The following is a 124,563-nucleotide window of genomic DNA, read 5'->3' as shown; positions in this document are numbered from 1 at the left end:
TCAGTATAAGTGCTGGCATTGAAAGATGCAAACAGCTGTATGAGATTACAGGAGAGTGGGGTGCAGGGTATGTATGAGTGAAGTGTGCTGTGTACCCAAGAATCATGCTTGCTCACCCTCAAAAGAGTGTGTAGAGTGGGATGGTCATGATCCTAACTGCTTCTATGCCTTCAGCCCTTGCTTGGGAGGTGAGGGGTGGCAGAATTCTTGGCAGCTTTGTTAAAAATGCAAACCTTGTCACGATTAAACTAGAAAATGCTTTGTGCAATTAGATCATGTGCCTCCCTTCTCCCCACCCCCACTTTGAATCAACAGTGTGTCAGCTTTCATGTAACAATGAGGCAGATGGCCACCTTCTGCAGCAGCAGCTAGTCACTCTGGCCCAATCCTCAAAGGTATTTGGGCTCCAACTTTCATAGGAATCAATGGAAGTTAGGGGCCTCAGTACCTTGGAGAATCTGGGCCTCTGGCACTGGAAGAAAGTTGGCAGTTTTAGTATATGGTCTGGAAGTGTTTGGCCGTGTCTTCCTTTTTAAGCTGCTTTGAGGAATGTTCTCTCTATAACCCCTTCCCATAGTCCGGTGGCTTCATGCAAAGGTGGGGCTTTGCTATGGAAATATGCAAATACGGAATTTGTAGAGTGGTTTCCCCTTCGCTATTTGGCTGCTCTGTTTCTAGGTAGTGGGTGTAAAGTGCGTCAAAGCTGTCCTGCTTCCTGGTAACCATGTCTATACTGTGAAGGCTATCTATTCACCACAGACTATCTCGGCTTTGGTAAAAGGGTGGCAACTTCCTTTCCCTTTCAAATAAGGGCTTTCAGAGAGCAGAAAATGTGCCAGTAATCACACTCCATACTTTATTTTTCCCTCTCTGAAGCACTTAGTTAATAAAGGTTCATGTTCTAAACAAGAGTTTCCTCCAATTTTTGAACGAGGTCAGTGCCTTCATTTGTCCTGTCTGAGACTGATCTAGCAGTGCCTGGAACCACCTGAACTGCTCAGCTAAGAAGCCCTCCTTGCCCTGCTAGCTATTAAGTTATCACAGCACCAAGACACAGGAGTGTCCATCAAACCCAAGGCTGAAGACATGCAGCAGTAACATTATTTTTGTGGTACCTAGAGGCCTTATTGGGGTCCCTGTGATTCCATACAGACCTACCTAATGCACACTATAGAGGGGCTGATTGATATAGCATGGCTTCTTGTATATTTCACTTAAAAAGAAGCTTGGGCCTTGTTTATACAATATATCCTACTATGAAAAGTAGTTCCTGGTAACAAAATCAAATAGTAGGAACATGTTATGAATGCCTGCTCTATCATCTTGAACATCTCTCTCATCCCCCACTCCCAACCCTTTTTCTCTCTCTTTTTAATAAAGTTTCCCTGGACTATTTGAATCCCTTACTCCCCCACCAATGGTGGCGTTTGTGGCCCACCAGCCAATCTCGGCTCACTTTCTTTTCTTAGAAACTGTGGTTGAGATTTTCAACGCTGGCTCTGGGATTTGAACATCACAGTGGGGTGTCCAACCCCTCCCCCCCTTCAGGAAGCTTTGCAACTCAGTCAAAAACTAGACTATTGAATATAGTCACAGGATGCTAATAACAGAATTAAAAGTGCCTGCATTGTCCTCAAACTGCTGCTGCTGCAATGGCACCCTGCCACTTCGGGGATAGTTCAAAACTCACCTTCCAAACTTCCCCTTCCTACCCCAAATCCCTATGGGGTAACCATTATTTTCAGTCTGTACCCCATTGACATTTCTCTGCATTTAACACCCTTGGCAGAGGGATTTACTGTGCACCATGGGGAGTTGGTATGTGGCTGGAATACCAAAAAGGTCTGCCCGCAATGTGTCTTTGGACCTTTTAAAATCAAGTCATTCTTACCATCTTGCGTCCGCCACACACAGGCTGATGTCAGTTGTTGCTCAGACATAAATGCTTTATACCCTTTGAAGGGCAAGGAGGGAGGGGATTGCGTTGTACCTTTACAAAGAATTAGTTTCTGTCACAAATAGTTGTTAGGCCACTGGGCCCAGCCCTCAAAGGTATTCAGGCTCGGAAGTTAGGAGTCTGAATACCTTTTGAGGAGGTGGGCCTTGACTACAACTTTCAGGTCAGGATTGAAGGGGGGAAAGGAGCAAAATGGTAAGCAGAAGTGATGTTTAAAGTGATGTTCTTGCCACCTGCTATGGTGAGAAACATACTTTATGGTACTGCAAACATAGAAACCTCAGCACTAATGGAGGATTAATTTAGTGTTCTCATTGGGCCCTTGTCTAGCAGTACTTTTGTACTACTGGTTTGGGGCGAAACATTGCAAGTTCTCAAGCTAACACATGCACTTTTCAATCTCCCAATTATAATGCTTGGGGCATGATGTAATAGTTTCTATAGTGACAGACAGACGCCATAAACAGAGGACTGCAGTGGTCAACTGTCTTTGCCAGCTATTCACTGCTGCTCCCAACTAAAATCCCATAGATTGGCTCCATAGACCAAAGTTACACTGTACCAAAGTATAACACACTGAACACTCCGCAATGTGTTTTTCTGCATTCTTGCTAAAGAGCTTACTTCATCCTGTGGCATGAGGCTAGGCCCGTTTCCTTTAATGGATGCAAGCTGAAGAAGTTTTTCTCAAATACCGTGCAAAGAGCAATGTGCAAATCATGCCTGAAATTTTTTGGTGTTGCAGTGCAACCGTTGTGCAAATGTCTCTTGGCGTGCATGCTTCTGCAGGTAGCAGGATGGTGCTGTGACAAAAATAGACAGCCCAGGGCTTTCATAGACATTCGAGATGGAAACAACCTGTTATGTGATCTAATCCAGCAGTTTCCAGAACCCCACCAGCACCATTTCCCTGGTTTCTTTCCTAGAGTCTATTCAGTTTTAAATGCTCCAAACAAGAAGTCTCCCATTATTTCTCTTGGGAGGCTACTCCAAGTCCTTGTAGGTGGTTATATTCAACTTCCCATTAGGCTCAATTAAATAGCTCCCATCCATCACCATAGTATCTGAACGTCTCCTAACTCCCGATCAGGTATCGACGTATTATCCCCATTTTAGAGATAGGAGAAAGTGACATGATTGAGATCACAAACCATGGGTATGTCTACACAGCCGACGTTAGAGCGCTGCCGAACGTGAGTCGCGGCTCCAGCGCTGGGAGAGCAGTGCTGTAATAAAACCACCTCCGTGAGGGGAATAGCTCCCAGCGCGGGGAGTAGCCACTTTACAGTGCTGAAACTTGCATCACTCAGGGGGGGGTGTTTTTCGCACCCCTAAGCGAAGAAAGTTTCAGCACTGTAAGTGGTAGTGTAGACCAGGCCTGAGCCTGTAGAGAACCAGATCTCCTGAATCTCCATGCACGGCCTCAACTTCCTCTTCTAAAGTGTTCTGCTTTGAGCCTTTCCTTAGACGAACTCTCATCAGTTTTCTTCTCAGAAGTGGTCCTCAAAGGAAAGGTACTTTATCGAAGTGCTTGCTGTCCATCCTTCTACTGTGGATATTTTAGATACTTATCACATTACTGTAGTATCTGAACAATTAAAAATGTTCCAAGTATTTATTCTCACCCCTGTGCGGCAGGCCTGTGATCCCCATTTACAGATCTTTAGCACTAGCTGAGCAGATAAAGTCATGAGCCAACCCACCCCAACAGCTGGTTGTGCGCAATGTTCTCACTTCACATCTTGGGCCTGACTGTTGGATTGGCATCTGTTTTTCAAGTCCCTTTGCCTTTTGCCAGCCCGCCGGCTCCAGGCAGGACATTCTGTTCGCCTTTCAAAGCTCCATTTGTGAAGCGCGTTCTTAGAAAGTCCCTTTGCTCTGTTCTGTTGCCAGTGAGCACATGCCAGGGTCCCAGAGATCCCCGGCACGCTGGCCAGCAGCCTCCCTTTCTTGGAAGTCTCGGTAGAAAGAGGAAGGATTGAGGAAGCCATGAAAGCTGCCCCAGGACTAATGGGGTTCATGCAAAGCTTCTGTGATGGATGCGCTTCAGCGCTGCCAAAGGGCTTTACACCTAGTCCAGTGGACAAAGCTGACTTATATGGGATCGTTGCAAGGGAGCCTCTCTAAGTTACACCGCCTCTTTTAACTTTCCATCCTGGGAACAAACACTTGAATGCTGCCCATCTGTTAACACCATTGCTTTCCGATGAGATCATTGCCTTGGCTCGTACTGTAATAAGAGATCCCAGGACCTTGCAACAACAACAAAGGGAATCCTTCCAAGAAAAAGGAGAAATCATTGCTCGAGATGAGGGGGAGACTTTCTGTCCCCCAACAAGTTTGCACTGGTTCACGTTTGCATGACTCCTGGAGTTACATTGATGTAAAACTGGCGTGAGTTGCCCTGAGGATGTTTCATGCCACCTTGGCTGCATAAAGCTGCCTTGAAATGGGTGTAAATAGCCCCCTGGAGTCCACTCAGGGCAGGGGGCCTCCCTAGCTGATCTATCGCTGCACCAGCCCTGCTCCCAGTCCCTCAGCATAGGGCACCGGGCCAGAGCACGCTGCACTGTGGCTACTCTGTGCTTCTGGGTGGCCAATAGAATAGAGTAGAGGGTATGGCTACTTCCACACAGCTGCTGGGAGGTGTAATTCCTATCTCAGGTAGACATGCACGTGCTAGCTTGATCTGGTGGCTAAAAACAGCAGCGTGGCATGGGCCAGCCACCTGACTACTCCCCCGCCTGACCCCCGAAGCGTGTCCTGGGGTGGTTCGCCTCCTGCCGCAGCTACACCGCTTTTGCTAGATTGAGCACAGCTAGTGCAATCTCATCTCCCCGAGCTGGGCGTCACTCGTCACAGCGGCTGTGTGGACGTACCCTATGTACCCTGCATGGCTGCCTGATGCACAAAGTGCTGCCTTCTCTCTCCACCCCTATCCCTGCCCCAAGTGCAGAGTCTAAGGCCAAGAGTTCGGGCCAGAGTGTTCAAGGACGGACGTAGAAGCGAGCGTGGGAGGCATTCCATCAGGATGAATTCATGCCTGGGTCCCAGCCAGGGCTGGAATGTGGATGGCTCCCATTTTAATTCGTTTCTCGAGTGTAATTAGTGCACTGAACAGCCTGGGTTGCTTTTAAAGCAGGGTCATTTCCTACTTCCCCCAGGGAGCAGAGGTGACTTTGAGCATTTCAGGTTGAGTTCCTCCGGCTATCACATTTTGTTTGCCAAACACAGTATTTTACACAACGTATTCCCCTCGAAAATGCCCCAGGACAGCTCCCCCCAACTGACAGAGCTCCCTCAAAGTCAATGGAGCTGCGCCACTTACACCCACGGGGATTCCGGCCCCATTGACTCCCATGGAGCTACACCCATGTATGCCAGCTGGGGGCCTGCCCCCCTGATTCCACATTGCACGCCTGGCCCCCTTTTGCAAACGGGCGAGGGCTGGACACATCTGAGCTCCAAGACGAGAGGCTGGCCTGGCTGAGGGTGGCTATTTCGGTTGCCCTTCAAGGTGCAATAAAAGAAGTCCCCGTGTAGGAGCTGGATTTTATAATGTACTATGAGAATTAATGTATGATTTGATTTCATCCTGTCAGCCACCCTTTTTGAATAGCAGAAAGGAATGACAGACCAGAACAATCCTTATGAGTGATTGTGGTCACCCTTTTGTTTTAGGATAAGTTATAATGTCTACCATGGTTTCCTATATGTATTACAAAGTAGGCACTCTAGTTAAATATACATTTCTTTGTTTTAAGGTTTGAAAAGTAAGAGACAGGATTCTCTATTGTGTCTATGTTAAGTAGACTAGAGGAACATTGAAGACCTGGGTCTCAATGTAAATTGTCTTGGTTATTGATTGTAAAACTTAGCAAGGTTTAATTTGCAATGCCTTTTTGCTCGATATAAAATACTACTGTTTGTATTCTCAATCTGTTTGTGTGAATGAGGAATGCATGCATCAGGAAAAGATAAGGTGTGAAGGCCATTGTTATAGCCAGAGTCAAGGAAAAAGGAGTGAAGAGACTTAAAGGACATCAAAGAAGCATCAAGGTGCATCCATAATGAAGGGCAGATTGACGACCCTGAGGTAAAGGCTGGCACCCCTAAGGACAATTGATTAAATCGGAACAAAGGACAGGATGACCCTCTCGAAGGTGTATTGGAATGTTTACACCAATTAAGAAGTAACTGGTCACAAACTGACACAGCAAAATCCATAGGCTTCAACAGAGAAAAAACCCTATAAGAACAGGGTGCTTGGCCCAGAGTTCCAAGGAGGTCCCTGAAACTGGAAATGCTGCGCTAAGGCGGTAGCATGGAGAGTCACTGCAGGGCCAGGCGGGGTTCTTCCCTCGCTGTAGTTAACCCACCTCCCCGGAGGTCTGCCGTTGACCTGGCAGCATCTACACCTTAAGTGCATCGCATGAAATTTTTCACAGCCGTTGTAGTTAGATTGATCTCACTTCATGGTGTAGACCAGGCCTGAGTCAACAAACAAAAGCAAGCCCAAGGGCTTGGAGAAATCGGAGGCCAGAAAACACATTTGGGGCCCTGAGTCCGCTCCATGGACCATCCAGGGGATGTTCCACTGTATTGTCCTTGGCCTGACGCCGCACATATGTCTACTGCAGCAAATTCCCAGGCTTTAGCGCTGAATGGTCATCTCTCCTGCTCCAAACGCAGACCCCGTTTCTCGCCACATAGCCGGGAACTGGGCAGTGTACTCTAGGTCAGTGTCAGGGGAGCTTCACCGAGGGAACTGGGTTAGCTGCCGAGGAAGGACAAATGAGTTGGAATAGTTAATGCTAAAGTACGTTTTGGTAGAGATATTAAACCTCATGCTTCAGGGTCTAAACCCATCGAACTAAAGGGACCAGGAGGAAACCTAATCTGGGAGGCAGATTATTCCTCATCTGCCTGATGAGAAGTTTCTTGCACCTTCTTCTGCAACATCTGGTGCTACGCAGGGTCAGAGACAGGATACTGAGCTCGATGGACGATGGGGCTGAACCAGCAATTTCTATGGGCTTGTGGGTAAGGCACTGGGCTGGAACTCAGGAGATTTGTGTGCTAGTCCTGGCTCTGCCACTGTGGGTAAATCAGCTAATGTCTCTGGGCCTCAGTTCCCAGGTGCAAAATGGGGTAATGAGATTGTGAGCTCTTTGGGGCAGGGACTGGCCCTCACTGTGTGCCTCCAGGACCTAGTACAACGTGGCCACTTCTAGGGGAAGGTGCCGAGGTAGCTGATCATCCGCCTTGTGTCTACAGCTGAGTCAGGTTCACTTTAAGCATGCTCCGGGCCCGCCCAGCTGAACCTGCTTTCTCAGAATTCAGAAGCCTCTTGCTAAGAATAAAGTGAGACGTTTCGGTTTTACTAAGAAATCTGAAGGAAAGAGGGCACAGAGCTAACTGGGGCCCCGGGCAGAAGACGAGCATGCACAAGAGATCAGGGCCCGCTTCCTGGAACAGCAAAGGACCAGGAGAGATAAAACGCCAGCTGCCGCTTATCGCTTCCCCATGAGCAGAGCGGGGGTGGGCTAGAGACAGGACTGTGCGTCAGACGTGAGTGGCTGAGACTAGCTCACATTCAAAGGGGCTTGGCTCCCTGTGGCGCAGAACAAAGCCCAGCCAGTGCTGCAGCAAGGCTCCACTCTGCACTCAGGCCCCGATGATTTCCAATTGGACATTTGTCCCTCCCAAGGGCTGGCAGAACCTAGGTCTTTTCATCCATTGGTCTGAAAGTATTTCACGACGCAGGGGAAGTAGCACCAAGCCCTGTTTTACAGGTGGGGAAACTGAGGCACAGAGCACTAGAAATGACATGCCTTAGATCAGAGACAGAACCCAGGGATCTGGAGCCCAAAGCCCACATGGGGTAAGGCGGCCGTGGAAGCACATCCAGGAAGCCAGCTGAGCTGAATTTATCTCACTGGGCTTCCTTCCTGCTTTCTCGGGCTGGAATTCCCCTCCCTGGTGCGATTTCCGGTTCCAGCCCCTTTCTCCCCAGCCCAGCCCCATCACCTTTGAGAAGGTTCATCTGGTCCCCGCAAAGGGAAAGAAGGGGGTTGGCAAATGAACAGCCTGGGGGAGGAGATCAAAGGGGACAAGAAAGCAACTCGGGCCTGGGCCGGCAGGTAAACGTCAAACAGACCCGAGAACAATGCAGCGCTTGAGACCCAGCTGTGTCTGGGTGGCAGCTGGTGCTGCAGGCCTGGCCTGCCATCTGTTCCCAAACAGCAGCAACCCATCCTGGGAGGCGACAGCTGCCCCTTTTGTTTGCCCCTTTGCGACGGGCCGCCTGGCTCCCACTTCCCCGGCCAATGGACAGCAAGTGAATTAGCCCATCCCGCCTTATTCCTTCCAAGCTGCGGAACCCAGGGGCTCAAGGAAAATCTGCTTCGCCCTGGAAATCCTGAGCTGTCCGGCCGGCAAGTGGAGAGATCCCATCCCCCTCCCCACTGGCACAGGGTGAGGCTCAACCTGGGAGGCAGCTAATCCCCCTCACACACAGCCCGTGGGTGCCGCATATTCCCTCTGCATGTGAGCTCAGCATCATGGGATCTCCTGCTTTCCCCATCCCTGCGCCTCGTGCGCCTCCACTCAGCACTTTGCAGGGACAGGAGAGAGTCACATGTTCTCCGCTCATTGCACCTCCTGCCCCCCGCTGGGTGTGGGCAAAGGGGCCAGAGCCCAGCCAGCTGCAGGCCACCTGCAGCCTGGGGGGGGGGCAGTCCCCCCCTCCCGGGAGCCCATCTCTGGGGGATCCAGCCTGCACCATCTCAGCTGCACATGGACACAGAAGTCTGGCTCTCCCAGCTGGATACAGATTACACGCACTACGAGCAGGGCCCCGATGGGCTAGGCACTGCACACACACACACACACACACACACACAGAACACCCCCCTCCCTGAAAACACAATCACACACACACAACCCCCCGTCACACTGCTCCTTCCCCCACATACAACCCATGCAACCCCCTCTGTATACCACACAAACCCCTCCCGCACACAGAGCCTCTCTACAAACAGTCCCCATGCAGACCCAACCCCCGCTATATACCACACAACCCACTACACACACACACCCTGCATACAAAATCCACACAACCCCCTCTGTATACCACACAAACCCCTCCCGCACACAGAGCCTCTCTACAAACAGTCCCCATGCAGACCCAACCCCCGCTATATACCACACAACCCACTACACACACACACCCTGCATACAAAATCCACATAACCCCCTCTGTATACCACACAAACCCCTCCCGCACACAGAGCCTCTCTACAAACAGTCCCCATGCAGACCCAACCCCCGCTATATACCACACAACCCGCTACACATACACACCCTGCATACAAAATCCACACAACACCCTCTGTGTACCACACAAACCCCTCCCGCACACACAGCCTCCCTACACACAGCCCCCATGCGGACCCAACCCCCGCTATACACCACACAACCCGCTATACACACACACCCTGCATACAAAATCCACATAACCCCCTCTGTGTACCACACAGCCCACCCCCACACAACTCCCTACATACAACACTCTGCATACATAACCTCCTCTGTATACGACCCACAAGCCCCCTACACACAGCCCACACAACCTCCCTGTACACACATGCACACAACCCCCACCCCCACAACTTCCTGATACACACAGCACCTTCCCCCAAGCCTAACACACACCCCTCACATGCACACACAACCTCCTTCCAGCACAAACACACACACCCCTTGACAGGCACAGACCGGAACACACCGCACCCATTCATAGCAACACACCCTTATCCCAGCTCCACGGCTGAGTGATCTCTCTGTGATTCTCCCACTGGGACGCAGCCCCTGCTGCCAGTTATCACAGGGGTAATCCCAGCCCAAGGCCCTCAGCCGATGTGTCCTGGGGCTCCCCTGCCTTCTGACCCAGTTAAACGCACCCTGCGCCCTGCTATCAAAGCCGCATGGCGTACGGGGGGACCCTGGGTTGCTTAGAGCCAACATGCGCCGCCCCTTGTTCTGAGCTGCCTCTCCGAGTCCCTGTTGCAGCTGCTCTTGTATCGAGGAGCAGTTTCCATTAAGCACCCTGCAGCTGCCAGGGTGGCAGGGTTCGGGGAGAGGGGCAGGCTGGCAGCTGCAGACCCCCATGCGAGGCCTGGGCACCACCCAGAAACCCTGGGGTGCTTAACTGCCTTGAGCTGGGCTTCTGCCCAGGGCTGGGCCCTCCCACGCCTTCTGCAAACTGGCTGAGTCCCTGCGGAGGGCAAAGGGCGTTATTCCTGCCCAGGGAGGAGAAGTGTATGACAGCGGCTGGGTGAGGGGAGGGGCAGGAAATGGAAGCAGACCCCGGAGCGTGCCGGAAGGGGATGGGGTAGTCACTTAGGCCGCACGAGAGATGGATCCTTGAATCTAGCTAGCTTGGGTGCCGGACAGACTTGTCCAGCCCCTGGTGAGGTCTGAGCTACTGCAGGTGGGACCCGAGGTAGCTAGATGAACAGTAGCTTGGCTGCGTGTACACGAGCTGCGCTCACGTGCAGGGCAGACATACCCTAGGACAGGAGACAGGCAGCTGGGGAAGCACAAGGCGGCAACAAGACGCTACTGGTCAGCAGGATGGACAGTGGTCTCTTTAGTTACGGGTTTGACTCCAGGCCCTCCATGCATCTGCAGTAGACACGGTGAAATTTCCCGTGTGGTTTGCTCCCTTAGGGGGCGGGGGTCATGCAGTTTGAAGCATCAAGAACCCAGGTCTGAGCTCAGGGGCGGCTCTATGTTTTTTGCTGCCCCAAGCATGGCAGTCAGGCGGCCTTCGGTGGCATTTCTGCGGGTGGTCTGCCGGTCCCGCAGCCACTGCCAAAACCATGGGACCAGTGGACCTCCTGCAGGCATGCCACTGAAGGCCGCCTGACTGCTGGCCGCCTCCCGCAGCTTCCCGCCCCAGGCACGTGCTTGCTGCACTGGTGCCTGGAGCCACCACTGTCTGGGATCCACACATCCCAGGGCATTATCCATGGGAGCTGGGAGGATGTCCTCCTCCTGAGGTGGGTGTTTGGGGAAGAGGAAATCTGCTAGATCATCCCTTATGTGGCTTGTTTCAATAGGAGCCAAAAATTCCCCCGTCCCTGCCAGTCTCCCTGCTAGCCGCTCTCTTCTGCAGCATGGGGGGGCCTGGACATTACTGGTCCCCCATCCCAGTTTAATCTGGGGGGGGAGGGAAAGTGGTCTTCTGAATAAGGCTCACACCAAAAGGCCTGGATTCCCCGCCCTGTGTGAGCTCAGACACGTCAGCTCCCCTCTCTGCATCTCAGTTTCGCCCTCTGGAAAATGGGGGTCGTGATCCCGACCTGGCTTTGGGATCCTTGGATGGAAGCTGCCTGGTGCCGAATATAAAGGGCGGGGGAGGGTGGCAGTCTCAGCCCCAGCAAGGCCTCAGCAGAATCCATCTCACCATGGTTCAAGGGGAAACGGGTCAGTTTCCTGAACATTAACACAAGGTTGAGGGTGAACGCTGGGCTCAGATGGGGACTGGTGAGACTGGATGGTGGAGGTGGTGGAATCTTCTTCCTTCGAGGTTTTTAAGGCCGGGCTTGACAAAGCCCTGGCTGGGATGATTTAGTTGGGGATTGGTCCTGCTTTGAGCAGGGGGTTGGACTAGATGACCTCCTGAGATCCCTTCCAACCCTGATCTTCTATGATTCTATGATGGGCATCTGGGGGTTATTGCTGGGATCAGATGTGGGTCAGATGAGCGTCATGGGGGCAGAGTGAGTCTCTTGGAAGACCCAATGGAACTGGATGAATATCTTGGGGGGTATCATTGAGTCACCCTGTGATCCCACGGATATTTCCAGGGATCTCGGGGGTGCCCATGGAGTCAGATAAGCATCTTGGACGGATCAGCTGATTCTCACATGCCCAGCTTTGAATGCTTTTCTCACCAGCGACCTCCTGGGGGTTGGGCTTCACCCTTTTGAGGCATGACGCTGGGAACCTCTGGGGGGAGGACGCAGGTGGGCTCATCCCACGCACGATCAAGCCCCTGGCATTGCTGGGTGGCATCCGTAAGCTTCCAGGCCTCCTCGGGGTTACGCAGCCAAGGGGCCGATCAACGGGCTTGCCGAGCGTATGCCAGCCCTGTATTTTCCCCGCCGTCGCTAGGGAAGCAGCTTTGCTTTGCATCTGGTTCCCCCGTTAGTCATCCAGCCCCCTGACATGCAGATGGAACAGTGAACGCCAGCGGGTGTATTTCACCTCAGGGCGGCCGGGGGAGGCTGACCTTTTCATGAGGCTCATGACTAAGCCAAACTGGGTTAGAAACAAGAGTTTCCACAGAACACAAATATTTTGGTTGTTACCGGCAGTGGTGGCCAGGCAAAGAGTAGAGGAAACCATATGCTCAGAGGGGTTTTTAAGGACAGAATTGGGCACATTTTGCCCCATTATACACATGGCCCCAGCATACCAGGGAGGGAGAGGAGTTATTTAAGCTCAGTACCAATGCGGACACAAGAACAAATGGATATAAACTGGCCATCAGGAAGTTTAGACTTGAAATTAGATGAAGGTTTCTAACCATCAGAGGAGTGAAGTTCTGGAACAGCCTCCCAAGGGGAGCAGTGGGGGCAAAAGACATATCTGGCTTCAAGACCAAGCTTGATAAGTTTATGGAGGGGATGGTATGATGGGATAGCCGAATTTTGGCAATTAATTGATCTTTGACTATTAGCGGTAAATACGCCCAATGGCCTGTGATAGGACACTAGATAGGGTGGGATCTGAGTTACTACAGATTCTTTCCTGGGTGCTGGCTGGTGAGGCTTGCCCACATGCTCAGGGTTTAGCTGATCACCATATTTGGGGTCGGGAAGGAATTTTCCTCCAGGGCAGATTGGCAGAGGCACTGGGAGTTTTTTCACCTTCCTCTGCAGCATGGGGCACGGGTCACTTGCTGGAAGATTCTCTGCACCTTGAGGTCTTTAAACCACGATTTGAGGACTTCAATAGCTCAGACATAGGTTAGGGGTTTGATACAGGAGTGGGTGGGTGAGATTCTGTGGCCTGCGTTGTGCAGGAGGTCAGACTAGATGATCATAATGGTCCCTTCTGACCTTAAAGTCTATGATTCTATGTGTGCGTCCTCTGCTGATTCTCACGGACATGCTTAGAGGTTCCTTTGTGTTAGGCGTCACACAGCCGCGGAGTGCGAGACAGGTGGAGAAAGGGAAGGAGGAGAAACTGAGGCACAACAAAGGGAAATGACTTGCCCACGGTCACTGGCAGAGATGGGAATAGATCCCAGGTGTTTGAGTCCCCAGCGGTATTAGCCCATCTTTCTACATAGCCCTTCTATGGCACCTGAGGACCTTAAACCACTTTGTAGACAGGGGTTATTAGCGCCCTTGTGTCGATGGGGAAACTGAGGCACAGCAAGCAGGCCACTTGCCCAAAGCTGATGGCTAGCTAGCCTTTTGCTCTAACCACTAGACCCTACTTCCCCCTCAGCTCTGGAGAAATCACATAGAGGCTGTAAGACTCTCAATCACTCGCCAGGGGCCATTCAATTCTAGCATTAAGGGGTGTCCTCCACCATCCCTGCCCGAGCAGGGCACACAGCCACTCTCAAGACAGGTTACAGAGCCAGATGGGCCACGCTCTGATCCAGCCACCAGGGAAACCAAATCTCTGCCCCACTGCTAACCCCAAGAGCCGTCTGCTGCTCCTGAAGCCTGCGAGCCAGTTTAATCGAGCTGGAGAAACGTGCCCCTCTCTCTCTAGGGTTGCTTGTGCCCGGTGGAGCTGACCATGCCAGCTGCAGCGCCCATTCTGGACCTGTTCCCACGAGCTCCGTTAGGCCCTGGGCCCCCCAAACCACGCAGGCGGGAGCCCCATGCCGGGCGGGCTGCAGCCTGCGTTCTTTAGCGCTTGACTAAGCTTTTCCCCCTTGGCAGCTCAGCGTGTTTCCGTCTGCCTCGGTGACACCACAGCAGGGCCATGAATAAAACAACACTCTGCTCCGCTCCAGCCAGCAGAAAGGGTCTTAGAGCCCCGCTGGGCTCGGCAGTTCCTGGGCTGTTGACCCCGGAAGATGCGATTACAGAGCACGGCGCTACATGGCTCACACTATTATGGGCCGAGGTTAGGAGGGCCAGGCTGCAGTGTAACGCGCATTAAAGAAACTAGAGAGGAGCCCTTCACCGTGGAGGCCATGGCTTAGATGCAGACACTCCCTGGCTCTGTAGGCTCAAAGATCTACAGATCTTCCCAGGGCAATACACCATACAACAGTACCTAGCCCTAACATGGCACCTTTCATCAGTACATCCCTAAGGAGGTCAGTATCATTAGACCCATTTTAAAGATGGGAAAACGGAGGCACAAAGAGAGGACAGGCGCTCACCCAAGATTACCCAGCAGCATTTAACCCAGGGTCTCCTGCCCTATTCTCTAGACTAGACCGTACTGTCTTTGTGGGGACATGCTCTCTAGAGATGCCCTTTGGGAGAAATCTTAGCAGCTGCAGACCTGTCAGATTTAAATCAATATTAAAGTTCCCTGGTGCTTTCCATCTGTTGTTCATGATTTCTGCTCTCTTCCCGGCTGTGTGCTAGTTGGCTGCTCCCCTCCACCCCAGAAGTGGGTGCATTACCCTGGTGCTGTTTGAATACACAGCTTGAGAAGCCCTTTGGGGGGAGCCTTCAAAGTGCTATTGAAACGTGAGCTCAAGAACGTTGCTTTTTTAACACCGTCCGAGCTGAACCGCAGGCTAACGGTGCCTGCTTCCAGATGGTGCCTGAGATTTTTACTGGAGTTGTTCCAGGGGAGCTTGATGGAACTGGCCTCTGAATCCAAACTAATGGCTACCTTCTTTACAAGTCAGAGCAAACTTCCGGCCCTGGGCTGAATGCGCTGTGGGTTGTCAGCGTCCCCAGCCTGGCGCTAGAGTCTAGCTCCTGTGTTGAGTTTGCCGGGTCTCAGCTGAACGCACAGGGGGAGTTTATCGGCCTCACACACGCACCGCAATGTCCAATGGGATTGGAAGCCCCTTTCCCAGGGTCCCCTGAGGCGTAGGTACTGATTTTTGGTTTGCCCTGTGGGTGCTCCACCCCGACTCCGCCTTGAGGCCCCGCCCTCACGCTGCCCCTTCCCCCAAGGCCCTGCCCTCGCTCCGCCTCTTCTTACCTCTCCCCCAGCCCGCTTGCTGGCTCCTCTCCAGACCCCCCTCCCCTTCCGCTTCCCACCAGCTGCTGACCAGCTGATTGTCGGCCCACCCAACAGCTGTGACTGGTGCCTGCCGAGCACCTCTGGGGCTCGAGCACCCACAGAGTCCATGCCAGAGGCACCCAAGGGGTGCTGCAGACAGGCCCAGAGGTGCCATGGGAAAAATGCATGACAGGGCCCTGGGCTAACACCCAGCAGTCGGAGCTCAGTACAGGCCCTGGCAGTGCGGTAGCCGAGGACTGAGGAGCAGCGGAGGCTCTGGGCTGGAATCGCGGGGAAGGAGCGCTGGAAGCCTGGACCGAGATGCCCTGGCAGGGCTGAGGGAAGCCCAGGCCTGATGAAGCCGTGGGCAGAGATGTGAGTGGAGCGATCGGGACTGGATTCGCCAGGCGGGCCGGGGGTTGGACGTGAGGTGCATTAGCAGAGCAATCCCGGGCTACAGAACCGCAGGGGCAGCTGCAGTGCGGGGCTGACGTGCACTGAACAAGCTGGGAATAAAGGGGAATTTACACAGCTGCAGCCCCTGCTGTATCGCCCCCTCTTCAGCGCTGAGAAGTATCCCGTCGAGCGGTTTTCTGCTCCTTCCCTAGGATTCGGAGCTGGGCAGAGGCCCAGGGCCCCTCTCCCATCTGCACTCTTTAGATCCCAGCTCAGGGGAAGGGGGCTGGCGGGGAATCATTAGCGACCGAGCTTGGAAAACAGCTTGGGTTGGATTTGGGGCAGATCCGGTTTTACCAGAGCCGGTTCACACATACCCCACCGATCTGAAGCCCTCTGTGTACAAAACGCCCGAGGCTGAGCTGAGCCCCTCCACCCCCAATCCCCCCCCCCCACCAGATCCGAGGTGCCATCCCTGTGATGCAGGGAGATCACCCATCTGTTGTCTGCAGATATTGCCGGGGGGGCGGGGAGGGGGTCACTTCAATGAGCGCCGCCCCATTCATTCCTCCTCCTGGGGCAGCTGCAGGAAAAACCCGCTAGCTGAGTTTGTGCTGTGGGTGCACAGGGCAGGCTGGGCTCATTCAGAACCCAGGTTGCGTGGGACCGGTTCCGCTCACTGAGGGTTACACTCATCAGACGCTGGAGCCAGATCACGGCGCATTGGAAAGAAAAACGAGGGTGAGTAACCATTGGAACAAACTGCCAAGGGGTTTGCCATGTCTTGATGTCTTCAAATCCAGACTGGAGGCCTCTCTATTTCAGCCAAGCACAAAGTATTGGATTCAATTTCACCCGGGAGATGCTGGGCACAGTCTCTGGCCTGTTATACAGGAGGTCAGACTAGGTGCTTGAATGGTTCTTTCTGGCCTAAAAATCTGTAAAGCGATTTGTTTTTGTTCAAGCAGAGCTGGGAATAGAACCCAGGAATCCTGACAGCTACTTGTCCTCTAACCACTAGACAAAACTGCCTCTGAGAGACGCCCGCCTTTCGGCAGCCTCCTGGCCCCTGGTGTTTTTAGCTGCTGACCTTCGCCTTGGTTTAACTTCGGTTGTGTCTGTTACCAGTGTGAATTATTTAGTAAATTAGATGTTGGTCTGAGCAAAGACTGGCACCAATGCTGACAGAGATTTGAAGGCCTGGCAATCCTCATGCTTCAGGGCATAAGGTGACATCCAGCAGGGGGGTCAGGAAGGAATTCCTCCTAGTACCATTGTATTGCACAGTGCAGGCGTCAGTGGGTGGGTCGTGCATCCATCTCTGGCTGCCATTGGAGATGGGGTTTTGCCAGCTCATAGCTTCCAAAATGAGATCCCCCTCTAGTTCCCCCGTCCTGTCTTGCTGACCCTATTGCAGCTTTAAGCCGCACCAATGTTGCCATTTGAGAGCCCTCTGGGGCTGTGGCTTGTACCACTTTGGGCCTGTTTCCCCTTATGTCCTGCGGGTGCTAAGCCCAGACAGCTGAGGTCTTCCACCCGGGACAGTGGGAGAGGATCTTGCAGCTGTCTGTCCCCGTGGCAACAGCAGCCCATGGCTGGAAGGGCAGCTGCACGGGTGGTATCCGAAGCGCCAGGCGGTAGGACACGAAGGCAGCCTCTAGTGGTTCTGCAGCCCGGGACTCCTGCAGCTGTATTTCCCCCGGTACTTTTTGCTTCGCTGAGGTTTCTATACAGGGGACTGTCCCACCAGCCACAAGCAAAGTTAATTTTGAGCATCCGGTAAAGGCTTGATGTCGGGCTGGGCTTTGCAAGCGAGAACATCTCAGCATCATTAACTGTTGATTATTTCTTTTCACGAGGCAATGGCTGGGTGTCAGAACTGCTGGGTCTTTTCCTAGCTCTGCCACTGACTGGCTGTGCAACCCTGGGCAAGTCACCTCTACCCACTTTGTGCCTGTTTCCTCTGCAAAATGAGGGGCATGACCCTGACCCGCCTCTGCAAAGCACGTTGAGCCCGATGGATGACAAGCTCTGTAGAAGCGCTAAGGGTTATTTATTAGTAGCCAAACATGCTAAAGCCAAGTTGAGAAACATATTGTTGAAATGAAGCCACTCTCGGGGGGGAGCAGAGCAGCTGATACAGCGTGACACCACACAGCGCTCGCTCACCCAACGTGGAAATGCGGCCACCTCTGGGGCGGAATGCAGGCAGCTTTCTAACAATTCACAGCAACGCCCCACAAAAGGTTAGTGGAGGCAAAGACATGAACCTTAGCCAGTTGAAACCGCAGAGGGGAATTTAAGGAGGCTAAAGGGTAATCACCCAGATTGGAATTTACCCGGGCTGTGGAAGATACCATGGGATTTACGATGACTAGGTGGCCAACACCCTGACTTTATGCCTCATCTGAAAACCGGGGACATGCGTCTCCCTTACCCAACTTCTTGTGCCGTCATTTGCATGAGTGTGAAATGGGCTGGAAAGCACTGGCAGCGAGAATGCTGCGGCTAGCGCTTGCGAGTCGTGTGTAGCTGGGGAAGAAGGAAGTGACCACAGGCAAGAGCCGATTCCGAGTTCTCTGAAACCCTAGGGGGGCCATTTCTTAGAAACTCATCACGCAATGTCATCTCTCGCGTGGCCCTGCTGCAACTTGCCATCATAAAGCATGTTGGGAGCCCCCTTTCCCTGCCCGTTGCAGGATACTGGATGCAATACAGCGGTAAATGGGTGAAATTCTCTGGGCCGGGAGCTCAGACTTGAGGATCTAATGGTCCCTCCTGGCCTTGATGAAGCCTTGATTACAAGCAACATATAGGAGTCACTTCACCTGTCACTGAAATGCAACCCCCTCTGGGATGGAGCAGAGCAGCTGATACATTGCACCATGACACTGCACGAGGATCGCTCATCCAGCGTTGAAATGCAGCCACCTCTGGGGTGGAGCAGAACAGCTGATACATTGCACCATGACACTGCACGGGGATCGCCCATCCAGCGTTGAAATGCAGCCACCTCAGGGGCGGAGGAGAGCAGCTGATACATTGCACCATGAACTGGACAGGGATTGTTCATCCAGCGTTGAAATGCAACCACCTCTGGGGTGGAGCAGAACAGCTGATACATTGCACCATGACACTGCACAGGGATTGTTCATCCAGCCTTGAAATGCAGCCACCTCTGGGGTGGAGCAGAACAGCTGATACAGTGCACCATTCCACTGCACAGGGATGGCTCACCCAACTGCTTATAGAAGCTCCTTCAGCGATCACACACCCGAGATAGGTGAAAATGCCTGAAAGGGCTCGTCCCCCTCCGTGAGGGCATCGAATGATAATGAAATGCAACACGGCACGCTCAGCTATTAATATATTACCCCGGGATCGTGGGATATGGCACTGAGAACCTCCCTCCCAGCTATATTTAGAAAGGTTATTTACAGCAGCAATTCCATCAGTCCCTGCGGTATCTAGCACCTTTCCCACGGCGACTCGGGACTTTTCTGCAGGAATCAGCAGCATATCTTCCCAAGGGGGTACTTGATGTACAGTTTTCCACACACGCGTGCGTGCACACACACACACACACAGTTGTGAAGATGCACTCCCAAATGCTCTCAGATGAGACTTACATCCTCACATGTCATTTCAGGCATGCATCGCCCACACCCTCACACATACACGCACGCACGCACGCACACGCCTACTAGGCAGTTTGCTCAGCCCAGCAACACGCTCCCCGACACGCCCACCCTGTTCCCGCTCACTTGTGCGCCCAGACACTTGCACTCACAATCCCGGTGCACTCCTACGGACCCACGTGGCCATGGGCACTAAGAGGCACACATCCCTGTGCACTCTCCTTCGCCCCCTACACACGCTCTGACACTAGCGGACTTGTGTGCTCCCGGGCATCTGAGCCCAAAGCGCAGCTCATCTGGGCCACACGACACTCCCCCGGTCATGCCTTGGCACCGGCGTTTGGCTCTCCCCGAGGGCTCGTCCTGGTGAACGGTCCATTGGGAGGTTCATCCCGCATGAGGGCCAGCTAGGATCACGTTGTGTATTGAATCAATTCAAGTGTTGCCCCAGAGGCTGTCTTTAGCTGCAATCCCCATCAGGGACCATCGCATCAGATTAACCAGGTGTCCAATGTGCTTTTTCCAGGGAGAAAACCGAAGCTGGGGAGAGGACCCAGGAGTCCTGACTCCCAGTTTCCCCTGAGATAACCTGCTAGACCCCCCTCCTCTAGGGTGACCAGATTTTATAGGGACAGTACCGATATTTGGGGCTTTTTCTTATATAGGCTCCTATTAGCCCCCCACCCCCTGTCCCGATTTTTTCACATTTGCGGTCTGGTCACCCTACCCCCCTCTCTCAGATCTCGGAACAGAACCCAGGAGTCCTGATTTCCAGCCTCCCCTGCGCTAACCACTAGATATCACTGCCCTCCCAGAGCTAGAGACAGAACCCAGGAGTCCTGACCTCCAGCCCCCCCCCCGTCCTGCTCTAACCACTAGCCCCCACTCCCCTCTCAGTCCCAGTGCAAAGGGAAGATCCCCCCCACAGGCACAGGGTGTTGCTCTGCGGCGACCGGGGAGCGGCCGGACCTGCTTCCGCTCTGATTGGCCCATTTCAAACATACACAGACACGCTTGTGCACACACACACACACGCACACACACGCCTACTAGGCAGTTTGCTCTGCCCAGCAACAGCGCTGGTAATAGCATCAGGGGGGGAAATCACATGAGCTGGCTTCCAGGAAGCCAGTTCCTGCATCACATGGGGGGAGGGGAGCTGTTCTGTGTCCTGCTAGGCAGAGAGATTCCCCTGGGCTTGACTCTCCCCGCAGCCTGGTGTAAACCAGGAGTAAATCCCCCGGAGGCTGGCACCGGGGATCAGCCGCCATTTGACCACCTGTGGCTGTTTCTTGCCCGGCTGCCCTGTCTCTCCCGCTTTCCCCCGCGTGGCTCCCACACTCCGTCCAGCCTCTCGCACTGTCCGGCAGCAGTCGCGCCAGCCCCCCCACTCACGCCGACATTGCGACGGCAGATCAGGCTTAAAAATCACAAGCGCCGTAAAAAGTCATGACCTTGGGGAACTCTGTGTATCGAGCTGCTGTCAGGGGTCAATATTTTGCAGCAGTTTCAGCTGCATTGATTATTACGGTCGCGCCGAGAGGCCCAGCTGAGATCAGGCCCCCAGCTGCTGTGCGGGCACAGAGAAACCGGCCCTGCACTAAGCAACCTAAACCGGGAAGGGAAACTGAGGCACGGAGGGGGGAAAGTCCTTGTCCAAGGTGAGCGACAGAGCTGGGAATAGCAACCACAGTCCGATGCTCAAGCCACTAGGTCATGCTGGGACCCGCTTACAAAGCCACTCTGGCTCCTCCGGTAAACAGGACTCTGTATCCCCCAGAGAGTGCTACAGCCTGTCGGCTGGGGATCTCAAAGTGCCCCACGCCACTCGCTGTGGTGTACTTATCTCTAGTCTGCAGCTGGGGAAACCGAGGCACCGAGCGAGGCGGGAGGCTCAGTCATACCATGAGTCAGTGGCAAAGCTACAAATAGAACCCAGGAGTCCTGAGTCCTTATCCCCTGCTCTAGCCACCAGACCATGCTCCTTCCCAAAGCTGGGAACTAAGGGAATCCAGGAGTCCTGGCTCCCTGTCCCCTGCTCTAACCACTAGCCAGACCATGTTGCCACTTGTTCAGCCGTGCCTTTCTATCCTGCTAACCTCAGTTCCCCTAGCAGGCGTTAAATACAGGAGCGGCCCTTGGAAACATTGGCGTGGGACGCCGTGGCTGCAGGGCGCAGCTCCGTGCCAGGACACAGAAGTTCTGCCCCGGCTGAAATTAACAGTGGAAACTGAAACAAGGGAGGCCTGTATGGCGGGGGAGGAGGCCGGACAAAAGGCCTTTTGTAGCTCCTGTTTATATGTAACCAGATGCACCAGAACCGGGCCCGGCACGGAATTAAAATGCTCCCGCTGCTGGTGGTGTCAGCGGGAAATAGGCGGAGGGCCAAATGGATCCCTGGTGTAGCGAACGCCTTTGCAGCCAGCAGGGTCCCCCATGGAAGGGATCAGGCCCCTGAACTCTGAGTCCCCCCAGGGGCAGGGGCTTGGGGGCAGGCTGGGTGAGCTCAATGGGGGCACAGACAAGGATTTGTGATTCGCTGGTGGCCCTCATGGCAGGCTCTAGGTCCAATGAGAGCAGAGAATGCCTCAGCCTGTCTAATTCCACTGGCCTCCACCCCTGCAGGCCTGTCACCCCATGGCTTACGTCACACGTGACACGAGTTTTGGTCGTTCTCAGTCCGGCTCCTGTTAGACGCTGGCCCAGAGACAGTTCCCCAGCTGTGCTCAGACAAGGGTCAGGCCTGAACAGCAGGGCCAGGGGCAGGGGCTTGGAGGGCAGCAGACGAGCTGTATGTGGGGAGCCCAGGGCTGAAATAGCAGGGGGGGGTTGAACCGGAGGAGCAAGGAGCAGCGTGGGGGAGGAGGACTGGAGGGCTGCGTGCATGGAGCTCCAGGCTGGAATAGCCATGGGGGATGAGTGACAGTCAGCACCGAGGGGTGTTGGCTGCGTGGTGTGGGACCCCAGGTCTGGAAGAGCAGTGGGAGCTGCAGAATGCAGTGCAGGGCTGCAGGACTGCGGGAAGATGGTGTGTGTGTGTGTGTGTGTGGCGGGGAGCATGCACGGTGCACGTTACCCCCGCTTGCCGCCGTGTGCTTGGGACCCCTCGTGGCCCTGACGGGTTTGGTGCATTGAAGGAGTGTGTGAAACCTCACGTACACCCAGCTGGGGGGTGGGGGTGGGGAAGGGGGACATTGGTCAATGAGCACTTGCTCATGCACGTCAATCGCACACGTGGCAGAGAGCTGACCCCTGAGCCTGGCCTGGGGCGAGGTCAGGGAGCTACACCCAACAGCCAGGAAGGCAGCCACAATCCCCGCCCCTCTCTGACTCCAGCCGGAAGGGTGGGGAAGGAGCCCTCATGAGCCTGGCTGCAGGACAGCTGGGGCCCGGGCAGTGGAGGGCTCTGAGCCAGTCACTGCCCTTCCCCATCCTCCCCCGTCTCTAGTCAACATCCTTGCAGCCGCCTGGCGCTGCCTGCAACACATGCGAATAATGCAACCAATTGGCTACAGTGTGTGTGTGTGTGTACATGCACATGCGTGCACACACATACACACTCACAGCACTGCCTTCTATTGGATGCAATGAGACCTTCTCAACTGTGTACCGTAGGCTCTATACTGCTGACAGCACCTGGGGATTCTCCTTTAGGTGCTGGGAATGTAGGGGCGTTTGGGAACCAGAGGACCCCTGTTGTTGCCATAATCTTCCAAGTGACCCCAGTTGTGTTACAATGCACACGGCTTCCCGCTGAACCAGTTGGCAGATGGTTTGCTAATTAACCCTCGCACTCCAGTGTGATTGTCCCTCTTGTGTAGTGGAGATGCAGAGGCATGGACAGCCAGGCAGTTGCCGCCTGCCGGCCTGCACTTAAATGCGGCTGGTGCTGGGGCAAAACACCACCCCTTTCTTCAGCCCTCTGACCCGCAGGGTTTTCAATGTCTACTCTCAACTACCCCTGTGCAGCCCCGGCATGGGGGTGGAGCTGGTTCTTAGGCCCAAATCCTCAAAGGTATTTAGGCACCAAACCTCCAATGGGAGTTAGATGCCTAAACTGCGGTTTGAAGATCTAGGCCTTAGTCACCGATGCTGTGGACCACTCACGAGCCAGACTAGATCCGGTTCCCCTCCCAGAGCTGGGCTAGCCCTGCACGGCTGCGGAGAGGGGAAGCGTAGGGCAGAGCAGTTCTGTCTCCAGGGTCCCTTTTAACCCCGCCTCGCCTAGAAGCCCAGTTGCATTTTACCAAGTTCAGGGGGCTTTTAGTCTCACATGGCTGCAAATGCTTTGGAAGGCTGCAACACCCATCCCGGTAAATACCGAGGGAGTGGGAGAGCTCTGTCATAAAGCACTAGGCGGGGGATGTTTGCAAAGCCAGAAAGCAAAGCGACTCCCAGCTCAAGTTGCAAACAGTCCAGAGGAAATTCTGAGCTCTCTGTACCCGGGACATTAGTCCATCCTGGGGCATTGGAGTTACTAACCCGGGTCCAATGTCTCCTCTCAGTCACACCAACGCAAACTCATTGCACGGCTACGAACAGACGCGACACCAGTGCAAGTGCACCAGCAAAGTGCCGTTGCACTTGTGTTAGCGAGAGTCAGGGCTGATCCGTTGTGAAAAGAAATGACACCGGTAATTCTGCCGCCTCGGCGTAGGTGCGAGGCGAATTCCCCCTCTTGCAGGGAGCTGCGAAACGTGTCCCAGCTGCTAAGCTCAGGTCGCCATCCCGCTGCGAAATTCCCCAGTGTTTGGGGGCGGGGGCGCGGGCGCCGGGATCCCAATCTTCCGTCCAGGCCTACGCGGTCGAACACTAAGGGAGCAAGAGCTGAGAATCTCCCCAAAGTGCTGTTGGGTGCTGCTAGGAGCCCTGTGGCACTGAACCTGGGCAGATGCTGGCCAAGGCGATGCAGGACCTGGCCGTGCCACAGGGGTAGTCCCGGGCGGGGGTGACTGAGAGGACGGCGGGGCAGGGGCTGCAAGGATTGGAAGGAGAAGAGGTGGAGAGAGAGAGGTGAAGGGGGTTGGGGTTAGGAGGGGGTGGGACTGAAGATGAGGCGACTGGGAGAGAGAGGGGAGGCGAGGGAAGGAGATTGGGTGGGGGCGCTGGGGGAGGTGAGGGGAGGACGCCAGGGGGACAGGCTGGGGGGGACCCCCGGTGTAGCGCAAGACAGCCGAGGCTGGGGCATCCATCTCAGCTCATGGAGTGTGCCGGGCGCTGGGGCGGGGTGGGGGAGCCCCGCACGGCCTGACGTCACGCAGCCACACGGCCGGCGTGTCTCCCAGCCACGGAGCCGGACACAGGCCAGTGCGCAGGCAGGAAGGGCTGTCATGGCCCAGCGGGTTCTCTTGGGGCTATTTTTAGTAGCCTCGGCACGCGTCATGTCACACGGGCATCGCTAGCTTGTGTCAGCCCCTGGGTGGGGACGTGGGCCCGAGGGGCTCACTCGGCTCTGCTGACACGAAGGGATTAAGCCTCACAAGCCGTCCCGGGGGCCGGCCCCAGGATCAGTCGCCCCATGGAGAGCCTGAGGCACACAGACGGCTGGATTTGCCCAAGGTCACGCAGCCAATTGGTATCAGAAGGGGAACCCAGGAGTCCCAAACTGCCAGTCTCCTAGTGTAACCACAGACACCCTCCCTCCCGCCCCTGAGCTGGCAAAAGAACCCAGGAGTCCTGACTCCCAGTCCCACTCCCCCCACCCCCCGTTCTAATCGCTAGACCTCGCTGCGTTTGAAGGTCGCCGTACTTTGCCACTCGCGAGCTGAGCTGGTGCATTTCACATGGGCGGGGGGGTGGGGGGAGGCGGGTGAGCAGAGCTGGCAGCGAGCTCTCGTCTGCCTGCACACTTCCGGTCCTGGCCCGCACCCAGCTCGCTGGGGGGCCCGCAGCCCGCGGCAGCCATTGTTGCCAGCGGCAGGTACGGGCTCGCTCTGGAATGCCCGGGAGCCGCAGGGGGTCCCCGGGCTGCAAAGGTGTGTAGCCCCCCCCCTTTCCCTTTCCACTCCCCACCCCCATAAATACCAGAGCACTGAGTCAGCCCCTCCAGGAAGCTTCTGGGCCGCGATAACCACACTGCAATGCAAGAGGCAGGGCAGCTCTCTGGGTTGTCCCAGAAACTTCCTGCCCAGAAGGTGCAGATCTGGTCACTATCAGCGCAGGACTCCTGGGTCCCAACCCCAGCTCTGCCGCTGCCTTCCGGGCTGATTTCCGTCTTACGGTTTGTATCAGCACCGGGGCTGGGAGCCTGAGTCACGGACCCTGCGCCAGGTGCTGTACAAACCCAGAGCAAAGAGCCAGCCCCCTGGCCCAAAGAGCTTCCGGTCTCAGGACAAGACAAGAGGCACCAGCTGGATATAGGCGGCCAGAGGTGGCTTTTAGCCCAGCCAGAGGCAGGGTGGGGAGGGGGTGCAGCATACAAGCAGAGCGAACACTACCTAGCTAGCAGTCAACAGCATGTCAGCCCCACGGGGTTTTTTGGTTTCGCTTTAAACTTTTTTTTTTTGGAGCTTTAGCTTCTGCTCTCAGTTTCCTCTTCTATCAGGCGGCGATCATGCTGGAGGGGGTGGGGTGGCCGGGTGTAATTCATTGGGAGAAGCTCTGGTGTTACAGAGACCGGCAGGGAGCCGTTATCTCAATCATTCGGTCCCCCAGTCCTCCTCTGGCATGTGGCTTGGGCCTGGCTCTGCTCTCACCTACCCCAGGAATATATGAGCCCCTCATAATTCCCTTGTGCTGTGGGGCAGGATCATTAGCCCCATTTTAGAGAGGGGGAAACTGAGGCACAGGAAGGTGACAATTGCTCGAGGTCATGCAACCAGCCACGGTAAGAGATGAAAGCACAATCCAGGAGTCCTGACTCCTCGTCCCAGCTCAGAAATGGGAATGGGACCCAGGCGTCCTGACACCCAGCCCCACCTTTGCCAATCACTAGAAACCAGTCCCCTCCGCGAGCCAGACGAGAACCCAGGATTCCTGATTCCCAGCCCCCTGCTCTAACCACTAGACCCCACTCCATCCAGCATACTCCACCTATGCCCCAGGGACTTGAGGTACATTCCAAGCATTGCTCAGTCCCCAGCCTGGCTTCACTGGCTACACCCACGAAACCCCTGGCAGGGGAGGAGGAGCCCGCCCCAGATTCCTGGCCTAGCCAGTAACAAACAGCAGGAGATGAATCACTCCTGCTGGCTGCAGAAATATGCGTGAAGCTTCCAGCCTGCTAGACGAGCTCTGCTCTCCAGCGGGGCCATGCCTGGCGCTGAGAATCCCTGACTTTCATGGGCCATGGCTTGTCAAGTCCTTGACGCTGGTGGCCAAGCCGCCTGGGAACAAGCCCCTTGCTTCCTTGAGCTCAGAACAAGCCCCTGCCGAGGGACCCAAATGAAGCGTCCCGCTGTTCCAAAGCGTTAGAAAGAAATCTGCCCCGTAGCGACCGGTGAAATGCAGCCACCTCTGGGGCGTGACGTGGCAGCCGTTTCGCAGCTGTGCGGCACCACAGTATGGGACAGGACGTGAGGGAGAACCTGAGCTCAGGGCCCCGCTGGGCCAGGTGCTGCACAGACACAAAGGGAAAGACAGGCCATGCTCAAGGAGCTTCCAAGCTAAATAGCTAATGGGTAGGAGGGGAAACTGAGGCACAGAGCGGGGCCCTGATGTGCTGAAGGTCAGTAGCTGAGCTAGGCCGACCCTAGCTGTCCTGGCTGCTAGGCCACGGCTGTGCCTACTAGACCACGCTGCCTGCCAGAGCATTTGCTGCCTTTACACAGTTGCAAGCTCCAGATGTGGAAGCTGGCCTCAGAGGCTGGCCGGCGATTTCCTGCCCCAAACCTTGGTCCAGCCTGTCAGCAGCCGCAGATTCTGCTTTCGCTGCCGGGTTCCGCTGAGCGGTGCAGCGTGGCCTTGCAGAACTGCCTGGCTCAGCGAGCCCAGCGCCCTCCAGCCCCCACATGCTCACTGCCGGGGGAGGGCTGTTCTCCCACTGAGTGCCACGCAGCCAGCCGGCCCAGGACTCACCATGCCCCCCTCCGCCTTCAATAGCCACTCTGTGGCGCTCTACCCTGGCTCTATGCCACCTGAGGTGCCTCCCAACCTCTGCAGAGGAGATTCTTGGGGGGGGGGGGGCCTGTGGCTAGGGCCAATGCCCCAAGGCTGTGTCCAGTCCCGTGGTGGGTTAAGATTTTCTAAAGCTTCATAAACATTTATGTCCTGCTTTTCAGCCTGAAACCTCTGAAGCGGGATCACGTCCCCCCACGCTGGAATGCAGCCACTTCTGGGCTAGGGTGCAGCCGCGCTGTCCCAGGCAAACAGCAGGTTAGGAGAGGAAGTGAGGAAGACGCCTCTTTCCTGCTGAAGCTGAAGAAGGGGGAGGGGGAAGGAATTAGACCAGGCCGTCGGGGTTCGGGGTTCAAGGGATTTTTATTGGCCGGTAACCTCTTGGCTTTTACATCTCAGCGTCTTTAGGGGCATCACAGCCCCGGCTAGCGCTGCTCTGGGGTGAGCGTCTGCCCCAATCAGTTGCTCCCGCATCCACGCCTGGCTCCGCCAGCCCCTGCTCGGAGCAGGATCGTAACCCAAGGTGGTACGAATTGCAGGGGGTAAACCTGGGACCCCCTCATGCAGTGATTGGGATGCCACACTTAGATCCAGCAGAATCCACCCCAGGACCGGCCACCAGGCTGAGCGTCCCACCGGCCCCTCCTTGCGGCGACGGAAGGGGAGTGCTAAGGCGGGTGCCTGGCTGCATCCCACTCCTCTAGCTCCAGGGCTGGGTGGGGCTGAGACCCCAGACCCACGCCGAAGTCCTGTTCCACAGCAGAGTCCAGAGATCCCTGACTCCCCCAGCAGGGGGCAGCAGGGTCCCCCCTCCACCCCATTACAGGAGCTGGTCCATAGGGTCGGGGCAGCAGGACGCTCCCCCCACGCCCGACACTGCCCCCTGCCCCTTCTCCGGGTGGCTTGAATGGGGTGTCATGGTGACTCTGCTCTGTCAAGCACCCCATTTTGTCTCTCCCCCCCCAGCCCTGAGCAGCAGCCGGGGAACCGGCCATCTCTGCCTCTGGCTCCCGTGCACAGAACCCAGCAGACACAAGCAAGACATGCCTGGCATGGGGGGGGGGAGGGGCTAGTCGGGTATTTGGTGCAACCTCGTTTACTTCCAGGGAACGGACCAAGGCCTGTGGCTCTGACGCGGCCGGGCTCAAGGAGCAGCAAACAGCTGCCTTTGTTCCCTGCGCCAGGGACCCTCTTCCAGCCCACACACCCCCCAATCCCAGGCCTGGCTTCCTCCGGGGCTGGGCATCGGGCTTTGCGGCTGCTCCTTCAGGTTGGGTCTGCGTTCTGCCTTCCCTCTCCCACCCCCACCCAAACCAGCCGACAGCAAAGCTCCCGCCCCCCGAGGTCACGCGCCTTCTGGTCTGGCCTTCGCCGGGTGCGTCCACACCTGCCAATCGCGAGCAGGTTTGAACTCACCCCGGAACGAGGTTACACCCAGCTCCTAACACTCCAGATTGGTCGGCCTGGCTCGGCCCTGGTCTGGGGAGCAGGGAGAGGACAGGGCCGCTGCTGGGGGCAGGGGGTCTCCTCTCCACCTGGTTCAGGAGAGCTGCCTGGCGGGTAGGGGGGTGATATGAATTCCAGCAAATTCCGCCCCGCCCCCTCGCTCCACTTCCCGGCCTCAGCTGCAAGGCAAAGGGAAAACGAAAGCGCCAGGATGTGGTGGGCTGAGTGGGGTGAAAAGCCCCAGGCTGTGGTGGAGATAGAGGGGAAGCTAGAACGCAGCCGAGCGCGCAGTCCCCAGCCCACGGCCAGGAACAGAAACGAGTCCCACGCACAGCTCCTGTGACAACTCACTGCTCCTGCTACCCCTGGCCAGGCCCGGGACATCCCCCTCCCCCCCCACCAGCTCTGCTGGTGCCTCTCACGCCCGACCCGCAGCCCCCGGCTATCCCAGCCTTCCCCCTCCCTCAGCTAATCCGGTGCCCCTCACTCCAGACCCGCAGCCCCCGGCTAGCCCCGCCCTGGGGCCCCCTCCCCCAGCTCTGCTGGTGCCCCTCACTCCCGACCCGCAGCCCCCGGCTAGCCCCGCCCTGGGGCCCCCTCCACCAACTCAACCGGTGCCCCTCACTCCCGACCCGCAGTGCCCGGCTAGCCCAGCTCTCGGCCCCCCCCTGCATTTCATTTGATGCACTTCAAACACCCAGTGCGTGGGATTGGCAGCCCCAGGGACTCAGGTCCCCACCACGGAGTGACCCCCTCCAGGGGGCGTTCAGGCTCCGGGGCCGGGTCCAGCTGAGACCTGCCGAACTCATCTCACGTGGGCACCTCGCAAGCAGCCATCGGGGCTTCATTGAGCCGGGGCCGAGAGCCGCCCCCCACCCACCACTCCCGGCCCCACTGGCTCTCCGGTGACGGGGAGCGCGGCAGCTCCCAGCAGCGAGCTCGGCCCACGCAGCGCTTGCGGGGGGGTGGTTTCCACACCGTGTCTGGGGAAAGTTCCCCTTTCGGCCTGTCTGTGACGCGGCACCTGGGCAGCAACCGCAGCCAGAGATGCCCCCGAGGGCAGGGCCCCGGCAGCACCAGCGCAGGACAGGCCGAGTGCAGAGCTCTCGGGGGGCAGCGCCGGTCACCAGCCCCCCCTCCCTAGTGCAGCTGTGCCCCCACCCCCCCGCACCCTCCCTAGTGCAGCAATGGCCCCCCCAGCTCTGCCATTGCCCCCCCCCACATCCCACACAGCCCCCTCCCTGGGGCAGCTGTGCCCCTGCCCCCCCCCAGTGCAGCAATGGCCCCCCCAGCTCTGCCACTGCCCCCTCGCCCCACACACAGCCCCGCCCTAGTGCAGCAATGGCCCCCCCAGCTCTGCCACTGCCCCCTCACACCCCACACAGCCCCCTCCCTAGTGCAGCTGTGCCCCCGCCCCCCAGCTGTGCCCCCGCCCCCCCTCCCTAGTGCAGCTGTGCCCCCGCCCCCCCTCCCCCTCCCTAGTGCAGCAATGGCCCCCCCAGCTCTGCCACCCCCCCCACATCCCACACAGCCCTGCCCAGTGCAGCAATGGCCCCCACCTCCCAGCTCTGCCACCGCCCCCCCACACCCTCCACAGCCCCTTCCCTAGTGCAGCAATGGGCCCCGCCCCCCCCAGCTCTGCCATGACCCCCCATGCCTGACACACAGGCCCCCAGGGTCCCTCAGCTCTGCCGCTGTCCCTCAACCTTGACCCTCAGCACCCCCAACTTCCAGCCCCGGGCTCCTCTCCCCCAGCTCTGCTGCTGCTCCTCAATCCTGGCCTGCAGGCCCCCACCCCCGCTATTCCAGCCCTGGGATCCCCTCCCCCAGGTCTGCCATCGCTTCCACGCCCAACGCACAGCCCCCTCCCCCCCCCAGGCACCTGCACACACAGCTCTGCCGCTGCCCCTCACCCCGCCCTGCGCCCCCCACTATTTAAATGGTCAGGCCTAACCCTGGCTAAAAAATCACCTCACACACACCCCGACCCCTGTGCATGGGGGAGGCGCCCCGGGGCCACCTCCCTCTCACTGTGCATTGGCTGCAATGGGAGCACCCCCCAAGCCCACCCCCCGGCCAGCGCCACGGCCTCGGAAAACACCCTGCCAAGGGAGCCTGGCTGGAGCCTGTTGGCAGCAGCCTTGCCCAGCCGTGCCCCGGGCCAGCGCCGGGCACCTTTGGAACCAGCCAGCGCCCTTGGCAGGAAGCACCCAGATACTGGCGCAGGGGTGTGGCTGGGCGGCCCTGAACTGAGCAAACAAAAGCCTCTCGCTTACACCCAGGGGGCCTGTCGGGGCAGTGCCCCCCCACCCCGAACCCCGGGGCTGGGCATGGCACAGATGGGGGGGGGGGGTGGCTGGGGAAGGCGGACTGAGAGGCCTCCCAACTGCTAGAATGGTCCCTGGGGAGAGGGAGAGAAGGGGGGTGAATTAGCTCCGCCTCAAGGCTGCTGTACCTTGTGGTGGACCAGGCCCCCAGGATCAGGAACCCTAAAAAGCCACTGTCGGTCCCCTCCTGCTGGGCTGGTGCTGAACCTGGACCTAGGCGTCGGTCCAGCGCGTATGTGTGAGCACGTGTGCCTGTGTGTGTGTGTGTGCGTGTGTGCCTATGTGGGTGTGCGTGTGCAAGACACCAGCCCCTGGGTTGGCTGCATGCAGCTCTGCCAGGAGGTGCCCCTGGCAGAGGCCGGCGGCTGTGCCGAGCCGGGGTGGGCAGGTGGCCCTGGCAGAGGCCGGCGGCTGTGCCGAGCCGGGGTGGACAGGTGGCCCTGGCAGAGGCCGGCGGCTGTGCCGAGCCGGGGTGGGCAGGTGGCCCTGGCAGAGGCCGGCGGCTGTGCCGAGCCGGGGTGGGCAGGTGGCCCCGGCAGAGGCTGGAGGCTGTGCGGAGGTGGAATGAGGACGTGCCCCCCGGCAGAGACCAGCGGCTGTGCGGAGCCAGGCTGGGGAGGTGCCCCCTGGCAGAGACCAGCGGCTGTGCGGAGCCGGGCTGGGGAGGTGCCCCCGGCAGAGGCCGGCAGCTGTGCGGAGCCGGGCTGGGGAGGTGCCCCCGGCAGAGGCCGGCAGCTGTGCTGAGCTGGGCTGGGGAGGTGCCCCCCGGCAGAGGCCGGCAGCTGTGCGGAGCCGGGCTGGGGAGGTGCCCCCGGGAGAGGCCGGCGGCTGTGCCGAGCCGGGGTGGGCAGGTGGCCCCGGCAGAGACCGGCGGCTGTGCCGAGCCGGGGTGGGCAGGTGGCCCCGGCAGAGACCGGCGGCTGTGTGGAGCCAGGCTGGGGAGATGCCCCCGGCAGAGGCCAGCGGCTGTGCGGAGCCAGGCTGGGGAGGTACCCCCGGCAGAGGCCGGCAGCTATGCGGAGCCGGGCTGGGGAGGTGCCCCCCAGCAGAGGCCGGCGGCTGTGCCGAGCCGGGCTGGGGAGGTGCCTCTGGCAGAGGATGGCAGCTGTGCGGAGCTGGGGTGGGCAGGTGTCCCCGGCAGAGACCGGCGGCTGTGCGGAGCCAGGCTGGGGAGATGCCCCCGGCAGAGGCCAGCGGCTGTGCCGAGCTGGGCTGGGAAGGTGCCCCCGGCAGAGGCCGGCGGCTGTGCCGAGCTGGGCTGCCAGAGGCTCCTGCCATCCCCTCGTTCATCTGTTTCAACAGCCAGGGATTTCCTGGGAAAAACACAAACTCCAGCCGCCAGGCCAGCGATTGGTGCCCGCCGGAGCAGGTCCCCGCCTGTGTGTTGCCGGCTGATGCGCCAGCAGGAATCCGGATGCGCTCGGGTTATCTCCCGTGACCCTGGGGAGCCTGGGGGGCCCTGGCCGGCGGCTGAGTCACTGCTCAGGAATGCTGGTTGACCGCACACAGCCTGCAGCCGGCATGAGCCGCCGAGTTCCCAGCAGCTCCCCAGCTCGCCAATCCCCCTTCGGCTGCTTCTCACACCCTCCGCCCCTGAGCTTGGGGTGGGGGGTTCAGGCAGCGCTAAGCCCCCTTCAGGGGTTGAGCCCCGGGGCTCCGCTACTGCAGCCTCAGGGCTGCTCTACCATCTGCTACAGCCCCTGGGGAGCAGAGACTTGCCACAGCGCAGGGTGTCCCGGCAGGGCATCAAGGAGCAGGCTGGGGCTGGTGATGTTGCTCCTGAGGCTCTAAAGTCCAGGACAGGGACTTGGGGCTGCGAATGCGAAGGCCGCACCTCCCTGCTGCTCTGCCGGGAAAGCAGAGGGCTCTCTAGGAATGCCCGTCCCTGTGCCCATCACATGCCCAGCCCGGCTTCTCCTTTGGACGGGACCTGCCCTGGTCCTGAAGGGTCTCAGGGCCTGATCCAGCCCAAATAAAATACCTGTCTCCATATACACCCCCCATCCATCCACAGAAACCCTGTCTACCCATCCAGCCTTCCTCATGAACCCCCTCTATCCATCCATCCACCCCTCCCTCCTTCCCTCCCTCCCTCCTTCCATCCATCCAGCCACCCACAGAACCCGTCTGGCCATCCAGCCTTCCTCATGTACCCCCTCTATCCACCCATCCACCCCTCCCTCCTTCCATCCTTCCATCCATCCAGCCACCCACAGAACCCCTGTCTACCCATCCAGCCTTACTCATGTACCCCCTCTATCCACCCATCCACCCCTCCCTCCTTCCATCCAGCCACCCACAGAACCCGTCTGGCCATCCAGCCTTCCTCATGTACCCCCTCTATCCATCCATCCATCCATCCATCCATCCACAGAACCCCATCTACCCATCCAGCCTTCCTCATGTACCCACTCTATCCATCCATCCATCCCTCCCTCCCTCCCTCCCTCCTTCCATCCATCCAGCCACCCACAGAACCCATCTGGCCATCCAGCCTTCCTCATATACCCCCTCCATCCATCCCTCCCTCCCTCCCTCCATCCATCCATCCACAGAACCCATCTACCCATCCAGCCTTCCTCATATACCCCCTCCATCCATCCCTCCCTCCCTTCCTCCCTCCCTCCATCCAGCCACCCACAGAACCCGTCTGGCCATCCAGCCTTCCTCATGTACCCCCCTCTATCCATCCATCCATCCATCCCTCCATCCACAGAACCCCATCTACCCATCTAGCCTTCCTCATATACCCCCTCCATCCATCCCTCCCTCCCTCCATCCAGCCACCCACAGAACCCGTCTGGCCATCCAGCCTTCCTCATGTACCCCCTCTATCCATCCATCCAGCCATCCATCCCTCCATCCACAGAACCCCATCTACCCATCCAGCCTTCCTCATGTACCCCCTCTATCCATCCATCCAGCCTTCCTCATGTACCCCCTCTATCCATCCAGCCATCCATCCCTCCATCCACAGAACCCCATCTACCCATCCAGCCTTCCTCATGTACCCCCTCTATCCATCCAGCCAGCCACCCACAGAACCCGTCTACCCATCCAGCCTTCCTCATATACCCCCTCCCTCCCTCCATCCATCCACAGAACCCCATCTACCCATCCAGCCTTCCTCATGTACCCCTTCTATCCATCCATCCACCCACAGAACACATCAGGCCATCCAGCCTTCCTCATATACCCCCTCCCTCCATCCCTCCCTCCCTCCCTCCATCCAGCCACCCACAGAACCCGTCTGGCCATCCAGGCTTCCTCATGTACCCCCTCTATCCATCCATCCAGCCACCCACATCCCTCCCTCCATCCATCCAGCCACCCACAGAACCCGTCTGGCCATCCAGCCTTCCTCATGTACCCCCTCCATCCATCCATCCATCCATCCATCCACAGAACCCCATCTACCCATCCAGCTTTCCTCATGTACCTCCTCTATCCATCCATCCATCCATCCATCCAGTGTTCCCTCTAATTTTTCACGACGTGTGCAGAACGAATTTTGTTATCTGCACCAATATGGAGGTGATGTATGGTGGGAATGGGGATGAGGGGTTTGGGGTGCAGGAGGGGGCTCAGGGTTGGGGCAGAGGGTTGGGGTGTGGGAGGACGAAGGCTCTGGCTGGCGGTGTGGACTCTGGGATGGGGCCAGGGATGAGGGGTTTGGGGTGTGTGTGGGAGGGGGCTCAGGGCTGGGGCAGAGGGTTGGGGTGCGGGCTCTGGAGTGGAGCTGAGCATGAGGGGTTTGGGGTGCGGGAGGGGGCTCAGGGCTGGGGCAGAGGGTTGGGGTGCGGGCTCTGGAGTGGAGCTGAGCATGAGGGGTTTGGGGTGTGGGAGGGGGCTCAGGGCTGGGGCAGAGGGTTGGGATGCGGGCTCCAGGGTGGGGCTGGGGATGAGGGGTTTGGGGTGCGGGAGGGGGCTCAGGGCTGGGGCAGAAGGTTGGGGTTGTGGGAGGGTGAAGGCACTGGCTGGCGGTGCAGGCTCTGGGGCGGGGCCGGGGATGAGGGGTTTGGGGTGTGGGAGGGGGCTCAGGGCTGGGGCAGAGGCTTGGGGTGTGGGAGGGTGAAGGCGCTGGCTGGCGGTGCGGGCTCTGGGGTGGGGCCGGGGATGAGGGGTTTGGGGTGCAGGCTGCCCCAGGGCTGCGGCGGGGAGAGAGGACTTCCCCCCCAGCCCTCTCTCACCGCAGCAGCTCGGGCCGGGTGAGAGGCGGCCACACAGCTTAGCCATCCACCCACCCACCCATCCATCCCCAGAAAACCTCTCTCTAGATAGTTAGCCCCATATTCACCCCTCACCTCTCTGTTCTTTTCATGCTCCCCACGGCTGCAGTATCAGAGCCCCCTCCCATGCAGGCCCCAGAGCCCGGGCTGCAGCCCGAGGCGGGATGTCTACACTGGTATTTTTAGCACCGCAGCGGGAGCCTGAGCCAGTTGATCTGGGCTCTGAGACTCGTTGCCATGGGGTTTTTTGCAGGGTGGCCATCCCCTGGGTGGCGCCCAGGCAGCTGGCTGGGCCCTGGGAGGAACTGCAGGGTCTGCCCATGTCCAGAAGCCTCCGTACATTGATCCCAGCTGAGCTCTCCCTCACCACGGGGGCAGAGCACATCGGTGGTCAGTCACCGGCCGGCCGGCTCCCAGCGCCTGCCGGGCCGCGCTGCAGGAACTGGTGCCTGGTCAGTAACCGGGCCGTTCCCACAGCAGGGCGTGGGCGGGTGTTTAGGGTTTTATAGCCGGGAGATTGCCCTTGAATGGCTTCATAACAGGATAGTGGAGATAGGGCTGGGCACGTGGACACGACAGTGCAGCTAGAAAGCAAGCCCTGTGCATCCCAGCTTCAGCACTGCCATGCGGCCCTCAACTCTGCTTCCCCGAGCTCAGGACAGAACCCAGGAGTCCTGGCTCCCAGTGCCCTGCTCTAACCACTAGCCACCACTCCCCTCCTATTGCTGGGACTAGACCCCAAGAGCCCTGGCTCCCAGCCCTCCCTGCTCCACTAGTCGCCACCCCCCTTCTTTCCCAGATACCCCACCCCATGTCGTCCCAAGAGTCAAAACTTGCTCACACACTACGGACGTGGAAGGTTTTGTGTAACAGTGCCACGTGCCTGCTAGGCACGAAGCAGTTCATTACAGCCCCGGTTTTCAAACGCTCCTAAGGGAGTTAGGTGCTCAAATCCTATGGGAGTGGGGTTCACAATTCATTTAGGCTCCTTTTGGACTCGGATGCAGGAGACCTCGGTTCTCTTCTATGCCTCGCTCCACCTGCTGGCTGACCATGGGCAAGGCCCTTCCCCTGCCAGGCCTCAGTTTCCCGAGCTGTAAAATGGGGATAATTGTGACGGAGGGCAATTGCCTGCGCTATCCTGGGTACCCGTCGCTGAATGACATTTACTACTTTTGAGATCCATTGCATTAAAAACAATGCAGTTGTGGCCATGTTACTGTCGGGGTGTGTGTAACCTTTCTAGGAGCCGTGACTAATGTAAACCTCGCGGGGACTGGCAGGACCGGCAAAGGACTGTTTGGGCCGGGTGACATGGGTTTCCTAGGAGTGTCTTGGCTGCATCAGAGCCCTGCGGCCAGTGGGGATGGGGGTTTAAGTGTTCAACTTGCTGCTCACCCCCAGGCTGCTGTGGCGTGACCATCGGTCAGACGCCCCGCCCCATGCTCTGGTACAATCACAGCACGTGGATTGAGTCCTCAGCTGGAGGGGCCTGCACCCTGGCTGGAGTGTCTGCACTGCACACTAGATTCCACCGCCGCCCTGGAGCGTCCACACTGCACGCTCAACCGGGGCTTACCATGGCTGGAGCTGGGTCTCCCAGCTGTGCTAGCGCGCCCGTACCGCCCTTCCGAATTGGGGCTGTGGCGTGAGCTTGGACCCGCGTCACAGGGGGACTGGGGCTCTGCCCTGCCCCTGTAGGGCCCAAGTGCTTGCTGACCTAAGTCAGGCTGAGCTGTGTGGACGGAAGTTGGGGGGAGGCAGAGTCCAGGTTTAGGGCACCATGTAGACAGACCGCGCAGCCCTGGGCGAGGTGTTCTGCTGATGTTGATCTCTGGTGACCCCTGGTGGCTGAAATAAGTAACACACCAGCTGTTGGGGCTCTTTTCCTCACCAGATGTTCACAAGGGCGCTGCATGGTGGGTGCTAAAAATCAGCCCCACGGGACCTGCTGGGTGCCGAGCGCTTTGCAGACTTGGGCGCTTGTTTTGGTGCCTAGACGGGAGCCGAGCCCTGGAATATCCCGCTGCTGCTGCCCCCTTGGGAATGCGAATTCCCTTGGTTTTGGTTTTGGTTTCTCTCCATCTCACCGAGCCTGCGGGGGTTGGGCTGGGTTTCACAATGACCTGGCCTCTCGCTGCGTGACAGAAGTCAGTTTCAGGGCAGTTTCCTGGCTGCAGTTTTCCTTTCCTGGTCCCAGCTGTGGGCGGTATTTTGGGGTGACGGGGCACGCTGGCATGCCCGCATTCTTCCCCACACTCCCCAGGGTGTGAGCTCAGTGACCTTTTCCTTCATTTCCCCGCACCCACATCGCCACAGTCCCTGGGCAACTGTCATACAATAGCTACCGTGCGTGTGGCCCTCTCCTCAGGGCTCGGGGGGGCTGCTGTGTGACTGGACCCAGCTAGCTCTGGTCCTGTCCCTTGCTCCCCTCCCCAGCACATCCGTCCAATCCTGTCCCTCTTTATCAGACTAAAACAATGAGGAGTCCGGTGGCACCTTAAAGACTAACAGATTGATTTGGGCATAAGCTTTCGTGGGTAAAAAACCCACTTCTTCAGATGCATGCACTTCTTTATCAGACCTGTGCTGATGGGCTGCTTGAATCTTTATCCCACCCAGCCCCCGATCAGATAATTACCCCCTCTGCGTCCTCTGGGGACTAATTAGCAGTTGAGCACTCAGCACCCCGGCTCCTGGTCACCCCCTGCACGCTGGCCCGGGGAGTTTTCACAAAGCCCCATTTTGGCCTCGTATCAGGGTGGTTCCTGAGCAAGGCCTTAGGAGCCGTTGGCCTGCCCTGCCGATCTTTACACCAGGGCAAGGGCACGTATAACCCACTGGCTTGTGCCGGGGGGCAGGAAACACGGGGGCTGGGGGGGACGGCTTCTCACCTCTGTTTTGCACTGGTGTCGCCCGGTTGGGCTCACTCTCCGTTTAGGCCTGTGCCTCACAGCGCCCGTGTGCCTATAAACTGACTGCGCTGGGAACCAGCAACGAGGCAGCGCAGAATTCCGGCTTGAAGGCGGAGGTGAATTCCCCGGGCTGGGAAGGGCTACTCCCCTCGCTGGCAGTGTGCTGAGGGCATGTGCCTGGCTGGGTTCTGTGCTGTATCTCCCGTGGGTGCTGGCCTTGCAAGCCAGGGAAGAACTTGCTCGATGCCGCTACCTTGGCCCGCTGCCGTCTGGGCAGCGTAGGACTCCCCCCAGCTCACTGCTGCCCCCTGCCAGCTTTTAGTGCAGTGGCATGTCACCTCAGAGCATCCCGCTGCCTTAGGGCTGCGTCACGTACCAGGGCACCACTCCTGGCAGGGGGGTGTCTCTAGGGCTTGCATGCCGCTCAGTAGCTGGGACCCCTGCCCTGTACCGACCGGAGGCCCAGCAGTGCTGCAGCTGGGTGGATCAGCCAGAGTGAGGAGCGTGCTCTGTCCAGCGAAAGCAGCCAGTTTCTCAGACTTACGCTGCATAAAACATGCGGCGGGGGAGCGGGGACGGACAGATTGCTGATGCTGGTTGTTTCAGAGCCGCTTCAGGTGACCCTACAGCCGAGCTGCTGCCACTAGCTAGAGCCCAGCCGCTAGCAGGGGCTGTGTTTGGTTCTGCTAAACTCAGGCAGTAACCGTGGCAAGAAGACCCAGTCTGTAGCCCAGCCCGCACCAGCAGAAGAGCGTCTCACGGAGCTCAGCTCCGACGCCGCAAGCCGGGCTGGACAGCTGGCCTTGCCCGTTGTCAATAACACACCAGACCAAAGCAAACAGGCTCCTTAGAGCTCCCGTGTGTCCGGCGGCAGGCCCTGCCGCGCAAGGCAAACCGCCAGGCACCCGTCAGGCTACAACGATGGTTCCTCCGTCACCTCCTCGCCCCGGATCGCAAAGCACCTTGCCCTGAAGGCTCCCAATCCGCCCCGCGCTGCCGCTGGAGATGTTGAGCGCACAGCAGGGATGGGACTCTCTGAAAATGGCAGGCCAGGAATAGAAACAGAACCATCCTGGCTCCCAGTCACCTGCTCTTACCACTGCCTCAGGTATCTTGATGCCCCGCTCTCTGCTAGCCCATGCTCCACTGCCCCTTACCCCCACACACAAGGGTTCCCTCCGGCCTCTGCCCTCTGGAAGACCCATCCCTCTTCGTAGCAGAGTAGCGGATCTCTCTGAGTCCCGATTGCCAGAGTCGGAGACTAGCTGGACGGGTGATGGGTGTGTCTGGGAGAAGACATATCGAGCCTGTGGGCGGCCAGACAGCTAGAGACAGTGACTTGTTTACAATGTAACCAGCTACAATGCACTGTTTGCACGGTCATGGGAGACCACATGAGTGTGAGGTCAGGACTAGCATGTGGCTGCATCCAGATGCAGATTATGCACTGTCCGGCCTCTGCCTCCCTTAAGTTTGCAGGCAACTGGGGGAGAGCCATTGATTCAGCTCTCACTTACTCCGGTGTGACGCCCTTGCAGGCCCTGCAGTCACACCGAGATGGGACACAGGAGCAGAGTGGCTTGTCCTCCCCCATGCAGCCTGGCTCGACGCACGCAGAGGAAATGCAGAGGCAGTTAGTTACACGGGTGAAAATGATGAGAAAGATGGTAGCGAGACCAGGTGAGGGAGGGAATATATTTTATTGGTCCAGCTTCTATTGGTGAGAGGGAAGCTTTCGAGCTTCTTCTTCAGGGCTGGGAAAGGTGCTCCGCACCTCACAGCTAAACAGAGCGTGGAACAGATTGTTTAGCATAAGGCGCTAACGTTGGCAGAGACCATTCAAAGAGACGCGTCCCATTAACACCCCAGCAGTCATAGGACCAAAAGTGGGGCAAGTGGGTGACCCAGTGTTGAAATAAGCCATAAATCCTTTGTCTTTATTAAGATGATGATTTTTAGCATCTAGCAAAGGTATGAATTTAAGTTCCCAGACTCGTCTTTTGAAGGTGTCGTGCAGGTTTTCCTTCAAGGCTGAGGACTGAGAGGTCAGCTTGTGACACATGTCTGCCCACAGGTGATCTGGGGTTTGCGTCTTTTAGCGTTTTCCTGTGTGGATTCATCGGCGAGTGTAGTGATTGTCTGGTTTCACCCACATTGTTGGGACCGGGGCATTTAGTGCCCTGGATGAGGTACGCCACATGTTGTGATAGACATGTGTAGGCCCCACGGATTCTGAAAGGTGTGTTGTGGGAGGTGTTGGTCATTGTAACAGTGGAGACGGGTCGGCAGGTTTTGCATCTGTTATTCTGGCAGCGTCTGGTGCCACTTTGAATGGGTTTGTGGGGCGCTTGCTTCTGCTGACGAGCTTGGCAAGGTTGCGGGGTTGTTTGAAGGCCAGAAGAGTGGGTTCGGGAAAGCTTCCTTTCAGAATACCCCATCAAGTATCAGTTGTAACTGTTTAATGCTACCGCATATGAGATCCACTGTGAGGTGGTAGGTGACAATTAGGGATGTGTGGTTGGAGGTGAGGCCCATATTGAAACAGATTCTCTCAGGGTATTTGGGTGGCCTATTCTATGATGCAATCTACTTCTCTGCCACGAAACAGCTATTTCACGGCGGCAAGCGCTGGGAGGGAGGGGGAAGGGGGGAGGAAGGGGAACGTGGTGCGCTCGGGGAAGAGATGGGGCTGGGGTGGGGATTTGGGGAAGGGGTCCAATAGGGGCAGGGAGGGGGCAGAGATGGGGCGGGGACTTTGGGGAAGGAGCTGGAATTGGAGCGGGGTAGGGGTGGAGTTGGGGCGGGAGGGGGGTCAAGCAGTTGGCGCCTATGTTTGGGGGAAGATAGGTGTGGTGATCCCTGGGTTTCTTGTGTATGGTTTTCTGTAGGGTTCCAGTGATGAAGCTGATTGTGGTGTCCAGGAAGTGGATGGTACTGTGCGAGTGCTCCAGGGAGAGTTTAATGGACAGGTGGTGGTTGCTGGAGTTGTGGTGGAAATCTATGAGGGAGTTTAAGCCGTCTGACCGGAGGATGAAAATATCATTGATCCATCTTAGGTATATCATTGGTTTTGTGGTGCATCTGTCCAGAAATTCTTCTTCAGGATGGCCCATGAAGAAACTGGAATAGTGAGAAGCCATCCTAGTACCCATGGCTGTTCCCATGGTTTGGCCAAAGCATTTGTTGTTGAATGTAAAATTGTTATGGATGAGGATGAAATGGATGAGTTTGGCAATGTGGATATCCGAGGGTCGTCCATTGTCTTGTGGATATTTGAGGCAGGCAGCTCTGCCTTCATTGTGAGGGACGTTGGAGTATAGGGAAGTAATCTCCATAGTGGCAAGGATGGTGTTCTGAGGGAGGTTGTTAATGTTGCAGAGTTTGTGGAGGAAGTCAGTTGTGTCCTGGAGGAAGCTGGTCCTTTGTGTGGTGAATGGTTTGAGGATGATTTCTATGGGTCTCGAGATTCCTTCAGTCGGAGCACAATGGCCAGATATGATGGGTCTGCCTGGGGTCCCTTGTGCATCTTGGGAAGCAGGCAGAAGGTAGAATTGTAGGAGGACAAGGTTGTAGAGTTGTTTGGGGAAGGATTTGATGGTATCGTTAAGTTCCTGGGTGAATTGTAGTGGGGGTCTTCTCTGATCTCTTCCTAGTAGGCGGTGTCGGAGGGTGGTCGGTTAATGTAGTCATCACGGTTGAGTACTACAATGGTGCCCCCTTTGTCTGCTGGTTTGATACCTATCTGGTGGTTAGCTTTCAGGGACTGTGTAGCTGTTCTCTGGGTGGAAGAGAGATTGGGGTGGATGTGATGTTTTACTAAGGATTTCAATTTTTTTCCTGATGCAATCAGTATAATGATCATGGTGTGATTTCGGCTATTGTGGGGTCATATGATTCTCCCTTATGTCTCTCCGTGGGGACGTGATAGTTGTGGGTGGTGTTGCTATTGTTGTGAAATTCTTTGAAGTGAAGTCAGTGAAATAATTCTTCTAGTTCTCCACGTTAGTACAATACCAGATTTTTGTGGTGGGGCAAAGTTCAGTCCCTTGTAGAGACAATTCAGCTCTGGATACGGGTGGTCTTCATAGATGGATGATGTTGGGGTGTCATGTAGTGTCCATGCGGGTCCTGGTGCCCTGGTTTCTCTCGGAGGCGGTGTTCTGAGGGTTGTGGAGTTCTTGTAGTTGGTTCCACCTTTTCGTTTTGTGTTGGATGGCTGGCATTAGAGGGAGTTGATAGTTGTTTTGGGTTTCTCGCATGGTCTCCAGGTAGGATTCCTGATTTTTTCCTTCCCATGTGTGGGACCATATGCTGATTTCTTGTTTTGGGGTGGGTGCTCCCTTCTGGAGTATGTGAGCTCCAGGTGAAGGTGAGGTGAAGGTTCCTCACCTTCCTCAATTTTTCGGAAGGTTCCTCAATTTTTCGGAAGTCTTTTTGCACAGCTGGTCAGTGTATTTGGGGATGTATGTCAGGGTTAGAGGGTTGTGGAGAGTGAGTCATCTGAGGATGTTATGTTTTCTCCATTGCTCAGGAAGTCGCCGTCGCTGTTAAGTTTTGCTTCCTTTTTCTTCGTGTTGGAGAGTTGCCATTTCAGACGCAAAATTCAGTTGTGTCTCAATCATTGTTGGCTGCAATGATGTTGTAGCCAGGTTGGACAGAGATTCACCAGGCTCATCTCACCGTCCCAGCCAAGCAAAGCGCAGAGAAGGCCCCAATTCCGCAACACACACGAATACGCCCTTAAATTCTAGCATGTGAGTAAGAGCTGTGCTGAATCAAGGCTTTAGATGGTAACTGTTTAGGGGCCTGTCTCTCACTCAGCCTATGCAATGCCTGGCACAACAGGGCCCCAAACTCAGTTGAGGACTCTAGATCCTATTGTAATGCAATAATAAAACATTATTATTCTTTACACAGTCTTTCCCAGCCCCAATCCCGCCCCCCAAGATTTCTCTGCACCAACCAACCCTCAACCAGGTAACTAATACTGAATACTTTTTTTTAATGGTCTTCAAATTGGCAAAAGTAACATATTTCTTAAAAGGGGGGGGGGAAATATAAGCCCACAGGGAAACATCAGCTCATCTTTAATAAAAAATAAATTAGATTTGCACAAAAAAACCCAGATACAATCTTTATAATATATAGTTATATATTTATATAATCTGGACACTCTGAATGGCTTTGCAGTAAAAATTTTCTATAAAATGTCTTTAATATAATGCCTTTATTTGTCAGGGGTTTGCTACCCAGCCTCATCAAATGTGGCCCTCAACGCTTTAGCATGGTGTGTCCATGTTGTTGGCTGGTGGCTGGTCCACAAGAGGTTAAAGGTCTACTACAGACAGTACCTAAAAGAGGTGATGCTTTAGCTTAACTGGTAGTGGCATGTGTGTTTTTTTCCTTTTTTCTCTCCTGAAGATCACAGGTTCAAATCCTGTGCATAGCTCGAGGTGGGGATTACGTGTGGACATTAAAAGTGATGGGAAATCTAGGGGCTGATCTATAGCCCATGAAGTTAACAGCAAGAATCTTGTTGGTCTCAAGAGAAGCAGAAAGACATGACGGAGAGATGCTATCCCCAAAACAGCCAGCCAGCCCATGCAGACATCCCTGTGGCCTGGGGGGCGTGTGCTCTACAGAGGAGGAGGTTTGCCTTGTATGTTCCCCAGACAAAGCAGGGACAGGGAAGGAAGTTGATGGGGAAACAACTGGAGGGGACTCACGCAAGCTTGACCCGCATTCGGGGGTCACGTCAGCACCGGTAGAAGTTGCTGGGCTGGGTGTGCAGGGCAAGCTCCCCAATGCAGGGGCGCCCCCTAGGGGTCAGAGGGGAGTTCAGGTTCCTGCTGCCCGTTCGGTCCTTGGCCACGTGGTAATCCGGGCGGTGACTTTTGTCTGCCAGGAGTTGGGCTGAAAGCCACCCCCAAACTCCGAGTTGTGTCACTTCTATGCCCAAAGAAGGGGCTCGGAGGCTCAGACGTGAGGCCCAGGCCAGGCTCTGGGATGGGACACGGAGCACATGGGTCTCTTCGCACCATTACGAGGAGGCCTGCCGGCGCTGGGCTTCGCAGCTCCGTGGGACACAGGTCGTGCGAGGGTCAGGCTCCGCGGAAGCGACGGGATCGTGTTTCCCAGCGGGAAGCACCAATTCCTTCCGGTAGCTGGGGGGGCCGGGAGGGTGGTAGGCTTTCCGGGCTCAGCTGTGGGGCCATGTGTTGACGGGGCAGCCGGGCCGGGGGCGGGGTCATAAGCATCACGGTCCCAGGGAGCAGTCAGCATCGCCCCTTCCCGTCATCACTGGGCCCATACGCAGAATTGGTCAGTAACACACAAGGGCCCTGATCCTGGGCAGGACTGCCCCTGCTGGAGTGAGCGGGGACAAGCTCCTGGCACTCAGCCCCACCCAGGATCAGGCCCTAGATCAGCAAGAGGAACTGGCCTCTCCAGTGACAGGCCCTGGGACGAGCCACGCATGCGGCCTGGCCGTGATCCTCGTTCAAAGCCGTCCTGGCCGCTCATTCCTCGTCCCTGCGGGCAGAGTCTGGTTGTCCCCTCCCCACATGCTGCTGGGTCACCTCGGGGGGACGAGTAGCTGGATCCCAGGAGCGTCCGGGGGGGCTGGGCATTGGTTTCACAGCCAAGGTCCGTCCGAGTCCTCCCCACAATGAGCGGGCGAGAGCCCAGCCCCCGTCTCTGGCCAGCCGGCGCCGCTACCGGCTCTGCATGTCCTTGCTCCGCTCCACGGCCCGTGTGCAGGAGGCGCAGCACACCAGCTTGTAGTACGAATAGACGCAGAGCCGGGCCTGCACCACCACGGGGCAGTTTTGGTACTTGTCCCTGCAGTTCTCGTCTGGAAAGAGGAGGGGAGCGGTGAGGAGCCGGGGGTGCGGATAACACTGCAGGGAAGGCCCGTTTGGTCCCACAACCCCGGCAGGCTTCCAATCCACCATCACTGCCCGGAGCAGCCGTCGCTCTCAAAGGGGTTTTACCAAGATGGGGGGCGGGGCAGGAAGTATAGAAGGGGAAACTGAGGCACAGAGAGGCAAAGTGACGGAGCTGAGAATAGAACCCATGAGTCCTGGCTCTCATCACTAGTCTGCTGCACACCTTCCCTGCGCTGAGAATAGAACCCAGGAGTCCTAGTTGCCAGTCCTGTGCTCATACCCCCTGGCATGAAGCCTAGGAGGGGCACCCCTCGCTCAGGGAGTCCATCCCCTCCATATCAGTCTGCATCACTTCCCATCGAGCACCAGGTCTTGGTCCCTGGGTCTGCACCGCCTCCCCTATTAGCCTCTCCCCCCTGCCCTGGGCTCCCTTTGACTGCTGTCTGCTTGGTAAAGTGGGGAGGAAAAGGGGGTGGCTGAGCAGGCCACGGGGCAGTTGGCATCGCTTACCGAGATCGGGGGTGCAGGGCTGGGTATTGCAGGAGCGTTTCTTGATGGGCCTGAGGTCCGACGGGCAAAGATTGCTGAAGGTTTTGTTCTGGGTCAGGCACTGCACCTCCCGCACCTGGACTCCCCCCACACACGACTTGGAACACTGTGGGGGGCAGAGAGGGGGTTAGGAGAGTAACCAACATCCCCTCAGAACCCTAAGGATCCCTGCGGTGCTCTGCAGATTTTGTGTAGGGGAATCGGCCTCCCCACCCAGCACAGAGATGCAGCCACCTCTGGCGCAGAGCATGTCAGCTGGCAACAGTCACTCAGCAACACTGCACAGGGGTCACTCAGTGCTGAAATGGTTAGGGTGCAGCAGTTTAAGACAGAAAGTGAAGCTGGGTCCTGTTGGGGTGGGTGGGTGGGAGGAACAACCCGACTTGGCCAGGGCACTAGGTTTTATGCTGGGATATTTTATGCCATGCTGTGTTTATCTTCCTGAGGCTGGGGGCAGCCTAGAGCTCACGCAGCCTAGAGCCCCCGCTTTTCCCCAACTGCCCTGCAGGAGATGCTGCCTCAAGTATTTGGCAAATGAATAGCCACTCATTATACCAAGCCAAACCCCCAGGGCCTGGAAAAATGGGCAATCAGATTGGCATGGCCACACGGCGCGTACTGCACTGTCCTCTAGTGGATGGGATCGGAATGGTTCGGCTGCATGTCATAGCCCCTATACAGCTCCCATCTGAAGGGGAGTCTCCCTAGGCTCAGCTGGCAGGGGCCTGGGTTGGGGGGTGGGAGGATCTGAGTTCACTTCCGTGGGAACCCAGGAGCTCAGGTCTGCGCGGGGAGGGGCCTGGCCAGTCTGGGGGGCACGCAGGTTCTCACCGCGCTCCAGGAGGTGGAGAACCAGCGAGCGTCACAGGCACTGCCGGTGCAGGGCTGCAGGGAGGGCGGCTTCTCCAGGGGGGCACACTCCGATGCCTCCGTCACATTGAACTCCGAGCCAAACTTGCTGACACAGATCACGTCCCGCCGCTGGGTGCCGGTGCCACAGTCCGCCGAGCACTAGGGGGGCAGGGAAGGGAAGGGGGCTCAGAGCAGGGCTCCTGCATGTCACCCACCCAGCACTGAGGGAAAACCCACACGCTACCCACCCAGCACCCACGTCCCACCCTCGTCATTAGGGCATGTCCTAGCAGGACCAGGCTGGCTGGTCGTGGGAGAGGCTGTTCTCTCTGTTTCTGGTCACTGGCAAAGCGGCTTCTGCTCCCTGTGCTTCCCGGAACTGCGGTGTGTCCCTGTGAGGACTGCGAGAGACCTCGGCCTCCAGGAGGGCAGAACTGGGGTTGGCGAGTGCAAACACAGACCAGGGTAGCTAAAAATCCTTGACAGAATGTCCCCGTGACCACACCCTGCACGCTACTGTAACAATCTGGGTACCGAGTTATGCCTTGGGAGGTATCATCGGAAAAGTCATCGTCTGCTGATCAATACTGCCCTGATAAAATATGGGTGGCCACATTGTGAAGCGATAAGATTCCAGCTGCATGGGGATCTTAACATATGGTCCAAAGGGAGCACAGCAAAGAGGCCTGTCTCAAACAAAGGAAAGTGGGCTCTGCTTAATTGGCATTTAAGCAGCAAACAGAGTCATCAAGTAGGACGGGTAGACACAGAAACCCCAAACAGGTGAGGAAAAGCAGCAGGGAGCATCCTTCCACACAGACTTTCTGTCGCCAGAATCTCAGCTGGAAATGGTTTCCAAGAGGAGGGGAGATGCTGTAAAAAGGGGGATAGACACCCCAAGGCTCTCCTCCTCTCTCTCTGCCCATTGATTCTCTGCACCAGAGGGACAAAGGAAGCAGCCACCGAACTGGGGAAGGGGTCCTGGTCTAAGAAGCTTGTTCAGTAAGACGGCAGAGAGCACATGGTGAGTAAACCTTGCCTCGAATTGAACAGAGGTTGTTAAGTTAGGCACCTGCAGCGTTTTCTCTTTACTTGTCTTGTAGCCATTTCTGACTGTTATGTCTCATGACTTGTACTCACTTAAAATCTCTCTCCTGGCACTTAATAAACTTGTTTTATTGGTTTATCTAATCCAGCGTGTCAGAATTGCAGTGTCTGGGAAACTCCATTTGGGGGAACGAGATGTGTGCATGTCACTTCATTAATAAACGGAGGGACTTTTTATTCGCTTGTATTGTTCAGCAGAGGGCCGGGCAGGACAGGATGTACATTTCCGGGGGGGAAATCTAGGATGAGGGGAGTGTTGGGGTCACCCTGCAGTATAACCCAGGCTGCTGAGGGCCAAGGTGTGTGCTGGCTGCAGCCGTCGCTGGGAGTGACTTGCATGTTGGAGGCTGTTTGGGAGCAGTCCAGATTGGAGGCTATAGACGCCAAACAGTAAAGGGCACCCAAGTTAGAGGGCAGGGGTGACACACTTACTCGCTAGGCTGGACTGTACGCTGGGTATGTGTCACACACATACCACTGATGGTTACGCATGGGCACACACACACATCAACACCTATGCACACCCTTGCACACACAGAGCACTGATTGTTATGTATGGGCCCGTGTGTGCGCACCCACAGAGCACTGATTGCTCTACCTGGCACACGCGTGTGCAGCACACATACCCTGTGCTGTGCAAACCATCCCAGGAGGCTGCAGAGAAAGCATCCCCAGGCCTGGCCCCGAGAGCAGGGTGCTTTCCCACCCAGCCCGGCCCAGCGCCCGCACCCCTCCTCACCTGGCTCCAGGGTCCCGTGTACCACTTCACGGTGCGGTGGCAGGGCCCGCTGTTGCAGGCCCGCATGTCGGCAGGCTTGGTGCCCGCACAGGTCTCCTCCACCTGCCCGTTGGCGTAGCTGGACAGACAGACCACCGAGCGGCGCTGGATCCCCGTCCCGCATTCCACTGAGCACTGGGGCCGACGGGAGAGAGAGAGACGCCATCAGGGAACCTGGCCAGGGGCTGAGAGACGGGCACCTCCCCGCTCAGGACTCCTGGGGCCTGGGGCTATCTAGCCTGGCTCAGACCCTCGCACCCTGGCTCATTACACAGGGATCCACCCCGCACTGGCCCCATGGCTCCCTGGGACCTGCAGGGGCGGCGGGGTGTGTGTGTGTGTTTCTCATCCATCCTTCTGCAGAGCCTCCCAGCTGTGCTCCCTCCTTGGGAGGGTAGAGGGCAGCACTGCCCAGCATTGCAGGGAAGCCACAGCCAGGCTTCTCCAGGCAGGGAGCCACAATCCAGGGTCTGCACCTCGCCCCTCCTGGCTCCCGACCCCAGGGGTGCAGCAGCCCCAGCCCTGGGGCAGGGAGCTTTTCTCCTACCCCCTGAACTTATCCGGGCCGGGCTGGGGGGTGGGAGGAGGGTCACCATGGCACCAGCCTTGTTTCTGCAGAGACCTGGGTTCTAAGGGTCTCAGGCAGGAGCGCCACCAGCTTTTCTGCCACCCTAGGCGGCGGAAGGTCCCACCCCGAAATGCCGCCCCCCACAGAGGCGGCGGAAGGTCCCGCTGCCGAAATACCACCACAGTCGCCGCCCCCCAAATTGTAGCGCCCTAGGCGACCGCCTAGTTCACCTAATGGGTTGCGCCAGCCCTGGTCTCAGGTCACATGAGAAACGAGTTTGCTGGGCCTCGCCCTTGTTCCTAGTGGAAGGGCTTCAGCTTTGCAAGGTCACTGCAAAGTCTGGCATGATTGGGCTGTCCCTGCCCCAGGAGCCCAGGTCTGGGCTAGCAGGAGCTGTGGGTCAGGAGTGTGGGTCAGCGGCGGAGCTGGGGGGAGGGCTGGGCTAGCAGGGGCTGTGGGGCAGGAGTGTGGGTCTGCGGCGGAGCTGGGGGGCAGGGCTGGGATAGTAGGGGCTGCGGGTCGGGATTGAGGGGCACCGGTGGAGCCGGGCGTGGTTATCACCGACCGTGTTGCTCCAGTCGCTGTGGAACCAGCTGCGCACGCAGGGCCCCATGTCGCAGGCCTCGTTGGCCGGGGGCCGGTGGCTACCGTTGCACTCGCCGTCGCTCAGCAGGTCGCCATGGTTACTGATGCAGCGGATGTGGCGGGTCCGGTGGCCCAGGCCGCACAGAACCGAGCACTGGGGGGAGGGTGGAGCGGGAGATGGTGTCACCATGGAGACTGGTGTCACTACGACAACCTCTCCCTGTATGGGATGGGAGGGAACCCCCCCCCAGTCCTGCCCCCCAGGGGCTCTCCTCCTTCATGGCACCCCCGCCGCAGGCATCCCTCCCTTTACAGCACCGCCCCCCAGGAACCGCAGATCAGACACATGGGCCCATCTACCCCATGTGCCCCCTCCCACCCCAGATCAGACCCTTGGCCCCTCCAGCCCCCCACCCTTCGAGCCCCGCCCAGAGAGCAACCTCCCCCCCCATGCCCAGCTCCCAGCGCTAGCCCTGAGCCCCGGCCCGTCCTTACCGCGCTCCAGTTGGTGCGCACCTCCCAGTGGCTGCAGACGCGGAGCTGGCAGGGCTGCGTGGGGCTGGGCTTGTCCAGCTGGCCGCAGTGCTGCGGGTGCACCATGGTGCTGCGGTTGGCGTAGGTCTGACGGCACAGGACCTGGCGGTGCTGGGTGCCCGGCCCGCAGGACTTGCTACAGGCCGACCACTCGCCCACGTCCCAGCTGCGGCCAGGGAGAGTCAGGGTCAGCCCGGGCTGGGCACCGGGACCTGCCGGGCTCCAGGCCCTGCCCTGCAGCCGTGGGCACCCGCACCTGGGGGCGCCCGCATGAACCACAGTCCTGGGGCGGGGGACCCACACTCACTACAGCCTGGGGGAGGGGGAACGCGCACTCACTACAGCCTGGGGGGTCCCTCCCTCACTACAGCCCGGGGGGTGGGGAACCTGCACTCACTATAGAACCGGGGAGGGGACCCGCACTCACGACAGCCTGGGGGGGGGGGGAACTGGAGGGGAGGTCCCACTCTCACTACAGCCCTGGACCTGCCCTCCTCCCCAGGGCCCTGTGTCCTTGGCTCCCCGCGGAGGGCGCTGGCCAGGCCGGGGGCAGGGGGACGCAGACACTCACTAGGCCGGGCAGGGCTGGGTGTTGCAGGCTTCGTCCGGCGCGGGCGGTTTGGGGGCATCGGCGCATTGCTCCTCCCCAACCTCCTCCTGGGAGTGGCGGGCGGCACAGCGGAACACGGGCTGCCAGAGCCCTGCAGAGACATGGGGGGGGAGAGAGAAAGGGGGTCCCATATAACACAGGGGTCATAGACACGGCTGGGGGGACCCCAATAACCTGGGGGTTGTAGACACGGGGAAGGAGCATCAGGGAGGAATGGGGTTGGGGAGCAGGGGGACAAGGAGTAGGGGGAAGGGCAGTGGGGGGATAGGGATCGGGGAATGGGTTATGGGGGATGGGGCATGGGGGGATGGGGAGGAGGAGGGGACAGGTTGCGGGGGGACAGATAGTGGGAGGATGGGGGTAGGGGTGGGTCATGGGGGGATGGACGTAGGAGGGGACAGGAATCAGGAGGACGAGGCGAAGGAGGTGAAGGATGGGGATCGGGGGCTGGGTCACGGGGGGACAGGGCGGAGGAGGGGACAGGCTGCGGGGGTCGCTCACCTTTCCCGCAGGAGGCGGAGCAGTCGGTGCTCCCCACCCGTTTCCAATAGATGTCGTGCGGCTGGTGCCAGGGTGGGGGCGACAGTGGTGGGACGCGGACGTTGCGCTGCAGTGTCCCGGGGGTCCTGCCTGACTGGCTGGCTGGTGCTGGCGCCCGGTGCCGGGTCCCCATGGGGTGATTGTAAGAGGTGGGCGGCACCAGCTGGTCGCTTGGTGACAACATGGTCAGGGCACCTGGAGGAGAGAGCAGAAGGGCGCCTTCGATGGGTGATATGGGGGGAAGGGCCTCCGGGGGGAGGTGGGCCCCTCAGGGGGTGTTAGGGATGTGAAGGCCACCTGGGAGGTGATGGGGGGGAAGGGCCCCCAGGGGGTGATGGGGGGGAAGGGCCCCCAGGGTGGGAGTAATGGGCCCCCCTGTAGGGTAATGGGAGGTGAAGGGCCCCCAGGGAATGATGGGGGGGAAGGGCCCCCAGGATGGGAGTAATGGGCCCCCCTGTAGGGTAATGGGAGGTGAAGGGCCCCCAGGGAATGATGGGGGAAGGGCTCCCCGCAGGTGATGGGGGGGAAGGGCCCCCCGGAGGGTGATAGGAGGTTCCTTACTGACGTCCTGCCGGCGGCCGGGAGGGTCATGGGCGGGGCTGTCTGGTCTGGCCCCCGCCAGGAAGAAGCGGTAGGCGACGCCGGGGTTGTCCTGCTGGAAGATCATCTGGGGGAGACGACAGAGAGCGGCTCGAGCAGGGCGCCTGGAGGGGGTGGGGGGCGGGGGACACCCGCCATTCAACAGGCTACCCAGCTGGCCTCCAAGTCTCGTCTGCCACAGCCTGCCACGCATGGAGTCAACCGGCGGCTCCTCTGCCAGCCCCCTTCCCTGGGATCCCCCCCACCCAGGGCCTAGGAACCCCCCCGACCCTAGACTGCTCCCCACTGCCCTCAGGACCAGAATCCCTCCCTGCTCTCCCATTCTCCATCCCCCACGAGCCAGGCCCCCTCTGTACTCACATACACATCAATGGGTTCTGTGGTGGGCCCCTCGGCTGTCAGCGACTCTCCCCCCGCGCGGGGCTCCTCGTGGCCTGGCCGGGTATAGACGAAGACGGTGCCGCCTGCCTCGTAGCGCCCGGGGGGATCCACTGCCCAGTTCCCATTGATGATCGACTTCCCGGAGCGGCTCCTCAAGGCTGCAGCGCACAGAGGGGGGGCGGCGTGAGCGTCCTGAGCCTGTGGGGGGCTCCGGGACTTCCCCCGTGCTCACTCGGGACCCCGGCGTGCTCTGCATGGACTGCGGCCCTGGAGCCCATGTCCCGGGGCACAGGGAGAGCTGCCACCTTGGGGGGCTGTGGTCACAGCACAGCCTGGCAAGAACGGGGAGCCTGGGCGGCTTGCGTGGTATCAGGGCAGCTAGTGAAAGGTGCACTCGGAGTGTGTGTGTGCATGTGTGTCCATGTTGTGTCTATGTGTGCAAATGTCCGTGTAGATTTTGCATGCATGTCTCTGTGTCAGTGTACACGTGTGCCTGTATAGATCTGTGTGCATGTCTGTGTGTGTCAGTGTGCAGGGGTGTGTGTGTGTATGTGTGTCAGTGTATGTGTGTGGGTGTATCTGTGTGTGTCAGTGTACAGGGGGGTGTGTGTGTCAGTGTACAGGGGTGTGTGTGTGTGTGTGTGTGTGTGTGTGTGTGAGTGTACAGGTGTGTGTATACGTCTGTGTGTGTCAGTGTACAGGGGTGTGTGTCTGTGTGCATGTCTGTGTGTGTCAGTATACAGGGGAGTGTGTGCATGTCTGTGTGTGTCAGTGTACAGGGGTGTGTGTGTGTGTGGGTGTATCTGTGTGTGTCAGTGTACAGGTGTGTGTGTGTGTGTCAGTGTACAGGGGTGTGTGTGTGTGTGTGTGTGTGAGTGTACAGGTGTGTGTATACGTCTGTGTGTGTCAGTGTACAGGGGTGTGTGTCTGTGTGCATGTCTGTGTGTGTCAGTATACAGGGGAGTGTGTGTATACGTCTGTGTGTGTCAGTGTACAGGGGTGTGTGTGTATACGTCTGTGTGTGTGAGTGTACAGGGGTGTGTGTCTGTGTGCATGTCTGTGTGTGTCAGTGTACAGGGGTGTGTGTGTATACGTCTGTGTGTGTGAGTGTACAGGGGTGTGTGTCTGTGTGCATGTCTGTGTGTGTCAGTATACAGGGGAGTGTGTGTATGTCTGTGTGTGTCAGTGTACAGGTGTGTGTGTGTGTCAGTGTACAGGGGTGTGTGTCTGTGTGCATGTCTGTGTGTGTCAGTATACAGGGGAGTGTGTGTATACGTCTGTGTGTGTGAGTGTACAGGTGTGTGTGTGTGTGTCAGTGTACAGGGGTGTGTGTGTGTGTGTGTGAGTGTACAGGTGTGTGTATACGTCTGTGTGTGTGAGTGTACAGGGGTGTGTGTCTGTGTGCATGTCTGTGTGTGTCAGTGTACAGGGGTGTGTATATGTCTGTGTGTGTCAGTATACAGGGGAGTGTGTGCATGTCTGTGTGTGTCAGTATACAGGGGAGTGTGTGCATGTCTGTGTGTGTCAGTGTACAGGGGTGTGTGTGTGTGTGTGTGTGTGAGTGTACAGGTGTGTGTATACGTCTGTGTGTGTCAGTATACAGGGGAGTGTGTGCATGTCTGTGTGTGTCAGTGTACAGGGGAGTGTGTGCATGTCTGTGTGTGTCAGTGTACAGGGGTGTGTGTGTGTGTGGGTGTATCTGTGTGTGTCAGTGTACAGGTGTGTGTGTGTGTGTGTCAGTGTACAGGGGTGTGTGTGTGTGTGTGTGAGTGTACAGGTGTGTGTATACGTCTGTGTGTGTCAGTGTACAGGGGTGTGTGTTTGTGTGTATGTCTGTGTGTGTCAGTGTACAGGTGTGTGTGTGTGTCAGTGTACAGGGGAGTGTGTATACGTCTGTGTGTGTCAGTGTACAGGGGTGTGTGTTTGTGTGCATGTCTGTGTGTGTCAGTGTACAGGGGTGTGTGTTTGTGTGCATGTCTGTGTGTGTCAGTGTACAGGGGTGTGTGTTTGTGTGCATGTCTGTGTGTGTCAGTGTACAGGTGTGTGTGTGTGTCAGTGTACAGGGGAGTGTGTATACGTCTGTGTGTCAGTGTACAGGGGTGTGTGTGTGTGTGTGGGGGGGTGTATCTGTGTGTGTCAGTGTACAGGTGTGTGTGTGTGAGTGTACAGGGGTGTGTGTGTGTGTGTGTGAGTGTACAGGGGTGTGTGTTTGTGTGCATGTCTGTGTGTGTGAGTGTACAGGGGTGTGTGTTTGTGTGCATGTCTGTGTGTGTGAGTGTACAGGGGTGTGTGTCTGTGTGCATGTCTGTGTGTGTGAGTGTACAGGGGTGTGTATATGTCTGTGTGTGTCAGTATACACATGTGTATGTCTGTGTACACATCTCTGTGTGTCACTGTACAGGACACGTGTGTGGGTCTATGAATGTGTGTGTCTATGTGCCCACATGGAAGTGTCTGTGTCCGTGTGTGTTACAGGTTACCCGTGTGTCCGTGTGTGTGCGCGCATGGCCTGCACGTGGGTGTATCTATGAAAGCGTGCATATGTAGGTGCACATATGTGCACATATCTGTGTACCTGCGTATAAGTGTGCACATCTCTGTGCATAGAAGGGTAGGTGCATGACACTGGCTGTCCCAGATCCCATTAGAAAATGGCCTGAGCTGCAAAGTGCCAATCTGGACCCAAACTCCCCTGGGAGCGCTGGGCTATCCCATCACATCAGCTCCTTGCCTCGTGGATCATGCCCCTTGTCGGTGCCAACACCTGGTGCATCAGAGGATACACACCTGCCTAGAGCATATAGCTGCACGGGAGAGAATTTACCAAACACCTTCCTGACCATGCAGGCAATCAGCCGAGACCCTGGAGCAGGAGAGCTGCCTGCCCTTATCTCAGCTAGGTGTGCGTGCAAACTGAGTGTGAAGTGTCCGGGTGTGTGACGTCTATATGAGGTGTGCCTGCATGAAGATATAGCGTGTGTACACAAGGTTTGCATGTGCAGCACGTGCCCAAGGTGTGTGCAAAGTGCACAGGTGATGCAGGAGAGGTACATGCCAGGTATACGTGTATTAGGCACATGCGTGCAATGCATCTGTGCACAGTGTGCTTGTGCAAGGTGTGTGGGCAGCACATATGAGCTGGGCATGTGCAAGGAGCGAGCACGCAAAACGTGCGTGCCAGGTGTGCATCGATGAGACCCATGCGAGTGGGCAAGGTAGGCAAGCCAGGTGCAAGGCATGTGCTTGTGATGCCTGTGCGTGAAGTGTGCAGGCAATATGGAAGCCACATGCTTGTGCAAAACGTGTGAGCAACAGCTGTGCACACATATAAGGCACACACGTGTTTGTGTGTGTAGCGTGCAAGGTGTGGGTATGCAAGATGTGTGAGTCCGGTGTGTGTGTATAGCGCATGTGTGTGCATGTGAGCTTGCACAAGTCCCAGTGCAAGAGTCCCTTGGTGTGATGAGCCCCGTCCTCCCCATCCCATCCCACCCCGGCCTGCCCCAGCCCTTACCCAGGTAGTTGGGGCTCCGGGTCATCTCAGTCACGTTGATCCTGGTGGCGCCCTGGGGGATCTCGAGGATTTTGTGGTAGCCGATGGGCACGTTGGAGTCACTAAAGTTGCCCACCACCAGCTTGCAGGTGGAGTGGTCGCCCCCGCACACTCCGCAGCTGTCCAGTGTCCGGTTGGACCCCAGGACCCCGTCGCAGCCAGGGCTCTGCGGGGCGAAGGCCAGGGAGAAACAGGCATGTGGACTCGGATGGGATGGGGCCACAGCGAGGGCCCCCCCCGCCACCTAGATCCACCCCTGCCAGCCCCCCGGCTCCCCTGCCGTGCCCATAATCCCTGTGTAGAACGGGCACCCCACTGCCCTGGCCACGTTCTGACTAGCCTCCCCTCCCTGGCCGAAGCTTGGCCTGGCTGGAGGGCAGCCTGGAGAGGGGGCAGCAAACCCACATTGCACTAGGAGCTGGGCTGAGACCCGACACACTCACCGCCCAACCCCCTGGCCTGGGGGGACCCCTCCACCTCTCCGAATAAGCCCTGGAGCAGCCTGTTATGGGGGGAGGGGGTGACGGCGCAAAGGCGGGTTCCCAGGTGGGCCCCTGAGAAACTAACCAGGGCCTGCCTTAAATCAGGGGGCCGCCCCCACTCTCACCCAGGCCCCAGCCGGACTCCATAAGCCCAGAGATATGTGACCACATCAGCCCCATCCTTCACACACTGATGCCTCGGCTGGCCCCATGACCCTTCCCCAACACAGGCCCCTCTGCAGCACTCCCCCCGTTTCTGTCCTGTTCCCTAGAGGGACCCCAGAGCACGGGCGGCTCCCCGACTGCAGCCAGGGGAGCACCCCTGCTCTGCCAAGAGGTGCCGCTGCTCCTGGGGGCAGTTTTGGGGGGTATGGGAGTGTCCACCTGAGCCAGGCAGGGAGGGGGACCTGAGCTGGGCCAGATGTTAAACTTGGGGGTTAAACGCAGAGTATAAATTACCCCCCACACACACCCATGCCGTCAGTGCTCAAGGTCAGGGAGGAAGGGGTTAACGAGGGAGGAGTACATGGCGGAGAGGGGCTGGAGGGCTGGGAGAACGGACAGACCACCAGCAAGGGGCAGGGGGTGGGGGGAAGGGCAGATGGAGCTGAGCCGGTGGGTGAGGGCTGCTGGGTGGGGCCGGGCTCCGGGTTTCCCCCACTCCAGCGTCCTTCCCCTGGGGGCTGCCCCCGGCTCCCTCCTTTTGCACCAAGGGGGAAACTGAGGCACGGAGCACGGACACCACTCTCCTAACGTCACTGAGTCTGTCAGTGGCTGAGCCGGGAAGAGAACCCAGGGGTCTGGGGTCCCGGCCTTCTGCTCAAACCCAGAGACGTCCCCATGCCCCACTCCAGACCAGATCTGCCCTGTTCCCCTCTCCCTTGAACTCCAGCCACAGACACGGCCTAGAGCAGTGGGTCCTGGGGGGAGGGGGTCCCGGAGCACAGAGCTCCCCCCACAGCATGTACACGCCCCCACCCCCGCCTCACTTACCAAGCACTCTCCGGCCACGCAGATGTCAAGGGAGGCGGCCTCGCACGGCGTGCCGTCCTGCACCTTCTCCGTGTGCCGCACATAGAACCGGTACCCCACCGGGCGGCAGTTCAGCTCGCAGCGCTGGGAGCCCCGCACTGCAACCACACAGAGCCGGGGCTCAGGGCGGCCCTGCCAGGGAGAACCCCCGGGCGGGCAACGGCAGCACCTTGAGCCCCGACCAAGAGCAGGGGGCACCGTGCGCCGGGCAGCCCCAGCGGGAGCCCGGCGAGCTCCCAGACCGGATCATTGCCCCCTTTCCCTTCCATCGTCCCATGGAAACAGACCCCGGGCATCCTAGCACCAACCCAGCGCCTGCTCATCCCTAAAATGGGGCTTTCCCAGGGCACAGCTAAAGGGTGGGGTGGGGAGGCTGACAAGCATTAGGGGGGCTTATTATATCCTGGAGCGGGATTAGGGGAGCTTCTCAGGGGGGATGGGTCAGATCAGGGCATTGCCTGATCTGACTAGTAGTAGGGTTCAGACTAGTAGTGCCCCAGGTGGGTGGCCCACACACCCCCAACCCCAGCTCTGGGCATGGGCTATCTGCCCTTGTGAAAAGCAGCCGCTCAACTGGGCCTGACCCCAGGGAACGGACCAGGTAAGAGGCCAGAGAGACCCCAGGCTGGGGATCCGGGGGGGGGGGTCGCTCTGGGTATCCAGAGACCGCTCGGGGGCTCGCAGAGAAACGTTGTCGTTGGCAGCGTGCTCCGCCTGGATCTCGGAGGAGCCCAAGGAGGGCTGCGGGCGCGTCCCTGTGCCCGGCGGGCACAGACGTGGCAAACAGGGCACTTGCTCTTTGGGACGGGACAGGAAAGAAAATATCACGTCCGGGGGACTGCTGGTGAATTCGGGCGGCAGAAGGGAATTGGCCACAAGAGATTGCTGGGGGATCTTTAATGATGGAGCAGGGTTTGGGGCTTGTCTGCCCCCCCTTTCACTGACTCAGAGGGGAGAGCGCCCCCTACTGAGCCCCTCCCCCCGCCCCGCAGCACAGCGCCCCCTAGCAGGGCACTGACTCAGAGGGGAGAGCGCCCCCTACTGAGCCCCCCCGCCCCGCAGCACAGTGCCCCCTAGCAGGGCACTGACTCAGAGGGGAGAATGCCCACTATTGGGCTCCTGCCTACCCCCCCCACCCCCAGTTTGTTTCCAAGAACTCCCAGCCACCCGCTAGCCCAGCCCGGCTCTGAGTACTGGGGCGCGGGGGGCTGGGCCCGGGGTGTTTTGGCGTCGCTTGTGAATGTCCGAACCCTCCCAACCCCCTCCCTGGGCTCGATAATGAAACGGGGTTGTGGGGGGGCAATCGAATGCCCACCTTGTCTAGTCCGTCCCAAGCCCTTCTTGCCCCCCCAGGCTGCATGCAGCCCCGAGAAGGGTTAACCCCCCTCTGCCGGCCCCACCCTGCTCCAGACCGGGGTGAGGTGGGGGAGCAGCCAAGACGTTTTAACATTTTCCAGAGTTTATTTTACTAAGAGCTGCCGGCTCCGGGGGTGATTTATCACCAAAGCCCTCCCTCCCTCCCCCCATCCACATGGCTCCCTCCCTTGCCCCCCAGACGTGCAGCGATTGGCCTTTCGCTGCCCCATCTCGCCCGGCAGCCCTGGCTGGCAAAGTCTTGGGGCTGATAGCGGGGCAGGGAACAAAGGGCTTTTTGTGCGAGCCCCTCCCCTCGCGGCCCCACTCCCACCGCGTCTAGCAGAAATCCAAATATTAGCCGGGAGCAGAAATAATACAGAGGGGGAGGGGGAAGCTGCTTTCACTCCGTCGCCTCCTGCTTACTCCGGCTTTACCCCGGTGGCGCGCCCGTGCCTGCTCCTGATTTCCCCCCGAGCCTCAGGCCAATCACGCCCCTACGCTCCGCGGCTGGATTGAAATCCCCCTCCCTTGTGGCAGAAAAGCTGGCGAGGGAGCAGCTCGAGCAAGCCCCATCTGCCCGGCCCAGTGCAGGATTCATGGAAGGACCGTTGGATCTTCCAGGCCGCCCTCCTGTATAACCAGGCCAGAGAAAGCCCTTCCATGGGCCCCCCAAACTTGCATTCGGCTAAAGCCCGGAAGACGTCAAGAGCTGGAGAAGTCCCCGCTTCCCCGGGCAGTTCGTTCCAGTGTTAATCACCCTCGCTTGGGTGGGTCTGGCTTCAACGTCCAGCCTTCGGTTCTTGCCAAGCTTTCCCCTGCAGCATCGCCAGCCCGGTGGGATGACGCGCAGCCAGGATCGGAGGGCACTCCCCCAGAAACACGAGAACGTGGTGGCTGGGCTACTGGCTAAAAGCCGCACCGTGCATCTCCTGGATGTTGACAGCTCTGCCTGGGGGCCGGATGGCAGCCAGCGCCCAGCCTGGTTTTGTCACGGGGGCGTGGGGCGAGGAGGAAGGATGGCCCAGTGGTTAGTGCAGTAGCCTCAGACTTAGAAGAGCTGGGGTTGATTCCCTGCTCTTTTACCGATGTCCTGTATGGCATTGGGCATGTGATGTAGGCCCAGCTCCTCCAAGGTCATTGGCTGCCTCGCTCCCATTAATTAGCCTTTCCAGGCCTTAGTGGCCCATCTCTACAAGGGGGATAACAGCGTGGACCTGCCCCACAAGCCGGGAGGTGAGGATACAGACTGGGAGATGCTCCGGTACTACAGCGGTAGCAGCCAGACCAGGCTCTTAAGTAAATAGCGAGCCCAGCTCCTGGAAAGGAAAATCACCCGGCTCCAATCTCCTGGAGAGGTCTGGGGCTGCTTCTCTGCTGGCCAGACGCCTTGGGAAATCAGTTACACCAGGGCTAAGTGGGACGCAAACTGCTGCTTGCTCAGACGAGCCGCGTCTCGCCCTGACGTGGGCGGGCTGGCAAAGACCCGCGTCCTTTGAACACGTCCGCACCACAGTAGATAAGAGAAAGGGCAGAGGGGCCCTTTCGACTTTCCAAATGCTTTTGCTAAAGCCCTTCAAAGAAGGCTATGAAGGAAACGAAGGGCTTATCTAGGCAGAGTTTTTGTCCTCTGGTCTAGGCAGGTTCTTTGGACAGTCCAGTTCTGCATTAAGCCACGGGACTGACCCCTACCTACAGCCCTCTGAAACCAGCGGGGATAAAGCGGGGCAGGCCCTGCGTTGCGGCTGCAGTTACAGCTGTATAAAGGTGGGTTAGGCCCGTGAGATTCGTCCCGTCAATTTAAGCTGCACCAGTTAAATGGCTTTTCGTTAACACCGGCTCAGCTTTTGGGTGCGGACGCTCGTCTCTACGTCAAACTGTTTCTCCCGGTTTAACTTGCACCTGTACATTTCCCCAGCAGGAGCTGGGCCAGGTTTAAATCCATGTAAGAGCATCTGCACACCACAGGGCACTGGTTTCACGACGGCTATACTATTGCCTAGCTGCACCGTTAAAGCAATGCCCCACTCCCCGCTATGGTGGCGTTATACTGGTATAGAGATGCTTATACCAGTACTGCGTCTGTCCATAGGGGAAGTGGCTGGAAACTGGGAGTTTCTAGGTTCACCTGAATACCCCCACCACCACCACCACCCACACACCCCCCACTTGCCGGCCTCGGGGTCTGACCCCAGCAGCTGGTCTCCCCAGCATCTTCTGGGCCCATTCTGCAGGGAGTGGGGAAGGGGCCGATTCTGGGGCTCTCTGGGCATCTGAGAGGGAAAATGGGGGGGGGGACACTAGAGAGAGAGGGAGAAAACAGGGGTGAACAAAGCATGGGAAGAGAGAGTGAAAATGGAAGAGGGAGGGACGGGGAATGAATGCAGGAGAAGACTTCAGCCCAGCCTGGCTGACCGCCCCTCTTTTTCCACCACTATCATTCTTCGCAGGTCATTAATCACTTGGGATGACTTTCTGCTCTCCTGTTTCCAACGCAAATGTCCCATCCATCCGGGCAGTTTTCTTCCCCAGGCCTCTGAGTCTTGGCCGGATTCTCAGCCCCGCTGCTTCCCTCCCCACCCCGCTGCTTCCCTCCCCACCCCGCAGATCGCAGGGCAGAACGACTGGTGGTTTCTGGGTAACCGAGTTCACTGAGTCACCAACCCCCCCCCCCCCCATAATCAAAGCCCCGCCCTTCACATTGGGAGCCAAATGGGCGGTTTACCTGGCAGCGGCTGCACCTTTGCGGGGATGTTCATTTGCACGGAGGTGTCTGAAGCCAGAGCCCTCAGCCGCTGGCTTGCAGTGACACTTGGGGTACACCTCCCTGGCAGCTGGGGTGCCTGGCTGGAGCACGTGGCCCCGGGCCTCTCCTCAGTCACCCCCCAGCTGCAGTGTAACTAACTCCTTGCATCGTCTCCTCCCACTGCAGGAGCCAGGCTAATAAAGGCTTTTTAAAAAGCTGGCCCGACACGCCTGTCGCTTGGGAAAATGACCCTGTGGCTCTTCAATCACGTCGGCTCCTCTGAATTTCACCCCAGGCCTGAAGTGACCCCAAAAGCAGGCGCCAGGCTCCCCGCCCCCAATTCAGTCTCACGGCACAGCCCCCGCCATCCACTACGGCCCGTGATCTTCACAACCCTGGGCAAACAGGGCAGTCAAGAGACTTGGCCCTCGGCTCTTGAGATCAGTGGGTCTCAATCAGGGGCACGCGTATACGCAGAGGACTTCCAGGGGGTACATCAACTCATCAAGTTGGGAGGGATAGCTCAGTGGTTTGAGCATTGGCTTACTAAACCCAGGGTTGTGAGTTCAATCCTTAAGGGGGTCACTTAGGGATCTGGGGCAAAAAAAATTGGTACTTGGTCCTGCTAGTGAAGGCAGGGGGCTGGACTTAATGACCTTTTGGGGTTCCTTCCAGCTCTATGAGATGGGTATATCTCAATCAGTGTTACTCAACCTGGGGGCTCGCAAGTGCAGGGGTGGCAAGCCACAGGGGACCCCATAAAGTTGAGTCACATGCTTCAGCCCTGGGGCTCTGGCTTCAGACAAATCTCACAAGCGAAAGGCAGGCTCAAGACTCACACTGAAATGGAAGTACAGTATTTATATTCCAATTGATTTATTTTATAATTATATGGGGAACTGAGAAAGCAATTTGTCGGTAATCGTGTGGCTGTGACACTTTCATATTTTTCGGTCTGATTTTGTAAACAAGGAGTTTTTAAGTGAGGTGAAACCTGGGGTATGCAAGACAAATCAGACTCCTGAAAGCGGGACAGTCATCTGGAAAGGTTGAGAATCACTGAGTGTCACGTTCTCTGCCCCCCCAGGATCAGTATCGAGGCGGTTCCAAGTTGGGCACCTGGGCTCCCGCCCACAGCCCCGCTTGTTTCTTGCAGCCCCATCCCGGCCCCCAGCAAAGGTCATCAGCACCTGATCTCCCAGCCCCTGCCCCTCTGCGGGACATGGCTGGTTGTTACGCTAGGAAGTTCCTGGCAGAGCTCCCCAGCCTGACAGATCACCACATACTTCGAAGCAAACGTCTGCAGGGCCCCCTGAGATCCCCCACCCCCGGCCTCACTCCCGCCCCGCGCCAGCCTGGGTGATTGAATCCGGCTGTGGCGCCGCGAGGAGAGTCCAGGCCGCTCCAGTTGTAAATCAAGGGCGGGCACCGACAGGGGGGAGTGTGGGACAGCGCAGGTGTGAGATGGACACGTACGGATGGGGACAAACGACCGTGCAACGCGCCAAGAGCAAATGCTTGTTTCCAGTCAGGGTTTTGCATTAAGCTAGTGGGTCACAGCCTTTTCTGTAGCCAGCCTCCCCTCCAGCTGCAAAGTCCCGCCCCTGAAAGCCTTTCGTGGTGCAGAGGAATAGGATGGTATCCCCTTTAATTCTGGGCAGACCCTCTACTGGTGCTCATCGTGTTTCATTTTAGACACTGCCGGAGCCCAGCCGGAGCAGCAGGCGTGTGGCATCTTCTACAGTGCAGAGCACGGTGAGCACTGCTAGAGGGTTCACAAACTGTTTAAAGAGACGCATAGGGAGCTGAGGGGGATGGGGAGCCCTCACCAAGGATAACACCCTACTACTGCTGCTAACTGACCGTTATTCCTTTAGCTCAAGGTGCAGAGGTCCAGGGCTCAAACTGCGCTGGCAGGGGCAAAGGGTGGTTGCCGCCATGTTAAGGGAAGATTGATTCTTGAGGCTGGTCCAAGGGGGAGAGGGAGAGGGGCTGGGGTGGGAGGCAGCCTTCGGAGGGTCAGCAGGGGTCTAATGAGCAGGGGCAGCTCCAGGCACCAGCGCACCAAGCGCATGCCTGGAGCGGGAAGCCGCGGGGGGCTGCCGGTCGCCGTGAGGGCAGCAGTCAGGCTGCCTTTGGCAGCATACCTGCGGGAGGTCCGCCGGTCCTGCAGTTTCGGCGGCAATTCGGCTGCGGGTACGCCAAAGGCGCGGGACTGGCGGACCTCCCGCAGGCATGCCGCCGAAGGCTGCCTGACTGCCGTGCTTGGGGCGGCAAAAAACATAGAGCCGCCCCTACTAATGAGACAGCAGAAATGTCGCCAGGCGGGGGTGGAAACCTCATCAGGTGGGACATTTGGAACTAGATGGGATGAATTAAAATCACCGAGTTGTGACCCTGATCCAGATGGACCCGAACCCACCAAGTACTGACCCAGATGGACCTGAACCCACCGAGTTCTGACCCAGATGGACCCAAACCCACCAAGTACTGACCCAGATGGACCTGAACCCACCAAGTTCTGATGCCGAAGGACCGACTCCACCAAGTTCTGACCCTGATCCAGATGGACCTGAACCCACTGAGTTCTGACCTCCCCCAGAGTTAGAGAGAAGGGAGGGGTGCTGTGGAGGCGAGGTTGAGCCCAGATCTGTTCTGTCCCTGTCCCCATTGGGTGACCCTGCCTTGCCCTCCAGCCTGGCACCTCCCCTCTCCCTGGCGTGCTGTGGGCATCGGGGCCGGTTTAACGCTGGCCAGAGGCCAGAGCATGTGCCAGCAGCTGGAAACACGGCATCAACCTGAGACGCAGGTGGGAGGCCTCGATTCTGCCCCGGATCATGCCACACGACCTGGGCGCCACCCCTCCTCCGGCAGAGCGAGCAATCAGAGATGCTGGTGCCCTCTGGTGCCAGTTCGGGGGGGGGGAGGGGCACAGCCGGAGCAGGACCCTTTAATAATAATAACCCAGCCAGGATTTATTTTCCCAACGTGCTGTCTCAGCGGCTGGAGGCCACGGCTCTACCCCCGGCCAACTGGAAAGAACACAGTGTTTGAACAGAAACGTTATTCATTCCTCATGTCCTCGCCCCCCGGCGGGGCTCGGCCGCCGAGGGCTGGCTGGGCATGGACGGTAGAAAGGTAGATGCGTGGAGAGTGCATGTGCGGGGCATGCCCCTGCACATCTGGATGGAAAGGGGAAGGATCTCGCACATCTGGATGGGAAGGGGAAGGATCTCGCACATCTGGATGGGATGAGGGGAGGGTGTGTGGATCCTGCACATCGGGATGGGACAGGGGGCAGATCCTGCACATCGGGATGGGCTCTGGCTAGCTTTAGCTCCTGGAAGGAGCTGCGAGACAGAACAACTCCCCCAAATCAAAGTGCGGGCTCTGAACCTACAGGGCCAGCTTTACAATGCAAGATGGGGGGGGGCACATAAGGCAGAGCACAGGGGGTTGGAGCGGTTGGTCAACTGAGGGAGATCCGGTCCCCTGCCCCACTGGGCCACGCCAGGAGATCCGGGCCTCTGCCCCACTGGGCCACGCCGGGAGATCCGGGCCCTACCCCACTGGGACACGCCGAGAGATCCGGGCCCCTGGCCCCACTGGGACACGCTGGGAGATCCGGGCCCCTGGCCCCACTGGGAGATCCGGGCCCTACCCCACTGGGACATGCCGGGAGATCCGGGCCCCTACCCCACTGGGACACGCCGGGAGATCCGGGCCCCTGCCCCACTGGGAGAACAGGCCCCTGCCCCACTGGGACACCCTGTGAGATCCTGACCCCTGACACATGGGGATGCACCAGAAGATCTGGGCCCCTGACTCAGTGGGAGATCTGGGCCCCAACCCACAGGGATGAGCCTCTCGCCCACGGGCCCATCACCGGGAGTTGGGGCTACGGCAGCGCCAGATCCGAACTGTGGTGGCACCAGCAAATCCACTTTTGAAATTATCCCCCAGAGGCGCCGGGAGGGGGCGGCTGCCTTTGATCCTGCTGTGGAACCGGATTAGCAACGGCCCGTCCTCCGAACGGCCCCAGCTGCGCTGAGCTAATCACGGACTCCCGGCTGGTCCAGCCCTGGCCACGCAGAGCCGTTCATATGCCACGTCCTTGTATTAACTGGGTAAAGCTGCTTAGGTGGCCTGCGGCACCGAGCGCAGGGAAAGGGCCGGCGCCCGCTGATAACACTGTTTAATGAACGCTCAGGGCTTCGTTAGCTACCCTGCACTCCCCCACCCAGCTCAGCGGGAGGGGGCTCTGCTACACGGCTCCGGGGCGAGCTCAGAGATCCGTTTGCCCTGGAACTGGCTGGAGTGGCATGCCCCATGCCAGAGCCCTGGGGATACGGATGGGCAGGGCTGGGTGCCCGGACTCCTGGGTTCTATTTCTGGCTTTTTGGAGGGGAGTGTGGCCCCCGTGGTTAGAGCAGGGGACTGGGCACCAGGACTCCTGGGTTCCATGCCCATCTCTTTCACTGACCTGCTGTGTGATACTGGGCCAGTCGCATCCCGTGCTCTGGGCCTCAGTTTCCCTACCTGTAAAACGGTTGGTCCCTGCCTCCCAGTGAGTTCGATTCATTGTGTAAAGCGCTTTGAAATTCTTGGTGAGACGGGGCCAGAGAAGGACGAAGGGTTGTTAACAGAGACACTGCTACCACCTGCTCGGCTGGGTTTAGAAAGGAATCTGATGAACACCCTCTTGGCAGCAGCCTGATGGCTAAGGACCCCCACCCCAGTGCCAGACCCACAGTGGGCAAGGCCTGGGGAGGGGGGCAACCCCCCTGCTGCGGGGTGGAGACGTGAGATGGGCTCTCCCCATGCCAGGGAAGGCAGAGGGGCTGGCGGCTCAGATTCGCACAGCCCTCGGTTCTGCTGCGCCTGGCGCACAACAAACAGTGTAGCGTCAGCTGGTTATAAATCTTCCAGCGCTTAATCAATTTGCTATGCACATCATTAGACCAGGGCGGTTCCGGGGACGTGGCCGGGGGAGGGGAGGGAAAGGGGCTCTGGCAGGGGATTGTTTGCAAAGGGGTCCTGCAGGGATGGAGGGTGCCAGCTGGGGGGAAAGAAAGAAAGAAAGATGAATGGAGGAGAGAGACGAGAGAGGAAGAAGAGACAATGAGGGAAAGGAAAGAGAGAAAGAATGACAGAGACAGAAAAGAGAAGGTGAAAGAAAAGAACGAAGAAGAGAGTCGGGGAAGGCAGGCAGCCAGCGGGCCCAAGGCGTGGGGTGCCTGCTGGCACCTGGCGTGGGTTCTGGATTCCTGCCGCCCTGCCCTGCCTGATGACCGAGCTGGGCAGAGAGCGCCGGCGGGGCGTAGAATAACAGACCGGGCGCGGGGCTGACACCATTCGACGATTACTGCACAGGCCATCGGCCATGAGAAAGGGGATTACAGCCGAAAAGGCTGGATCTGTCGAACTCGGCAAAAAACACCTGTCAGCCCTCGTGCCATGGATTGGCGGGGGGAGGGGGCTGGGCACAGGCGGCGGGGAGGGAAAGTTGGGTGGAGTGGGCACCGCAGCACAGAGATGGGGGGCTGACTCCAACCGCCGCTCGCCCCTCCCCCCCTCCAGACAGCTTCTACTTTTCTCCATCCAATTCGCTTGGCGCTGAAATGTCACAGCCTGGGGCTCGGCCTCTGGGGACTGTGGGGCACAGAGGAGCTCCTCTCAGGGGGGTTCCTGGGCACTCCTCACGCCCCATATCAGCTGCTGCTAGTGCTTTGAGTGGGGGGTGGGGGAAGCTGGGGGTCAGGACTCCTGAGTTCCATCTCTGGGTCTGGGAGGGGCGTGGGGCCTAGGGGTCGGCGTTTCAGAAAGAGAGCCAGTGCCTGGGATTACAGCTGCTGCCTGCCACCCAGAGGTGGTCACTGATTTAACAGACGATCCCCCAGGGTTCCCAGCAGTGACCGGAAGAACCAGTTTGAATGAGATGAGAAGTGACCCCAGGGCCCTGGCTCAGAACCAAGAGATCAGATTCCTCAGATAGGAATGGGACTCAAGCCCGTCGCCTCCCCAGATCGGAACTAGCCCTGCCCGCCCGGATCAGATTCAGCCCCTGGTCCCCTCTGGATCGGAACTGCTTCCTGACACACACCCCCTGGATTGGGACCAGCCCTTGGCTTCCCCCAGATCAGAACTGGTGCCTGGTCCCCCCAGATTAGAACCGCCCCCAGACCCTATCTGGATCAGAATCGTCTCCAACTCAAAGCATACTGTTTCCCAAAGTTTGACACTGTGCTTAATTCCCATCCAGCCCTGCTGGAGCTGCCCCCGAGACCTGGGAAGTGTCAAGGTCCTGCCCCCCTCCCCCTCCGCCCGTGCCCCCTCTCCCACACTCCTGCTGAGAACACAAGCGAAAGGAAGTGAGCAAATTCAGAGCAAGAGAGTCAGGGGCTGAGGCAGGAAATGAGAATGTCTCAGCGCCCTGCTGGGACCCCAGCCCCTAGCATGGGGAGCCCTCCATCCCCTTCCTCAGCACAACGGCCTCCCTGGAGAGTTTTCCAGCTAATTGGCTTCCAAAGTGCCCTGGACGCGGTGATTTAAGAGACAGAAAGCCCTTTCCCTGCAGACATGTTCACAGCCAGCAAGGCACACGCAGTCCGTGCTCGCATGAAACACACACGCAGATCCATGCGGTACATGCAGGGAGGAACCCGTGGACACAGCCAGGGACACACACACACAAAGCATATGTGTAGGTCTGTCCAGGCACCATCCTTGCCCCACATGTTCACAGGCCGCACACAGACACATGCAATCGCTTCCGCACACGCCAGCCCCCGAACTGCTGCCGTGCTCAACAGGACACGCACGAGCCCGCCCCCTGCCCAAACCTCAGGCCCGGGTTACGCTCCAGAGCAGCTTCGAAACGAGCTCTGAGAACCAGGGCCGGCTCTAGGCACCAGCAAAGCAAGCAGTTGCTTGGGGCGGCACATTTGCAGGGGCACAAGAATCCAGCGTGAGAGCTGAGAACCAACAGGGGGGCCCTGGGAGTTGTAGTTCCTTGGTTAGCTCCCTGCCTATAGAGCCAGCCCTGGAGCAGGGAAAGAACTACATTTCCCAGCATTCCCTCGGCCGCAATTAACAGGAAAGGGAGGGGGACGGAGTGTGGAACTGACACCTCATGTTGCAGCTTGCTGTGAGTAGGGACAGAGCCAGCTCTAGGTTTGTTGCCGCCCCCCACCCCAGCCCTGGGCTCCCCACCTGCACTCCCATGTTACCACAGCCCTGGACTCTCCCCCGCCCACACCCCCTGCTGCCCCAGCTCTGGCCCCCATCCGCATCTCCTGCTGCCCCAGCCCTGGGCTCTCCCCATACCCGCACCCCCTGCTGCCCCAGCCCTGGGCTCTCCCTCCCCCACCCCCCGCACTCGCACCCTCTGCTGTCCCAGTCCTGGCCCCCGCCTGCACCTCCTGCCGCCCCAGCCCTGGGCTCTCCCCGCACCTCCTGCCGCCCCAGCTCTGGCCCCCATCCGCATCTCCTGCTGCTCCAGCCCTGGGCTCTTCACCCCCCCTCCCCCGCACCCGCACCCTCTGCTGTCCCAGCCCTGGCTCCCTCCTGCACCTCCTGCTGCCCCAGCCCTGGGCTCTCCCCATACCCCCACCCCCTGCTGCCCCAGCCCTGGGCTCTCCCCCTCCCCCCCCCCCCGCACCCTCTGCTGTCCCAGCCCTGGCTCCCACCTGCACCTCCTGCCGCCCCAGCCCTGGGCTCTCCCCCAAAGAAGGAATTGGGTAGACTAAATGGACAGTGCCCCTCTCTATCTGAAGCCTAGTAAGGGATGTATGTGGATCCCACTAGAATTTAAAATGAAAAGTAAGGGAGGGGAGGCTCTGGACCTGGGCAGCTGTAGATACAGTACCAGGTACGTAGGAGGATTTCCACTTCTGAGCCATGGAAGCAGAAATTGACTTTTCCTCTCCAGATATAGTTAATATTCAGAAAGGGAATCTAGCACCTGCCTTCCAGATTTGAACACCCTCAAAATTCAGGAGTGCTCAAGCACAAATTGGGCAGCTGTTACTTCATTTCTCCCAAATCAAATCTACTGATCCACTGTAACTTGCTGTAGAAAAAGTAGAATAAATTGAGCAAGAAATGCTTCCCAGTGGTATTAAGACTGGAATTGCTATTTTCAACAGCCATTGCTTGTTTTATTTTAAGTTTTAGTTTTATTTGTTTAAAAGGAAGACAGTGATATTGCATTGGCAAATTCCCCATAGAAACAAAGAGTGGAACAAAAGAATAATAAAGGCACCTCAACTTTTCCTCATGTATGTAGGACAGTCTTATAATATGCATCCAGACATCCTCCAGTCACACAAGCTGAAAACTGTTCCACTTTACTGCAGTTCTGTAACCATATGGGAACCAATCCTGTCTGTGTTCTGTGCACATCCAAAATTCCTGCTGAATGACCCGCCCTGGGAGCGAGTTACCAGTGACCCAGGGCTGGGGCGGCAGGAGGGTGCAGTTGGGAGGTGGGGGGGGAGAGAGAGAGAAAGACCAGGGCGGGGGAGAGGGGGGCAGCCAAATTTTTTTTTTTTGCTTGGGGCAGCAAAAAACCTAGAGCCGGCCCTGCTGAGAACTAACCGGCTCATCAGAGAGCAACCTAGGCGGCGGGAGAGGCTCCACAAGGAGACCCCGCACACACCCTGCTCGGCCAGGGGAGCGGGGCAGTGTGCTTCCATCACCAGTGAAACGAGTTTGCCGGGCTCAGCCGAGCGCCACCAGACAGCTCCCTGACCCGCTCCCTTGACTGGGAGACGCAGACATGCCGTCGGCGTGGGTCACCCTGGAGCCGACAGGACAGACACGCCCTGGCCCAGCTGCCCCTTGGCTTCAGGGAACATGTCCTCCAGGTGCAGAGACCAAACCCGGCCACCAGGAACGACGGGGGGTGGGAGCAGTACTTGCGCTCGCGCGGGAGGAAGGGAAGGGGAAAGGACCCAGAGAGCGAGAAGGGCCGCAGCCAACAGCCCCTGAGATAAAAACCTGAGCACAGGGTCCTTCTGCAGTGCCACTGTCAGCCCTGGGGGAGGGAGCTGAGGCCCCAGCTGCAGGCCACGGTCTCAGGGCGACAGCCGTCGGCAAGCAAGGACCTTTCACCCTGCAACTCTGCAGCCCGAGCAATCATCACACGGAGGGTGTGGGCCAGCACACCAAAGACGCAGGCACCTCCTGGGAATGCCAAGCCATGACAATGAGAGTCCACTGGGCTCCCCCCTCCCCTGTAACCATAGGAACACCGAATCTCAGTACCGGCTCCCAGTCCCTTACCGTCTGTGAAGGGCTCCCACTGGTAGAGGCGGCCCATGAACTCCTGGGTGTTGAAGGCAGCGCACTGCACGGCTCGGGCATCGGGCTGGTCGGCTGGGCATGGCTGGAAGGGAAAGGAGGCTGAGATGCGGCTGAATATGGCGCTAGGAGACGTCAAGCAGATCTCCACACTGCTTCCCATCGTGGGGGCATGTGTTGCTATATCAGTGCCCATCACCAGCGTGAGATACAAATACCCTGGGATCTGAAATGCAGCTGCCTCTGGGGTGGGGCATGGCAGGTCTTTGCCCGCCATACAGCAATGCTGCACAGAGATCACTTGTGCACTGCTGAAATGCGGTGGGGGTGGGAGAGCAGCACCTGGTTAAGAGCCATGTAGCAACACTGTAACAGAGGTTGCTTACCCAGTGCCAAAATGCAGCCACCTCTGGGGTGGGCCATGGCAGCTGTTCATCAGGAATTGCTCATGCGACGCTCATCATCCTTTCTTTCTCCTCCCCAGCATCCGTCCTCTCCTCTTCTCCTACCCCATTCCTTCCACTCTCTGCCCATCCCCTTTCCCCCTTACTGCTTAGCCACCCCCCACCCCACAATCTTTCAATGGAAGGGATCAATCCCTTGAGTCAGCAAAGCCCTCGAGGCCCCAGCTGGGGGGAAAGATGCTATGGGCGGTGAATGCACTTTCTTTGCCAGAAAGGGAGAGCCATCGCACTGGGAGCTTGCCCTCGTCGGGCACCTCCCCTGTGAAGATCTCCAGGTGTTTGGAAAACGTTCCTGGAATTGCACTTGGTGAGGCAGGAGAGGGCTGTCCCGTTATATGGGGGGAAACTGAGGCAAAGAGAAGGGACACGACTAGCCTGGGGCCACAGAGAAAACCAGTGAAACAGAACCCAGGACTCCTGACTCCCAGTCACCTGCTCTAACCATCCAACCACACTCCCTGCTCAGCCCCCTTCCCTGCTCTAACCATTGGAACGCACTCCCCTCACAGAGCAAACCAGATGTCCTGGCTCCCTCCCCTTAACTGCATGACCTCAAGTCACCAGACAATGGGGCCCCTAAATAACTTCTTCCCAACAGCCCCTGTAACTCTCCCAGCATGCTCTGGGCCCCTCCGGCCCTGCATGGCTATTTACAGGAGCGAGTTCCCGCCAGCCAATGGGGGAGGTTTGGCCGGCATTGTATAAACGAGCGGGATGGGTGATTTATAAGCCCTGCACTCTCGGAGCACGGCGGCGGGGCTCGTCTGGAACCGGCTGGGCCTGACATTTGTGTATTTTTTCACTGTTTATTAAACTAAAGAAAAAAGGACAAATTGGCAGGAAAAACCCCATTAGCAACCGAATCGCTTGTCGTCTGCCTTTCCAGCTCAGATGCTCTCAGCCCCGCCAGCAGCCACTTCCCTAGATGGACTTGAATCCTTTTACTGCTAAATGGACGCAGGCCCCACAAGATAGTTTGGTCCTGCTGGCTAAAGTGGAGGAGGACGGAGTCAGGACTCCTGGGTTCTTTTCCCGATGGGCTGGGTGACCTTGGGCAAGTCACTTCCCCTCTCGCCTGTAAGATGGGGTGGCTAATACTGTAGTAAAGTGGGTGGGGGTGTGTACCCAGCACTGCCCTCTCCTGGAGGAAAGCAGAGCTGATCACCTGTGTGTCTTATGCCCTATACTGCTGGTGGAGAATGGAGAGTCCCTGTTGGGGGTTTGAAGCATGGGACTCTAAGTTCTAGTCCCACCGGGGGGAGGCATCCGGCGCTCCTGTAGGGAAAGCAGAGGCCCTTACCTCCTGCCTACAGGCTTTGAACTGCTTGCTCTCCCCCTCGCAGTGGAAGGTCTCTGTGCCAGGGTGGTAGAGATTCCACTGGGGCACCTCGGGGCCTGGGTGCAGGCCCAGACTGGGCCTTTGCCCCCTGGCTTGGAACTGGACAGGGTTGCCGCGGTGGAGCAGCCAGATGTCCGGTTCTGCCAGCCGGTGAGGCGAGGGCTGTTCCACGAAGAGGCTCTGGGAGGCCCGGGTGCCGTAGCTGCCCGGGCGGTACTCGTTCTGTCTCTGAGCACGGGGCCGGGCCAACTGGTGGGGATGGGAGCGTGCGGGGGGGTCGGCAGGGCCTGCTCCCTCTGGCTGGGCCAGGTGGGTGGCCTCAGGCCTGGGCTTTGGTGCTCCTGTGGTCCGATGGTGGGAGTGGGGATGGGGGTGGCCAAGTTCTGGCGCCTCCTTGTGGCCACCCCCTGCCCCGTGTCCCTTGGGCGCCAGCTGCGCCTCCACGGTGGAGCTGTGGTTCTTCAGCACCTCGTGCGTGAGGCGCAGCTCCCCCCGTGGCCGAGGGGCATGGCCGCTGCTCGGGGCCCTCTCTCCTGTGGTCGTCCCAGGGCGGGAAGGCTGCTGGATACCCCTTGTGCTGTCCCCGGGCCCGTCTCCTCCTCCTCGCTTGGCGGGCGCCTGCGCTCCCGCCCTCGGGCGCGACTCCTGCGAACCCGTCTCCTTCACAGCCATTGGCTCTCCCTCGCCGGGCCCTACGGTGGCCGCCGGAGCCCAGCCAACAAATAGGGACGTCTGCTCCGTGGGAGAGGGGCCCAGCTGGGGAGTGCCCTCCCCGGTGCGATGCCGGGCCCCTTGCAGCTCTGGGGATGCTGCTGCTGGCTCCCGATTGTCTCCAGGACTCGCCTCATCCTCCGAGGGGCCTGTGTGGGACTTGGCTGTGGCCTCGGCCTTCAGTGGCCCAGCGCTGCCCTGCTCGGTCGTGTGGGGCTGGCGGTGTGGAGCGGGCCCATCTCCCTCACTTCTGGGCCTCGCCCTATGCCCTGCCAGCTCTGAGCTGTTCTCTGCCAGCGCTCCAGCCTGGAGCTGGGGCTGCGCGGAGTCCTCCGCCGGCATGGCCTTCCTCTGCTTGTGGTGCGGATGGTGCTCGCCCTTGGCCGGCGGCTCCTTCTCCCGGCTGGGGGCTTCCTTGGCCTTGCGCTTGGGAGTCTTGGTGGGCGGCGGTGGCTGGTCGCTCGGGGGCCCTGGGTGTCTCTTGAACCGTGGCGTGCCCCCCTCCGCCACTTCCTTGTGCAGCGGCAGCGCGAAGGGCACCTTCCCGTAGCCATATTTCCCCGGTTTGATCGACTCTCGAATTCGAGACCTGCAACGAAGGGGGGGACGTGTTGTTACAGGCCCTGTGTAAACAGAGCAAAGGGGGAGCCAGAGACCTGAGTGCGCCTACTGGGTGGCTTCAGAATGGCACGCCTTGTGTCATGAGCCCTGTACTGCACACAGCTCAAGGGGATTCTCCCATAGTTTAGCAGGGGTGGGGGTAGGCTTCTGGACTGGGAGGATCTGCGCTTTCTCCCTGCTGTTGCCAGGGGGCATTCCAGGTGCCGTGGGGTATTCCAGGTGACGCCCAACACTGCTTCCTAGCTAGTATGCGCTGAGAGAGCAGGCTTGGCAGCCCCCGGGAGGAAGGAGGGTGCAGTGGTTAGAGCTAAGGCCTGGGACTAAGCCGATCTAGGTTCAGTTCCTACTTCTGCCTCTAACCCTCTGTGTGACCTTGGGCCAGTCCCTTAGTCCACCTGTGCCTCAGTTTCCCCATCTGCCCAATGGAGCTAACAGCCCTGGGAGGCAAAGTGCATTCGAGGTGCCCCAACAGCCTGGTGATGAGGCCCAGGCAGCGCGTGAGGATCAGCTGACCCCTTTCAGTTTCTGAGTGGATTTAGCCCTGGGGGCCGTTGCCGGACGGGCGGCCCTGAGTGGACAAGGACAGTGACGGGGCCCGCACCCCACCATGCAGACACGGGTGGTTTGGTCTCCATGCCCAGATCCAAGGTATTTTGGCACCTATGGAAGTTAGGATCCGAGCTTGCCAGCTGGGAGTGCGGCTTCAGAGCAGAGACCAGGGCAGTAGGAACAGTGCCGGGATCCCCGCACACCAGTCACAGACTGGAGGACAAATGGCACCTACCCAACGGCCCGAGCCAGCCAGTTCCCTCTCCCCCGCCCAGGTCGCGAGCCCAGGCTGTGCCGCAGAGGACCCTGGCTCTCACCTCCTGGCGGCACGGGACTCCTGCGTCGGGGACGCTGCCCACTTGGACCCGAGGGCAGTGTGTCGGGAGCTGCCGGCTGCGCCGCCCGCCTCATGGCTGCCCCGTCGCCCGGGTTTGAAGAGCGGGAGTGACTCCTGGGCAGGCAGCCGCGCCGGGGCCGAGCTGCGGCGTCTGAAGGGCCTTTCCGGGCTGGAGGTGGCGGGAGCGTCCGGGTGGCGCAGTCGACGCGAAGAGTGGGCCAGGCCGCGGCTGGAAGCGCCTGCTTTGCCGGACGGGTCCTCTTCCCGCCTTGGGGCTCTGGGGGCGAGGGCTGGGTCCCTCCCGCGGCTGGAGTGCGTGGAGGAGGCATCCCGCAGCGGGGACAAAGGCAGCTGCTCGGAGGGGAAGGACTCGTGGCGGATGTACCTGTTCGGGGGCCCATAGCGGGCGGGAGGGGGGGCTGCCCGGGTGTGGCTGGAGCTGCTGTGGAGGGGGAGGGCAGAGTCGCTGTGGAGGGGGAAGGCAGGCCCCGGTGGGGAGAGAGGCGCCCCCGATTCCCCATCAGTGTGAAGGGGGTAGGATGACCGTGGTGGGTAAGGATTGGCCCGTTCCTGTGGGTACAGGGGCTGGGCGTACGTGTGTGGGCCATGAGGGCCCCCCCAGGGGGCTCGCTGATAGGGGGGCAGGCAGGTGCGGATCCTTTCCAAGACCCCCACCCCACAGGGCTGGGAGCAGGATGACCACGGGCTCCAGCTGCTCCAGGCACCCGCCACTTGGTTTCCAGCTCCGTCCTCCTCGGGCACCTGCCGGGATGTCCGCTGAGGGACCTGCAAGGGCACAAGGAGACGGCCTGGTCACTGGGGGGCTCCCTCAGGAGGGGCCTGTCCCCAGCTCCAGGCTGAGGTGACGCTGCCGCACCAGCTGGGGTCTCACATCCTCCAGTTGGCCATGGCCCTTAACAGCCGGGGACATCCACTCCACTGGCGTGGGCTCAGCCCCCCACATCCACCCCGTGAGCATCTGACCAGGGGCCTCACCCCCTCGACACAGCTTAACGCCTGACCCAGCAGCCAGGGCTCAGGGGTGGCATTGGGTACCCAAGGGGCAGCTTTGGCCCAGGTCTCTGGGGCTGGGACAGATGGAAAGATCTGGGCAGATAGAGCCTCCTGGATCCGGCAGCAGGAGGGTTGGTACCTGGGAAGAGCCCAGAGCAGGGGGAAGAGAAGCCAAAAGACGGGGCTGAAGGGAAGCGGGCTGGGTTGAGGGGCACAGACCTGCCCAGGCAGCATTTCCTTTTGTGTCCCTGCTGCTTAACGCAGGGCCCTTCCCCGTACCCCCCACCTCAGCTGGCCTGGTGCCTCAGACAGAGGGACGATCCCACGCCAGGCGGGGCGGGCCCAGCTGTGGGGAGCAGGCTTGGGAGTTTATCGCTGCCCAGCTGTTCTCGCCTCCTCGCTACAACATCCCAAAGGCCCCTGGCCTGGAGGGCTCATCGTTAGCCAAAAAAGGAAATTAAGAAAACGAACGTGCTCACCAATTGCCAAACTATTTGGCCTGGTTCAGGAGTGCCTTGGAGACAGACAGTGCTTGGCTGGATTTTAACGATGGCACAGGTACCGTGGGGCGGGCTGTTAAACCCACTCGGTGCAAAGCAGAGCACTGCCGCTGCCCCCCTCAAACGTTCCTCCCGCACCCCACAGTTTGGGGACCTCTGCTCTAGTGCCTCGGATCCAGCCAGCCAGCCTGGCTGCAGCCCGCTAGCTTCACTGAGGGGCTATGTTTTTTTTTTTATAGCTCCTTCATCGAAAGGATGGAAGGCGATTCCTCTAAGCCTCAGCATCTCCAGGGGAAGCATCAGTGACCCCTGGCGCTGGGTAGAGCGCTTTTCATCAGGAGATCTCAAAGCACAGTGCAGAGCAGGATCTTACCACCATTTGACAGATGGGGAAACTGAGGCAGAGCAAGGGGAGGTCAGGGGTAGAACCTGGGTCTCCTGAGTCCTACTCTACTACTCGGCAACACAGGTCCTAGGCTGAGAACTAGCAACTCATTCCATGCAGGCCAACAGCAAACAGCTCCAGATGGGCGTAATGACTGTCCCCCTGTAATGCCCCAGGCTGCATTCAAACCAGTAATCTAGAGCCCCCGCCACACAACCTCCTCCCACAAGCCCTTCCAGGCCCCCGTGTCCGCATCAGAAATTTCCCACGTTTTTCTTTTCATTTCCAGGGACGCTGGAAAGCACTAGCACCCAGGCCGGGAGTTCCCCACCGGGGACCCGGCCGCCCTGCGCCCAGCACTTTCATCTGCCCCCTCCCAGGCCGGAGAAGCAGTGGAGGTGGGCGGAGGGAAAGAGATTTCAAAAGGTTTGGGGCCCCCTCTCCTTCCTCCCCAAGAACAACGGCACCTCGAGGAATGACACAGTCAGGCTGAGAGCTGAGGGCCAAGTCTGCTGTAGGCGTCGATCTGGAGCGAAGCCGGTTTACGCCCGCTGGGGCTCTGTCCCACGTTGCCACGGAGCCTTTCCAGCACTCGGAAGCGTAGCTGCCAATACAGCCCCGCTGCCCCTTCACACAAGGACACTAGGCAGCTGCTTCCAGCGCTCCAGTCCCAGCTCTGTCACTGACCTGCTGGGTGACTGTGGCTGGCTGTCGTGCCTCAGTTTCCCCTTTGGCTGTGAGCAAGAGGGCAGGGACCGTCTCGCACTCTGCAGTGCCCAGTTGGGGCCTTTCGGTGCTACCGTAATCCTGTGGCCTAGTAGGCAAAGCACTGGCCTGGCACGCAGGTTCTAGGCCAAGCACTGCTTGCGGGGTGACCTGGGGCAAGTCACGACCCCGGGCCGTGCCCCGGTTTCCCCCGCTGTAAAAAGTGGGGAATCATCCCGGCCCCTTTTGCAAAGCGCTTTGAGATCTGCTGGTGAGACGAGCTAGGGCTCGTTTTATTGGATTATTAATCAGCTCTTCTCTGGGTTGCTTCTTCATGCAAGGACTTGGCTGACTTCGGGGCTTGGGAACAAGATAGGGAGCCTTTCGCCTCCAGGGCGCTCAACCCCGGCTTGCCCTGAGGCAGTAACAGCCGAATGCTGGGACCATGTGTGAAGGAGATGGTTGCATCAGGGTGCTTACAGGCAGGATGACAGCCAACTGTTGAGTGACACCCAGATTCCCTGCTCCACTGTCCCCAAGCCTCGGCCGCACACCCCTAGCAGCAGGGCCCGCCGCTCCAAATCCCAAACTCCCCCAGCCAAGGGCCTGATCCTCCGACTGCTGGCGCCTCGTGCGGCCGTGTGCCCAAGCGGGCGAAGAACGCCAGCAGATCACAACGGCTGCGTGTGGCGCTCACTGTGCACAATGCGCAGGGCAAAGGGCGAACGTCAGCTCACGACTTGGCTTTTGCTCGGGGGCCTCTGGTTCCTAAGGACGCTGGCGCAGGAAGGGCTGGGGGGGCCGGGGACTGCTCGGCGGAGCCAGGGAAAACTCCGTTTTGCAACACACGGCCGGGTGACCAACGCTGCCCCAGATAAACACACCAGAACCACTGGGAATAGAACCCAGGAGTCCTGACTCCTCACCCACCTTCTTTTAACAGATAGACCCCACACCCCACCCCGGCTTCCCCCTCAGCCCAGACTGCAGCTGCTTTCCACGGGCTGTAAACTCCTAACGCGGACAAGATGCTGCTCCGGCCCCCGCCAGCGCTCGCTGCAACATACCAAGGCCGCGGGGAGGACACTCCGCGCTGGCTCGGCTCTTTGGGAATTTCCTCGATGATGGTGGTTCGGAAGCTCCCCTCCCCCCCAGCATCCCGCTTCTCATGGACTTTGCCCGTGATGCGACGCTGTGTTTTCACACACGTCGCCCCTGCCCCGGCCTCTCCCCCAGCCCCCAGGCAGCCCTGACATGCAGGCTGCCCGCAGAGCCCCCCAGGGGGAGAATCTGGCGAAAGGAAGAGGCCTTTTGCCCGGAGAACCTGCCCATCTCGCTCACTTGGTGCGCTCCTGTCCCTGTTCGGTGCCCATGGCGTACGCAAATCCCAGGGCAGAAACTGGCGCGAAGTTTAAGCCTCTTTCTCCCACTTGTTTCTGTACCTTCCTCTGCTACTGGTTAACCCAGGGCCTGATCTTTACTTGTTCCTCCAGGGATGGGATCGGGGGGAGGGACTCTGACCCTTAGACTATACTCCCCTTCCAGCATCAGGAATGGAACCCAGGTGTCCGGACTCCCAGCACCCCTCCTACTCTGACCACTAGACCCCATCTACCCCAACTCCCAGCTGGGAATAGAACCCAGGAGTCCTGACTCCTCACCCACCTTCTTTTAACAGATAGACCCCACTCCCCACCCACAGCTGAGAACAGAACCCAGGAGTCCTGACCCCGGAGGCCCCTCCCGCCCCCCAGCTGCTCTAGCAACACTGTGACTTTCCACTACACTTGTGATCCCTGCACACAGGGCCTTGCCTGGCCCTCGGTGTAATTTAGAGCAGCCCTGAGGTTGCTCTAACTCATGGTCTGCTTCTCACAGCCTCATATGGGCCGGGGGAAGCAGAGACTAGCCAGAGCACAATGTGCTCGAGCAACGTCCCAGATCCACCCCCTATGCGGGGGGCTGGGAGGAGGGCGAGCGCCGGATCTTACGCCAGGGGAGGCCCCGGGATGAGGGCTTTCTCAGGGGAATGTCTCCTGCCTGAATAGGATAAAGGAGCCTCAGCGTCATTGAAAACCAGGCCCCAGGAGGTTATCCCTGCCCCACCATTCCAACTTGCTCCTGCTTTGCCTGATCTTTAGCCACCTCTGGGGCAGAACATGGCAGCTGTTTAACAGCCCACAGCAACACCCCAGGCAACGTAGTGCTGGAGTACAACATACCCAGCCCCAAGGGAGGTTTATGGAGGGAGAACACCATCTACCTCCAGTTGGGACTGGCCAGTACCACACCCCAAAAAGCACCAGGAGATTGTGAGTGACCAGGTGCAGCCAGCACGCTTGGCGTCACCCCCACAGAAAGGAGAGCGCCCCCTAGTGGGCACCTCCCCAGTGCTTTCCAGGAGAAAGGTCTCCAGGTCACCAACCCTGCCTAGCGTACCAGCCCGGCTCCAGGGGAGGGGGCCGGGGTCTATCCCCGTTAGCCCTGCAGGGCCAGCCCGGCTCCGGGGGAGGGGGCCGGGGTCTATCCCCGTTAGCCCTGCGGGGCCAGCCCGGCTCCGGGGGAGGGGGCCGGGGTCTATCCCCGTTAGCCCTGCGGGGCCAGCCCGGCTCCGGGGGAGGGGGCTGGGGGCCGGGGTCTATCCCCGTTACCCTGCGGGGCCAGCCCGGCTCAGGGGAGGGGGCCAGTGTCTATCCCCGTTAGCCCTGCGGGGCCAGCCCGGCTCTGGGGGAGGGGGCCGGGGTATATCCCCGTTACCCTGTGGGGCCAGCCCGGCTCTGGGGGAGGGGGCCAGGGTCTATCCCCGTTACCCTGCGGGGCCAGCCCGGCTCCGGGGGAGGGGGCCGGGGTCTATCCCCATTAGCCCTGCGGGGCCAGCCCCGCTCCGGGGGAGGGGGCTGGGGTCTATCTCCGTTACCCTGCGGGGCCAGCCGGCTCTGGGGGAGGGGGCTGGGGTCTATCCCCATTAGCCCTGCGGGGCCAGCCCGGCTCCGGGGAAGGGGGCTGGGGTCTATTCCCGTTACCCTGCGGGGCCAGACCAGCTTCGGGGGAGGGGGCCGGGGTCTATTCCCGTTACCCTGCGGGGCCAGCCCGGCTCTGGGGGAGGGGGCCGGGGTCTATTCCCGTTACCCTGCGGGGCCAGCCCGGCTCTGGGGGAGGGGGCCGGGGTCTATTCCCGTTACCCTGTGGGGCCAGCCCGGCTCTGGGGAAGGGGGCCGGGGTCTATTCCCGTTACCCTGCGGGGTCAGCCTGGCTCCGGGGGAGGGGGCCGGGGTCTATTCCTGTTACCCTGCGGGGCCAGCCTGGCTCTGGGGGAGGGGGCCGGGGTCTATCCCCGTTACCCTGCGGGGCTAGCCCGGCTCCGGGGGAGGGGGCCGGGGTCTATCCCTGTTACCCTGTGGGGCCAACCCGGCTCCGGGGGCTGGTGTCTATCCCCGTTAGCCCTGCGGGGCCAGCCCGGCTCCGGGGGAGGGGGCCGGGGTCTATCCCCATTAGCCCTGCGGGGCCAGCCCCGCTCCGGGGGAGGGGGCTGGGGTCTATCTCCGTTACCCTGCGGGGCCAGCCGGCTCTGGGGGAGGGGGCTGGGGTCTATCCCCATTAGCCCTGCGGGGCCAGCCCGGCTCCGGGGAAGGGGGCTGGGGTCTCTTCCCGTTACCCTGCGGGGCCAGACCAGCTTCGGGGGAGGGGGCCGGGGTCTATTCCCGTTACCCTGCGGGGCCAGCCCGGCTCTGGGGGAGGGGGCCGGGGTCTATTCCCGTTACCCTGCGGGGCCAGCCCGGCTCTGGGGGAGGGGGCCGGGGTCTATTCCTGTTACCCTGCGGGGCCAGCCTGGCTCTGGGGGAGGGGGCCGGGGTCTATCCCCGTTACCCTGCGGGGCTAGCCCGGCTCCGGGGGAGGGGGCCGGGGTCTATCCCTGTTACCCTGTGGGGCCAACCCGGCTCCGGGGGCTGGTGTCTATCCCCGTTAGCCCTGCGGGGCCAGCCCGGCTACGGGGGAGGGGGCCGGGGTCTATCTCCGTTAGCCCTGCGGGGCCAGCCCGGCTCCGGGGGAGGGGGCTGGGGGCCGGGGTCTATCCCCGTTACCCTGCGGGGCCAGCCCGGCTCGGGGGAGGGGGCCAGTGTCTATCCCCGTTAGCCCTGCGGGGCCAGCCCGGCTCTGGGGGAGGGGGCCGGGGTATATCCCCGTTACCCTGTGGGGCCAGCCCGGCTCTGGGGGAGGGGGCCGGGGTATATCCCCGTTACCCTGTGGGGCCAGCCCGGCTCTGGGGGAGGGGGCCGGGGTATATCCCCGTTACCCTGTGGGGCCAGCCCGGCTCTGGGGGAGGGGGCCGGGGTCTATCCCCGTTACCCTGCGGGGCCAGCCTGGCTCTGGGGGAGGGGGCCGGGGTCTATCCCCGTTACCCTGCGGGGCTAGCCCGGCTCCGGGGGAGGGGGCCGGGGTCTATCCCTGTTACCCTGTGGGGCCAACCCGGCTCCGGGGGCTGGTGTCTATCCCCGTTAGCCCTGCGGGGCCAGCCCGGCTCGGGGGAGGGGGCCAGTGTCTATCCCCGTTAGCCCTGCGGGGCCAGCCCGGCTCTGGGGGAGGGGGCCGGGGTCTATCCCCGTTACCCTGTGGGGCCAGCCCGGCTCTGGGGGAGGGGGCCGGGGTCTATCCCCGTTACCCTGTGGGGCCAGCCCGGCTCTGGGGGAGGGGGCCGGGGTCTATCCCCGTTACCCTGCGGGGCCAGCCCGGCTCTGGGGGAGGGGGCCAGTGTCTATCCCCATTAGCCCTGCGGGGCCAGCCCGGCTCCGGGGGAGGGGGCTGGGGTCTATCCCCGTTACCCTGCGGGGCCAGCCTGGCTCTGGGGGAGGGGGCCGGGGTCTACCCCCATTAGCCCAGCAGCAGACCCCAAGCGGGACGCCCCAGCCAGGTTCCCTGATGCTCTTTAGCTGGTGATGAGGCCTGTGACTCCAGGAGGTGGCGATGCACACTGGGGCTGGCGAGATCACTCGTGCAGGGGCTCTGTGCTTCCCAAGCCGCCCCCCTCCCCATCCCGCCCCCTGCCCAGCTGTAAGGTCCTTGGTCTGGTGACTCACCTTCCTGTTGCCTTGGCAGAGCTGGGCCGTCAGCAGGGCCAGACCCAGGGCCAGTCCAGCCACGCAAAGCCTGGAGAGAAAACCAGAGACGCTGCCATTAGCAAGAGGCGGTGCCCACCCTGCTGCTCCAGTGCCCTGCTCCCTTCGGTCTCCGTTAACCCCTCGCTCTCCTGGGCAGCCCCCCTTTATCCCAACACCTCCCAGCTGCTAATGTTCAGTGGCCGTTCCACACGCAAATCCAGGAGGAGGAGAGGTGCCCAGATCTGCTCTTCACGGTAACACAGGGGTGTCTACCCGCTCCCCCCTTTCCCCCCCACCGGGCTGGCCAGCCTCCTCCGTGCATCTCTGCTATTGGCCCGGGTCATCTGTTGTACAGATTTTACCCAAACCAATCGCAGCGATGCTTTCTTGCCTTGTGGCTAGGAGCCCCTGTTCCTCCACCAGCGCCAACGCCCCAGCGCTCAACCGCAACCCTACAATAACAAAGCAGACTAGAGGATCACAACGGTCCCTATTGGCCTTGGAGTTTGGGAAACCATAAAAGCAAAGCATCCCGCCCCAGCAACCCTACCATAATAAACCTGCGCATGCTGCCCCTGTACTCACCGGCTACCCTCCAACAACAAGCCTGTATTGGCAGCCCCAACGCCCAGGAGCAACCGGAAAACAACAAACCGGTATGCCCACGAGCAACCCTCCGATAACAAACCCGTCGAGGGCTCCAGCATTCGAAGCGGCACTCGGAAAAGCACCTCCAACTCAGTAACAGTTTGGCGACAATTTTGTGTCGCTGACAGCTTGGGCTGGATTTGAACCCGGAGCCTCGAGCCACCTCCCATTCCCAAGCCGCCTGGGGGAGGCGGGGTTCAAACCGGTATCCGCGTAGCAAACAGCTCCCTATCCCAATCCCACCACCCTCCTTGACCAGTACTAGAGACGAACCGGCACCCTGGAGATGAAAAGGTCCCGTAATCCCAATTCCCGGGGGCATCACTGCTGAATAGTTCAAAGCGGGGGGAAGGCAAAGTTTGCTTTCCTAATGACCACGTCCAAAGTCACCCTGGAGCATACAGACCTACGAATAATCTGGAGGGGGGCCCAAACCAAAACCAGCAAAGGCCTCCCCTTGCCCATGCACCCCGGAACTATCTCAACTGGGGCTCCCATTTGAACCAGTGACCTAGTTATACCCCATTGCTCCCTCCTGAGTCACTCTCCTCCCGGACGATGAATTCACATAAATTGGGCAAGCATCTTCTCTCTCTCGCTCTCTTTTTTTCTCTCCTCCAAACAGCAAAATAGCAACTCATCATCTTTCTGACCCGCTCGTCCCTGCTCAAAGCCCCCCCTCCTCGCCTTTCCGGGAAGAGCCCCCTCGCTCCTTTCAGCACGAAAACGCGAAGCAGAACTGCTCGTGACCCCTGAGTCAGCCGGGGGCGGCTGCAGCGTTAACATAATAGAGCGAGGGCCAGTCTGGACAGCACATCTTCGCCCAGGGGTTGCAGGAGGGGGCCGCAGCTCCAGTGCGGTGAGGGGGGAGCTGCCCCAGTGCCCGTCTCTGGCTGGCTGGACGTTACAAAGCCAACCACTCCTCCCAAGAGAGCGGGAGTGCACCGTGCCCTCGGGGCTAGCGCGCCAGAAGACCTGTCTTCTATTCCCAGCTCTACTGCCACATGACCTTGGGCAAGTCACAGCCCTGTTCCGTGACTCAGTCTCCCCCCTCTTTAAAATGGGAATAAGGTTATCACCCTCCTTTGCAAAGCACTTGGAGATCTCTGGACATAAAATACAGGCGAGGCATCATCACGGTGACTAGACGAAAGACCGGATGGGGGGAAGCTAGCCAAGAACACGGGCAATTGAATGGTAAATCAGTGCCCGTTCTTCCAAGACCCCTGCTCCTTGACAGCACCCTCAGCCCGTGTCTAGGCCCCATGGACAGCAGGATGAGTGGTACATCCGCCCCACAGCGGCAAGGCTCCGGCACCGCAGCTGTAGCACCGTAGTCTAGACTATCCCACCAGCGAGGGAAGAGGTTTTCTCCCACCTCTTTGAGAGGCTGGAGCTGGGTCAATGGAGGAATCCTTCCGTCGAGCCAGCGGTGTCTGCCCCGGGGGCTAGGCCGGGGTCCGTGGAGAGGCCATCCCCAGCGAAATCCTGGGAGAAGCAGCGTCAGGGAGGCGGCGATCAGTCACCTACCAGGGCGGCGATGGGAGATCTAGGGCTAGGGCCCCTCCCAGCCTATTATTTGGGGTCTGGAATTCCTGACCCTTTTATGGACTCGCGAGAGGACCCACCAGCCCTGCCAGGACCAGAGGGGGGATCCGGCACCCGGGGTGACTCGAGCGGGGCGGTCGCAGCACGCAGGCTGGGTTTAAGGGGCGGCGGGCAAAGGATTGTGCGGTTTCACACCCAGGTGGCACAAATGGCACCGGGGAGGCAGCAAACACATCGAGGGGATGTCAAGAGCGGCCAGCTGCACGGGTGACTGGAGAGTAAACCCGGGCTGGGCCAGGCCACGTCACCCGTCAGGGGCCCTCACCGAGCTCTCGGCCAGCGTCTGGAGGAATGCCGACGGGGGCGTGTGACTCCTGCTGCAGCCAAGGGAGGGCTGGACACAGCCCCAGCGCCCTGCCCATGGTGTCTGGCCCGGAGCTGCCCCTGCCTGGGAAATGCGGGGCGAGACCCCCGATCCTCCGCACGCCCGACCACGGGAGCCGGCCGAGGCCCCAGGGGTTAACCAGCTGGAGAGGGTACATCTTCCACAACCTTTCTTCAGCCAGCAGCCTGGGAAAGCCAGCCCTGCTCCGCCAGGCCAACAGGCCAAGGGCACGGGATATTTTCAGACTGGAGGAACATGGCAAGTGGCCACAGGCAGCACTGGGGGAAAAGTCACCGTCCAAAGGAGACCGGAAAAACTCTGCCCAAAGGGAATCCAACCCCCGCATCCAAGGTCTCTGATGGCGGACGAAACCAGCGCAGACATTCCAGGAGGAGTTGCACATCCGCCCACCGAGCCGAGTTCAAGGCTCCGTCTTTCCCCCGGCGAGAGCTGGCGGCAGTGCGGGGGCCCTGAAGGCAGCCCAGGGAGCAGAGGCGGTTGTGTTGCTCGATTGTTCGGGGAAGCATCCGCAGCCAGAGCCCAGCAAATGTGGGATCCAGAGGTCAGGGTGCTGGGTTAAAATCAGTCTGATCAAGGAGTGATTCCGATGCCAATGAAATGGATTCAGGGCAACGTTTTCAAAAGCACCTAAGGGTACGTCTACACTGCAAAGGAAAACCTCAGAGCCCAAGTCAAGTAACTCACGCTCGTGGGGCTCACACTGCATGGCTAAAAACACCAGTGTAGACGCTCCTGCCTGGGCTCCGAGATCGTCCCCTCTCACTGGTCTTCGGAGCCCGGGTTCCAGCCCAAACGGGAGTGTCTACACTGCTATTGTTAGCCCTGCTCAAGTCAATCGATCCAGGCTCTGAGATTCAGTGCCACAGGTTTTTCTTTGCCGTGTAGATGTAACCTCACTGATTTAGGAGTTTAAATACCAATGTAAAGTAGGCTCCTAAATCACTTTAGGCACTCTTGACATTTTGGCTCTAAAACTCATCTTAAAATATCCTGCGATTCTAATTACAGTTCAGATTAAGATTCAGATCAAATTTATGAAAACCCTGATTCAAATTATTAAGTTCAAATGAAGATGAAGGGCTGGCCCTGCAAACTCTTAACTTTACCGTCTCGTTCATTTCCGTGGGAATGCCCACGTGCCTCAAACGAAGCTCGTGTGTAAATGTCTACAGGATCAGGGCCTAAAATCCAATTCCAGAGTAAAATTCAGATTACATTTATTCAAAGTAAAATTCAAATGAGATGTATTCGAACTAAGGGTACGTCTACACTTACCTGCTGGTTCCGCGGCAAGCAATTGATCTTCTGGGATCGATTTATCGTGTCTTGTCTAGACGCGATAAATCGATCCCGGAAGTGCTCGCCGTCAACGCCGGTACTCCTGCTCCGCGAGAGGAGTACGCGGAGTCGACGGGGGAGCCTGCCTGCCGCGTGTGGACCCGCGCTAAGTACCTTGTATTTCGAATTAAGATACTTCGACTTCAGCTACGTTATTCACGTAGCTGAAGTTGCGTATCTTAGTTTGAACTGGGGGCTTAGTGTGGACCAGCCCTAAGTCTAAGAACCAAGTTCTGATTCCAGTAACGATTCATTTTAAATGTATTCCAATTAAGATGCAGGATTTAAATGCGATTCATTCAGATTCAAATGAAGATGTGTGGTTTTGATTACCGGATCCTAGCTTCTAAAGCCAGACGGGACCACTGTGATCCTTCGTCTGCCCTCCCATACAACACAAGCCAGAGAATTGCCCTGAATTAAATCCGGTTTGAATTCGAGCATGGATTTTAGAACAACATCCAATTTTAAAATGGCCAGGGCTGGTGAATGCACCTCCACCCTTGGGGAATGTATTCATGTTCAGATTAAAAGTTTGGATTTGGAGTAGATTCAGATTCTAATTCTGATTCAGATTAAAGTCTTAAATTCAGAGCCTCAGATTAACTTCCTGGGGCTCTCATCCCAACCGAACCGTCCCCTTCATCCCCCCCTCATTCAGCTTCGTGCAATGGTCTCTGGCAGCGAATTGGTGGCAAAGCCCAGATCCCAGCCGGAAGCCGGGTGCGAGCCAAGAGGGCTGAAGGTTGCTGGTCTTTCCAAGCGCTGTCAACACAGATGAACTCTCTCGTGCTCTGTGTTTATTATTGTTTCCCCCGGCGTGGACGGGAAGCTGCAGGCGTGTCGAGCCGTGGTCTGAAAGGTCGGCTTGTTCGAGAGAGCTCCGAGGAGCCGCTCCACCACCTCGGCAGGGTTGGAATTAAGTAGCCACGGCCCTTGGCCCTGACCTCCCCTGGAGAGGGCACCTTCTTCAGCGTCTCATCTGCTCCCAGCCTGAGAAGCACCCTGGGCCCACCCTGGTTCGAGCCTCAATGTGGAGCCGAGATCTCTGCCTCTCAGAGCCCAAACCGCAAACGGTTCACGTGTCCCAAATGGCAGATGATGTCGGATCGCGACATGCCTCCCTTCATGACGCACCGACTCCTGGTCCCGTAGCAGGACTCCTACTAGAAAGTCAATGCCAGAACATTTCCCGTGTACCTCCACTCCGCGCTCAGGCACCAGCCCTTCCGCTGCTGCTCACACCACCCTGCAATCCAGCTGCTCCTGGGTTAAACAGCTCAGGACGGTAGCACAGGGTCTAAGCAGAACTCATCCAATTAGCTAGAAGAATCTGGTCTCTGAGAAAGAGGAAACACTGTTGCAACTTGTGTTCTGCAGCTGTCTAATTAAATGCAGGCTGGACGCAGAAGCCTGCCGGCTTCTGTTCCGCCGCCTGGATGCTGAGGGGAAAAAGAGGAGGCCTGATTCTCTTCTCTATTACACTAGTTTAAATCCACATTGGGCCAGATCCATAGCTGGTGCAAACTGGTGCAGCTCCACGGATGTCCATGAAGCTGCCGCCAATATACATCCTCTGAGAATCTGATCGACTGACAATGGTGTCACTCTGGATTTCCCCCAGTTTAAGTGTGATCAGAGTCAGGCTCGGAGACGGACGTCGGCTCGCAGAAACTCCCTGGGTCTCCTTCTCCGCTGCCCGGCAGCCTGTGCTGTCATTTACACCGGGGCAGATTCAGAGTGAGCAGAGATCTACTGAGGATCTGGTCCCAGTTCTGCTAGCCATCCTGGCGAGAGCTGGGCACTCCAGGCTGTCAGGGGAAGTTTCACGACATTTCCCAGTAACGTGACGGGAGCTAGCGGAGAAGGAATGTGGGCAAGGAAGGCCACATCCCAAGCTAGGAGGCCAGCGGACACTATCTGGGTTGCCGCCTGAGCACCAGGAGACATTGTGGAGCCGACCAGCCCAGTTTGGGGCAGCATTAGGCCTTACAGGAGCAGGCGCTGAGCATGGAGCTCGCCAGCGAGCAGGTCCCCGCGTGCAGTGCGGTGCTCAATCTCGGCCTGACACGGAGCGTGGGATGCTGGGCGTCGTAGCTCCCCGTGGGCGCAGTCTCTTCGCTCTAGCATAATCCGCGGCCCCTCCATGGGCCCCTCTGCTCCGAGCAATGCCGGAGGCATGGCTGCCCATTTCATCTCGCAGGGACGTGCGTTGTGCTGGGCACCGGGGGCTCGGGGCCGGGAAGCTCCCACATCCCTGATGCAGAAGTGAGCTGAATTCGCTTCACCCCCGCGCTGGTCGCTGATGGTCCCTTTTCGGTGCATTTTGTGTCCTTGCCACGGCAACAATGCGAATACATTGGTGCGGGCCGGTCTCCTTTCACGTCCCCATCCCGTTCTAGAACTGATGCCACCACAGGTCACCAGCAAAATCAAACCTAGGAGCTGCAGCACAGTCTTACTCTATAGCAGCAACTCCACTAGCTAGCAACAGTAGCGGGCTTTTATCCTTTAGCTGCACCAGCCCCCAGAGGGAGAGACGGGGGCACGTACCCAGTCTTTTAGGCTGCCCCTACATAATAGGACACTATCCCCAAAACTGTTTGCCAAGCCACCGCCTTGGCCTCACTTCCAATTCCCTCATAAAACTCACTCCCCCTGCAAACCTTATGAGAAGTGAGATTTAAAGGCGAGCCACCACCGTATGTCCATGCCCTAGAGCCAGTCCAGAGCCCCAGGGACCGACTGATCTGCAGTGATTTCAATAGGCTTTGGATCAGGCACTTCCTAAGTGGCCGTATGAGCCTATCAATCGTCCCCTGATCTTTACCTTCTTCCCTTCACCCTGGTTTTTGGTCTGTTTATGGCCCTCACGTTACGCTCCGTGGGGCCAGGACCAAGCCTCACTTCCCAGAGGCATTTAGCACCCGGCCGGCTTGTGTGTCCAATCAATGTTCTAACATTCCCTGTGAACAGCTGGGACCCCTGCCTTGCAAACCCAGCCGGCTGCGAGCATCCTTCTGCCCTTGCGGGTGGAGGAACAACCTCAACAGCGGGCGGACCCACGTTTGTCCTGTCTCAGACCCTCGGTCTGGCTGGCTCAGCTGACAAGTAAAAGGACGGGCTTTCCACCCATCAGCCCCACACCTTCCCCCAGGCTCGTAAGAACCACGCCACGCTCTGTGTGGTTTACGTGTCATCCCGCACGTAAAACCGAGGGGCTAAGCATGACTGAATCCGCCGGGTCCTGAAGCTGGGCTGGGCTAATGGGAATAGACAGACGCCAGCTGAGATGGCTCCGGGGGGCTAGCAGGGTAAGTACTCATCCGGGTCACTAAAGGAGCTCTGATTCTACACGTGCACACACAAACACACGCGTCTACACACACACACACACGTGTGCACACACTCGCACGCCAATGTCTGGATAAGAAGGGGGCATCAATTGTCACTTTTCTGACCCCAGCCGCCTGGTAACACCCCGTAAGCAGGAGCTGGGCGAGGGAGAAGAGAGGAGTTGCCCCGGCAGATCAGACTGTCGGCTCGTCACGTCTGGCATCCCTGCCTCCGGCAATGGCCGAGACCTCACGCTCCAGACAAAGGAAATAAAAAACATTCCACGCTGCACCTGGCTGACTGTGCGGCGTGGAACGTGGGGAGGTCAGGAAGGAGGGAATTCCCTCCTGACCCCAGCAGGTGGTCACTCGCTGGCCTGAAACCTGAGATCTGCTTAACCATGTTACCTGAGCTCACATGGCTTCCATGCATGGGCCAGTGAACAGGACACGGGCTGGGAGGCAGAGAGTACAGGAGGAAGGATGGTCCAGTGATTAGGACACTAGCATGGGATTTGGGTCGGCTGGGCTCAACACCCTGCTCTGACACAGCCTCTCTGTGTGACCTCTGGGCGAGTCCCTTAGCTGCTCTGTGCCGCAGTTTCCCCATCTGTGCAATGGGGATAATAGCACCGCCTTGCCTCCCGGGGGATTGTGAGATACACGCAATGCAGACTGTGAGTTGCTCAGACAGATTATTCCTTGACCCACTGGGTGTGCTTGAGCAAAGCGCTGGCCCTCTAGCTGTAAAGTGAGGGATGAAATGGCTGGAGCCCTATGGACACAGCAAGCCACATAAATAAACTGAGCAGGGGTTGGCGCTACTTCCTGCAGCAGTGAGTTCCACAGATTGACTGAAGTCCCCATGCTTCAGATTCCAGGTCTTTCTCTTCCCTACCCCACCATATCTAAACCTACAAAGAAGCCCAGGGACTGTCCCTCCTTACCGGCTGATCCAGTCTCCATGCACAGACCCCATCCTGCCTCAGTTCCTTCCTTTGAGGTGGAAGCTCCTTGCTTTACTTCTTCAGATGACCTCCTCTTCCTCTCAGCATCTGGGCTGTCCTGAGAGTCCCAGGACTTTTTAAGGCGTTCTCGCCTCCCTGCATAAAAATAGTAAGAGACAAAAGTCAATTGCTGTATAAGCCCTTTACCTCCACCTTAAATATTGCCCACGCCTCCAGGCAATTCTGGTTTTAAGGGTGGCTCTGTTCTTAAACCTAACACTGAACCCCTTAGGGACATTTTATAATCAAAGAACCAGCTGCATGGGGGAAGCATCGTTGCAAATGTGGGTGCACCACGGCTCTCTGCTGGAAAGAACTGGGAACTGCTCGCTGTGTGTCTTAGATGCCACACTGCAGTGAGGATTCTTCATTAGCTCAGGTGGCAGAGACCTATGCTTTCAGAGAAGGAGGATGGGATTGATAACCCTGAGGCTATTGTGAGGTTCCCAGTCATCTCAGGGGCAGCATTGCCAGCCCCCAAGCATTCAAATGCCAGGAGACAGGCCTTCAAAAAATCATGAGATTGAAAAAAAAAATGAAGTCCAGGATCTTGTTATTTCCTTTCTGGGTTTAGAGCCTTTTGGGGGGGTGACATGTTCCAGCTTTTCTTTCCAACCGTGAGGGTTAGGAAAGGTCTTTTCTTATTGAAATAAAAGCTGAGAGCTCATCATCACCTGACTCCAGGAGCTGGGGCTTTAAGGAAAACGACAAATCTTGCAAAACTCCCAATAAAATCCCAAGAACTGGTGCCTTGCCAGTGGCGGCTGCGATTATCAGAGGGAACGCATCTATCCATTGTCACGCCTCTTAGCACAGCGGGTGTCGCTCAGTGAAGGAGGGTTTCAATGGGACGGGTGCTTACAAAGCGTGGGATTTTCACAGGAACCTATGGGAATCAGCCGCCCAAATCCCGCTGAAGTGAGAGTTAGGACCGGACTCCCTTAATCTCCTTTGGAATTCCACACCTAAAATGCCATCGGTGAGTTCGGTGACCCGTGCCCCGGGGAAGGAGAGGGTGTGAATGGGCATCACCAGGCTAGATCCCAGACCGTGAGATCTCTGAGACGGCAGAGCGGCTCTCCTGAGGAACCCTGAACAGCAGCTGGGAAATATCGAGCACAAGTGTCGCTCCAGTGCGGAGCCCCCCGGCAGACTGGATGGGACGGGCTCATCCCATCTCAAAAGTGGGCTTTATTGAGACACCTCCAGAGGGCTGGGGAGGACGGGTCTCCTGGGGACGGGACCGGCTTCTGACATACCTCGGCTCAAGAGAAGCTGCTCATGGATTGGTTGCCTCTTGTCAACGTCCCACAAGGTCGTCAGAAACGGGGGCCAGGGGCTAAAATCTCGTGTGCAGTCTCCACGGGCCAGTTCAACCCTCGAGGGGGGCAGGCAATTAGTGCCAACTACAGCCACCCTCACCAGCACTCGGCTCCCCGGGAACGGGACCCACCCGACCTGTCCGAGAACCAGACTGTCGCTCCTGCTGGCTACTGCTGCTCCGGGCTGGTGTCCAACGGGTAACCTAGGGGGGTGGGCGCTGCAGCCCCTTCTCAACCCACCGAGCCATCCAGTCCCCTGCCCCAGAGCCGGGGCCCGTCAGGGACCGTGTTAGACAAAGGGGAGGTCCAAGGCAACCAAGAACCAAAGTCGCGGCCTGCTGCTCTCCCAGATGGTCCCGTCCAGGGAGGGCAACACACAAGCTCGGCTCTCCCCCCAGCCTTTGAAATAAGGACTTTCTATTAGATCGAAATTCAGCACAACCCTGAGACTTTGCCCCCTGGTTCTACCCAGGAGGATCCACCCGCCCTGTGCCAGGATCCTGGGGGAAAGCCTGGCCCCTCCAGGCAGGATGCTGTCAGCCCGGGCTGGGGGCTTCTTTCTTGGCGCTCGCCTCGTGTGTTTTGTGGAAGGAATCTGGGTGGCTGGCAACGCGCTGCAGCCAGTGGGACAAAGTCGGTCACCGCACAGCGGGAGCCAGCAGCCCAGAGCAAGCCGAGATGTACACAGGCACAGACACACCCACACCCACACACACACACACACACACACACACACACACAGACCCACTTCTGCTCCCGTGCACAGCGACGCGGACCCAATCCAGAGACACAGCGCACCCGGACGCACCGCCTTGTACGCCCTGTGCCCCGTGTCCCCATTTCCCCCAGTGCAGCGTGGGGGGCTGCGACGCTCCCCAGGCGGAACGGCAGCTTGCACGCCCCCGGAGTTCCCTGCCCCTGCAGGGCCGAGGTCCCGTCCCCAGGCTGTGGGGGAGGACGGCTGCACGCTGTTCAACTGTCCCGATAAAGAATTCCCTCTGCAAAGACCGAACTGTTCCTTCCTCCGCCTGGGGCCATTGCTCCTTACCCAGGCTAATTCCATCCTTCCTTGAAATGGCTCCCTTGGAGGTATTTATAAGCTTTGATCACTTCCCCTGAGACTCCAGCGCTCTCAGGACTAGGAGTTTAACCCCTTCCATCCCTCCTGTTACGTTTCACCGCCCAGCCTTGAAATCGTCTTCCCGCACCTTGGGCCGAGGTGCCCCAGATGGACCGGCACTGGGACTACCCCGCCCTTACATGTGACCCCTCTCTGCACCCATCCGTCTCCGAGTCAATCCCTGGAGCACTTCCCCATAAGCTCTGCTCTGTTCACACGGTAGCATCACTGAAGCCAATAGGGTCCCTCTGGATTTCGTCCTGGGTCGGGGAGATCAGAATCGGTCCCCACAATGCGTTCGCTACCAACCCCCTAAGGTCTCGGGTGTACTGCATCCAGGGCGCTGTCCCTCTGCGCCTGTCCTCTGGCTGAGCGGTTGTGCATTCATCAGCACTGGATGCAGACTTGGGGCCCGATCCTGATCTCAGCGGCGCTGGTGTAACGCCGCTGTCACCCACGGGACTTGAGCACAGGAGGGTGGGGTCAGGCCCTGGACTGCAGGTGAACGTACTCCTCCCTCTAGTGAGTGTTGAGAGAGACAAGGTGGGGGAGGTAATATCCTTTATTGCAGTGGTTCTCAACCAGGGATGCGGGGCCCCCGGGGGGGGCAGGAGTAGGTTTCAAGGGGGCTGCCAAGCAGGGCCAGCATGAGACTCGCTGGGGCCTAGGTCAGAAAGCTGAAGCCCCACTGTCTGGGGCTGAAGCCCGGGGCCCTGAGCCATGCCCCCCAGGCCTGAAGCTGAAGCCTGAGCAACTTAGCGTTGTGGGGGCCCCTGTGGCGTGGGGCACTGGGCAGTTGCCCTGCTCCCTACCTCCTAACGCTGGCCCTGGTGTTTAAGTACAGTTGTTGTGGCAGAGATGGGCAGTGGAGTTTTTAATAGTATCTTGGGGGGGCCCCAGAGAGAAAAAGGTTGAGAACCTAGGCTTTATTGAACCAACATCTGCTGGTGAGAGAGAGAAGGGTTCAGGTTGAAGAAGACGGAAGTTTTGTCTCTTTCACCAGCAGAAGCTGGATCCAAACGAAGACATCACCTCACCCACCTCGTCTCTCTCAGATCCTGGGACTGGCACCGCAGACAACCGCCGGTTGTTGTCGCATGGTGGCACCTAGACACCCATCGCGCTGACCCCGGACAGATGCCGTCTGGCCTCGCTCAGAGACATTCACGAGGCTGTTGCAAAGATGGTTTTCCTGGCCTGTCACTTGGCCCCTCTCTGCATCCCTCCACTGGCTCCCTCTTCTCCATCGCATCAAACGTCGGCTACTTGCCTTCACTTTCAGGGCCCTTCCCGGCCTGGCCCCTCCCTCCCTAGCATCTCTCCTGCGCCATCGAGATGTCGACCCATGATCCCAGCTTCTGTTGCCCATGTGATGAGTGGGCAAATGATCCCCTTTGTACTTCCTCCCCTGCTGCTCCTCACCCCGATGGGGGAAGCTCCCTGTCAACATCCACAAAACGACCTCCTTCTAAACCCCCTCAAAACACTCCTTAGCCCGGGTGGGGCAGAGACTGGCTTTTTGTCCTGCGTGTGGTTCTTTTTCTGTTTTTTTTGGGGGGGGGGGATCAGTGCTGGAAGGACTGAAAAAGTGGGGAGGGGGGGACAAGTTTGCTTCGGCCGCCCCTTTGTTATGGTGGAGGCAGGGCCAGGCCAAATCTGAGTGAATGGCATTGCAACCTGGTGCACGAGGTCACAATGCCACATAAATTTGGCCCAGCCACCCCTATGTGGCCAAGCAAAGAAGTTTTGCTGGGGGGCCACCTGGCTGTGGGGGACCTGCTCCCCTCCTCCATTGTGCCCCTGCTGAGTTCATGTTCTCAGAAGTAGGAAGACAGTGGTCCTTTGGCTTCCCATCTCTGGCACCCAAGGGTGCAAGGGAATTCAGAATCCAGCCCCATTAGACAATTTCTCTTCCTGGGTCTTGTGCTTTTATGTTTAGGCTCCCAAAATGACTAGGGGCGGGGGGGGGGGGGGGGAGTGCAACTGTTTCCATAACAACCACAAATGTTTTTGTTGCTATTTAAAATAAACCCCATGGTCACATTTCTATTTACATTCAACTCCCTATTTAAAAAGTCATCCATGTAAATCAATGCCCCAATCGTGGGGTTGACACTACACATTGCTGGCTCAGATGCTGTGGTCAGTTACTCTTGGCTAAAATCAGACCAGCTCCCCTGGGCCTCTGGCCGTCTCTCTGCAAAAACAAGGTGCATTTTTATATTGAGCCGGCCGGGAATTTCACCACAAAACGATTGTTTGCTGAAAAACGTTGATTCACCAAAACCGAACCTGTCGGGAAGGGGCCCATTTCCACCAATTTCCCGACATGAAAAAACCTTGGGGAAAAGTTTCAAAATCTCCCATTTTGCTGCTCTCAGAACAAAAATTTGCGGTTGGGCGGTTCGAAATTGAACTTAATTTATACTAAAGAAAGGTTAAAAAGGGTCCAAATTGAAATGAAACGTTTCAATCGACTCAAACCGAAAACGTTTTCCGTTTGTGCACACTGCTGAGATTTCGATTTCTCGTCCCGATTTGGGCTGGGAATATTTAAAAAAACTCATGACACAGGGCTGGCTGGCTGGCTCTGTGTACAATGTTAGCAGAGACAAGGCACAGGGGTTTTTACCTGCATGTTGCTAGCCCAGGTAAACTCCAGATGGGGAGTATATTATTGAATCTGATTAGCTCCACCAAGGTAAAACCATTCCTGCCCTGTCCACTAGGATTTTATACTGAGATCCTATCTTGAGATAAACCACAGCTTCCTGTAGTGAAGACAAAGCCGGATTCTCTTTTACAACACTCTGGCAGAGCAAGAAGACCTTAAAGTAGGCGTGAATTACAGTTATACTTAACCCCTGGCTCTTAATTAGCACTTTCCATTAGTAGATTTCAAAGCGCTTTACAAGGGAGTTGGCGACGATGATCCCCGTTTTACAGACGGGGAAACTGAGGCACGGAGCCATGGTCCCCCAGAGGGCCGGTGGCTGAGGCGGAAATCGAACCCACATGTCTACCCACTAGGTCACACTGCCTCTTTTTACACTGCTACAGTGGGCCTTAGTGAGAATTAGGCTCTGTTAACTTTAAGGTAGTCATGCTAGATGTGAGACTTTGGCTCTGTCCGCCGTTGGCCAACCAGCCCCAATCCATGCTCTGGTATTTTTATCTAGTTGGGATGTCTCCAGCTCCTCGTTATGTGGCACTCGCTCAGATGGCCGAGTGGGATCTAAATACGCCGCGCCCGCTGCATTCCCCTTTAGCTTCCCAAATCGGTCGTGACCAAGCGGGCGATTAGAAATAGCTCCATCTCTCCGGGGCGTGGGAGCATTCAATGAGCCACGGCCAGGCAGCAGGACAACCGCTCAGCCAAGCCGCGTCTCTGCCATGCAAAGAACCCGTAACGGAGCTAATGCTTCCAATGCCTGCTCGTTGGAGCGCTGTCAAACAGCCTGGAATAAAGCAGGTCAACACGCCACCGCCCCATCCCGAGGGACCCCCAGATCTCAGCACTAAGGCTAGCAACATCCATTGCCTCTCTCTCCAGTCACTGTGCCCAGGCTCTTATCCCGCCGATCCACTTCCCACGGCACTGGTGAGAGGGAATAGACCTGAAGTGTCCCGAACCCGACCCGATCTGGCCACTAAGCCACACGACCTCCCTGTACACTGCTTGAGAATCGGGCCTTGCTGACTGATGGTTGTGCCAAGGCTGGCAGGACTAACTCCCTGGCATTGCAAATTATTCATCACTCACCCTGCCAGCTCTCTGATCAGACCAGCCTCTGCCAGGAACTCCCAAGCCCGGCGCGAGGCATTCCAGAGCCCTGGACTTCAAAAGTCCGTGCCTATCACGTCACCTGAGCAGGCGCTGGTGTGGAGAAGGAGGAGGATGTGTTTAGCCTCAGGAAGCATCTCCCCAGCCTGCCTGTAATCCCGACCCGGGTCTTTCCTTCTCAGCCCGGCCTAACCTTGCAAATATCCATAGGATCAGGGTGTGGCGTGGTGAGATCGATCCCTCACTACAGCGTGCATCGCCATCCCCGTGGGCCGGGGAGTGGGATGAGCCTCTGAGCTCCCCTCTCACCACCTGAGACAGTTGGCGGGGGGGAATAGCTCAGTGTTTTGAGCATTGGCCTACTAAACCCAGGGTTGTGAGTTCAATCCTTGAGGGGGCCATTTAGGTCAAAAATCTGTCTGGGGATTGGCCCTGCTTTGAGCAGGGGGTTGGACTAGATGACCTCCTGAGGTCCCTTCCAACCTTGATCTTCTATGATTCTCTCTGGGGTAGGACTGAACCACACTGGAGATCAGGCCTACACCTGTCCTTTGGAGACACAGAGCTCTCCAGCACCGTCAATCCAGCAGCCATCACCACCACTCACTATCAAGAGGGAGACGATCCCTCGTCAAGGTTTCAGAGGAGATTATGCAAAGGGCAGAAAGAAGCTGGGAGACTTCACACAGCGGGTTTTTGTCTGTGAGGAAAGTGATTAGCGCTAATCACTTTGAAACCAAATCTCTGGGCTTGAAGACATGATAATGTCTGTCCCCAGGTGCCTAATGCCTTAAGGAGCGGAGAGCAGGGGTGCTTGGCAGGCCTGCCTGAGGCCAGTCGGAAAAGTGAAGGTTGTTGGGAATTGGATCAGGCTGTAAGTGAAGTTTCACCCAACATGCCATCAGATACCATCCAACAGGGGTCACCCATAGGTCCTCTGATCTGGCCCTGGATTTAAGGGTAAGGCAGGGAAAGATATCATGCCTGCCTTTCCTCCTATGCCCTGTTTAGCCACTTCTTAGCTCTCAATGCTTAGCGCTTACTAATTAACCCTCCCCAAGGCCTCCGGGAGCAAGGACAGCATTATCCTCCCCATCGCACAGAAGGGGAAACTGAGGCATAGAGCGGTGCAATGACTCACCCAGGGAATCCTTGTCAGAGCTGGGATGAGAACCTCGCTCTTCTCAGACCATCCAGTGACTCTCCCCCTATCTGAACTGTCCTTCGAGCTACAAGAAACCCCCATAGCTGCGCTTGTCAGCTAGCTGGTCCTGGAATGCCGGCTGTGAAACTTTCACCAGAACTTGTTAAAAATGTGGACACGGTATGAAAAAGGGGCTGTATAGGAATGACAATGGGAGCGTCTGTATTTGCTCCGTCACTTGCCACAAGAATAAACAGGAGTCAAAAGACCAGGACTTAGCAATCTCTGTGTCCAACTGGGCTTTCATCCCTGATGCTATTGAGGTACTTAACATTTTTTTCACTTTTGACTGTAAAACCAGCCTGGTCAATTTCAGTTCATGTTTTTAGTCAGTTTCACTTTCTGGTTCTCATAGGTCAGGGCAAGTTTATTGTGTTTGGTCTCTGGTCCCACAGAAAAATTAAAGAAAAAGTGTGACAGATGCTAGTCCCATCCCTTACTGCACTACTGCAAAGGGACCAGGTGCCACGGTGATGGGCGTGGCATAAGAACCTGTCTAGGATAGAACACAATTTTTGAGATCATGATATTTCCTATTCCAAACCCTTTGAAAATCCCACCTGATCCTAAAGTGGTGATCTAAACTACCAGATGCTTCCTCTTTCAACTAGAAAGCTGGAAAAATTGGAACCTGATCTGAACGTGCATTTCACACGCCCCAAAATTTGAGATGTGGGATTTTGCATTTGGTTTGTTATAGTGAGAGAGCCAACTATGAAATCCAGATTCCAAAACACACCAGGGCTTGGAAGAGTTTTTCTGGGTGGGTCCCAGATCTGAGTTATGAACTGAATCCAAACCCCCATTGTTAAAGAAACAGCCCTGCTCGGTTTTGTTCAGATTCAATAGCACAAAGTTCCTGATAACCTCATATGAGCCACCAGTCCTTTGCAGCAGGGAGGTGGGGAAGGGGAGGGGGGAAAATATTCTAGAGGAATTAAGTGTCCGGGGAAAGCAGAAAGCTAAGACAGATGTTTTCGCACAGAAAACAGGAGGTGATTTGCAGATAAAGTTGGATGCTGTGAGCTAACTGTCTAGCAAGCCATTTTAATAACACACAAAAAACAATGAATAAAACCAAAGCTGGATGCCAAGACAGCTGATGCCTAGTGGAAAAAACTTTCAGGAACACTCTGTATGGAAAAGATCCTGCCTTCACTCCTTTTATTGCTCTCTATTATTAAGGGACTCGAGAACTTTTGCATGAGAACTCAGGAATTTGGCTCCAATGCTTATAAACTCCCTACCTGAAGTTATAACATCACAGTCATTTCTGTGGCAGTCAACTACAGGACTGCCAACTGCAAGCATCCTAAAATCACTCATCAGGCCCCCCCAAAAATCATCAGATTGGCTTAAAAATAATAAGATTTTAAAATAATAATGCATTTTGAGTTCTTTTTATTTGCTTTCTGGAGTTTGAGCCTTCAGGACACACTCAGGACCCGAGCTTTTATCTGCCACTGTGAGGGCTAGAAACCTTCTTTTTCTTTTAAACTGAAGGTGAGATTCTTGTTCTGTCACAGGACTCCAGGAGCTGGAACTTTACAAAAAAACCCACACCAACTATCGCGATAAAATGTCAAGAGTCGGCAATGCTGCAACGGTGACACCAGAAACGAGAAACATGATGTCAGGAGGGAGAAGGGGAGCCCCAGAGAGCAGCAAACACCCCATTTTGATGCAAATTGTCCTGACGGTAATAAAGAAAAAGGGAGAGGAAAACCCTCCATTATAACTAGCCGGCTCAAAACAGGACGGTTTGCCTGGAGACATTTCCCACACCGCATAATGGCCCTTCTGCCCCTTTCTCACTGGACAAGCTGTTTCATGTTCCTTAGTAACTAATAGCTAGACAAGAGCAGTGGTTCGGTCCTTAAACAAAAGCCAGGTCATCACAATAAAATGTAGATCCGTGATCTTTGCAAAGAGCGGGGGCGGGGAAGAGGGGAAGAAGAGTGGCTCTAAGCCATCCCCCTTCTCCCCTGATCTTTAGCCTGCCTCAGGGCTGGGCCAGCCCATGTCATAACTTAGAGCAGCCTAAGGGCTGCTCTGAGCCACACGCCCCCTAAGGATCTTTACACCAGCCAAGGACTGCTGGAGCACTTTGCATCATGGCTCCACCTCCTCTCTCCATCGGCCCCCTGTACCTGGTGGGGTATAGGCAGCATAGAGCTGACCAATTAGATGGGAGAGTGATGAAAAGGGGGTGTAGCTTGGGACCAAAACCCAGTCCCAACTCATTTTGTCTGGCCCAGCCCATCACATATATGGGGCCTGATCAAACGCCCTCGGACTTTGAGGGGTTAAGGGAATCCAATTTTACAGCCTGAGCTTTCTAGCCCCTCCTCCACTCTTCCCCAATGACTCAGGGAGGCATTTTCCCCAGCTGGTGCTAACAGATCACAGAAGTTCAAAGCCAAATTTCCAGAGGGGGCCTTGGATTTTTAGTGCCTCAGAGGCACTGAGCACCCACCACATCAATCAGAATCAACGGGAACTGGGTCCCTCCAGCACCCCGTCGGCTGTCACAAGTTGGGCCCCCCCAAATCACTATTTACTTTGACCCTGATTCAGCAAAGCACCCAAGTACCATTTATCCAAGCGCTTAAACACAACCTCAGCCGAATGGGGAAAGACTTGAGGACAAGCGTAAGTATCTCAGGTTCTAAGGCCCAGCTCTTCAGCTCTTCAAAGGGATTTTGGCTCCTGACGGCCACTGATTTCCCTTCCATCCATTGAGCTGGGTCTGAATAACCTGCCTAAGGGCCTACGTTATGTGTCAGGTCTAGGCCTAGGCCCCAGAGCCTCCGGATTGCCACAACGCCTCCCTGGAGACCCGGGGCTGCTCCAATTCATTATGCTCACATATGTTCCTTAATACTATGACGTACTCTTTTCTTGGAGATGCACTGGAAAAGGAGACAAGGCGCCGGGAAATAAACAGAGACCCGGAGACAAGAGGAAACGAAGAGCCAACATCAAGAGAACACTCCCGCTCCAAGCCAAACTGCTCCGCTTAGTTCAGTCCCATTAAAAGTCCCTGCTCTCCGCCCTCCTTTGGTTTGACATCTGCTTTACGAAGTGCTCGGCACCAGCGGCCAAGCGCTACTCACGTTTTGGAACACAAGAAAGGATTGCGTCTTCCTGAAGCCCAAGAGTTTCAGATGAGCTCAGCGTGGGGGGCGGGTTGCCAAGATCTTTGTAAAATCTCACCATGGGAGCTGGTGGGCGCGGAGTATCTAGCCCCAATCGTGGGTGCCGATCCCCTGGAAATCTGGCCCTGAGTTCTTGGTAGAATCTACCTTTTCATCTTAACAATCTCACCATCTGCATTACAGCAGAGATCAGCCAACTCCGGTCCTGCAATTAGATCTGGGTGCAGGAGTCCGTCTGCACGGATGCCATTGTAGCTGCAGGCCCACCGCCAGGATCACGCACTGCTGCTGAAAGCACCTGTAACTAGATGTACCAAGCACGCAGTAGCGAATCAGCTTCCATCCACAGCGGGACAAGGGCCGTTCAGGAAGAACATGATGCCAACTGGTGCAAATCAACATCCGGGGCAGAAACGTCACTCACAGAGCTGAGTGGGCAATAGGGATTTTTATCCCCCCATGAAACAAACATGAAAAAATTTCTACCAAACGTTCCAGGTTTTCCCTCACAAACTGGATGTCAGCAGGATTTCTCTTGGTCTTAAAGTCAAGCGGCTCTGGTTTAAGTGTTTTAAGGGTACATCCACAGTGCAAAACAAAAGCCACATCAGCGAGTCTCAGAGCCTGGGTCAACCCACTCCCCCCCTTTCTGGGTTTCACAGCCCCAACTCCAGCCTCAGCGGGAACACCTACATTGCTATTTTTAGCCCTGTGAACCCCAGTCAATTGACCCGGACTCTGACACTTGCTGCCACTGGGTTTTTTCTGTAGTGTAGACGTACCCTCATTCAGTCGTGTGTTATAGACACGTGATACATGCAAGATCCCTTCTCAAGAGGGCGCTTGACTGAACATTCTGGTCCACACCTAGTTTTTGTCCTGGTATAAAAGTGCCTTATGCTGGGATAGTTTATTGCCCCTTCCTGTAACCACCTTTATACCGGTATAACTAGGGGAGGCTTGTACCGCTTTTACTACACGGGCAGAGTACACTTTTGTAGAGAGACAAGCCAGCTTGTTAGCAGGGGCGGGGGCTCCTGCAATGGAAAGCTACCAGAGCATCACCGGGGTGCATAGGGAAAAATCCGGTGTTGGGCATGAGCCCATATGGTTCTTTCTTCTCGACTTTCTTTGATTCCCACGGATAGAGGTGTGAAAAGGAAGCTTCTAAATGTGATATTTAGGCTAGCAGTGCATTTACTCCAATCAAAGGAATAAATATGGCAGGGAAATGCTATTTGCTTCTCATCTAATAATGTCTTGGGCACCATCTCTTATGTGTCGGGACGGCACCCAGCACAAAGGGTGGCACTCCAGAATACACAGAATAATCCAGGTGCACGTAACCATCAATTAGGAGGGATTTTATACTACAGCAAAGTCATCACACACACACACACCCTGCCCTGTCACGGGCGTGGATTGCAATCTGAACATTGCAGGGCACTGAGATAGCTTTGGCTTTCCATTCTCTTCCACTATAAACAGAATTTGTTCCGTTCCAGTCCGCAATAGCAAGTTCCACTGCACATTATTTTGGGGACCACTCAAAGCTTCGGGGGCTGCTACTGACCTTAGACTCCAGGAGATTCAGGATGGATATGGACTCCGTGCTGGTTCTAAACTGACTTGGACAGAGGATTTGAGGGATCAGGGGCAGGATTTAGGGTTAATGGGTGGGCAGGGGTTAATGTTGGCATTGCCACTCAAATGTACACTTAGAGGAGGCTTATAATATATCCCCATATCCTTGTGAAATAATACTTTGCTCTTATAGATTGCCTTACGTCGGAGGAGGTCAAAACCTTTCACAGTCAGCCAGGATCTGTACTCCCCACTCAGGCAAACTTCCCATGGGAGCCCGTGAGACCCTAATCAGTAGTACTTCATAACTTCTCTATAAAAACAAGGAATATTCTCCCCTTGGGAAAATAGAGGCACAAAACCAGTGATGTCAGCTCTCCTAATTTAACTGAGAGTCTTGAGCTATTTGGCGCTTTTCTTGCAGCCCCAGCTGCTGGAGTCACGTGAATACATCAGAATCTCAGCTTCCTGGTTGTTTGGGGGTTTTTTTTAAAGTACATTACTAGCCCTCATGGTTATGAAAAAAGCTTCAAGTTGTGAACATCAACGTCTCAGAATCCCGAGGCCTTACAGAAATCCCACAACATTTATTCTTTTCTTTAGCAATCTCATCATTTCTAAACCAATCTAATGGATTTTTTTTTTTTTTTTTTGCAGCAAGGGGGGGTGGAGAGATGACTCATAATTTTCAAACACTTGTCATTGGCAATACTGAAGTGCAGGCAAATGACTTGAACAAGGGCACGCAATGGAAGAACCGGGAAACGCACCCAGGTGTCATGACTCCCGGTCCCTGATCTGATGATTATACAAACACTCCTCTTTCAAAGCGAGCTCTAGAATGCAGGATCCCTGACAGTCTATCCCAGGGGTAGTCAATTGTTTTTTTGGTCAAATTCCAAATTTCTTGGTCAAGGTATAGCCAAGGTCCAGACTCCAGTGAAAATAATAAAAAAGTCAACAATAATAATGATAATAATAAGCAAATAAAAAGATTGTGGGGTCTGGAGTGGTCAAAAGGGCCTGGAGGTCCAGATTTGGCCCGCAGTCTGCCTTGTTCTAGCCACTATTACAGTGCATATGCACCAGAGAGAACGCACACAAACACATTTATAGTGAAGTCATTTTTTTTTTCCACCAAGCAACTCCACTCCACACGGGAGCTTCCCAATCAGCACATTGCAATGTAGTGAAACAATCTGGGACTTTATTCGACACATGGCTCTATAAAGGGAATTTTGCTGGGAGTTGACAGCAGGTGGGTTCTGCTGTAGCACCACCGCCTGCCACCTCCCAGAGGATTACGGCCCGCTAACATTTTCCCTCGGGGATTAAGCCGTGCCGTGTGAACGACAACGGAGTCCAGCCCGCGTAGTCCCGGAAGGACTGAGGTTCCAATCACCCCAGAAGCAGCTGCAATGGGTGATACGCATCAAGAGGTGGTTTTTAGGGTCTTTTGGGGAACAGAGCCAGGGGCTGGGTGCGAGGGGCTGGCACCAAATTGGGCTGAGATTGAAGCAATGTGTCCCATAATAATATCTATCGCAGAGAAACGACCCACATCCCACGCTTGCACCTGGGACCACCCAGGCTGGCATTGAGGACTGAATGGGAGAGATGTCATAGGTTTTACTCTTTGAGTATATCTCGGGAGGGTAGTGCCAGCCAAATGTGGCTATAGATCAGGGTAAAAAAAAAAACAACAGCACCCTTTAGGTTTCTTTATGCGACGCAGGGTCCTTTTACATTTCTCTCAACACAATCCTTTTCCCTTTTAGTGACAACAGCAGGGCTGCCAGTGGATTCCACTGCTCGGATTCCTCACTGGAGTATCTTGGAAAACACCGCCCGGTAAATACCTGGACCCACAGGGTAGATCTGTGCTGGGCCCAGAAATGGCTAAAGGCCAGAGCTCTGCATGTACCTTTCTCTTCCCCTCTGTAACCTGTCCTTGTTTGTAAACATTCCCCTCCCTGCCCCCTTCCCTGAGCTCTTTGAAATGAAAGAATCTGAAGTATTTTTGGATGCCAAAGTGAAACAGTAGAATGGCGTTTTGCTGTTTCCTACTGCACAGAGAGGCCCCAAATCAATAGGGCAGTGGGGGGGGGGGGGGGGGTTGCATCAGGTCCAAAGCCTTCAAGTGTGAGAACCACAACTGGGAAGGAGAAAACCGTTGGTGGGGGGGGATTTCTCACTTGCACATTCCATAAAAAATGTTTCGAGCTATTTCCCAGGCAGGGAGGGGGCAAAGCTTTGTCTCTGCAATAAAAGTAAAAGCAAACTTGATGGGGCGCTTTTTTTGTGTGGCTTTTTTTGTGTGGCTTGCGAAAGCATTGCCCCTGGCTCCCATTGGCACGTTCCAGCCACTGCTTTCAACACACCCCAGCGCACACAAATACACACACCGTGGTAACGATGCCACACCCACGATGGGCAGAAAAAAGGGGAACTTTAAAAAGCCGGATTGACTTTTTGTTAAGCCTCTGGTGTCTGAAATATTATGAACACCCGCCCCACCCCATTGCTTTTACAACCATCCGCCCAGTGGTTCTTTCAGGCGGACATCAGTGCACGGCGAAATATTACTAGCAGATGAAAGATTCATTTGCAACCAAGGGTGGTACAACAAGACCCATTTTACACACACACACACACACACACACACACACACACACACTTTTTTTCTGGCATTTTCTGGGGAGTAGCAGCTAAAAGATAGTCTCAAAACCCCAGCAGGTGTATAAGAATTAGCCAGCAGCACACTCAGGCAACAGGTTTCCAACTACAGTGAAACTGACCCAATTCCAGCGAGTAACAGGCAGGGGCAATCCACTTATCTACAGAGAATAATCAAGCCGCGTCACTTACCTTCTTCCTGAAGCGCTCCCGAGTCCCATCCAAGGGTTGGGGCTAGGGGGCTGCAGACTGGACGTTTAACCCTTTGGCTCTGGGGTTTGTTTTGAGAAAGAAATATGCTCCTTAAGAAATAGGGGGGGGGGCAGAGATTATATAGAGGGGGTGTATGGGGATAGATAGATCTAGAAAAGGGGGGATGGAGGGATAGAAAGAAACAGGAGAGGGATATAATATTTTGGGAGGGAAATCCACTGAGTAGCTGGTAACGCCAGATGTTTTGTTGGGGATCGAACAGCTGGGTTCCTGTTCCAAGGCTAAAACTCGCTTTTCCGGATGCCCCCAGTCCAGTCCTGGTGATCCCGGGGAGGTTGCAAGCCCCTCACCCCGCTTCTGCTCTGACCCACCTCCCCGTGCAATGCGGGCAGAGGGGTCCAGCGGCCGCTCCGGACTTGGCTGTAACTTTCTTGCTGCCGGGCGGCCCCCGCTTCGCACCCCCGCCCCCAAGCCGCCGCGGGTGGGTGCACCGGGGCCGGGTCACGCCGCCGATCGCTGCCCCGGCTCCTTGTGGTCCTCGCTCCGCCGCTGCCTGCCTGCCGGAGCGGTCCGGGGGCTGGTCAGTTCCAGCCGGTCCCCGGGTGCAGCCCCCCGGGCGCGGATCGCAGCAGCAACCGCCCGGCCAGCCCTGCCCCTTCTCCGCCTCCTTCCACATGCATCCCCGGCCGCTCCGCCTCCCCAGCCCGCTTCCCCTCGCAGCCTGCGCCCACGCTCCCCTCCCCCGCGCCCGGGGGCTTGCTCCCGGCCTCCTACCTCCTTGCACGAAGTTACTGCCGGCGAGAGGTTCCCAGCGCCCGGCCTGAAACAGGACCGAAGAGAAAACCGAGCCGAGCCGAGCCAAAAGACCCCCTTCCCCCCATCTGCTACTGCTCTGTAGCCCTGCTCCCCCCCCCCCCAATTGCCAGCTGTGATTCATACATTCCGCCTAACCACCCTCTGACCCCTACACCCCAGGGGCTGGAAATTCAAAGGCAATCCCAATCCCCTCCCCCCAGGTGGGGGGATTATCCTGCCCCCCCCCCTTGACGTTATAGGGGGAAACTGAGGCATGGAGAAGGGAAGGGACTTTTGCCCAGGATGACCACATAGCAAGTGTGAAAAACAGGACATTTTTTTTTCTCAGGGGAGGGGGGTGTATTGTTGCAAGACAAAGCCCCTCATATCAGGACGTCTGGACCCCCTATTTTTGCCCAAGCTGGTATAGGGACTCAGTGGCACAAATCGGAAGGGAACCCAGGCGTCCGGACTCGCTAAAGGACACGCCTAGCTTCATAGTTAGGGAGGCAGCCTGGCCTAGTGGTTAGAGTGCTGGCCTGGCAGATCTGGTTCTATCCCTGGCTCTGTCGCTGGCCTGCAGGGTGAGCGTGGGCAAGTCCCTTCCCCTCCTCTGTGCCTCAGTTTCCCCACCTATAACGTCAAGCTAATGGCACTGACCCCCTTTGGAAGGCGCCTGGTGTTCTGTGGCTGAAAAGCACCGTACAGGATCTGGCCACTGTCAGTTTCGGAAAGGTGCCCGCGGAGACCTGGAGTCTCTTGCTAGAACCCCTCATCCTTCGTCACCCGCCCCCACACACACACACACTCTCTTCCCACCGATCGCCTCAACTCCTAACATCAGACCATGCTGTTCTGGGAAGTACCCAGCTCTCTTCTGGGTGCTGTAAAGCAACAACAGTATCTCGGGAACCCCTTGCTCAAATTAGCCCAAATTTGGCTCACTAACCCTTGCCAGTGCCCCCATGAGGCACACTGAAATTCAAGGAAATCCAAGCAACCGTGTGGATTTTAGAGCACTTAGAAGAGTTGCTCTTTAAACAGAAAGCCGGTCTTCCCCTTGGCTCTAGCAGGCCTGGCCGTACATGGCTAGGATAAGAGGAGCGATAATAACTAGACCCCCCAACTTGGAGTGGCACAGAGAAATCCTCTCTGGAGGAAAGCACCATAAAACCTGCCATGAGATTGGGTTTTATGTCTCTAGCCATAGCCAGCCCCCAAACCCAGCACCAGACTGGAGAGATGGTTCATCCCTGGGGAGCGTCACACAAACATTTCCAGCTGCACCTGGCAGGCTCCCCTCCAAACACCAGCCCACCCCATCCTGTGGGGTTTGCAGTTACGAGGGCTGCAGCTCACGCCTGAGAGGCTGGACCGTGCGTTCTTGCCCAGCCGAATTCCCCAGGTAGGGCTGAGCTAGAGTGTAAACACCTGGAAAGTTGGCTGTTTTTGACTGAGCATGTGGGAGGGGATCGGCCTCGCGAAGGGACAAAATCCCTCAGCAGATCTGGGCTTCGGGACACAAACCAACCTCAAACAGGTGCGGGCTTGGAAAACCCTTCCTCTGCGGCCAGGGTACGGCATAGTTATTATTAGTCGCCCTCCGGTGCTGGGCGCTGCACAGCCACGTGGTGAGAGTGAGTGCCTATCCCGCAGCCTGAACAGGCCAGACAAAGGCAGCGGGGTGGGGGGGAGGAATGGAGATTGTTAGCTCCATTCTACAGCTGGGGAACTGAGGCCCAGAGCGATTAAGGCCCAGACCCGCAGAGCTCTTTAGGTCACCCAACTCCTCTTGATTTCATTGGGACGTCTTTGAAGATCTGGGCCTAAATGACATGCCCAAGGTCATACTGGAAATCGGGGGCAGAGCTGGGAGTAGAGCCCAGATCTCAGACTGAGGCCCAGCTCAGTGGCTTAACAAGACCATCCTGCTTTAAGGGATGTCTTGCATCTCCCTCTAAAGGGGAGGGATAGCTCAGTGGTTTGCACACTGGCCTGCTAAACCCACGGCTGTGAGTTCAATCCTTGAGGGGGCCATTTAGGGATCTGGGATAAAAGTCTGTCTGGGGATTGGCCCTCCTTGAGCAGTGGGTTGGACTAGATGATCTCCTGAGGTTCCTTCCAACCCTGATATTCTATTATAAAGCTCCAGGACACAGTCAAGGACGGGGATTCTGATTTTAGCTGGGCTGCCCCGGGGCCCCGGCCTGGCCATCCTCACAGATTACCTGCTTGTGAACAGGCGGGGAGTCCTGGGAAAGCAGCTGTCTCTGCTCCTGCTTCCTGTCCCAACTGCCACGTGGAAATCGGGGTTTGAGCCACAAGAGCAGGGAGAGAACGTGAAGCCAAAGGTTTCCAGATTGCAGAAGGACTGTCAGGTTTTGGCCCCCTGCTCAGATCTGCTCTAGGAACGATTGGAGAGGGCAGTTCGCTGGCCTGTGTCATACAAGGGGTCGGACTAGATGGTCTCCAGGGTCCCTCCTGGCCTTGGAATGGATGAATCATGAAACGCTGGCAAAGGTTCAGGTTGACTCTTCTTCTGAGCAGACCCAAGGAGGGGGAGTGGTGAGTCCCGCCTCTCCAGCTCACCTTACATGCCCCCGGCTGTCTTTTTTGTGGGTGCTGTGCTCCTCCCCCATGCCCCGCACCTACCGGTGGCCTGCATCCGGCCTTCCTGCCGTGGTTGGGAGCTGGCAGGTATCAGCGGTTAGGGGCGTTCCAAGCACAGCTACAGGACTGGGCCCCGCTGGCTTCAAGTTGCTCCTTGAACCCAGAACTCAGCCTGCTTTCGAATGGCCAACCAGCAGAAATGTAGGTGCCTAGGGGAGTTAGGCACCAGAGGGGCGCACTGCAGCTGTGACAAGGTCAGTGGTGCCGAGGGGTGCCGGCAGCTCCGTATTATCAGGGAGAGCCTTTCTATAAATAAAACATCGCCTGCCTCATACTGAAACAGCACAGAACGCCTTTGGTCTCTGCAGCTCTCCCCACTCCCCTTTGGCCGCTGAGCTCCTGGGGACGGGAGGGGCTAGGGCAGGCTGAAGATGGAAGCACACTGCCCAGGACACGGCTGACTGTCACAGGAGGCATCCGCGTTTGGGCCTCGTGCTGCTCTCTTCCCCCTCGCCCATGCACAGAGGGTGGCTGGCGAGTAACAGGTACCTGCCCCAGCCTGGCCCATGTGTGCCTGGTGCTGGTGCCTGCCGTGGGATGTGTGTGGGCACAACAGGATTTCTGGGTCCCTCATCGGGGGAGGCAAAGGGGATCACGATACTAAGAAAATTGCCCTGTAGTTTTCAAATATAACGCTGGCAACCCTGGTGAGCGTCCCTCTCTAGTACTCGAAATCCCATTCACAGTCTAGCCCTTCGTCTCTTGGGCCCAGATCCTCAGAGGGATTTAGGGGTCCAGCTGGCCTCAGTTTCCCCATCTGTACAATGGGGGTAATGGCACTGCCCTGCCTCCTTTAAATCCATTGAGGTCGATGAGGAGCTCAGCTACTCGGATGACAGGAGCCAGCTCAGGCCCAGATCTAAACAGACAGAGTGGGTCAGGGAGCAGCAGCAGCACATTGGCGAGGGGGGGCTGCCCCAGTGCCGACTGGGACAGAGAGCGGCTGGCCAAGAATCCTTGCTGCAGAGCCAGCCAGACGTGGTGACAATTACATCTGACAAATGCCACAGGGAGACGGTGCCCCCCTGGCCGCCCCCGCTCTCCTCGGCGCGACTGAGTCTTTTGCCAGGCGGGTCAGTGGCTGCCCCGTGTTTACGGATTTGGCCGCCGCTGCTCTTGCTCTCCGGGGGCAGACGAAAGGGATCATGCCCAGGACCCGAATGAGCCCTGACAGGACTTCCAGCCCCAGAACCCAGTGAACGCAATGTGTTCCAGCAGGTTCCTAGCGCGGGCGTTCTCCTCCGCGCTTGGGGCTTTCTCCGGTCACAGCCTGGGAGGGTGTCCGAGACGCACGCCCAGGGGGCCAGATCCAAAACTGGTTGAACTCTTTCCGTTGACTTCAGCGGGCTTAGCTCAGGCCCCTGCCAGCAAGAGGGGAATGGGGTGGGAGGAGGGCAAATGCAGGGTGAATCTTTCTTTGCGGGGAGCTCTGTGCAGGGCCCCTGTGTAAAGCTCTCCCCCAGAGCTCTGTGTAAAGGCCCCATTGCTCCAGCCGCTTCAACTAGACCAGACAGTACTTTGCAGGGAACAAGCTTGCACCGGGCAGGGTCTGACCTAGATGCAGTCGAGCAGGACCTGATTCCCAGGAACCCCTGGATCCTAACCAAATACTACAAATAAACGGTCCGCACACATTTTATATATAGTGATACACAGAGAACCCAGGCGTCCTGACTCCCAGCCCTCCCTGATCTACCACCGGACGCTATCTCCTCTCAGAGCCAGGAATAGAACCCGGGAGTCTTGATTCCCACACCCACACCCACCCTTGCTCTAACCACCAGACTCCACTTCCTCTCAGTGCCAGGAATAGAACCCAGGAATCCTGATTCCCACGGGCCCTACCCCCTCCCCTTCCTCTAACCACCAGACTCCACTTCCTCTCAGCAACAGGACTAGAATCCAGGCACCTGATTCCCGTGCCACCCCCTTTCTCTAACCACCAGACAATGCTACCAGAGTTAATGGGGGGGGGGGGGGAAACCTCATTTGGGGTCGAAAAGCCCTTCAGCCCTGGCACTACCGGGGTGCGGCTGGAGGCAGAATTGTTGTATTTCAGAGACGTGATCTGCAGCCTTTGCAAGGAAGGAAATCCAAACTCTCCGGCCCTGCAGCAAGTCCCCACACGGCCCTGCAGCAAGTCCCCACACGTTCAGGGCACTGCCTGAGACCAAAGAGGTCAATCTCCCAGCGGGGGGGAAAGAGGAGGCTGACCTCCCGTATCATACAGGCCACAGGGTCTTCCCCCAAATCGCTCCTGTTTGAATGTGCTTCGTCTTGCAGGTCCGGCAAAACCTTTCATTTTGCTTTTGGCCTTTTAAACCTTTTTTAAAAATGTTTATTTAGATTTTTTTAAAAATCTCCATGGCTTTAGTTTCTAAGCAAAAAATCACAACTTTTTGTCCAGGCAATGGTGAAATTGGACGCTTTGACGTTATTGAAATGCTTCAGGGTTTTTCTTTATAAACTAAATTTGATTAAAACTGACACTTTCCCCCCCCCCCCCCCCAATGTCTTGATTTTGATAAAAACGGCGGTTTTGGCTAAAAATAGGTTTCCAAGAAAAATTTCCCACCCCCTCTGTTGGAGGCATTTAGTCTGATCTTACCACTTCAACACAGTTATACCAATGCCAATTTGCTTAGTACAGGCAAGTCCTGAAGCAGCAGCTGGGAGTCACCTCTGCTTTTAAAGGGATGCTTCACAGGGAAAACTCTTGTACTAGAAAATATATCGTTACCTGAATAACTCATAAAACCTCCGAAGAAGTGAGGTTTTTACTCACGAAAGCTTATGCCCAAATAAATCTGTTAGTCTTTAAGGTGCCACCAGACTCTTTGTTGTTTTCATAAAACCTCAGCACAGGATCCAGGGCCACTCAGAATCATGCCCCTCGGGTCACATTTTATGGCACTGTGGTCGATGTACAATGATCGTCATTCTTGTGACATTTTTCTGAAAGCCCCAGCTCCCGGATTCCCGTGATTTTGGGAGAACGTTGACTTTCCTTTAAAAAAGAAAAAGCAAATGTCTAAGTCCTTGTGGTTCTGGAAAAAAACTTTAAAATGTGAACCCTAAACCTGGAAAGGAAATAAGAGAGCCTAAAACATGTATCTTTTTTTTTTTTAAATCCCGTGATTTTAAGTCAGTCTTGTGATTTTGGGGGCCTGACTCCTGATTTTCAAAAGCTCAGGGCTGGCAGCATTGCACCAGTGCCACGAGAGTGCATCCAGTCTAGACAGGGTGTCCCCCCCCGACTTGGCACTGCTGTCAATGACCGTCTCTTTGCAGGGCAGTGGAGAATGGTGTCCCTACCATATGGTTGGGTCTTTTTGCTCTTGTGCACAATGATGATAATAATGTGAAGGAACCCCACGGCACGACAAGGGCCCTGTTTGCTGACTACCCGCAGTGTGCCGAGCCTAGCGCCGCATACACACTGCTGCTCTTCCGGGCGGCTGGCGCCTTTGGAGACATAAAACATGGTGAGTGCTGTCAAGGGGTCCACAAGCTATTTAAAGGGATACCACCCTCTTCCAGTGCACTGCAACCATCAGGCTGGCAGTATAAATAACCGCACGAGATGCAGGGCACTGGGAAACCAGGCCCCTTGTCTCTCTCTCTCTCTCCTCTTCTCACAGCATCTAGTGCCACTTTCTTCTGCATCCCTCACCGCTGCTGGCACAAGAGCCTTCTCCTCTGCAACAGCTGCTGCCCGTCCGTGTCTTTCCCCAGCTCCAGCCTCTCTGCATCTCTTTCCCAGCCCCATCTGTCACCCTCTCCCCCTGGCAGGGCCTTCTAATTTCTCCCATTTCTCCCTGGAACCGAGTGTTTTTTCACTCCCAGGAAGCATTTGGGATGGCGAATAAAGTCCTTGTGCCTGGGCTGTGCATGGGACCCCTCTCCCAAGCACTGTTTTAGAGAGGAGAGTAGACGGGAACTTGTGGGGGGAGGCTAAGGGATGGTGAGTCTCTCGCACCAGTGGGTCCCCCCACCCCCAGGTAATTGCACATCAAGTCAAAGCCGCTCATCGTCCAGCAAATTCCTGGGCCAAAAATAGAACAAAGCAATTAAAAGCATTTGAAAAAACTGGCTCAGGCTGCTCCCAGCCCCCGCCCGCCCGCTGGGAGTCAGGGTCTCCGAAGGTTCGCTCCCCTTCCGTCTGTGCTGCCCCCCTCCCCCTGGTTCTTGGCTCCGGGCCTGCAGTCTGGGGTTCCCCTGGGCTGTCGGCTGTGCGAAGCAGAAGACACTTTGCTTGGCACTTCTGAGGTCCTTCCACATCCGGCAGGCAGCTGCTTCACCTGCTCAGAGCAGAGCCTCGGGCGTGAGCCCTCCACCCACCGAGGACTAACAGGTGGGATACAGGCCAGTGGGATGTGGGGACTCAGGGCTGGGAGAGGTGCCCCTAGGCCAGGGACCCGACGACTCGGGGCGACTTTGCCTTGTGGCTCAGGGGTTGGGTCAGTGTCTGGCGTCCGTCTGGGCTTAGACTGCTGGGACCGTCTGGCAGCAGGAGGACGTGGTTGGCGCTCTGTCCTCTGTGGACAGGGGTTTGCATCCCCAGGGCTGCCACCGCCTTTGGGATGGTCCCGGCAGGAAAGCCAAGGGGAATTCTCTCCTGCTGGGGCCCTGTCTGCGCTCCACCGTGGATTTAACTGGCCTTTGACAGCCGCATACGTAGCTCTAAAGGCAGTCTTCGATTCGGCCGAGAGAGCCGACGGAGACTAATTCAAACTCTAGCTAATGACTCAGGACACGGGTGCGTTGGGGAACCCACACGCTAGATCCCGGGTGATGCAGGGATGTCCTGGCCGCAGCCTGGATCCGTTGTGCAATGGACTGGCTCCTTGGACGTATCCCTGCAAATATTGAGAGAACCGTTGGTTCGACCTCTTTTACCAGCCTGGGTTATGCGACGGTGGCGTCCTCATTGGTCAGGCCGCAGGCGATCTCAAAGACACAGCAGAGAGCTTCCACTACCAGGCAGCTGCCTTGGGGCTAAAGGTTTCTGGGCGAAACCAAAACCCCAGCACGTTGGCACAAAAGGCGTGATGCAGACCTCGGTGCTTCCGCCGGCACCGCGGCAGCAGGGGATGTCCTCATCTATCCAGGCAGGAAACGGGCCTCCAAGGGGGCCGTCTGCCAGACATCCTAAGGGGAGTTGGTTTAGCGGCTCCGTGGGTCTGCAACCTGGTCCCTTCTTCAGCAAGACATCGGGAGGTGACCACTGAGTACAAGACAGGTTGCTGTTGTCAGGAATAGGGACGTACCTTTAAGAACTGGCCTCAAGAGGACGGAACTCATCACTGGCCGCTGTTGGCCGGCTCTTTTGGGTCACGTTGCCCGCCTCGGCCGCAAAGAGCCCAGCACATGTCAGGCCAGACTTGAGGTCAGGAGGAGACGCTGCCTGGTCATGGACTGGCGGCGGGCCCGCGGTCACCTGTGATTAACCCGGCTGCAGCAGTTTAGCAATAACCCGGTGGTGCTTTCAGATGCTTGGAATAAAGCCGGGCAGCGTGGTCGTGGTCGTGGTCCTGCGATGCTACAGAGCCCCGTGTCTAAGCATATTGTGGTGCCCTGGGCCGGAGCCCCTGGGGGAGGGCTGTTCCCACAGGGATTCCCCAGTTTCACAGAGCAATTTTAAGGACCACAAAGGCTTAGGACACAAAGAAGGCGCCGCCACCCGTCCACCCTGGGCTGCTCTTGGCATGTCCTCTCTGTTGTTAAGATAGGGTTACCATACGTCCGGATTTTCCCGGACATGTCCGGCTTTTGGGGGCTCAAATCCCCGTCCGGGGGGAAATCCCCCAAAAGCCGGGCATGTCCGGGAAAATCGGGAGGGAGGGCTGGGCCGGGGTCGCGGTGCCGGGCGCGCGGTGCCGGGCCGGGAGCCGGGCCGGGGCCGCGGGGTCGGGCCGCCGAGGGGGTGCGCTGGGCCGCGGGGCTGGGAGCCGGGAGGTCGGGCCGGGAGCCGGGCTGCCGGGGGGGTGCGTTGGGCCGCGGGGCCGGGAGCCGGGGGGTTGGGCCGGGAGCCGGGCCGCCGGGGGGGTGCGCTGGGCCGCGGGGTCGGGCCGCCGGGGGGGTGCGCTGGGCCGCCGGGGCCGGGAGCCGGGGGGTGCGCTGGGCCGCCGGGAGCCGGGGGGTGCGCTGGGCCGCCGGGGCCGGGAGCCGGGGGGTGCGCTGGGCCGCCGGGGGCCGGCAGTGCTGGGCGGGCCGGGGGTGGTCGGCCGGGGGCCAGGGCCGGCACCCGAGGGCCCGAGCCGACCCAGGCTGGAGCCGCCGGGGGGGCCAGCCTGGGCCGTACCTCCTCCCCCCACACCCCCCCTTACCTGCCCAGGCTTCCCGCGAATTAAATGTTCGCGGGAAGCAGGGGAGGGGGCGGAGACTTTGGGGAGGGGGCGGAGTTGGGGTGGGGGAGGGGGCGGGGCTGGGGGCGGGGCCAGGGCCCCGTGGAGTGTCCTCCTTTTGGAGGCACAAAATATGGTAACCCTAGTTAAGAAGTCCCATAGGCTTTCCTTCGCTGAGGACTGTCTGAGTCCGTCACCCCAGCTGGCCAATTGCACGGCTGTCATGGCAGCCGGTCCGGCTTCGTTCTTAACACCCGGCCCCGCTGTTGCCATCCAGGTCTGAATCCAGCCCAGGTGTGGGGCGAGTGTCTCCAGTTATCACCTGATAGCTGATGGGCAGTGGTTTGACTGGGCTTGGTCCCATGACCACCCTCCACCAACTGGCAGGCTCCGCACAGTCCGGGTCATGCAGAGCAAACGCCCATGTCACCCAGCTCTGCTTGGGAGGTTTGCTGCAATCAGGTGTGACGGCAGGCACCCAAACCTGACTGCTGTTTGCGGGGGCGGGGATCCCTCCTTTAGCTGATGCGTTAGCAGGACCCTTTCTCAAATGTATTTGCTGCAGTCGACCTCGTTATTAGTGAGGAGGATTTGCATTTAGAGCTGCCACCTGTCCAGGTTTTCCCAGCAGTGTCCCTTTTGCAAGGGAGCTGTCCCGGATGAAATGGGTGAGGTGTCCTGGTTTGTTGGTGCCTATTTGCATTAACGGTAGCGCGAACAGAGATCAGGACCCCATTGTGCCAGGACAATCTCCTCTTCGAAAGGCTTGCAATCTAAATAGACAAAGAATGGCAGGGGAAACTGAGGTACGCAGAAGGGAAGTGACTTGCTCAAGGGACGTGGCAGAGTCGGGAGTAGAACTGAAGGTGCCTGACTCCCAGCATGTTGTTCTAACCACTAGACAACTCTGCCTCTCTAGAGACTGTCCTGTTGCCCCCCAGTCTGACGTGCAGCGAGAGGGTACCCCAGAGGTCGAGGGGACATGCGGAGAGGATGGAGGTAGGGTGCTTCTGATAAGACAGACACTAGCATCTCCACAGCGTATAAATAACGCTCCCTCAGCGAAGATGTGCGCACGGCGGGGCTAATATTAGCATTTTTCTGGCAGGGCTGGTTTCCTGCGCCCATCCAGAGGAAATAGAAAGCGAGTGAGTCACAGGGACCTGAGGAAAAAAAGGGGATTTTTTATTATTTGACGAAGTCTGAGCTTATCGCGCTTTGATCTGGGGCCAGAGAACGTAGGATAAAAAAGACAGAGACTCTTCAAAGGGCAGCTGGATTATTCTACCCCGTTGGCCTCCCTGAGATCCCGAATGTGGCTCTGTCACCGAGGGGGGCGTTTCTCTAGGGAAGAGAAAACCCCAAGACCGCAGCTGAGTCCCCCAGCCACTGCTTATCCTTGCGGTCCAGATCTGTTCTTAACTAATCTGCCGGCCTCCGGCATCTGTAATGCGCCAACCCCCACAGACCCCAGACCCCAGGGCTTAGTGCTCTAGGATCCAGGGACGTGGGAGGTGGTCTCAGAGCATGTCCCTCCTGGGGCTTTTGCCGCCCGGGAGGCCCAGGCAGACGTTCCTTGGCAGCTAGCGAGTGAGGGGACTGACTGGCTCAGGAGACCAAGAGCAGGCCACTCGGTTTGAATCCAGCACCGCCGGCTATCAGCCGAGGCCAAGCTGTTCAGAAGTGACTCTGGGTGTCTCCGTATTGTGGGTCCCTACAGGGGCCTGGCACTCGGACCCGCTCCGCCCTTTCAAAACTCAGGCCCTTTTAAAGGGGTCTCAGGTGGAGTCACCGCCCCCCCCATCACCGATCCCCCCTTTTGACAAGCACCTGGGAGCCCAATCACGGGCCAGGACCCCAGTGTGCTAGGCTCTGTACATTTTTATGGCTATTAGGTGTATTATGGTAGCACCTGGGAGCCACAATCACGGACCAGGACCCCAGTGTGCTAGGCGCTGTACATTTTTATGGCCATTAGGTGTATTATGGTAGCACCTGGGAGCCACGGTCCCAAGGCCCCAGTGTGCTAGGCGCTGGACTCCTGAGGAGAGAGACCAAGGGCTGACTGATCCAGGCAGACTGATCCCCCTCCCTCCCCCCACTGGGGCTTTTTAAAGAGGCCTCTGGGTTTCCCGCCTTTAAGGAAGCATCCCCGTTTCCTCCCCTCCCCCCACCCAATGGAATAGTTGGGGTTAGCAGAGCAGGAACCTGGCAGCCAACTCCGGTCATTGAATTAGTGGTGGGATTAGGGGTAGGCCACAAAGTAGCAGGGCGGCTGACCAACCTGCCCGCTGGCACGCGTGTGCCTTCGCCAGCGCTGCGGCCAGGCCCCGGGGGTTGCGCGTAATCAGCAGCACGTGGCGAAGGGCTTGGGATTGCTATGTGGAGTAAAACCCTCTCGCCACTGTGGTCTGGGCGTGCAGGGAGCCGGGGTTAGTTGCTGCCTACGGCTTTTTTTTTTCTTTTTCTCTCTTTTGGCGTATTTCCCCCTGTGGTAAGCAGGTGGCTCAGAGGGGAGAAAAGGTGGAAACATCCCAGCTGTGGGAATTCTGTCTCTTGAGCTGATTAGATAGGAGCAGCATCCCAGCAGCCCTCAGAAATCATCGGGGCCCCGTGGGGCTGGGTGCTGCACGAACACAGTCCCTGCCTCTGTGGATTTGCAATCTAAAGAGACAAGGGAAACCAAGGCACAGAGCAGGGAAGGACTAGAACCAGTGGCAGATTAACCACTGGGTTAATGGGGCCTGTGCCCAGGGGCCCCGGCCAATTGGGGGGCCCTGGAAAAACAGGAGCCCTGACCCACTCCGCCTGCCCGGCGCTCCTGCCGGGGAGCAGGGTCAGAGTGCTGGGTGGGCAAGGGAGGCACCTGACCCCACTCCCTGGCAGGAGCGCCGGGGGAGGGGACAGAGGAGGACTGCAGGCAGAAGGGGTGGGGAGGGGCCCCCACTTCCTCTGGCCCACGACCCCACAAAACCGTAATCTTCCTCTGAACCCAGGTCTTTTGACTCCCAGGCTAGCACTCCACCCACTAGGCCATGGTGCAGCGTCGGGAGCCACCTTGATTTGCACCCAGCCTGGTTGGTCAGCTGGTCTCTTCTATCTCCAGCGGCTTCCTGACCCCTCATCCCCCGAGGGGGGTGATGCCGCTGAGGCACCGCGGGCGGCGCGGGCGGCGTCCGTGGGCGTGGGCGGCCTGTGTTTGTGCAGGGCTGGGAACAGTGCGCCCTTGTGTGCCGGCAGCGGCTTCGTTCAGCGAGGGGCTGCCAGCTGCCCGAAGGGGCTCGGCCAAAGTACACAGCCCGTGGGCTGGGGCCGGCGTTGGAGGTACAGGCCTGTGGATGTAGGGCTGGGAGACTGGAGAGAAGCTTTGCGGTTCTCCTGCCCTCCCCTTCCACCCCGGCTCCCAGGCAGGCACCAGACTGTGTGCTGGGACCCCGGCCCACGTGCACTGCAAGTTCTCCCTGCGGTCCACCAGTTGAGGAGACAACCACCCTCCGCCCCTGAGCTAGCATGGGAATGTCTCATAGACGTTAAGGTCAGAAGGGACCATCATGATCATCTAGTCTGACTCCCTGCACATTGCAGGCCACAGACCCTCCCCCCCCCCACGCCTGTAACAGACCCCTGGCCTCCAGCTGAGTTACTGACATCCTCAAATCGTGGCTTAAAGACTTCAAGTGACAGACAATCCCCTAGTTATTCTAGTTTAAACCCGCAAGTGACCCGTGCCCCACACTGCAGAGGAAGGCGAAAAACCCTCCAAGGTCTCTGCCAATCTGACCCCAGGGGAAATTCCTTCCTGACCCCACATCTGGCGATCAGTTAGACTCTGAGCATGTGGGCAAGCCCCAGCAGCCAGACACCTGGGAATGAATTCTCTGTAGCCCTGCCCAGCTAACGTCCCCTCTCCAGCAGTTGGAGATAGCTGCTTCTAGCAGGGGGGATTTGGAAATGTTTTGATTTCATTCCGTTTCTGAACAGAGGGGGGGAAACGGTCGAAATGGCCAAATTTCCCACGAAATGGGAAAGCCGGTTCCAGCCCAACACTACGCTGCGTCGGCCAAACGTGGGGGGGCCTCTGACACGTGGGCTGGGCCTGGTCACACAGCCATGTGCCGAGGGCACATCGGCATCAGGCATGTCACTGCACTGCGTGAGGGCAGGCAGGGGGGCACCCAGGGCCTGATGTTAATCACTAATAATTGGGGCAGGTTTATGCCAGGAAGGGCCCCCAGGACTTTGCTGCAGGAGGCATTTTCCTGCCGCTGCTTTACTGACCTTCTGCTCACAAAGGCACCTCTGGCAAGTTGCAGCAAATCCAGTGAATTCCCTGCCCGGCCCCTTGACATTTCCACGGGAACGCAGATAGAGGGGAAGCCACGGCGGGACAGACTCGGCGTTGGCTTGTTTCCTCCTCTCACAGCTGCCCTGGTGGATTTTAAAATTCATCCCCTGAGATTGGGAGGAATGGGAACCCAGGAGTCCAGACTCCTCCTCCTCCCCGGCTCTAACCACTACACCCCACTCCCCCTCCCAAAGCTGTGACTAGAACCGAGTCCCGGGCCCCAGTCCCCTGCTCTAACCTGCTAGAAACTCGGCCTCTTGGAAACTGCTGACAGTTGCCCGGGGCCGGATTCAGCCTCAGCAGAGTGATGCTGGATTGGGGCCAGGCGTCACCAGCAGCGGGATCTGGCCCACAGCCTGGGACGCGCTTGGGGACGTATGAGGCATCCCGGAGGCAGCAGTGAGGCCTGGATGATTCCCCGCTACCCCACTTCAGGGTTCTGCGTTCCAGGCCAAGCGGGTGGTGCTGATCTGGCACCCCCAGCACCAGACCACAGGGTCCCCTTATCGCGGGGAAACATCCCTCCCAGCAGCTGTCGCTGTATCGGCCCAAGGCCCAAATTAGCCCCCGGGAAATCGGAGCCCCTCGTTCCATCCGGCTCCTATCGGGCCTGGCGGCTTGTCCGCGTGATGTGATGTCTGAGGGCTCTGTCAGCGCCTGCAGGCTCTGGGCCTGATGTCCGCCAGCTGCCTCTCCAGCTCGGGCATTGAGAGTTTGGGCACACTCTGGCTGCAACATGACTGGAGGGAACGGCTCAGAAGGCTAAACGTCAGGTTTGAAATACACCAGGTCTGATTCTCAGTCACACGCTGGCCCCTCTAGGCCACTCCAGCCAGGCAAAGAGGCCAGAAAGTGTGGGGAACCAGCCCCCGAGAATCCCCCCCTCTGAACAGGGCCCCCCTTGGCTGGTGTGGAGCTGGCAAAAGGGCCCTCCGCCCAGCCCCTGGCATAGGAGGCAGACCGAGAGTGTGGCTGGAGTAGCACACACTGTGCTACGCATATTCTGTGCTCTCCAAGTCTTCATGGGGCGCAGCAGGGAGCAGAGGGTAAACTAGAGCAGCCCCAAGGCTCCCCCACACCTCACCGTAGACATACGCTGCTGCTCGCCTTCCTAGGCACTGCAATTCATCGACAGGCCCTGCGACCGAGCTTGCCAGTGAGGGGACCAGTGTGAATCCATGGTAAGGGGGCGGTTTGAGCCGGGGACCCACCGGGAAAGGAGTTGAGACCTTCCAAACTCATGTCACACCAGGCCAACAAGAGCTAGAGAGGGCTCTGAGTCGGCTCCAAATCTCTGAGCACGGAGCCCTCTGGGGTTCGAGCTAGGCATCAAACTCCAGCTGGGATCTGCATCTGAAACCTACCCTTGGGGCCTGTTTCTCCAACAGACCAGAGGCAAACATCTTTGGGTCCTTCGAAACTGAGCCGTGGATGCAGAGGCTTTCCTCTAGCCGTTCTCAGGCAGCGTCCCTCAGTATCCACGGTAGTGCCGGTCTGAATGTTTTTCATGGAAAGTTCCCACCCCGCCTCCAGAAAAAGACAAGTTTCCTCCAAAACCTATTTTTTTGGCAGGGAAATGTCCATTCTAATTAAACATGTTGATTTCCTCTGCCCCCCCTCCAGGAACGGAGGAAAGGAAAATTCTCACTTCATTTCATCTTTCCACTTTGTGGTTCCACTTGCGTCACAGCATCGACTTGCAAACGCCGGTTTTCGTTCATGTTTGGAGTGAGAATGGCGCTTTGTTCCTCTTTTGTAAATGGACATTTTAAGTGGAGTCACACCGGGAAAGTGGCCTCAGTTCTCGGTGCATCAATTCTCCGCCCTGTAAAAGGAGGGTCGTGCTACTGTAAAGCACTTTGGGATCTGCGGAGAAGGAATACTAGATAAGAGCTAGAGATCATGAGTTGTACAATAAGGTTTGGCAGCATTTGGTTTTTATTGTTTTATTATTTTCCATGGATCATCTCAATGTTTATTTTAAGCATTTTTTATCTGTTTAAATGTTCACAGTTGTGGAGCGGTCGGACAATAATTATGTAATGTAGACATTGAGATTAAAGCTTTAGCAGCCAGATGTTTTAGCAGAGCTGTGCTACATGTATTCTGTGCTCCTCCAGCCCTATAGGGGGCAGCAGGGAGCAGGGTATAAGTTAGAGCAGCCCCAAGGCTCCCCCACACCTGTGCTTTATGGTGCGTTCATTACAACATGCTTTATACACATTAAGGTAAGACTCTAACGAGTTCTCAAGCAGCATTTTTCTTACTTTGCCTATCTATAAATGTCAATTATTATCAATGGACATGTTTTTTGTTGGTATAGTATCATAGAATATCAGGGTTGGAAGGGACCTCAGGAGGTATCTAGTCCAACCCCCTGCTCAAAGCAGGACCAATCCTCAACTAAATCATCCCAGCCAGGGCTTTGTCAAGCCTGACCTTAAAAACCTCTAAGGAAGGAGATTCCACCACCTCCCTAGGGAACCTATTCCAGTGCTTCACCACCCTCCTAGTGAAAAAGTTTTTCCTAATATCCAACCTAAACCTCCCCCACTGCAACTTGAGACCATTACTCCTTATTCTGTCATCGGCTACCACTGAGAACAGTCTAGATCCATCCACTTTGGAACCCCCTTTCAGGTAGTTGAAAGCAGCTACCAAATCCCCCCTCACTCTTCTTTTCTGCAGACTATGGTGAATTCACCATTTACGGATAAAAATCTTATCCTTCCAAGCCTGTTGTTATAAGTCAGACCCAAACGAAAATTGCTGTTTCAGTTCAAAATGTCAATTTGAAACCAATAATTTTTCATTTCGAATCCGTTTGACACTTCCTCCAGGAAAACTGCCGGGTTTTTTTAAACCAACGCCATTCGGAGATCGTCCGTTTGGAAGCATTCGTGGGAAAAAATGTCAGATTTTCCAACCAGCTTGAATCAGAATTATTGTTGCAGAATTTAGAGGCCCCGGCTAAGACCAGGGTCCCGTTGCACCGAGGGATGCTCCGACAGAGCGAGGACGTCCATAGTGGAGTTGAAGGGGTAATTTCTAACTCGAGGAGACATACCCGCGCTAGCTCTGATTGAGCTGGTGTGCTAAAAATAGAGGGGTAGCTGCAGTGATATGAATGGCAGGAGGGGTAGCCGAGGATGAGCCCTGCTGAGCCATGAGGTATGTACTCAGGGCGGCTGGCCATGCGTGCTGTGAGTGTAGCATTCTATTTGTAGCATGCTAGTTCAATCAGCGTTAGTGGCAGGTATGTATCCTGGAGCTGGGAACGACACCTTCTAGCTCCAATGTAGACATACCCTGAGAGACAGTCCCTGCTCCCCAAGAGCTGGTAATTAAAGCTTGTCGGAAAATTGGATTTTTCACCCCATGAAAAGTTTCGAGATTCAGAAAAAAAAAAAACCACCAAAAAACCATTGTCTTCAATTGGGACAAAACTGTGAATTACCAGTACTTTATGAAATGAAATTCAGACAAGTTCGCTGGTGTGGGTCACTCGTCTCTCTCACTGTAAACGATAAAGACAAATCCAAGCCAAAAGTCATTTCCAGGTCAAAAAAATCAAAACTTTTTCCTGCCCAAATGTCAAAATGGGACATTTCAAGATTTGCTAAATGTTTTTCCCCCCCTCAATGTTTTTTTCTAAATGAAACGTAGCCAAAATCTCTACAACTTCCCGAGAACAATCCCTTTCCTCGAAACAGCATTCTCCGAAGGAAAATCTTCGACACCCTGCTCTACCCACCAGCTGATCGAGAACCCAGATAGGATGATCGCCCCCTTTCAGGACGGAAGAAATAAAGCCCAGAAAGCAGGAGTCATTTGCCCCAGGTCACGCACTGAGTTGGTAGCAGGAATTAAACCTCCCTCTCCTAAGTGCCAGCCCAGGGCCTTATCCACAAGCCCATACTGTGATATAGCCCATAGCTGAGGGCCTCTATATTTCATCTGTAACAATCCCGTGAGCCTCCAGGTGCCTCCAAGCTTCTCCTGGCTATTGTATTATGGGCACTGAGCCAGGCAGGTCTGGAGAAGGGATTGAGAGCAAGTGGCCTCAGGGGACTCGCCACTGCTGAGTCCCAGTGACCCGGCCAAATGTTGACCATCCCAAGTCACCTGGCAGTGGGAGGACCAGGGTCACTGTGGGGACACGACACAGGAAACATCACCTCTGGCCCCTCGCTTATCTCAGCTTGTCTGATTCCACCGCAGCTTCAAATTTAGCTGGACACCGGGGCGCCCGGGGCTGACCGAGCCGGGTGGGGCTGAGCATTGCTGCGTCTGTCCCAGACCCTACCAGAGCTACATCTCTTGGGCCTTTTTTAAATGTCTTCAATAAACACTAACAAAGCTCCTGCCCTGGAGTCACCTCCCCGAGTGTTTCCAGAATTAGCACTGAGCGCCAGATGTAGCGATTAACCGTCAGGAAACCAGCCAGTCCCAAGGTGCATGGGCAGGGGCGGGGAGAGAACCCAGGAGTCCTGGCAGCCAGCCACAGCTGCTCCATGCAGCAATCGCCGTTAGCGTTACGGATATGTGCTGATGATATGCCCCTCCCTGAGCCAGGAATAGAACCCCGGAGTCCTGGCAGCCAGCACCCTCTTCTCAAACCACTAGGCAACCCCTCTTCCCAGAGATGCGAATACAACCCAGGTGCCCTGACCCCCAGAACACTTACTCTAACGA

General features: G+C 57.5%; 1 protein-coding gene and 1 long non-coding RNA gene across 4 annotated transcripts; both read right to left on the bottom strand.

Annotated features, from left to right (window-relative positions):
- Window positions 1-43,257: 43,257 nt before the first annotated feature.
- Window positions 43,258-106,350, bottom strand: ADAMTSL4 (ADAMTS like 4). Of its 2 annotated transcripts, none has more exons than XM_054010959.1 (18): window positions 105,691-106,350; window positions 90,591-90,746; window positions 82,348-82,417; window positions 74,649-75,454; window positions 72,412-73,750; window positions 70,630-70,732; window positions 57,207-57,343; window positions 55,693-55,897; window positions 52,158-52,336; window positions 51,759-51,864; window positions 51,159-51,392; window positions 50,619-50,748; window positions 50,009-50,213; window positions 49,494-49,667; window positions 48,322-48,495; window positions 46,455-46,634; window positions 45,585-45,729; window positions 43,258-45,040 (listed from the first exon to the last, which is right to left on the bottom strand). In XM_054010959.1, the coding sequence occupies exons 2-18, from the start codon at window positions 90,620-90,622 to the stop codon at window positions 44,901-44,903; spliced, it is 4,359 nt and encodes a 1,452-aa protein (XP_053866934.1). In that variant the 5' UTR covers window positions 90,623-90,746; window positions 105,691-106,350; the 3' UTR covers window positions 43,258-44,900. The 2 variants fall into 2 exon arrangements, with proteins under 2 accessions (XP_053866934.1, XP_053866935.1); XM_054010960.1 differs by lacking the exon at window positions 105,691-106,350 and adding an exon at window positions 101,197-101,254.
- A 5,400-nt stretch (window positions 106,351-111,750) lies between these two features.
- Window positions 111,751-121,314, bottom strand: LOC128826829 (uncharacterized). Of its 2 annotated transcripts, none has more exons than XR_008442896.1 (3): window positions 121,233-121,314; window positions 119,802-119,951; window positions 111,751-112,183 (listed from the first exon to the last, which is right to left on the bottom strand). It is a non-coding gene; the product is annotated as an uncharacterized LOC128826829 (long non-coding RNA). The 2 variants fall into 2 exon arrangements; XR_008442895.1 differs by lacking the exon at window positions 121,233-121,314 and adding an exon at window positions 120,107-120,255.
- Between the last annotated feature and the right edge of the window lie 3,249 nt (window positions 121,315-124,563).

Source organism: Malaclemys terrapin, chromosome 21, assembly GCF_027887155.1.
Source record: "Malaclemys terrapin pileata isolate rMalTer1 chromosome 21, rMalTer1.hap1, whole genome shotgun sequence".
NCBI classification, from domain to species: Eukaryota; Metazoa; Chordata; order Testudines; family Emydidae; genus Malaclemys; species Malaclemys terrapin.
The sequence above is the reverse complement of the archived record's forward strand: the minus strand, read 5'-3'. Positions and strand labels throughout refer to the sequence as shown.

Bases quoted from the DNA above. Each gene is read 5' to 3' on its own strand.
- ADAMTSL4 (XM_054010959.1), bottom strand. From the start codon at position 90,622: ATGGGGTCTGTGCATGGAGACTGGATCAGCCG. The intron at 57,344-70,629 runs GTAAGGGACTGG...GTGTGGTTGCAG, and splicing joins GTGGGAGCCCTTCACAGACG to TGCGGGGCTCCCAGCGCTGC. The intron at 45,041-45,584 runs GTAAGCGATGCC...TCCTCTTTCCAG, and splicing joins GCCCTGCACCCCCGATCTCG to ACGAGAACTGCAGGGACAAG.